General features: G+C 42.0%; 5 protein-coding genes and 1 long non-coding RNA gene across 7 annotated transcripts; 4 read left to right on the top strand and 2 right to left on the bottom strand.

Moving 5' to 3' along the window:
- Positions 1-52,646: 52,646 nt before the first annotated feature.
- On the top strand, positions 52,647-57,037 carry MRGBP (MRG domain binding protein; the record flags this gene model as incomplete). Its single annotated transcript, XM_082773428.1, has 5 exons — positions 52,647-52,899; positions 53,371-53,492; positions 54,062-54,143; positions 54,913-54,987; positions 55,775-57,037. The coding sequence occupies 5 exons, from the start codon at positions 52,647-52,649 to the stop codon at positions 55,963-55,965; spliced, it is 723 nt and encodes a 240-aa protein (XP_082629554.1). The 3' UTR covers positions 55,966-57,037.
- A 197-nt stretch (positions 57,038-57,234) lies between these two features.
- OGFR (opioid growth factor receptor) lies at positions 57,235-69,230 on the top strand. 2 transcript variants are annotated; one of them, XM_082773065.1, is made up of 9 exons: positions 57,235-57,501; positions 59,272-59,325; positions 61,732-61,779; positions 62,485-62,547; positions 62,857-62,941; positions 63,317-63,395; positions 63,880-63,946; positions 64,221-64,369; positions 65,491-69,230. In XM_082773065.1, the coding sequence occupies exons 1-9, from the start codon at positions 57,289-57,291 to the stop codon at positions 66,842-66,844; spliced, it is 2,112 nt and encodes a 703-aa protein (XP_082629191.1). In that variant the 5' UTR covers positions 57,235-57,288; the 3' UTR covers positions 66,845-69,230. The 2 variants fall into 2 exon arrangements, with proteins under 2 accessions (XP_082629191.1, XP_082629192.1); XM_082773066.1 differs by lacking the exon at positions 59,272-59,325 and having other exon boundaries at positions 65,491-69,229.
- Positions 69,231-69,693: 463 nt separating this feature from the next.
- Positions 69,694-107,580, top strand: COL9A3 (collagen type IX alpha 3 chain). Its single transcript, XM_082773516.1, has 32 exons — positions 69,694-70,765; positions 71,976-72,044; positions 75,326-75,361; positions 75,850-75,921; positions 76,706-76,759; positions 80,610-80,645; positions 81,929-81,952; positions 82,484-82,537; positions 83,201-83,254; positions 84,356-84,397; positions 85,784-85,840; positions 87,913-87,966; positions 88,434-88,487; positions 89,010-89,063; positions 89,830-89,883; positions 90,973-91,026; positions 91,849-91,902; positions 92,206-92,259; positions 92,919-92,972; positions 93,660-93,704; positions 94,153-94,206; positions 94,590-94,643; positions 97,271-97,324; positions 98,018-98,089; positions 99,893-99,928; positions 100,725-100,769; positions 101,373-101,405; positions 101,625-101,771; positions 102,180-102,234; positions 103,083-103,265; positions 103,540-103,617; positions 105,645-107,580. Exons 1-32 carry the CDS (start codon positions 70,700-70,702, stop codon positions 105,818-105,820), a joined length of 2,028 nt encoding a protein of 675 aa, XP_082629642.1. The 5' UTR covers positions 69,694-70,699; the 3' UTR covers positions 105,821-107,580.
- Positions 107,581-107,602: 22 nt separating this feature from the next.
- TCFL5 (transcription factor like 5) lies at positions 107,603-112,843 on the bottom strand. Its single transcript, XM_082773515.1, has 6 exons — positions 112,003-112,843; positions 110,682-110,868; positions 109,903-110,065; positions 109,037-109,277; positions 108,439-108,580; positions 107,603-107,768 (listed from the first exon to the last, which is right to left on the bottom strand). Exons 1-6 carry the CDS (start codon positions 112,743-112,745, stop codon positions 107,655-107,657), a joined length of 1,590 nt encoding a protein of 529 aa, XP_082629641.1. The 5' UTR covers positions 112,746-112,843; the 3' UTR covers positions 107,603-107,654.
- LOC309884493 lies at positions 112,401-116,132 on the top strand. The gene is made up of 3 exons (XR_014318632.1): positions 112,401-112,540; positions 114,005-114,100; positions 115,436-116,132. It is a non-coding gene; the product is annotated as an uncharacterized lncRNA (long non-coding RNA).
- A 227-nt stretch (positions 116,133-116,359) lies between these two features.
- On the bottom strand, positions 116,360-130,072 carry LOC309884196 (death-inducer obliterator 1-like). Its single transcript, XM_082772936.1, has 10 exons — positions 128,864-130,072; positions 127,805-127,964; positions 127,025-127,141; positions 126,704-126,810; positions 125,981-126,144; positions 125,309-125,852; positions 124,622-124,775; positions 123,501-123,590; positions 122,672-122,867; positions 116,360-119,608 (listed from the first exon to the last, which is right to left on the bottom strand). Exons 1-10 carry the CDS (start codon positions 129,235-129,237, stop codon positions 116,490-116,492), a joined length of 5,025 nt encoding a protein of 1,674 aa, XP_082629062.1. The 5' UTR covers positions 129,238-130,072; the 3' UTR covers positions 116,360-116,489.
- Between the last annotated feature and the right edge of the window lie 4,642 nt (positions 130,073-134,714).

Genomic DNA, 134,714 nt, shown 5'->3' with positions numbered 1-134,714 from the left:
GCTCTGAGAGAGTGGTAGGTTTATTCTGGGTTTAACATGAAAATGGGAACGAGCTGGAGTGAAAATGAACTGATCAGAAACTTCTGCAATGTTTGTTGGGCTACACAAGTCCTGCAGAGCTGCTCATGTTGGGAGATTTATCCGAGCAGTTTACTGGCTTCTAAAGCTCTGCTCCTGCAATTTTAGTGGGTGCAGACCTAAGCCTATGGCCTTAACCTGAGAGTGCAGCTCAAAGCTACCTCTTCCACAGGGCAAATCTGACTACCTGAGTAGAGAAGTGGGAGTTACAGCTGGTTTCACCCTATTCCTCCTCCCCACCTAGTTTTGCTGTATCCAGCATAGAATTTTAGTGTCCCTGAGCTCAAAGAAGTGAGGATAACTCAGTACAAGGCCCCGCGGTTTTGTAGATGAACGCATGGTACTCAAGGGAAGAAGGTACAAAAAGCCTGGTATATACCAAGGGCATCTGTCAGAAAAATGGTTCTCTTTCTTTCCATGCCTTTTAATGATGGTTGAACAACTAACCCAACAAGGTTTGGCTTTAAACCTGATCGAGTACAAGTGGCTTTTGCCATTAGACAAAATGCATGCTCTCATCCTTTGTATTCCTGCCTTGTCTGAATTCTCTGCTGGGGCAGAGGGGTGAGCATTCATGCAGCACGCTGTTAATCTATGCAAATTTCCTCTAAGTGTTTTGAACTGTTTGTTTCAAGTAAAAAAATCTGTTGAACCCACAGATGTGAAGTGCTGCCAGATGGATTCGGAGGGATTCCCATCTGAAGAGAGACTACCAAGTGACCTCTCCAGATATTATTTTCAGCTTTCGTTTATCTTGACAGCATTCTAGGCAGGGCCATCCATTTGGCAGCGTGTGAAATCAGATTTCCCAAGTCGTTATGCTATTCAGAAATTTCCCCCAGACAGGACTTTCTCACCAGAGGCCCAGTATGCATCAGAGTCCGAACGCTTTGCTGAGCTTGTCTTTTGGTAAAGTGCACGAGATCTCGCTTCAGCAGCGGCGCCAGTAAAAAAGAAACCTAAACGGAAAGGTTGGTGAGGAGGGTTAGCAGGACACAGGCAAGAGTCACAGGACCTTTGCATTTCTAGCATCAAACATTTAGGGAGATGTTAGTCGGGTATCTTCCTGACCGTGTTGTTTGGTGGCTGTTTCAACAACGCTGTACCTGCTGGAGCTCTGTCTGATTCTTGACATCACAGATGAACCTTCTGTTTTCAGTTTGGATCCATTCAGTAGAGAACCAGAAATTGCTAAATTCCATGGTGCTGTGTCCTGGCTTTGTGATCAAGAGTCCTTCCTCAGCTGTGCCACCTGATAGTCCTGCACATACTGTATCTATGGTAAACATTTTTTGAAGTGCACCTTTTTTTTATTATTTTTTTTTCTGAAATACAAAATGTTGATGTGCTTTATTTTCTGTGGCCTGTTGTGCAATGGGAAAAAAAAATGAATGTTAAAAGTGTGTGAGTCTCTTTTGTATGAGTTTCTGTGACAAAGGGAAGGAAGAGGGTGTGAAATCCTTTTGTATAGCAATGGGAAACACTCTTTCAATGTAACATGATATTATTGATACTGTATTTACTGATCAAACAGTAATGAAATGGTTACTTCCTGATATTAGCCTTTGTACTGTATGGTATTTTACTTCATTTTATTTTATTTTGTCGTTTATTGATCCTAAGAAATAAATATCTGAATTTAAGGCTTTGGGCTGATTATGCTTGACCTTGTAGCTGTGCTTGGATCATACTGCCTGCTTACCACAGCAGGCTATCTGACTGCCCATCCTGACCTGTGAAATCACATCGACCTCCAACCAACCACTGCAACCCCTCTGCAGAAGGGTCCTGAGCTCTCCTGTCCCACAGCAAGCTCTGGCTCTTTGGCACCAATGCTGTGTCCAAACGCCAGCTCGTGTGTGCACCTGCAAGTAGGCAAACAAAGGGGTGAGAAGCCTGGCTTGGGCTGAGGGAGACACTGATCAGTGAAGATCAACCTGAGAAATTCCTCCCGAGACCTGGCAAAATCAGAGAGTTTGTGCTGGTTCAGAGTCCAGCCTGCTGTGGTGTTAGGAGCAGCAGCAGAGAGCATCCTGGGTTGAACTCCTGGGCTCTGAGAGTGTGGCATACACAAGGCTGAAGTAAGGGAGTGGAGATCTTCCAGCCTTCAAGGAAGACCTGTGCTGCACAGATCCAGGTGGGAATACACGAGTTTTGCTGCTTTCCAAACTCCTGCCTTGCTTTCCTTGCCTGCTTGCTCTCCCCTGTTGTAGAGCAAGCACTAAAACCGTTCTGTCTCAGCCATTACTTCTACAATAGCTCCGCGTACGACGCTGGGCAGATTGGGGCTTTTTTGCACTTGGAGCTGCAGGTACACAGCAAAGGAGACAGCCCTGGCCCCAAATAATCTGCTGCTGAAAGACAAAGCAGGTTTATTTACTGTGCCCTAACTGTGAGCCTTTCCCTCCTACCTTCCTCTCTCTTTTGCATGGCTCATTTCCTCCCGGCACTGATTTTTCTAACACAGATGTAATTTCGTAAGAACAGGACGCTTAGGTATTGCCGACTAGATTAAAGTGTCTTTACACATAATGAGCAAAAATCAGTCAGCTCCATTCCCCCCGCAGCTCCCAGGTAAAGTTCTGTCATGAAATAGCTCAGCTGATCTCCAGGAAAACCCACAAAATCTTCACAGTTTTCAGCCATTCAGCCCAACCGTTTTGATTTCTGGCAGCATGAAAGGTTGCTTGGAAAGCAACAACAAAATAAAGTTTAAATGTTTGGAGTCATTCATGGCCACAAAATTCGTCTTTTAAATCCTAGCTGAGATTTTCTGCCTCTCCAAAAGCATTTCGGTGCTGCTTCTAGATGAGAAGAGCAGGAGCCACTATTGCTCCTACACGACCAATTATTGAAGAATCAAATCATTTATCTGATGGATCCTTTTATTTGGTATTTAGCCTGGCTCTGTTAGAGGGCGTATTTTCATTTTGCTGCCCACAGAGCTGCAGTGACTGCCCTCAGCAGAGAAAACCCACACCATGCAGCCATGGCCTCGTCTTCTGGCTGCATGGGATTTTTCTGCAGGGCAGGATGCTCCCGGTGGAGTCTCCAGTGCTCATGCAGAAACCCAGACCAGGTTTGTGCTGGGGTGAAAAATGTTGCCCTTTGCCCATGAATTCTCTAGCTCAGGACCAATTTCTTCAAAAACTCCTGGGAACCAGAGAGCCTCAGTCCACCCATGCACCCCTCCCACCTATATCATGCAATGAGGCCTCACATCATGCCCCACCATGAAAAGGAAAGCAAAAAACTGTGAGTCAATGAGTTTCCTTGTTTCTTTTCCTTTTAGAAAGGCAAAGACTCAAGCAAGGAGAAACGCTTTCAATTTGGCCCATATTTCTCATTTCAATTACAAAAGTAATTTCCATAGTTCACAGGAGGAATATTTAAGATGCCTTTTGAACCAAACATTGCGTTTTAGCAAATGGCTTCATAAAACTTAATAAACATCCATCCAGAAGTTAATTTATTTAAAATGTCTTTAAACCCTCCTCTGCCTTATTGAATTTATTTGAACTGTAGATCAGGTTGAGTATATCCACGAGGGTATTCAAGCAATAAGGCAGCGCATCCTGGTTATTATTACAAGTCTCATGTGGGCTGTTAAGTTTGAAGGAAAGCATGAAGAGACGGTGGGCACTCAAGTGCAAAACCCTTCCTGCAGTGCACAAGCACTGATACAGCCCCAAGCACCAAATAAAATGCTGGGGTTGCTTCTAGGGGGGGCAGGCAGCCCTGTGGGGTGAGCACACACCGGTCAGAGACTGAATGCCCAGGGACAGGATGGTGATAGCAAGTTTGGGACAGCTCACCTGCATCCCTCAGGGACTGTGACTACAGAGAGAGCACAGCTAATTCATTCCTGGCAGCAGAAAATAAATGGGAAGAGTCCAGAAAAATTATGGTTGTCTTTGAAATAGATATCACAGGTGTGAGTGCAACTCTTGCCCACACACACCTCACTGCAAGTTTTCAGTCCTTCCAGTGCAGAGCTCTTCCTCTTACCTGAAGGCACTGTCTGGCCCAGCTGGCTTGTATCACACAGACAGGACATTTAATTACTCTTAGATGTTTCTCTATGAAATCCTGAAGAAATAGGAAGCAATATCCTCCACCTTTTTAACACAAAAATGTAAAACCACCCTGTAAAGCAGGAGCAGCCCACTTCGTCTGCTTTCATGCTGCTGCTGCTCTGCTGTGCGCAGCTGACATGGGCGGTGTGGACATCTCAGCTTCATTGTAAGCTGACGTTACAAAAAAGAATGAGTGTGAATGTATAGCCTGGAAGATCTGCTTCAAGATCCCTTGACTCCTCACTTGTGAGTAACATCAGCATCTTGGATGCACTGTTTCGCCCTCCTTCATCCCAATAATGTGCAGCATGAAGATGGACACACCGTACTTTGCCACTGCATCAGCTTCAGTCACATTAAAGGCTGAACCAGTTAGCCTGGAGTTTCTTTGTTCCTTTCTTTACTCGTCTTTTCTCCCGTCTTTGGAAGCTATTTATTAGGAAAGATATGTCTACCACAACTGCAGTGCAGCTTTCAGCCTCAGGCATTCAAACACACTGTAATTAATAAAGAGGTCTGATTGCTCTGCAACTCGTCACCGCTCCCCACCTATGTAATCTCCAAGGAAAGCATTCACATGCTATTTTTTTCTCACAGATGTCTCAGGATTGAGCAGTGTCTGCACTAGGTCACATAGGTCCATGGTTAGTCTCCCTGCCAGGGACAAACCTGCAGAATCCCAGAGCCAGAGCTACAAGGGAGGTTTGTAAAACTGCAGGGGAAGATGCTACAGCCAGGTGAAGGCCACATGCACAACTGGTATAAATCAGTTTTCACCTACAAACACCCTTTGTGTTTTTAAGTGACCCACTCTAGCTTTGTTTGATTCTCGTTTCTAAGGCTTATTTTTATTTTTTTTTTCTAAATATCATTTAGCAGGGGGAGAATAAAGCAGTTCATTATGTTAGCAGCTCCACAGCCAATCTTAAATGCCAGAGGCGCTGATCAGATTAAAAAAAGAAATCACATTTCATAGCTGATGTCTGGAAGGAACAAAGACTCCAGCCCTGATTTTGATTGAATACAGGATGATATCTCTTGCTCATTGTATATATTACAACTGCAAAGAAGGAGACTGTTTATCATGGCATGCTTCAGTGCTTTTTAATATACTGTTTATCATATAGAGCTCACTGGCATTTGCAAAGCACCCTTACAGATTTCACTTTGTATCTTAATAAGTTTTCATGGACTTTGGGAGACAAATACTCATTGTTTCCATGCTGCCACTCTTACTCCTTTCACATGCAGTCAAAACCAGCTCCTCACCAAAGCAAGAGGGATGTCCTTTACCAAACAACCACAGTCAGTTCAGTGGAAGAAAGACACAGGTCATTGTGCACCGCCCCTTCTGGTGGCTGCTGTCACTGCTACAAAACCAGAGTGCACTTTGAGCACTAAGATTCAGACACATCTTTTTTTTTTGCAAGAAATAGGGTTCTTTGCGGTGCCTGGGAAATGAGAAAAATATTAGAGCTAACTGGTAGAAATTCCCCTCCCTTTGCCCTAGGGTGGTATTGATCTCTGCGTTCAGTCACAGAAGAAAACAATTTGAGAAAATATTTTGAAATCCGAAATTTGCCAATCTAGAACAAAACTTTTCATGGGAGTGGCTGAGCGGTGCTGGCAGTCACAGGAAACTTGCCAAAGAGCTGCCCTGACTCAGGGGTGCAGGAGTGGCCAAGGTGCACGGACACCCACGCCGGTGCTAGCACCACGGCGGGCCCGCACCCAGTGGGGAGCCCGATCAGACTGCTGACCTTCACTTGGCTTACAGGAATCTGTAAATTTGCACTTAGTGCATTAGAAATGCACTTTGCAGATGTTTATAGGATATATACAGTGCTGCACTGAATGGCAGTCCTGCACTTCATCCTCAGTGGCCTCTCTTCTAATCCCTGGGCCACCCACTCATTCTATCACCAGCGATTTTACCTCCAGATCTGGTGCCAGGACAGCTCTCAGACATCAGCCCCCACTGATTTTCTTTGTTATCAGCTGATTCCTGTGGAAGAAGGGCTGGCTTCTGCTGGGAGAGCTCTCAGCACGAAGCCTGAGAAAGAACAGGGCTAACTATGAGGGGGAACTTTGCACCCTTGGTGAACAGGAAAGTCAAAGCTACTCATGGGTGAACACCAAACCAGAAATCACGAAGGGCTGTCTGTGCTCCACCCGCTGTTCTGGAAGGCAAACACAAAATCAGTGAACTTCTGCACAGGGAGACAAAGGCTGAAAAGTTTTCTGAAGGAAGATCTCATTTTGGCCCCCAGTTGAAACTCCTGCCGGCCCCAAAACTACCCATTTTTCAAAGCTCAGCTTTAAGGAAGATTTAAGCTGCTATTTCGGCTTAAGGTGTAGGATAAAAGGGACAAAGAATTCCAACTGTCATCAGAAGGCGTGGGAGAAATGAATATACAATGCGAATTCTATTTGCTTTCTGTGTCTTCACATACATCATGTCATCAAAAGGATTTGCAGACTTTTTCCGGAGAGGAGACAGTTGTGTTAGCAACACCATCATATAGCGAAAAACACTGGAAAAGGAAAAGGGGAAAAAACAACAACCAACATTCTGCTCCCATCTGATTTTCACATATTCACAAATCAGTCAAAAGCTTTTCTCTTCAAGCAGAATATCACTGCTACTTGTTTACAACAATTCACCCCCCCCTTGCTATTCATTTTCCTCACAGATTGCCTCGGGGCTCAGGGTCTGCCCATTTTTTCTAACCAGCTCTCCGGGAGGCACCATAGGGTTTGCAGCTCGGTTGTCTTGCTCACCACGACAAGGCTGTTTGATGTACGAAGGGGCTGTGAGTCACAGCAAGACTATGATGAGCCCAAAAGACTTCCTTAGCAGCTGGCACCGGAGTAATGGAGAATTAGGAGCTATAGGACTGAAATGAAATAGGATGGGAAAGAAGTTTTGTTGGGGTAACAAACAATAAACCTGAGGATCTCGGATATTTATTTGAAACTGAGCCTGTTTCTTGGGAGGGATAAACTGGAGCTTCTCAGGAAGCTGTTCAATTGTGCCAAGACAGAGAAACCCAGACTGGGACAATGGTCAAAATGAACTGGAGGGGGAAGAGGGATGCTCTGCACCCAGTGCAGGGGGCTGAAGGCACGGCTTGGGTACAATCCCATTCACCTGCTCAGTGAAGCATTCCCTCACCCAGCATCATGGTAAAGCATTGAAGCAGTTACATTTGTTTACATCACCCAGCAAATGCCTGCTCCCAAAATTGCTGTTCTTTTTGGAGAGAGTTCCTTTTTTTTTTTCACTTCACCAGGTGTTGTTACACCCCAAGGATGTTTAAATTGAGGATAATTTGTGTTTCTGTTCATAGTGAATATCTGCTCTGTAAAATAAATTGAGTCAATTTTACATTTTTACTCTTTGTGAGCAGAAATATTTCTGGCTTATTGGCATTACGGACAGATTTACTCCTACCTTAGTTTTCTTTAGTATGGCTGTTACTTTAAACAGATTTAAATACTGAGACTAACAGCATACAGGTTTCAGATAAATCCGTTCACTGGTCAAGGCACAAAAGAGAAAATTTATTAATTAAATTAAGTGTTAGCTTCTATCATACTATTGCACCAGTAATAATGAATTGCAATCTACAATACAATTCAATTCTAACCATAAATATTCATAGCAACAAGTCCTTATTTTCCCTTAGACTGTTCCGTGCTACTAGGAAATGTAACGTTTCCGAAGTCAAACACTGAGAGCTCATCACAACCAGATATACCCAGAAAAACTGTGATGCAGAAAAGTGGATTTAATCTCAAACAAATCGTGAAGTGGGGTGGAAGCAATACCTTATACTGGGAGTTAATGCATGAAATTTATGCATTAACACAGAAAGCAAATCTGAGACATCCAAAACTGGGATTGCACAGCCAGGATTAGGTGAAGAAACAGATTTACAGCCAGATATTCTAGCTCCATCACGGGGATCATGAGCAGCCCTGTGGGGATCTAAGTTTTTCAGCTCATCTCGGAGCTGGCTGGGGCAGACCCCACTCAGTTTCATTGCTCACAACAAGAGGAGAGGAAAAGGAAGAAAGGGTGTCTTATAAACCCTCTGACAAACGGGAAGACGAAGGTAATTCAGTTACTCTGCACAATGATGTCACCAAAAACGATGAAGAACTTAACTAGATAATTGTTTATCCTTTATTTTCATTGTTGATCCAAACCTAATACAATTATTTGTGCAGGTGATGTCGCAGTTGTGATTCACTGAGGGACTTCTTGTCCCTTAAGAACTGCTAATTCAACACGACAGCTTTGTGGCAGCTGATGCTGAGAACAGCATCAGTTATCATATGAGGTTTCCCACTTCCCCTCGTATTCATTATTTTAGTAAACACCACGTCTGGTCCTCTTTTCTATCTCGTAATTGCCATGCACAAACCATTATCATGGCACCTGGGACTTCCTCAGGATGGACAGATCATCCTGATCACCCCACCCTCGCAGACCTATGAAGCTGTCAAAGCACCAGCACGTCCCAGAAGCTACTTGAGCCTGAAGGCCAGGGCACGGATCATGGCAGACCCTCAGAGGCCCAAAGGAACTGATTCCCAAACACAGGATGCAAAATATCCGCCAGCAATCAGGGCTGTGGGCTGCTTCTTCTCACAAACTCCTCCACTCCTGCTGCCTGCAGGTGCTGGAATAAACTTGCTCAGATATTGCACTGGAGCTTGGAGACAGAGCAGCGGGAAGGGAGGAGGTGTGGGGGCGGATGAAGGGGAAGGATTTTTTTTTTCTCTTTGCAAACATCCAGTTTCACCACTGACAAGTCTGACAGATGGAAACCAATTAAAAGCAAAAAAGCCCTGCTTGTAGGTGCTGTGAACTTCCTCAGTTCTCACCACCCCTTTGGAGAAATCGCTGGGTGCTGACGCAGGGCCAGTGAGCCACAGCAGCCTCGCCTCCCCAGTGTCACCTCTTGCTTACACAGGGACTCTGCCGAGGTCCTTATCAGCTAATGGGGTAAGGTGGTCGCAGCCCCTCTGCTTGCACACCTGATGGGAGGACACATCAGCAACTCTGCTGCCCACCGCCGCTGGAATGGGGCTGCAGAAAGGCTGCTTGCAGCCTCTTGTTCCCCTTTTCCCTTGAGACACTAACAAAGTACCTCCGAAGGATCTAAGCTATTCCAGCCAGGAATTCACCAAAGACACGGACCAGCCCATTAATACGGGTCATTTGACTTCAGAATTTCATTTTCTAGCCCATGGTCAAAAGGATCCAAGTGACAATGTCTGTGTCAGAAAGGCAAGCCCTGCCAGTTTGTCACCAGAGAGCCTTGACATCAGAACAGAAGATGAGTCCTTTCCCTTCCAGTGTCAAGTCTGGATTTAAACACACATATTCCTGGCATCCACATCAACGATTCTGAGCAGCTCACAGAAGCAGTATTACCACAATCAACAGCAACAAAGAAAGAAGCCACTGGCTGGCCCACAACAGAGATCTCACCTCGGTGAAGCAGTCTGGACTCAAGCACAGGAGGCTTCTTCTCTCCCTCCCATGGCGTTGTCACAAGCTCGTAGGGTTTACTTAGGGTTTGTTCAGGGATGCTCACCTGGGCCTCTGAGGATGTTGCTCGCTCATCCTTGCCCACATGTGAGCCCATGAGAGATCTCATGCTGTGACACCTTTCAGAAGGTCTCTGCCTTAATGAGAACCACTTCTTCTCTGCAAGGAGCCGTGGCCTGGTGACTGCAGCCAACATCCATCACCCCGGGCAGAGTTGGATTCTTATCATGCCCCCACCTTGCTGCGGTACAAAACTCATTAATGCAACCTGCATTCATTACTGCCCATTACATGGAGGGTTGACATTTCGAAATGCCCAGCAAATCACACCGCAAGGTCCCCTAACCCCAGCTTACTCATTCCTTCCCTTTAAAAGGATCTTCAGGGTAATGACTGACACAAGGTCTTATTCACCAACGTCTCTTCATCTGCACTCACCAATTTTTATCCCGTTGCCTTCCTCACAGGGCTTTCAGAAAGCCAAACTGATTTTATTGCATGTGACAGGAGATGACAGTGCCTTATAATAATTGCTTATTTTTTCCATCCCGAAAACTACATAATGCAGCAACCTCAAGCTCACTGATGAGCAAAAGGATACCTTCCTAAGTCACAGGCTGTAATGTCAGCAGTATAGCTCTACTTCCACTCATTATGTCCCACATACAGTGGATGACCCAGGAGGTTAGTGCTGACATTCAAATTATCTTATGATTCAATTATTCCCCATATGGGCAACAAAGGAGAAGTTAGGATAGCAGCAAAAACACACTGGAGAGCATCTCCCCGCTGAAGATGTCCTCCTAAGATAGGGAATGAGGAAAGTGGCTTGCTCTAACTTGTTATTCTGATTTATTCCTGGAGATGGGCTGTTAACTAATGGATAATGCCAACAGGGGAATCTCCTCCATGGCCAAGGAAAAGCCTGCCTTTGTGAGACTCCAGGTTACTGTTGCTGAAAAGTTATCTGAGGCCAAAGAGAAGAATTCCGCCTACAACATCTGCCTCTCTAAGATGGGCATCATTTACCAGCAGTGCAGGTAATAGAGGAGCTGGTTCCCTGTGTGTGTGAGTTGTGTGCCCAATTACTTCAACTGTGTTGATCGGGCACTTAGCTGCACCGCAGCTCCCAGGAATTTCTGCAGTTCGTGCTCCAAGCACAGCATAAATTGCTGGAAATGTTATGTTAGAAGAAGGAAAGTCAGGCAGTGGAGACTAGAGGCAGAGCAGGAAGCATTATCACTCACGAGCTCTGCCTTTTGCACAAAGCCACTGGTACTGAGCTGCTGGTATCATAAAAGAACGCTCACATACTTCGTTTCTTCCCTTCATCCCCATCATTCTCCAGTGACTCTCAGCTTGCTCCAGCCATTTTTTACTCTAACAGTAATGAAATATATGCTATTTTCATTATCCTTCAATTTGCAGCACATTCTAATAGCACTCTTGGAACCTGACACAGGGAGCAGGCTCCTGCCATTTGAGAGCAAGAAATGGTTAAGGGGTCTCCAGCTGGTCCTCAGACTCAGTTCCCTGGCATAGCGCAGCCAAAATGCCAGAAACAAGGAAATAAAATTGTATTAGGAACACGGAAATCCTTCCTGCAACCTGCGGTAGCAAGCTCCAAGGAGACCATGAGACACTTTCACATGTGCACACACTGCAACAAGCCCTGTGGTGTGTACTCATACAGGCATTCTGTGGTATCATGGTACAGGTTTCACACATTTTTCAATAAATGTGCGTGGTTCTTGCAAATGCACAGGGCAGATTGCCCTTCTGACCTGTGGCCCATGCCAGAGCTTTGGGCTCTTGGTGCTGCCCAATTTAGCATTCTTTGCTCGAGATGGTAGAATTTCAGCTCAGTTTCAGAAAGCTGAGCTGTGATGTTTTATTCTCATGACAGCGTTCTGCATCTGTCTGGTAAGAGTAAACCAGAGCAGAAGAGATGGGAAAAGTTTCTTAAATTTCAGCTGATTCTAGGTGAACTCATTCAGCTAGACATTTTATGATGCTGCATGTGAAGGACACTGCGTGAAATTCATTGCACTATATTTAATTAGCCCTCTGTCTCTGTTTCAGGTCTGCTACACACGTATTTCCTTTCTTTCTGTTCAACTATTTGACATTATTCTCTTTCAACTCCATTTCTCATTTAGCATTGTAGCTAATTCTGTTGCTGGCTTTTTACTTAGGGAAGTGGAACTGATGCAATTTGCAGAGGAAACAAAACCTCTTCGTGCTGCAACATGTATTTCTGCTGGTAGTCACCAGACACAGACTCTTTCTGCCTCTCCCTGTACACACCAAAGAGCTAAAACTACAGACTGCATTGTATGAAGGAGGACTGCTGCCCACCTTAGCTCTATACAAATCCCACCTCCTTGGCAGTATTTTAAAACCAGAAGCTGAAGCCGGCAGTCTTCTATCAAAGTAAGTACAGCAGAATCAACACCTTTGGATAAAGAATATGTCTGATTAATTTTCAGTTAAACACCACACAGGGTGAAGCTGTGTTAATCTGACTGTTTGGGCACTGTATCCACGTTTGATTTAGTAGAGGTTCCTATTCCTGTGCTGGAGGGATTACTCTTGTCAATACTCATTTCTCATCTTTCTGTCATCTCCTTAAGCAGACAGAGATACCCTGGCATTAGCAAAAGCAGAAAGAAGCAACAGCATTAACAGAAATGTAACAGATCCAGAACCTGCTCTAGAAACTACTGGCAGCAGAAGGAGCAGAGGAGGAATAATCCAATGAGCATTGGCTAATTAAGGGGTTTGGATGAGCACGCTAGGTGGCTGATGAGATGATGTATGCTCTGCAGTCACGGATAATAATGCATTAACTTCAACCATCATGGCTAGCATGGTTAGCAAGCATATCCAAGCATCTATTACAGCGTTCCTGGAAGCAGCCCAACCTGCAGCCATCATCTTTGGATGATGGTGACATTGAAAACAGAGAGCAATATGCTGCCTAATGAACTGAGAGCAAGAACATGGCACCTGTGCAGCTTTGTTTTGTGTCCACGGTGACAAAGAGTTCGGCTCCCCTCCAAGTTCCCACTCTGAAAAATTCACTTTAATGGGACCTCGCCTCTTTCTCCCTCCTTTTAGTTGTGCTAGACTTTCTTTGTGATGTAGATACTGCCATAACAACCAGCTGAAGCAATTTTCAGTGAGATGGGATCTAAAGCCAAGCTTCCAAAGTTAGAAATGGAGACGAGAGATTTTGAATTACCTTTCCCAGAATCTTAACTTTGATGTGTACAGGTACACAAGTGTACTTGTCAGTGAAAAAGAGAAGTGAGTCAAGGCAGCAGTACATTAAGTTGTATTAATGCTCTCTTTTCTTTGCCAATAAGAATTAAAGCTTCAGGGCAAAGGTCTGTGCTTCACCTGATTTTATTATGTGTCCAGGATTTAATTGTGAGCATCCTTTATCAGCTCTGTTCATTCCCTTCATCAGACTCCAGACACACACAGAAGAACACGAATTAGCTTTCCCCTGTTATTTCAGCGGTTCTTTACAAAGCACCAGTTTTCAGGGCAGCATCAATGGTTGCCGAGATGCCAGAGACCTGCTTAAATGAAGCTGAACAAAAACGTCCATCTAGTTAAAAAATTCCATATTGTAGCCATATTAAATAAGAGGATGTTGTGGCTGAAAGAAGAGCAAGTCCTAACATCACGGGGTAGTACAGTGAGGATTTAAGCACAGAAGGATTTAAACACGGGATCTGCTACTGAGAAGTCAGTCTGGGGAAATGATTGCCTATTTTGTTTACCCACTTTTGCCTACAGATCTTTATTTTTGCCTATTTATCACAGTGAGCTCCATTATGTACTTCCTTAGCCTCCCTGTTTTGCTGCCTATACACTATCCAATTGTTCTGTTGTGGTTGTTTCTTTTTTCTCTCTGTAGCCTTACAATCCCCTTTCTGGAGTTCTTATCATGGGCTGGAAACAAATGATAGTGACAACAAGATTTTGTAACACACAATTATGTAATGAGTTCCTTTCCCTGCACCATTTCAAGCATATTAATTCCGAAGTGAAGCCTCAAAATAGCACTACTGCTACAAGTTCATACTGAAAATCGAGGCCAGACACACAAGGAGTCTTTACTAACGACTCCCCGTAAGTGTTAGCAACGACAGCCTCAACTTTATGTGCTACAAACATTATTGTGAGAGACCAGCTTGTCATTTTGGGTCAGAGCCAGCTGAACTCAAAGGATGATTTCCTATCACCACTGAGAGGCACAGGGCATGAACCTCCTCTCCAGGAAGCCTGTTCTGTTGTTTGAGCACCATCATGGTACAGAAATTTTTCCTGATATTTAGTCTGAACCTCCCCTGGCACAGCTTTGGGCCATTCCCACGTGTCCTATCCTAAATAAACTAAAAGATTTCATAGTTTGTGGGTTTCCACTTATGCTAGCAGCAATATGTTATAGAAAGTTCTCACGTAATATTCTTCCTTGGCTATAGTTTTGTCCCTGGATGATAAATTGTTTTCAGATAGATTCACAAGACACAACTCTATTATAGATGCTCTGTGCATGTTTCCTGATGGCTGTTGCTACTTCTTTAAACTCCTTGAAGAAGTGCATTTTCCATTAAGTGTATTGATTTATATTTTTCAAAAGCCATGCATTTAAAGGAAAAGGGCAAAAGAAGTTCGCTTTTTAAAAATAATGAAAAAGAAAAAGAAGCAGAAAATAATAGAAAATTACAGAACTTGAAGAATGTTGGAGTGATTTTCTGAGAAGGGAAGAGAGAAAATCTGTTCCAGAGCAAGCTCGGGTAGGTGGGAGCAATCACCCCTGCGTGAAATTAGCCAGTGTTTTATTTATATTAAAGATCTGCCAGAGATTTGTCTATTCATTTGAAACCTGGTTTCTGCTCAGCCCTTGGAAAACTGACCATGCGCTTGCACGACCTAATTGGCACAGAAAAATGTTCACCTTGGTCATGCAAGAGATGTTGCCAGCTGGACTACAGTATACATGGTCTTGGCTCACCTGATAATCAGAGACTCCTGCACGCTGAGAGGATCCTGACCTTACACTGCTCTTCCACCATGCTCTGCCAGCTTCAGGGCTTGGCTATTGCATTTATTCTAAATGTTGGATGTTCAAACAGTTCCTCGGCTGCTGCTGTTTTATTGGAGTGCTGGAAACTAAACTGCACAGCTCTGGTACAGGAGGGATCAAGCCCTGTACTGTCAAGACGCTCATATCTGAGTTTGTGCATCACTGATCTGCACTTGCATTTTTCATGCTGGGATGATCATGCATAGAAACAAATGTAAGCATAAAACCCCTGGCACTCATCTAGAGAATCCAGTTTGGGTCAACAATGTGGTACAAGGTATGTAATGTATAAAATCCCCTGGATCCTAGTTAGAAAAGGCTCTCCCTACTACTCCCTCTATTTCATGTATATCTTTGGTTTTCACAGCCTCTTCCTTCTCAATGACACCAATAGTTTCTCTCATTTCTGGTTGGTAATCTGACTGTAATAAAACCTTTCATGCTGTTATTAATCTCTCATGTGGAACAATGCTACCAGACTTACCAAGCCTGTTTCAAGAGCCTTTGAAAGCAATTCTCTTGTTGAATCTGGTCCCATAGAGCAGGCTTCAAATATGAGAGCAAAATGTCAAGCTCCTGTTAATATGCATAAAGACTTACTGCAAATGGTCTATACTGATGTTAGCTATGTGGTTACCAACTGCTATTATATCAATGGCACCTGCAGCTACTCCAGCTTCAGTTATATTTATTAAAGAGCACAGGCACAAAGCCAAAAGAATTGATTGCTGAATACTCTGGAAGACTTGCTTCATTTCACAAAGGTCCTCGGACATAATTATAAAGAGGCAGGTTGGCTGTAGTGGCAGATTGCATCAGGGCAATAGGCTGCCCTTTGCAATTTCTCTCGTCTGTTAGTCCTGTCTCCCTGGGTTCTTGCCTCTCCCAGATTTGTACTGACATCTGCAGCAGGAGCTGCTCAACCCCTGAGCTTTCTGCCATTCACCTTCTTCTTCTGACATGAATTGGTTGAATTAGACAAATCTGGGGGAGAGTGGAGAGCAGGGAAGCAATTAGCAATTGACCCGCTACAGCAATGAAACCATTTAAACTTAAGTAGCTGTGTGGAGGTGGCTGGAAGGAGATTGGTTTGTTTGTTTGTTTTTTTGTTGGTTGCTGTTGGTTTTTTAATACAGCTCCTTCTCCTTGCTCCTTTTTGGAAGGAAGATAAAGGTGAAGTGGGATATTCTTTTATTTCTGTGGTTTTGCTTTTCTCTGCATTTCAACAATGACAGCGTGCGTGATATGCAGTAAGGGCAGAGATGTGCAAAATGATGTAAATGTGAAGAGAGGTCAAGCAAAAGTGTTCTTTGGAGGAAACGTAATCTCTCTGGGTTCTTGTACCTTTTTTTCAGCAACTTTGCTTGAGTCTTTTGGCTAAATCACAGAATCACAGAATTTTCTAGGTTGGAAGAGACCTCAAGGTCATCGAGTCCAACCTCCAACCTAACGCTAACAGCCCTCCACTAAACCATATCCCTAAGCTCTACATCTAAACGTCTTTTGAAGACTTCCAAGGATGGTGACTCCACCACTTCCCTGGGCAGCCTGTTCCAAATGGCTGGGTCTCCTGGCACTGGTTTTCTTCCCCACTACTGGGGGGATGTTTTTCTAGGAGTAGATTGTTTCTTGGCTCTGTTCAATGTAAAGCTAGCGTCTCTCTCAGAGATGAAAGCACTGCTGTTGGCTTTGCAGAGACTTGAAATACATATAAGCTGTGGAAGTATGATGGATTTCCTGGCAAACCTAATTAATAAGAAAAGCTAAAGTAATTCTGATGCTATAGACATCCACTTGCTGGTAGGAGTTATTGCTTGCCAGGATTATTTAGATTACAATAGTGCTGGGAGACAGCTGAGTGCCTCTGGGTTTGATGTTGCTCTAAGCTGGACAGTCCCTTGCCTACATTTGGAACATCTGCATTTCCTTGTCCCCGAGATACAGAGATCCAGGAGCATCAGATCCAACTTTCATTTTATTTTCATCACGATGACAGGCAGGTGGTTTTTCTGCCACCGTCTGAAGATAAGTCAATTTTTATCTGAAGTGTCAGCATAACTTTTATTGAGACTTCACAGTGAATATCCTATTGTTTAGGCAGTGTCATTGTTTCTAGAGAAGGAGTGATTGTCAGTGCTGCTGTGGACTGGCATTTTCTCTGGATTTGAATTGAGTGAAAAGTCTAAATTAACAGTTTGCTATAAAAATGGAGAGATTGCAGCAGCTGTCATAAATCTGTCTCTGAGAAGAAAAGTGAGATTTGCTGCTGATTTGCAGATGGTAGATCTGGGTCTCACACCAGTGTACAGTATGCCAAATGGAGCTATGCTGAGGTCCAATGAATTAAACAGCTGTAACAGCCTTGGTAAGAGGATACAAATCCTCTACTGCAACCCTAAAATAACCAGCCAAACTTTTTCCACCTTGCCATTTCTTATGGCTTGTGGTCCTTATTCTTAGGAGGAAGAACAGGCTGAAAGATGACTGTTTGTGTAGCTCTAAGAGGGTGCTTGGAACAATTCCCCAGATGCAGTGAATCACTTCTTCCTGGCTCCTCTGTCAGAAGACCAAGGCAGATGAGGGGGAAATCCCCCACTGTAGAGGGATGTAATGGTGCCATAGCAATAAGGACTTGCAATGACCTGCATGGCAGGGAGCAGAAAGATGCCAAAACCAAGGGATGTCTAACTATGAGCACCCTGGGGAGCCAGCGGTAATGCAGACCTGTCCCAGACAGAGATACAGTGTGGAGACTAAATTCAGTGGGACGTGTCAGAATGGAAGAGAGAGGCAAGGCCAGTGCAGCACCCGGATTTCCAGATAGAGTTTTGCCCTGCTAGAACTTTATGCCTAGAGGAAAAGGCAATATGGGATTGAAGGAGCCATTGACAGAGCCTGGAAAACAGAAAAGCCAGGTGATATGTCAATGTTTTTCCACCAGGCCTACAACATAGGTACATTTTGCTCTTCTTGCCCGCAATACAAGTTTGTTATTTCCTCTGCATGAGGAGAAAAAGAGCAAAAAGACAGAAATGCTGTTCTGCTGTTGTAGCCCATCTCATAAAACATCACATCGGATGTGATAGCTGAGAGTGAAACTGGGTCACTCTGCTACAGCAAGTGGCTTTAATTAAACTCCTTGGCAGGATCCACAAAGAAGCTGTGCTCACACCTCTCATTCAATCTTGTTTGGGTGACTGCCGAAGGCCACAAGATCTCTCCTTTCTCTCCTCTGCTGCCATCCTTCATGCCCTCTGACCCAGGCAGCCCATTTTGATGTAAAAGAGGTAAAGAGAGAAGAAATTTATTGGGCTTGCTGGCGGAGGGCTGGGTTGGTGATATTTGGGGCTTCCCTTCTGAAAGCCCTTCTTCCCTTGATGCCATCCTCATAGATGGCAGCGAAAGAGGGTGACACAGAAGCCAGCAGCTACCCAGCTGATACCAGCAGGTGCCAATATCAGTCCTGCAGGCCACAGACAGCCTCTGTGCAACGCCTTCGGAGCTTTTGGTGGAGAATGAGAGCTTTTAAACCAGCCCTCTGCAAGGTTTTCCAGGATGATGCATCCCAGTATGAGCTAAGTGAGCTGTGTCATGGTGCCTCCTACATCACGTTGTATTAGATTAAGCTCAGCTGCAGGACAGTGTCTTACACAGCATCACAGTGTATTAGCTTGAATTTGTACTTGGTGTGTGTGTGCATCATATGGTAATGGTTTGCTGTCAGCAACGGTTGTTTGAAAGAGGAAGACTATTAATACAGACATAATGAAAACAGAGAGAGTGGGAATAATTACATTTCCTAGTCCTTGTTATAGGTCTACTGGGGCTCAGGGAGTGGCGTGTACAGCCTGAACATGGCACGGAAGGATCAATTAGGGGAATTCAGGTTGAGGCAGCAAATCTTTATTTCCACCAGAAGTTGGGACTGGGTGGACAACTTTTCTTCTTAAGTTACGAAGGGCCCTAACTTTCTCCATGCAATGACACGCCACTGAGTAAATAACTATTCATGGTGATGCTCCTTGGAAATAGCCTTATTGAGAAGCTCTGTTCCTGCTAACAGACAAGCTTTTATTGGGATAATAGGAAGAACACGGTGTTTCTTGGTAAAGTTCTAAAGTTTCAACCACCTTATTTCTCCTGTGTCTCCTATGCTTCTCATCAGAGGAACAAAACTGGATTTAGTGCTTGATCATTGTCTGTGAGTCACCTGTAATTTAGGCATCACTGATATCGAGAGATATCAAGCATAAATGGACACAGAGGAAAAGCCAATGTGCAGCTGATATTTTTTTCAGAGATAATTTGCAATACTGAAAACAGGGCACAGCTGATTTTAAAGTTATCTCACTTGGAGAAGCAGCAAAAAAACATTAAACTCTGTCTTCTGCAGATGTATGTTCAACATGTATATATTCAGAAGACTCTGGAGGGGCTGAGAAAATACAACAGCTTTTTAGGATGCTACTTGTCAAGGGAGTCTTGTGGTAAGGATATTATAGTATGAGTTAGAACAATATGCTTTAGTCCCTGTCTGCAAGAAATGCTCCCTGAAACCTTTAATATCTCATTTGTTTTCCTCCTGTCTTCAAAATAAATAAAATAAGAAAAATCTTAATATTATTTCCTGATCTCCGAAGGGTACTATAATGATAAATGCATTCCTGCCTCTAAGGCACCAAACTAATGCCATGACTACAGCCATATTACAGCCAAGACAGATGTTCCATGCTTTGGCCCATCACTCACCCAAGGGGCACCAAGTCAATTTGTACCCTATAAATGGAAGTGGCAGTCGCACGATAAATTGCAGAGCTGTGGGAGATATGGATCTGTCATGTGTTTTCACCCCTGTCACCCAGCCTCTGACCACAAATCCATTTATTTCATCCTTCCCCATCTTCACAAGCTCCGACCTGCCAGCGTTTGACAACTGAATCTCAGCTTTGATGAGAAATATTTAGGAAACTGCTTTGTGATAGCTGCAGGAAGAGCACTATTCTAATTCAGCAGCGCTCAGATATCAGCGTAGCAGGGTGGGAAGTGTCTTCTTTCTTCTCTTTAACTCTGTCTAAATTATTGCTTTGCATCTAAGGAATATTCAAATGAAAACCCTGCAGTCATCAACAACCAATTTCATTTCCAGCATAATGGAATAAGTTACCATGCATTGTCACTAAATGGAGGGGGAACATAATAGTTTAGAGAGAAATGTTTAAATGGAACTCAAGTAGCCTCAAATGGAATAATACAGCACAAAAAGATCATTGTGTCTGCCCCCATCAGCCACTATTTGTAGCAAGCACAGCATCAGCCGTGCTACCCCAAGGCACCTGTCAGGATCAATGACATCTCTAATTAATCCAGCCAAGACTAAAGCAAAGGGAAGAAATCTCTGCATTCAATATTTTGTTTGAACGTTGTGTATGCCACAGAAATGAACTCTGGGGAGGGGAGCACAGGGAGGTATTTTGGCACCCAGACATCTGTCTGCGCTCCCTCTAACTCTGCACTACCCTTCCGAGTGCCTTGCAAGCCCCCCACGTGTCAAGTGACTGACATAGGAAATAGTTTTCTGCCCCACAGAGGGCATATTGACCTATCTTTATAAATCTCAGGCTGTCAGGTTCTAGTCATTGAAGAGTCTGAATAGTTACAAATGTTTTATCAGCACTTTGTTAAAGCCCCACCAAGCCTGGGGTGCTGCAACCTTCTCACGAGGATGTTTGTGTGTTCTCAGTACCCAGTCTCTGCTTCAGTTTCTCTGAAACCATCTAATGAAATATATTAATCTCTCAGTCCCTAGCTTTTGTTTTTCTTTATCTCCTTCACTTTGCACATCATATGAGAGGTGAGGCCACCAGAGGCTGAAATTTAATTTGGGTGGATCGTGCACCTAAACAGAGCTGATAAGCCAGAGTACTGGCAACGTTACCAGCCTGGAGACAATGCTGCAGATGGCTGCACAACCTTAGGTAGCCCAGATTGTTATTAAATATGATCTCAGAGCAGTTAATTCTTTAGGAAAGAGAAGTTTATCAGGCTCTATATTGACATTCCAATCTCCAGCAGTTGACAGAACAAGCATAAATTCATCTTCTGGCTGACTGGGCAACCCTCTGCTCCTCTCATGTTGACAGATCTCAGCTGAAGCACATTTTCAGTTTTCTTGGCAGATAAGTCAAGGATTTTTGCCATCTGAGCTGTCTCAGTCCAAATTAATTCACTGCCACAAACATACATGCCCAGCTCAGGTCACTGGGCACATTATCTCTGTGCTGGGGAGCACACGCTAACCGACGGGTAAAAGGGGACATTTCATAACCCAGGGGACCCTACCACACACCTCCAAAGTGAAAATGTGGTTCCCGTCCTGTCCAGCTGTTGGCACTGAAATCAAAGAGTTTTATTCAGTTTTGTTTAAGCACATGGATATGTATTACACACTGACACACACGCATACATATGCAGGTGGTTGCTTTTGTGTGTGTGTTTGCCCACATCCACTCAAACCAACCTAAGGAGCAAACAGGGCACTGTATCAAATTGATTGGATTATAAGAAAATACTGTAAAGTACACCAATTTGAAAAATAAAATAAAATAAAAATAAAATAAAATAAAATAAAATAAAATAAAATAAAATAAAATAAAATAAAATAAAATAAAATAAAATAAAATAAAATAAAATAAAATAAAATAAAATAAAATAAAATAAAATAAAAAATAAAAAATAGAGAGTAATAGACAACATTCACTCAACAAATTTGGAGCCCCCAAATACCTTTCACTACTCCCAAGGGACTTTTTCATACAATATTTGGAGTTGCTGATGATTTCTGATGGTTTCCTTGCAGGACCACGAGGGCTATGGATGGGCTCTGTGCTCCTGAGCCATGCGGTGAATGGTGCAGTCGAGACCTTTCAGGTTGCTCATATGGCTACAGACACTGAATGGACTACCAAGGGTACGGGGTAAATTGGAAATGGTCTGAGGGGCTTGAGGAGCTTCTCTGCTTCTGAACGTGATAATAACATCTTGCCAGAAGTAGCACCGTGTGCTGGGTTTAACAACACTATCTCAAAGAACCTCTTGCTACTGCCACTTCACACCTAGTTTTCACATTGTACTGGGTCACTGTATGAAGCACGGCTCTCTTAGGCTCTTCAGTTTTCTGTGGTTTCTAACTATAGTACACAGGGAGGTATATCGCACCGCAGAGAGCTCGCACAGGAGGGGCAGATGGAGTTTCTCCTCAAGGGAACTGTCTGCTGTGTTTCTGCTGCGTTCACTGGAACTTTGTGCATGTTCTTGATAAATTAATGTCAGGGAATATACAAGGCAGGCATCGAACACTCCTCATCTTAATGGAAAGAACTTTAGAAAGCTGTGAATATTAGCTAGTCGCACAAGTGAAAAGGGCAGCGACTCCATCAGCGAACCCATTAATTATTATCACAGTCATTGTTTCTCCACTCTTCTGAGGAACCACTGCATAACACTATGATGAAATCAAAATGCATGATAAAAGCAAGCTTTAGGCGTGTATTTATCGAGACTAAGGTTTTAAATTTGTATAGATCTGCCACCTACAACACACAAAGTCCTTGTCTGCATCTCATTTCAAGAAAACCCACACGATATGCAGTGATACCCATCCTGCACTACATGGGTGTCTGGCAACCACTTCAGCTGGTTCCATTTCTAAACACCTGGTGGCTGCAACAGCTTCATCTGCAGGACGCTTGGCTGGCTGCTTGATTGGGTTATTTTAACTTGTCATCCTGGTGAGACGAGGACAATCCCATCCTGCTACCACCATCTGTCTGAGGCTACAAGACCCGGTCAGCCGCTCTGCTTCTGACAGCACAGATTTGTGCAACTTGGTCAATTTGCATCTTTCCAGGCCTTGACTCTTCTAACCTTCCTCTCACCAGAACCTGAGCTCCAAGGCAGCACTTGTCTCTGGGCAGTATGCTCCCAGCATTATTCTCTGTGATCTTTTGTGCTTGCTGCAGATCTGGCAACTCCCAGTCCAGCTGAGAAGGGCTCTGGGGGTAGTTTCGGATGCCTCCAGGGAATAGCAAAATAACCGACCTTTGCATTACTTGCTGCTTGCACTGCATTCTCCATTAAGTCCCCTAGTAATAGGCACAGCACAAACATTTGCTGAGGGGCAGGATGCCCAGAAAACAGTTTGCAAGCTAAAGGCAGGTGGTAGATAGGAAGAGGGAATGCTCATTATCTTCATTTTGTGAGCGGAGAACTGGGTTTGGGAAACGGGGTCTATTATCCCATGCAAATTTAAGAATTAAGCTCATTCCTAAAATATTCTCAAATATTAGCCAAGGGTCTTATTTGAAACCCATTTTCTGAGCTGTGGTTGTGAAAGGATAATTGAAACACTACTGTTTTGGTAACTTCATCATTTTGGCCCACATTCTATTACCTTTCCCTACATCGGACAACATTTAGCTCTGTAAATCATCTCATTTAAACCCAGGCAGCTCTACACAAAGAGCAAATCACTAATCAGCTAGAGAGCAAAGACAGAATGTGGCCTTTAGAAGGGGATGGAATGAAAATGGGAAAACACAGGATCTCTGGAGAGTTTAAAGTGTCTGTCAAATACACACCAAAGCTCCAGTTAAGTGGGCTGTGGAAAGTTTAATCGGGTGGCATTATCCCAAACTGAATTCATTTGCTACTGTATAATGTTAATGAACCTCGGCTTCTCTTGCTGAAAATAGGGTATGAATGTGCATTATTTGGAGTGCATGCATTAGCCACCACTAGTTGCTTAATTAGTTTTTCAAAGGCTCTGTCTGAATGGAAATGTTATGGAATAATAAGTGATAATGGACTCTCATTTTATTTAGTGCTCTTTCCTAATTTATGGGACATTAAAAGAATGGTAAAAAGAAATAATTTCTTCTCGTCACAGGTGTCCATGTTGTGGGCAAAAAGAAGTACGTATGTTTTCCATAAACAATCCAAAACTCTCAGATCCGGGCAAGTTCAGCTTAAAGAACTCCCTTTTCAAGGGACGATTTGCCTGCCAAAGAGGAGTGTATTTTTCATAAAGCTTTTGGAACCTGCCAGCCTCGCTGTAATCCACTTGACTGATGCTCCAATTCTCTTTAAAGAGCAGATCTGCATCTCAAGGACTTCAGATGCAAGGAAACAGTGAAATTCCAGGAACTGAGAGCCATCAGGGCACTGGCAAATGCATTGACATCCATGAAAAGAAACGGATCGGGAGCTACCCAGCATGCTTGCACGGTGAAAGAGGGCTGATTGATGGAAGCACAATAAGACCAGGGTTTTAAACAAAGACAGCGTCAAATTTCCTGTAGAAAATGGGAACCGTTCTTGAAAGCAGTGGTTTTACTAGCAAAGATCTTTGAACTTTTTGAAGCCAGCTTATGTAGCTGTGCTCACAAAAGCAGAAACAGTCATTTACCTGAAACAGGAAACCCAGCCTCTCACCACGGAGCAGTCCCCTGACAAAGGCACTGAAAAACACACTTCTTCTTCCCTGACTCTGGTAGGAAAGCCCGTTATGTCCTTTATATCTGCAGGACAGGGAGAGGAGAGGGACAGATCCCCCTTACGTGGGCAAGCAGTGAATTCCCACGATCATCTTTCTCCTGGCCTTTGCTGAGGGCTCTGTGTTGCTTTGGGGTTTGCTGAGCAGGGAGCAAGGAGCAGTGAGCAAGTGCTGTTTTCTTTTCCAAAAAAACAGCCATGCTCTGCAGCCAACATCTGAGGGTGGAAGCCAAGCGAGAAATCTGAGCAGAGGCTGTGACGGCGTGGCCTGGAGTACGGGGACCCGATGTGCAGCGGGGCCTCTCCATGCATGGAAGCAGTGCTGGGCTGATCTTGATCACTTCAGAAAATGGTTTCACTAGACGAGTTCAAAATGCAGATGCCCATATGCTGGCTTTAATGTAGTTTGTAGTCGTTTTTGCTCTCCTCGGAAAATCAGAAGCGCAAGCTACACTCATGTAAAGGTTTCTCTGGATATCCACACGTCCCACTTTTACTGAGCCACACTTAAATCACTTGTTTAGCTAGATCAGGACAGCTTTCTGCACCATGCAGGCATTAAAAAGACCACTGGACTCTGCTGAGCTCTGGCAGGAGGGCTGAGTTTCAGTTTTTAGCCATGCATGTGGCATGAACAGTTTTACCTGAAACTCTGCCAGGAAATCATCCATTCCTGGTGCTCCTTCTGTTAGGATTTTACAGGGATAGGGTGGGGTTATGTTCATCGCCTTGATGAAAAAGTTCAGATTAAACATTTTTAATATGATTTTTGGTATTTTCCAAAAAAAAAAAGTTCCCATGCTGTGTCTCAGACTCATGAAAATTTGGATGGTACCTTGCAGAATAGCACAATGATCATCAGCTTCCTCTAATACAGCTTATGCCTTGATAATAAATGGCTTAATAAAATAGCAATAGTCATTTCTGTTTGTATGAACTACTTCTCTGCATGAGAGATGCTCAAGAACATCTCATGATAGCAATATGTGAAATGCAGATCCATCCCTTCTGGTATGTTGTTGCTGTCCTGTTCACATCCATTTCCCTCACCCTCATATACAACCTCTTTTACCTTCCCTTCCTTTGCCATCACTCTCTTATTATGAACCCCTTGTGAAGCAAACTGTTTTCACTGAACACATACAAAAACATGTAAATGTCTATGTTTATTCTCCACAATTGTGCCTCTACATAATTGTGCCATAATTGAGCCAGCTTTGCTTTTGCCTGTAAGAGATCCATTTGCACACAAAGGCTCTCTGTGTCTTAGCTATTTTCTTTGGCTTTATTGCTTTGAATAAAATGTAAACACCAAAGTCTCTGTGTGGTTGTGCTTTTCATTGCATCTCATTTCCATACGTCAGATTTGTTAGCTAGTCATACTCTGTGATTTATGGCATCAGAAAAAATTGAGACTAATCTGTCAGCCCTGTCACTGAAAAACCAACACGTTATAACGTCTGGAGAATTGCCCTTCATCAAACAATTAGTTAAATTGCAGTGTATTTAATTATTGGTAAACTTACTGGATACTGCAGCACAGAACAGTCAAAACCCCTTCAGAAATCATTTTCCTTGTAAAGTTGGTTCCGTGTGTCAGGATAATATTTGCCACTGCAAGCTTCTCACCCTAGTTGAGCAGAGTCTTTACTGTAGACAAGGATTGCTGTATTATTCGCAAACTTATTCACCAAATGCTGATGCCCTGATAAACAGAAACAATATTTTTCTGAAAGCCTGGGATATATATTAAACCCCGAGGGTGACTAATGTAATTCCAGGCTGCACTGAAGATCATGAAGGGACAGTGAGGTTTACTCAGGTGCTCTTTCATTTTAACTAGAAATTACATTTTTCAGGGGCCTAGAAACAATCTCTGACAAAAGCTTTATTAAAACTCTTGTAATTTTGTTGTTGTTGTTTGTTTGTTTTTCTCTTCTTGTGAAGGTTTTCTTTACAAAGAACCTGCATTTCCCAACAAGAACAAACTGACCAGCCTCTGCTCACAATCATGTCCCAGATGTGTTTAAAGAAGCCAGTGGATGCCACAGGTGAAAAAAACAAAACAAAACAAAACAAACAAACAAAACAACAACAACAACAACAACAACAACAACAACAACAAAATCTATAGCTCAATCTGTCACCCAGATGCAGAGCACCCTAAAATGCCCCAGCTATTCCAGAGTTAAGAGATGAATCACGGCCACCTAGGACTGGCAAAGAGGGAAACTGCCCGATTTAAGCATGAAGAGCCCTGCCACAGGCTTGCATGATTGCTTTCATGGTTAAAAAACAAGCCTTTTCGGCAGGTGACAGAAGGCATTGTTATTACTCCAGGCAGAAGCTCGTGGGCCTTTCAATCCTAATTCAGGACTTCAGCAGAAGACAGGAGAAAAGAGGTTGGAAACAGGAGGTAAAATGAAAATCCCTTCTTAAATTCAAGTGATTCATGTCTAACATATGATATAGGATTTTCCTGGTTCCACCTGTCAAGTAAAATGCCAGTAGGTAGCATAAGACAGTAGACAGATGCTTTCTACCAGAGTGTAAAGACTGAGACCTGAGAGACACAGATTTAGGACCTGTGCACTTGTCTTCTTTTGCTACAAAATAGGGAATTACTGGCATAGGAAAAGTGGAATTGTCCAAAACCCAATTTGAGGGTGACCACGGTGGGTTGTGCTCTGCCAGCTATGACACCTGCTTCATACTAGTAAATAAGATTTTGTCATCTTCATATCAAAACTGGGTGTACTCTTAAACATGTATCAGCCAAACATAAACGGGTTAAATGCAAGGTAAATAGATGAAGATTCATGTCTGTGATATACCTGGAAATAAACAAGAGCAGATTTAATGTTCCTTGTGGCTTTAAACTCAATAGAGTTGTACTGTGGTACTGTGACTATAAAGCAGTTTTGGGTCAGAGTTTTTAGTGTAATGCCACGGTGGTAACCAAAGGGTTACCCCAAACATGGGGAATTTGTCTTGACAGAGGAATTCAGCTCCTCAAGATCAGGTTTGTTAGCTCCTGCTCAGGAACTCTTCTTTTCCAGAAAACAAATTTCATTTTCTAAAATATAACTGCCCTTCCTTTCTGGCATGTAATGTGGAGAAGGAAGGAAGCATACAGAAATTTCACTTAACAAACTTAAGAAGGCTGCTTTTTGGGGCTGCTCGTCCTCACTGGAATACCTCCAGCTCCTCACTCAAGGCTCTTTTTGTCTCCTCGGTGGAACCATTATAGCAGTAGTGATGTCCTGATGGATTAGACACAATTCTTCAATAATTAATGACAATTTCCCTCTGCAGCTTGGTCAGCAACCCACTAAATAGCACAAAACAAACAAGGTAACAACAACAAAATAGGTAACCGGTAGGTAATGCAGGGCAAGAGCTCTGAGCATCCTTGAATTTTGCCACGAACCTTCGAATTGCTGGTGTAGGAAGCCTGTTTAAAGCTGCATTTTTTAAATAGGTCATTAAAGACCATCAGGAAAGTAAGCTTAAAATCTTGCTCTCAATAACAAGTGCTGTAATTGACGTTCCTTAAGTGCAATATTCTGTAACAACTCTGTAGAGGCTTCACCACTGCAGTGCAGTACACACCAACATCATGTACAGATGGGGTAAGACTGACTGCCCGTCCCAAACACCTCCAGCAATCAGCTCACTGCTGCAGGGCTCTCGGTCGGTGGGAAGAGCTAAATCTCTCCTGAGGACGAGCTGCAGGGAAAGTCTCATGGTTAGGTTTAACCCAAACTGTGCTAGGGAAAAATCTTTCAATTTTTTAAAGAAATTTATGGTTAGGCTTCCAACTGAAGCACTGTTTACAGATACCTAAAGAGAATGTATCCCAAAATGTCCACACCATGGAAAAGGCAAAATGCAGTCATCCTGCCCATGTTGTCTTCATCTCTGTTGTTTCTGATCTCCTTTAACAGCCAGCGTACCAGGGGCTGACACGCAGATGAAGAGACACGATGTTGCTATTAGAGAGGCTTTGCCTTATTAAATTATTAACGTACTGATGGTTTTTGGAATGCTATTAAGAAATTATTATTGGGAGATATCAGGATAAAATACTAGGAAAAAATTTCAGAAGCATCAGAAGCTGGTTCCTATAGACTTTGGTGATGCATTTTCACTCTTGTATTTAATTACTTGAAAATATTATTCCAACCTTTATCACAAAAACATCTAGATACATGGGATAACCAAGCACAGAGATGTATGGATCTATTACAGCAAAAGAAGATCAAATTATAGATGAACTAGAAGAAACTTGAAATATTTCATACCTGCCTTGCTATACCTGCACTAAAAACAAGGTGAAATGAGGCACGTGGTCCACTACTCCCACAGAGAGTGTGAAGTACAGGCCACGTGCAGATTAAAGAATATGTAATAAAGTGGATTAATTCAGTTTGGTAGGACCTGCAGAAATCTGTCTTGGAGTGTTTAAGGAAATGGCCAGGTATAAATATCTGACCACAGGTTATCTTATCTTTACCTTCAGTCTTTCCTTATATTATATTTATTATATCTATTATATTATATTCATTATATAATGGAAGCAGAAGAAAATTACAAATACTGAAGTTATCAAATCCACATTGGGTAAATGCATCAAAAAAAGAGTTGAATTTGGGATTTTTTATATTCTGTTGGAACTTGCAGCCTCATTCTTTATTTGTACAAAAGATCTGTACTCTGATCCTTTTCAATAGCAATCAAGAGTCTTCTAAACCAGGGAACAAACTCTGTGCTGAATGATAAATTCTGTTACCTCAGAGACGTGTGGGGCTGGAGAACAGTGCTGATTTGAGGTCTGCCTCAAATCCAAGAGTATTTAAACTTCTTATGTTGTGATCAAGTCCAGCCCCAGTTCAGGATTAAGGTTATGAAATGCTAAAATTATGTAATCAGAAATGACAGCAGCTGATAACGTACCAAGCTGTTAGGGAAAGAGGGCTGTTCCAGCCAAGTCAGATGTGCCTTTATTTTAAATATTCTCCATGCAGAACTGAAAGATCTCTGACTGGGACAGGTGAGCACAACCAAAAACTGAAGATGCTAATCAAAAATAATAGGCTAGATCCTCAAGTACAGCTTGGCAAACCGCTGCTCTGAACAGAGTAAAATAGCAGAAAATGCAACTCATCTTGTGTGTGCGAATGTTGTCCCAAAGTCAGGGCACTCTCCATGACACCCAGCTTTCAGGGACACCCAGTGCCACAACAACCACAGAGGCACAGGCAAAGCAATCTGTGGAAACATATTCTACTATTCTAAGGCTGCCTGCCCTTCTCCATCCTGGATCCTGTGCTGGAGCAACTCAGACAAACCAGCACATCTCCCAAAGAGCTTTTAGCATATTTTATTGCCCATAGATTACAGCTTTAGCTAGAAACTCTCTCACCTCACCATCATTCTGTCCATGAGTGACCTGTTAATAGGACACGGTGGGTGACACACAGTCCCGGGCTTAGGCTGTTTAATGGGGGCTGCCAGGCAAGCCAAACCTGCAAGCTGTAGGAGGATGGCCATCAGCAGCACCTCATGTCCCACCTTGTCACTTAGGGGAACTTCAGAGCCTCAGTTCTCTCACATGTGTTCTAGGGGTCTTGTCAACCTCAGTGCCTTGCAATTTTTGCAGTACGACCACTAGAGCAGGCAGTTTGGCCACCCTTTACTAGTGGGTGAGAGATTTCCAATGACGACATTTACCTTTTTCCCTCTCATCTTCTCAAGTTCTCTTGTATGGCAGGTGCCTGCATTGCTATCTCATCAATAAGGAAATGGGATCACCGACTAGACCCTGATAAGAATGTCATGAGATTGTTCTGACAAAAAAATGGTACCTCCAACTCTCTGCCCAGACTTGGGATGCTGAGAACTTTGTAGGAGTTTAAACTGTAAGTGAAAAGGTTGAGCACAGCCACCAGAAAGCTCCCTGGAGCTGCAGTCCCACGCAGCACTCGGTCATCTGCAGGTATTCTAATTAATCACAACTACAGAAAGTCTTGATCAGAATCTGAATTCCTCGATTCTAAGCAATACTCTGGCTGACAGCCTTCCAACACAGGTGACAGAGAAGAGGCAGATCCATCTGCAGACAGACAGACAGACAGAGGGGAGCTGCTGCCCTTCCTGCTGAGGGTGGGCACCATTCGTGAGCATGCTGCAGGAAGGCTCGACTGGTTTAAAACCTCCAGCCCAACGAGCACTGCGGAGTTCAGTGGGGGCTGGGAAAACTCCCCATGGAAATTAAGTAAGAATTTGAGCTGTCAAGTAAATTATATATTGGGGCAATGCCTCCAATTACTCCTGATTTAGCTAGTTACAAAGTAATCTGACTAGAACTGCATGACCTGACAATTTTCATAGTCTAAATTTAATTAGGCATAATTAGGAAAAGATGTCAGCTGGTAAGTATGATTTAAACATAGGTATCAGTTAAGCCCATTCTGAATAAGAAGAGGGCAGCTGATGTCAATCAGTCCTTTAATCTCTCCTTCACACTTGCTGTTTCCTCTCCGTTATGCACTCATCTCTGCAGCACATTGAAATTTCATTCTCCAGTTCATCCAGTGTTTACTTTTCAAGTCTTGCCAGTTCTGCTAGAGCTAAATACATTCACAGGTTCTTGAGGCTGTCCTTAGTATAATCCTGTTGTGGACAGAAATGCTGGTTGGTAGGTGCCATCTCAAGATAAAAAAGGAGATGCTGTAAGGATCCCCCCCAGGGCAGGAGATGCAGGGACGGGCATCTCGTACAAGCCAAGAGGGCTAGAGGGGTTAATTTTTTGCTACTTCCCTGCCACCACCACTACCCCTTTAAAAAAATAAAATCACCCGAAGACTTTGGAAAGTTTCTCTTCTTCTGGTTGCTTGAGAAGTGCCTGCTATTGCCTGAGGTTAGTAAAACCAGAACAGAGCATTCTGCAAATGAGCTCAGGAAACTTTCCCCAGGACATCTCTCAATCCATCCTTTCCAAACCAGTGTTTTCAGCCTCCCCTTCTGTGGCTCTGCATTGACAAGATTTATGTGGCTTTCACTCGTCTTGGACAGATGAGCCTCTTTTGATCATTCATCACTGCTTTTCATTGAGTAGTGCGAGCAGCAGCAGTGCGTATCCTTGTGCTCGAAGAAATAATGCACTTTCCAGTCCTTCACGGTGTTAATTCACCAGATAAACTTAATGAATTCCCATAGGCACTCAAGGGTAGTCAATAGCAGCTTAGACAAAGGACGACTGTATAGAAAAGGACGTTTCTTGTGTTGAATCAATGGCTGCACTGTGCAGATAATATAAGTATTGCTTAGTTAGCCTTCACCAGTAATGAAGGTTCTCTTTTCTGCAAGCCAGCATCAGTGTTGGTACCTCCACAAAGAACCTCTGGGTTTTAGTTGTTGGGCTTTTTTGGTTTAGTTTTGGGGTTTGGGTTTGGTTTGGGTTTGGTTTGTTTCAGAAAAACTTAACAGAGTGGGTAGGCTGAATAAATATTGGCAGAAGTCAGTACAGAATGGAGTTTAGGATAAGTAAAGGTAAGGAAGAAGAAAATTACATTCTAAGGACATTCCTCCTCCTGTTTTCTGATGGGACTTGGTAATATTACAGTTCTGGACGCAGACACACATGGAACAGATTTGCTAACTACCTATGCTGGTGCTGAGTTTGCAGAAATTGTGCAATAGTATGAGTTAGCCTAGCCCCAGGAAAAAAAAAAAAAAAAAAAAAAAAGCATGAAAAATGTATTCAAATTTATCTCCAAAAAATACTCCATAATCAGATTGGTATATCATTAATTCAGAAAGAAACTTAAGAACTGTTTTGATTTCAGTAGGGTTGCTCTTGACATACACCGCTGAAAGCAGTGTGTGGTGTTAAAACAGTCTAAGATACCTTTTTAAAGCTTCTGAAGGAATACCTTGTGTTTTGTAACATAAAAATTACACCTTCAGTGAACTTCTGAAATCCCTGATGGAGCCAAAAGACCTTATTTTCCCTCCATTTCTCCTAGTAGAATTACTTGCAATTTAGACTGATGAAGGAGATAAGAATTAATCTGCCCAGGTTGTATGCTAACGCTGGTCAAGATTTATTAAGTTAACTGTGGGTTGTTCGCAGGGGCCTGATTCCAGCCTCACCTCCCTGCATCTAGACCAGCAGAGCCAAGGTCAGAGCTGCGTTTGTCATATACCAGCAGAGCCAACACCAAAGTGAGTCCCAAGGAGAACTGCAGTACACCTGAAATGCAGCACAGGAGTAGTTGTAATATTACCACGCTTTAGTGTGTTCTCCACGGACACACGGGAATTGGAATTTATGCAGAGGAAGCACTCAGTGGGACCATATTTCCTCTGAAAATGTTTCTCCCAGGAAGCCAAATCACTTTTCTTTATTCAACCCAGACTAGCTACATTTGTATTTGCAAAATGAGTACCAATTTCTCCGTGATTTTTTGCTCCTCCAAGACAGATTTCTTATGGTGTGTCACGTTTCCATCACAGGCACAAATTCCCCTCTCGAAATTGTTTCTGTTAAATACCACAGCCGTATGCACACAGTTCAGTTACTCATCTAACAGGGAAGCAGCATATGTATTATAAATCTTAAACATGCCATGCAAATATGCACGTTGGTCTGAAATTCAGGCCCCGTCTGTCCCAGGAATTTTAATGAAAACAAACAAAGGTGACCTACTTTAGCGCATCAGCTCTTCCCTGATAATAGATGGCTCCTGCAAGATTTTATTTTTGTTCTAGGTCAGAGTTTAATCTTAGTTACACAGGTGTGACGACAGATCTACTTAAGCAACTTCTGCAGCTATTGCATTGATCCCAATAAGATCTGGACTGTACGGACTTGCCCAATGTGTCAGAGTGGATTTGTGGCAGAGATGAAAAGAAAATCCATAAGTGCTGTGCACATCCTGCTGTTCTCCTCATTACACAACACTTTGTTACATAAAGCCTATTTTTCTGGAAAAAAAAAAAAGAGGGGGGGAGGAGAAAGATGGAAAAAATAACATCGTTTTGATTGTAAGCCAGTTTTCTGTATCAAGATGGCAGCAGCGTGTGAAGCGAAGCAAGGTCTCCTTAAAACCATGTGACAAGGCTAATCAAAATAAACATCCAAAAAATAAAGAAATTAAGGGCGAGGTAGCAGACTGTGGGGAGAGCAGATGGTTATTTAAAATAACGGCAAAATTCGGCATGCCGAGTGCAACTATAGCTCTTGTCACAAAATATAGCTGTTAATGGCAAAGGAGAAGGGAGAAACATCATCAGGGTGTTTTGTGGAGCTGGAGAAAGCAGGAAGATGAAAAATATATGGGGAAAAGGGTATCTTCAGCCCTCTGCAAAATCTACCCCAAATATCAATGGCAGAGGCAGAGGAGACAGAAATGCAGTAGCTGGAAAGAACATCGCATTGATTGAATTTGTCATACAACATAAAAGGTCACAAGCCCAGGGATCAGAGACTGAGCTAAAGGAGGAACTTTTGTCCCCCTAAGAACAGAAAAAATGCTGAATCTGTAGTTTACAGAAGCTTGAAACCCAGAAAAGAGGGTCCAGTCCCTGAGAAAGGAGCAGGGAAACCAACACTGCTCAGCTCAGCTATGATTCAGCTCCAGCCACTAGCACAGGTCCCATCACTGTGCACAAATTCATGACTTGAACTTGAGCTCAAAGTCATGCATTTAGTCATGGGTTTTGCTAATCCTACCATTCTGCCTGGATTTTACTATGATAACGGGTTGTTGCCATGGGTTGGGATTGCAGCAGAGACCCAGAATAGCTCAGCCCCTGTACCAGGGAGAGGTGTATCAGGTTATTTTATCTCATCCTGAGCTCTGAACAGCACGGGGCACAATCCTACCTGCCATCCCAAGTACTTCCAGGCTCTCTCCCACCTGCCACTCCAGCCCTGCAGCTCAGGCATTGCCCTGAGTTACTGTGCCAATGTAGATCGCCCCTTGCTTTTGCCAGGATACATAGCCAAGAGAGAGGCAGATTATTGCTAGGCTGCAAATCACATTAAATAATGAAATAAAAGCCAAAGCTGGGCCCATTTGCAGTCAGACAGGGGCAGGAGCCAGTTCACAAACATCCTTTGCAGCCCCCAGCTTTGTATCCAGTGATCCACTAGCTGTTAGTCTCTGATTAGGAGCAGTACATTCCCTCGAAGAGGTTATTTCCATCTTAGAATCAGCTGAACATCCTCAGTTCATTTTGCAGGTACCATTCCCCGGGCTGTCTCCCTCAAAATTACGCTTGAAATATGCCTGGTTTAAAAAAAAAAAGAAAAAAAAAAAAAAGAAAAAAAAAAGAAAGAAAAGAACAAACAATTTCCTCCTGCCGCAACTGTTATGACAAATTGAACCACACGAACAGAAACTTCCCCCTGCACAAACCAACCAGCTGACAACCGTGTGGGAAGGAGGGTGGGAACGGGAGGGGAAGCTGGCTAAAAGCACCCAAAAAAAAATCTTTTTCTGGGAAAAAATAAAAATAAAAATGAAACGTCTGCAGCGGCTGCTGGGGGAAGTGCTCTGGAATAAAAGCCTTCCTCTGCACATCTCAAATGATGGCACAGCACCAACCTGTCTGCTCTTGAAGTCCTGATCTTCCAATGCTCTGCAGTTGATAGGAGCCCTAGGTTTGAGCAGGAAGCAAAGTTTATCTACACGACCATCTCTGGGCATGCCACAGCTCTCCTCGGACTCGGGAGGACACGACACTGCACTAGAAGACCTTCCCCAGATCACCCTGTTCCCCTAGTCTCATACTTGTTGGCTCTGCCTAGGTTTTCCATGACGATCTCCGAGTCTTTCCTAGTGAAGTGTGAAAGGCTGTGGTACTCCAGTTCTACAGCAGGGGCTCTGGGGAGGACGGTTGGCAGGCCTGTGTGATCTAACCCGCATTTCCACAGCAAAATTGGCAACTATCAATCTGAAAAAAAATGTATAATTAATAATCCTTAGATTTAAACTCCTATTTGTTTCATGCCAACTGGCCACTGCCAATGGTATTCCTCCATGCAGGCAGCTCGGTGGATGTGGGACACTTTCAAGAGCAGTGTATTCACCAGCATGTTCTTTCTGACATCCAAATTTCAATGCCTTGCAGGAATCTCAGCTAGAAAGGGGGAAATGCTGCTTCCAAGAGAGAGGGACGTTGCCAGCCAGCTGCTAAGCAGCATCTCAGATGTTTCAGCTTCAGTGGAGGGGATCGGGAAGCCTCTCCCTGAAGCTCCTCTCTGCCCTGGTACGTGCTATTTGCTGTTTGCCTGGTGGTATCTCTGCTAACTGAATTAATTAGTGACCCACTGGCATGGGGTGCAAGCAGGTTACTGCCACCCTGCCCCCTGGTACCAGCCAGATGAGTGGGGCCAGCTGGGCAATATCAGCTCAGCACAAGACATAGATGCTCTGCTAAGTCCACAGAAAATCCCCATTTCCTCCTGAGCCTCTACCTCTCAACCACTTTTTTACTGCGAATCCCCCTCAAAGACTGAATAATGAAAATAATAATCAAAAATCGCAGACAAATCACTGTTCAAACTCAGAAGTGAGCTGGCAGCATGTTGAGAGAATGGAAATCAGCCGGCTCTGCTCCGCGCTATTAAGTGTTTCTAGCACACCAGACACTTCAGGATCTTGGCACAGTGCGAAATCAATGCAGAGGAGCATCTTTTCTGTCTCTTGCAGAGGAGGGGGATGTAGAGGGACGTATTCTAAAGCCTCAAAAGCCGGGGATGACAGTGACATAGAGGATGCAGCTGTGGTCTATTTTCCAAGGCTGATGGGTTTCCATGGAGTTCCCACCACACATCATCTGCTGGTTTGTTGGTCATGGGTGGCACCCACCCCTGCCTGGCCTCCTGGATGGAGGAAACCCTTCCAAGTGTGTATGTTTTAAAGATGTAGATAGAGCAACACAGCCCTTTCCCTGACACCTGTGCACTGATTTTTATCTCTCAAAAATGTGGAAACTGCCAGCTTGGATCCCCCCCCAAGCCCATTTTGCTCCACTCTTTCTCCAACAGTGGCGGCACCAGATGCTTTGGAAGAAGGTGACAAAAATGCCTGGAGTATTCCAGGCCCTCCGATCTGGGAAGGCATCATCTGCCTTACTGTCTGACTGTTCCTGTCCTTCCAGTTGGTTTCCTGCCCTAATAGAAATGGTTGTGTTTTCCAAGACTGTAAGACAGCTTTTCTAGGAGTTAATTCACAAATTGGGAAGAAAAAAAATAATCAAAAACACGAGTTTCCCGAGTTTTCCATTGAAAAGCTTCAGATCTGAAGCTTCAGATCTGTTGCATGAGGCTTCTCCTCACTCAGATATCATACTCAGTTTTTGTCTCACACAATTTTTGTATTAAAAAATACATTTAGCAGCTATCCCAGCAAGTGTTGCTCTGTAGAAAAGACAAAGGCGAAGGCTTACTGCCTGCCTAGAAACATCTGTCTATCCCGATAAACCACTGCAGCTGAATAGCAAATGTTCTTAAAGCATTTTTCTAATTCCTTTCCTCTAAGTGATCATCCTTGCAAAAATTAACTGTGTGGATGCTCACAGTATTTAAGGTCATGGTCTGCTCAAAGGTTTTTCTTTTATTTTTTTCTAAGGAGAAAGAGAAGTTTTGCTAAGATTCTCAGTCTCTGGTCACAGGACTTTATACCAGATCCTTCTGTGTTCTTATCCAGATAAATTATAACTAAATTTCCTCAAAGGTCATGCTTCTTTGAACTGGCTTTGTACACTCTTCTCATTTCTGAATTCTTTGATAAAATGCTACCATTTTATATCACCCATCATCAGCAAAGTATCTGAGCATTTCCCCCATAGAAACTGAGTGCAAATGCAAACTTCAGCCAATTCTTTGCATTTCTTGCACACTGGGGTAAGGCTTAATAGAGTGTCTTTTCATTTATTTGTTTGTTTTCAATTTTAGTTTTAGATATTACTATTTCTTCATTTAATATTGCTTGATTAAAAGGGATTCATTGAGTAGAAATGGGTTCCAGGGTTCTGATATGCAGGTGGGAAAAGGATGCTGTCAATCCAGAGCAGCATCCCAGAACCCCAGCTTGTTGGGGAGTTGGGTGTGTTTAGAAAGACCCAGGACAAAAAGGAATAAGGATTAGGAGAGCTGACAGAGACAGTATTAAATACACTCGCCGTCTCCTATGTGTCACAGGCAGATGCAGTGAGCCATCACTCTGCTGTTGGAAAAGCAGAACTATGGATGAATGTACATTTTACATAATAGACAATTTTCTAGTTCCTGCCAGGGCATTTGAGCAGAGGTTTTCAGTCTGTTTAATTCAGTTTTCCAAACATATCCTACCTCAGTGGTCTAATGAAACAAAATATTACAGCTTTATTGATTGCTGACGGCCTTGATATTCAGCATGGAAACTTCACTGCAGAATCAACTCACCAGATTTCATTACAGTCCTTCAGATTTAAATAATGGACACCCAGTGAGCTGCTATATTAGATTTACAAAACTTCTTGCACTTAGCAACCTTCTGAATAAGTTTCTTTGAAAATTAATTGGCAGTGTGATTAATTTTTTGTGCCTCTACTCCATACAATGATTCAAGCACCCATGTGGCTATGTAATGAAACATAGGATTAGGCTAACTATAGAAGCAGAACAGGAACAGTGACTGGCAATGTTTGCTTGGATTTTTTTTCCTCTGAAATTATAGTTCTTGCCAAGTTTTGCTACCCAAAAAATTATACATCTATGCCTCTTATACCCTAATAAGCGTTTGCTTTGAAAAACATCCAGACTTAAAGATTGAATTAATAAGTATAACCCCAGAAGATATAATGCAGGCTACTGCCATGTTTACAGGCTTTGATTTTCATCTGAAAAACAGAAAATCTCTCCATCTAAGGTTTGCTGTCTGCAGGCCCCTGGCTTGCTCAGTTGAGTACCACTCAGATTATGGGCAACCTTCAGTTTATTTTCAAACCTTCTGGTTTCAGGGAACCTGTGTGCTTAACAAAATATCTTGCCCTCTTAGACACTGCTCTTTCTTCTACCTAAAGGACTCAAAAAAAGAAGGAAATGACCAAATAAACTCCCCTCTCCAAATCAGCATGGGTTCCTCCTGATCAGGGCCACATCACTGACCCATCCCAGTAACTATTAGGACCAAAATTAGCACGATTTTCTGAAGGGAAGTGCCCAAATTAGCAGGTACCTTACTGTGCCTGCTTTCAGAGAGAGACGCAAAAATGCCTGCTGCCATCTGGCTGGTAAATAAAACCACCTAATCTGCAGCCCCCTTCCTTGTAAACAGCATGATCAACAGTTCGCAGGCATCAGTGGAAAGTCTTCAACAATTTCACTACAGTTTTGATCCCAAGGATGTGACGTGGCTGCTGCTTCTGGAATTTAGCATGCTGTGCTGATACCGCCGTCAGCTGCCCGATGTATCACCAGCGTTTCTGTAGCAGCCCTTACTGCAGCGTAAACGCAGATCCAAATCAGCAGTCTCAGACAACACAATAAAAACAAGGGATGTTAACTGCCCATTAAGCCTGATGAGCAGTACTTATCTTCCTGATTAAGGGAATAATCAAGTAGATTTGGATTTGATGATTTTTACAGGTTGCCTGCCAAAACCAGGCGTGTTATGTGAGCTCAGCAACTGTTATTGTTGTCAGAGCCCAGGTGCCTGGCCTGAGCAAAGTCTCCTCCTCGTGTTTATCTCCAGGCACCTGAACTGGGAACACTTCTCCCATTCACCATCCTGCTGCCTGCTGGGATCCCCCTGCCACACTCACATAGGCACTGCAGGCATCACAGAGCTGCTGTCACCGATTGCACCCAGTACCATCCATTCAGATGTAAGAAAGCAAATGCAGAACCACTGTTGCCATGCCAGGGCTTTAGATTTGCCTACTGAGCCGGTTCCAGTGAAAAGCTGCTACCATTAAAGCCTGCTATTTTCACAACACATCTCCAAACAGCACGTTGTCATTTCCCTCTGTATACTGAACTTGTTACTCCGTGCTCCGTGTCTGTCTGATTCACGTGAACAGTGGTGTATGGTTTGTTAGCCATCGGAACAGAAAATGCAAAACCAATGTGCATGAGGCCTTTATAACCGAAACAGAAACACTATGTTCTTGGCAAAGGAAGCGAGGAGATGCAAGAATGGAAATGGGGGTTGTGGGAATACCTGAATCCTGCCTCACTTGAATACTTAGCGCAGTATTAGAAAAGGCTGTTATGTGTTTTCTTTGGATTGCTCATTTATAAAAGACTGAGATGTTCTTTTCCATGAAGTATTTGAATCACCTCTGTTATTATTCTGTTATGAATTTTTAATTATTGCAATTTATTTTCAAATCCTGTAAGGAGACTTCATTGTCTACAACTTGTGATAAAAACTGGAGGTGTTTTAGAACAGACTTCCTACCAGTAACAGTCCAGCAGGATCAGAAACACGATTCATTGTGCTGGCACAATTTGTACCAAATAACACAACTCAGTATCCAGATCCAGCTCCTTCCAGTAGAGGTGTTCCTAAAACAAATCTCCAAGCAGGTTGTTCACCTCCTGGGGATGTTCATTTGGAAAATCCCTGTAGCTCTCAGATAAAGCAGTTACAAGAAGTTCTGATGCCCTTTTTGATACGGCACCACAGAGCAACAGTGAGAGTACAGCACCCGCTGTCCATTACCCAGTTCTGCTCAGAATGCAGGAAAAGGAGGGTGCAAGTGTCACCTCTGAACTTGAGAGAGCCCCCACGGCATCTGTCAGCCCGGCGAGGTGTGAGGAGCCTGTCTGGAGGCAGGCAGCACTCAGCACTGGAAAGCCTGCTGCTATAGAAACAATTGCACCTCTGGGGGCTGTTTCCAAATGACTGCTAATGCAATAAAGGACACTAAAAATAAGTGGCTTGTATGTAAAACAGCAGTCACAGGCAGTTCCACTTAAATGCTGTGAAGCCAAATATTTTCCAGTTATGATTATAGCCCGTAATGCCATTTCCTGAAGTACCTTACTGTGCTGCTGACACAAACGAAAGGTGAGCAGGGTAGTCCCAGCAAAGCCTGAAGTCCAGTGATTTGCTGGAAATCATTTATGCTGTGCGGTTCCCTGAATAGCCTGCTCTCCTTCCCAAGAAACCAGACAGGAGCCCACCTCCAGTGTGACTTTGCTGCTTCTCTTTGTCTTGCTGTGCCCTTCCTCATGCAGCTCAGAGAAACACAATATTATTTTCTTAGTCATTCAGACAAGATTTCTGACAAATTTGGTCACAGACCTACAATTAAGAATGTGTGGGATTAATTATATACAAAAAGTTGTACATCGGGAGTAGGAGGCTTGGGGTATTATGGCAAGAAGAAAATCACAGAAAATCAGATAAATTGTTTTCATTACAGTAGGGAAGGATACCAGGTAATCATTATTTTTACTGCTCTTCATCAATGCCAAGAAGGTTGACACTAGCACCTCTCTTGCAGCTTCTATTTCCTCATGTAACCCTGCATATATTACAGAGCTGATGGACAAATTCACCCCTGCCATCTTAAACTAACCCAGAACCATTATTGCTGCTACTTCTAAAACTCAAACAATATTGCTTTTTTCCTGTCAAAGGTCCTTGGCTTTTTTTGGTCCTTGGCTCCAAAGCTCCTTGGCTTTTTGAGAAGCTTAAGAAAAATATGTACAGACTAAAATCTCAATCCAAGCTCCTTTTTGAAAGAGTTTCTCTATTTTTAACATATTTTTGGGGCTTAGAAAGTTTCACTCCAAACTTTTTCAGCAATATAAGTGTTATCTCTGAGCTGGTATTTCTTCCTGGAGGTAGATTTAAGCATGAGGATTAACATCAAATCTTTCCTGATACTGAAGAAAGTTGAGTCCAAATTCAACCTGCATGACTAAAATCTATCCAAGCAAGAATATAAATCGAGCACAACTCCAGCAAACTAGGCATTTGGATTTAAACCCCTGATTACTCTTTGCACTTCAGTCTCATTCCTTAAGATCAGTGAACAATCATATTTGTGTATGTAAACCACACTGGATGGAGACTGACGACATGTAGAGAACCAAAACATTCAGGCTACAAAATACTACGCTCAATCATATACAGTGATAACAGAGGGAACAGGTACAGATAAATTCAAAGACATGCAATCGCTGTTACCAGTGCTAATTCCCCAGCCATGAGAGAAATGGAAAGGAAAGAAAATAAATGCTCCAAGAACTTTAAAATATACTGAATGTAAGGCGGTACAATGCAAGTATCCAACCACACATTATAATCACCAGGGCTGCACTTAAATTCTTGACCATTCTTAAAAGAAAACCACTTTTACATCATGAAGTCAGAGCTATGTATAATTACTTGCTAAATTACAATGAATTTTGAAAGAAGGCAGAAAATGTCACAACATAAAAAGACAAGTAATCAGTTTGCATTAAGCTTTGGTTGCCCTCATTCCCTAAGAGGACCTGAATTTGTAAGTCGTGTGAGCTCAGAAATCCATGTAACTACAGGGTCAAGTCATGTGGATTAGAGAGTTTTCATTCTGAGGCTGGATGCAAATGCACAAAAATGTAATTGATGATTCCGAGGAATATTCTGGTTTCTAGTTGTTGACACTAACAGAGCTCACAAAGCAGCAAAAAGACATCTGCTTCCATCAAACACCACCAGTTTGCCCTCTGAAGCTTGATCCCAGTTACTTTAGTTATAACCTTTCATTAACTGTCTAAGGAGAAAAACAAGTATAATATAGTATCTCTCGGCAGAAGACTCAATTCAAGAGTAAATTGAGGAAAAAAATCAGACTCGCAATGCAATAATAGTCATAATGAAAAGCTTCTTCCCTCAGCTGCCCTCTAGTTATAATAGGTCACGAAGTTTTAAAATTACATTAGCTTAAATGAACAGTGTTTTTTTGTTGTTGTTGGTTTTTTTTCAATGTAAACAGCAATTCTTATTCCAAACTGAAAAGAAAAAAAGCATTCTGTAAAACGAGTACCTCTGTGGCATGAACTGCACTGCCATGTAGATGCAGCACCTTTTTCTGTTTGTACCAGTGTGATTCACAGTAAATCCAGCGACTGCACTTAGTAGATTTAGTCCAGTGTCATAATGCACAATATCATCATCATGTTTAATTGTCTGTTAAAAGTACTCCATGTTTGTAATGCAAGAGCAAAGGGAGCAGCATATATTGTATATTCATTGTTCCAATAAATTTGTGGTTTTTTTTTAATTTATTTTCTGGAACCATGTTTGTCGACAACATTTCTATTACTAGCCTGAAGATTATTTGCGCTAGAATCAAGAGTTTCCAACATCTGTTGTCAGAATGAGTTTTATAAGTTGGCCTGGAAGAGAAGTACAAAGCCACCTGATCAGCAATCCTGTCTAATAAAACTGATCAGAAGAGCACAGCTTTGCATGTGTCTGCCTTTGGTCACAGTGAGAGCATAAAACTGATCAGAAGAGCACAGCTTTGCATGCACAGTGAGAGCAAATAGACAGCCTCAGGACACAGAGGTAATTACAAACTGATGTGAAAAAAATAAAACGAAAAATGAAAGCAGATTATTTTTCTTAACAATTCAGCTAAGTTGACCTAAGAAGAATTACTTTTTAAAAAATCAAAGTGGTGAATACAGCTTATTTTGTTCTTGGGTTCCTCTTCCACAACAGACTACAGATGTAGGGGCAAATTACTCAGCGCTCCCTAAAATTCCTGCCTACGTAGAAGATAAAGGACATTTCCGCATATGGGTGCACAGGCAACTACACACATTTTACCTGAAGATATTTTCTCAGGGTGGAAAGGTGCCCGTTTCAACCCACCTTTATCAGGGAGAATATTCAGATGGAATTAATGAGACTCTCTGTCAATAGAAGTTAAATGAATGTAGCAGTAAGCCTCCTTATAACAATTTTAGAAACAGCTATACACAAAATGAGGAGAAACTGCCACTTTTCTTGCTGTGCCCATGTATGAAAGTCACTGCAGAACACCACAGCTGGACACTGTCAGAAAGGCAGTGACAGATTAAATGTTGTCCTACAGAAGCCTACAGCTCCTGAAGTGAGAATAACATCAAAATCACCTCTGAGGATGAAAGCCAGGCAGCTGTAACAGGACAGCAGTCATGTTAGTCCCAGGGCTAACTCATTTGTGTTCTATCACTGATGGAAATTCTTCCCTTACAAAAAACAATTATGAGAGCAGTTTAAAGGGGATCATTTAACAAAGGCAGTAAATTACCCAGCATTTTAAATTTGCCACAAACATTGTTTTTTCCACCCCTCATTTTAGATCTTTCTCCTTTTTGGCTATTCAACATTTGGCCTTCAGGCTAAGAAGTAAAACGAACAGCTGCAGAGCCAGATACAGGAAAAAAATGATAGCATGAGAAAGGCCAGCAAAAAAGGACATTTCTGAGAAATTCAGTCGATAAGCAGATTTGGTTGAAGGCTCTGGCACTCAGCAGAGCTGGATGATTTTGCACTCTGACCAAGGTCAGGTGGTTCTTCTAAGGTCACACAACTCTTCCTTTTAAAGCATCAAAAATCCACTGGCAGATGCAAGTCCTTTTCTAAACTTATCACAATTGTAAATATTTTCTAGTGGAGACTTAGTCATTCAATTGAAAAATTGTAGTGATTATGTTTAACATCACCAAAAGTAGGAAACACTTCAGGTAATGGCTTCCAGGGAGGGGAGATAAAACACTGGGAAGAAAGCCATCCTTTTCATCTTGTAAATATTTATCATCATTGCATGAGAAATTCAGAATTCTGTTGTGCAATGGTAATAGGACCCATTATAGTTCACCTGAGCCCCAAATTCCCTACTGTTAAAGCCAAATGGACTTATTTTTTTATTTTCTTGAAGTACATTGTACTCTATTATGTAGCAAGATGTGCAGAGATTCAAAAAAAAAAAAGTTTCATCTGCTTCTAATGGTGAATAAAAAACTTAAAACTTTTGAAAGTCAGAAATTGATTGAATAATTCCCATCTCAGGAGTGCTAGTAAATCTAGGGCCTAATTTAGCATCTCTGAAGTTGCTGCAAACAATATATATACATATATTTTAGGTTTTGATATATCTTAGCAGCAAAGAGTGCTGGAAAATGAGAGGTGTTCTGAAATACTTTGAATTAGTTCTGAATGTATAGTAACTTTGGCAAATATAAATGAAAGACATCAAATTTTCCTTCACGGGTATGCAGTCTCTCAAATACAAAGTATGCAGATACCTGTTTTGAGGCACGTGACTTAACAAAACATCCCTCAACCAGAATGACATTAGTAGTTAGCAAATGCACTGATTTTGTGTGAAAGAAAGGTAGGCTTTGTCATTATCCTACCCAGACAGACAGAGGGACTTTGGCCAATATGAAAACTAGCCAGTGAAGGAAGATTAGGAAAAAGGAGATTTTTGTCCTCTCCAATTCTTTGCCCATACAGCAGCATCTCTTGTATGCTAAATGACCTCCAGGGCCTCAGATTTACAGCTAAATACAAAGTGGTTGGGGGAATCACAAAGCTCGATGTTGCCTAGGTAATTCTTAAATTACTTCTCTTCTCCAACTTTAAGAGGACAATATGTAGCAAACACTAGGTCTTTATTCTCCATTCCTAATGGCTTCCTAAGGGCTGATCTAAAGTCTTCTGAAGCCAAGAGAAAGACTCTCACAGGCATCAGTACATTCTGTATCAGCAATTCCTTTGGACAGTGGAGGTCCTTTTCTAATGGGAATGTAAGAAAAGTGCGAGTAATTCACATCATCACTAGAGACAGTTTTAAGAATGGGATAAGAGCAAGAGATATTTGATTACTCTTACCTGAACTGGAGGATGAGTCAGTAGCACCAGGATGTGGAGGTGGGATCCAAAGCCAGCCTAAGCATTGTATGCACGTGAGTATCAGTCTCCCATGCCTCACATTATTGTTCCAATCTATAAAGAAATAGTTAGTGAGCTTTTAAAAGTATGCCCCCACACACACACATTGTAAAATCAAAGAGGTATTTTCTTTTATAAATTTCTCACATAGATAAACAATGAAGTTACCTACTATGAAAAAAATGGGGCCTTCCTACCACTTAGAAAATTGCTTAAATGTGATACTTTACCTGTGATATTGTGTCAAGGAGCATAAAACCAGCGTGAATGGCTGAGGCAATTGAGAAATCCTAAATAGGAGAAGAAGCTCTGTCTCCTTCCAAAAAGCTTACTGTCGCAGCTTGCTGGGAAAAGCTGTCAAATGTGCTAACTGGCTTTGTCGCTAACATGATTATGCAAAGTAGATGATAGTAATAGTGCTACCCTGCCATCACTTACAATGACATCTGCTCTCTTTCAATTTTATGTAATTTTCATTGAATTTAGGTCCGCCAGGTTGCCCTGCCATAGAATTCATGTGAAAATGAGATCCTTATTCTAAGCAACTGATGCAGTTGAAGGAACATGAAGTGTTAAGACTGCTATCCATTATGCAAAGGAAGGAAGATTATTCCAAAAATGCAGAAAGATAAAATGGATTTAAATGTGCAAGTTTTCAGTTACTTCCATTCCTGACAAAAATTGAGGCTATTCTAAAGAAGAAGTCTGTAAATCACAGCTGGCCTCAGAATATTCTAACGTATGTGTTCAGATGGGAATTATGATATATATGTTATACCAGGCTTACAGACCTGATCCAGCAAAAAAAAAAGAATTTGGTATGAATCTGAGTTGGAGTTTGGAGCTAATGCTCATTGCTGCTGGCTTTAAATAGCTAGGTATCCCCTACCTCAAAATAAATAATTGATAAAACAGGACCACTATCCATTTGAAGATGGACAGTCCTCATAACAAAGCAGTTGAGCACATTGGTCAAGTCAGCATTTATCAATCCCCTACAAATCCTTCCAAGATCAAGGACAGAGTTTAATTACATAGTCCTTCTTGTAGTAGGTAACAGTGCAGAAGCTGGTAATTGAAATTTGGGGAGGGAAGTAGAAAACTACTTATCCAGTGAACAGGCTTGTGCAATTAAGTCTCTCATGAAGGTAACATGCATAATTTGTCAAACTTTTTAAGCAATAGCTTATTGGCATCATTGACATTGACATCAACTTATATCATCTACATACAGTTTATGAAATCACCGAGTTTTTGTATACAAGCAGCAACACACTGCAATAAAGTTCTGATTTTGCCTGATGAATCAGAAAACAAAAATTCGATAAGTGTTTCACCCCATAACAAAATGAATTGCATGAATTATTACCGTGCTAATATTGTTAGTCACCCAAGGCCTTCCAGCCTTAGGAGGTGCCATGGCATCACAGGCACGTAGAGCCTGTGATAGCTGCAGGTTTCTTCTACCAATGACAACCAGAGAACGAATTCGATGACAGACTATCTTGGCTTTGAAAGATAGGATCTAAAACTGAACTCCTTGTATTTAAGTAATATTTTCATACAACGATTATCAATCACGACAATGTTGTCTGCAGCTTTTCTTTAAACCTGTTTATTTATTTGAGTTTTTTTTTCCCTTCCTGAGATGCCCCAGGCATGCACATGGTGTAAACTGACACTACATTGGCTGTGAAGATGGAAACACTTCCATGCTTCAAATCTAATCCAAGTACTTGAAATTATTGCTATGGTTTCTCTGGCATTTCTGTGCTGTTTTAGAAGGAAAGACTGACTTTGAAATATGTGCTGTAAATTGCAACAACAAAAAAGTAGGAGTTGCAGGCCTGCAATATAGTAACCAACTGCCTCGTGTCTCCCCTTACAGACATCTCCTTAGCTGCAAAATAAGCAGGTACCAGCATACAGTCTTTAAGAAATTCCTCCTTTGTTGGTATCAATGGACTTTTTTTCCCCCTTGACTAACACTTAAGTGTATCCTTTGCAGCCGGTCTGTTTTAGGATTCATAAAAGACCAGTGGATAATTGAAAATGGTGAAGAACTAAACTCAGACTTCAGGCAATTCCAAGTGAAGCTTCTCCTGATCCTGAGCAGTAGCGTCTGTCTGCTTGAAAGCAAGTTCTGACCTATGTTAAGAGCATCTCCTACCAACAGAAGGAATCTAATTCCTTCTCCATATGATGGACTTCTCTATGCCCAGTGACAAACTTGGTTGAACAGGTAAGCTCTATCACTGGAAATGCTGATTCAGCAAGCATTCCCTTCTGTGAGCAGCTGTATTCTTCGCACATGACAATGAACCAAGAATTATACAGCTCTGATTTGTTTCTGTAAATCAAACACAGGCTTGAAATTTTGGAATTGTCGCAGAAATGGTTGTAAAACAAAATAGGAGAGAAGAGAGGCTTGTTTTCCATGACTAATGGGGAACAAAGATCCCGCTACCAGCAGTTTGTGGACTCTCTTGTTTCTGACACGCTGGATCTAGAGAAATATTTCTACACATCAGACAGATTCAGACTTTCTTTGACAAACTGACTCATCCTTAATGGTGCTACTGACATTATCATTGCAAACCAAATTTCAAACTAACCCACAATTTCCACAGATTTCTGTAAGAATAGAATTGCCTGGCCTGCTGCAGCTAGTTTGTTCCTAATACGTTATTGTTTGCCAATACATATGATCCATTCCAGGAAGCACCCTTAAATATCACCCAGATGTTGTAACCTAACAGATGCTGCTGCAGGATAAGTGTGAATAACCTCAAGTATTCAAAGTTGAAATGCAAAAAAGGGCCCTAGCATAATCCTCTAAATCCCTGACTTGAATATTTCCATCAAGGTTTGTATGTGCTTAAAGGAGTACATGTACTTTGTGAAAATCTGCTGCCACCCTCCGCCACAGTGTAAGGCTGAGAAGGAAGTGCTGTTGTCATTTCATTGCGAGCTAGTCGGGTTCAGAGCTTGTCTGCAGCCCTTCTGAAGAATTTCTTTATGTTTATGCAAGCTCTTTTTTTATTTTAAAAGTAGCAATTTTGTTTTGAAAGATGATTAAGAAATAAAGCCTCAGAGAAGAAAATAATGATCTGAACAATCCTGATCACAACAATGCAACTCTCAAGAAAGCAAATCTCTTGTAAATTTATACGGACCAGATGGGTCAGTGTGAGTTTGGTTTGGTGGACAATTTAGGCACTGTCAGTAAAAATCACCCTCAATAAGGTGTGCCATGAAGTCTTCTGATGGTGGTTTGGGACAGCCAGGCATTCATGAACTGATTCTTGTGCTCACCTGGAATTGGCTCATTAAATTCATTGGTTCTTTTTTGCTCCTTTGTAAGCCTGGGACATGATGTATTTATTAAACTGCAAAATCAGTAAGATGACTTTTCCTTCCCCATTCCCCACTCTGCACCACAATGTTTTGAAGCGTAACAGCAGCACTAATGAACGCCTTTGTGCATGCTTTGAAACAATTATTTGCACTGTTTTCAATTTATTTTTCTAAGGCTTGCCATCTGATGCCCATCTAATATGTAGCCTCTCTCTGCTGGGAGAATGAGCACATCAGATCACAAGGGAAAAGTTCAGCTGAAGAACATATGTTTGAGCAAACGGAATGTATCCTACCGCTTCCCTCTTTTTTGCTGCTCCCCCCCCTCATCTTATTTAGAATCAAATGCTATATTTTTGCCCCTGTAAGAAGCCAGGCAGGCCCAGTCAGAGAGTGTACTCCCTGTTCCAGGTTCCTGTCTGAAACAATCAAACACACCTTTTTGCTAGGAACTTGGATAGCTGGAAGAAAGCTGGGGAGTGTCTCCTTGCCTCTTGTCTGGAAGAAGCAGTGCTGCTTCAAAGGGCTGTGTGACAGGACTCTAAGAACGCAGAGGCTTCTCATCTTTTTGGTTCTTCCTCCTTGACAGATTTCATGGGAGAAAAACAGATCTATTAAAAACTACCATCACTGATTTATTAAAAGCTGTGTAAAAGGATCAAGTTCCAACTCCCTGTCCAGCTCTGTTAAAACAAAATTTGCCACAGATTTCAAACTGAAATGACAGATTTTGAAGGTACAGATAAAGGTTACAAATCAGATCAGAATTCTTTTCCAGAGGTCCTCATCAGTCAGTAAGGATATGATATTTGGAGATACTGAAATATGTCAAGGCACCGAGATAACTTATCTTGTAGGAGGGTTTACTGACCTCAGACTGATTTGGTGCAGGACTGGGCCCCAAGTGCATGTATTTCTGCATGTAAAAACCATGTGTGCAATGCAAATGGCATAATACTGTAGATACCTTCCCACTCTGCCAACAATTAAATACAGCTATGGCCAGTGACACACTCAACATTAGACAACAGTGACTTCTAAGCACGTACCTCAGCTTTAGCAGTGAGTCCTGTCCATGGTCTGGAGCAAGATGCAACATTTCTGCTTCTCAATTTCTGTAGAATAAAGCTGGCAATGCTCTTTAAGGCTCTCAGGAGGTTTCATTCACCTATGTGAGAAAAATTCCTTAGATTCTATACTAAAGATGTACTAAAAACAGCTAGCAAAGGTTAAGTAACTGGTTTTAATGCAAAATTGTGCAGATGATATTTGTTTTATAAGTGTTCATGTGACATACCAAAAATTACCAAGTATTCTGAATGAAGTTTTTATTTTGTTACAGACTCTAACACATGGTGTTCCAAATTAATGACAGAAATAGTTGTAACCATATTGCTTATCCGAGAAATTTGATGCTTCTAGGAAGACTGTCAAAAGCTAGGCACATTTCTCACTCGTTCAGGCTTCAATGTCTTAAGAAACACCACATCATCTCCCTGGGGGGCCACAACATGATCCAGAAAGGGCTGAGCACCCTTAGTTGACATAATACTCAGCCATGTCCCTAAGGCTGAGAACAGCCTAAACAATGGGAAGAAAAGGAGAAAAACTAAATTGTGCATGTCTCATATTGCTGATACCTAATTAAAAAGAAAAGCAAGATTTAAACCTGAACAAGAGGAGGGTAAAATTGTTAGAATCTAAAAAATCTGTTCAATTAGAGGAAAAAAATCATCTAAAATATAAAAAGAGAAAAATTTAACTTTGGTCCTAATCCATGTAGTGGCTGTTTGTGGCATAATTATATGCTTCCATATGTTTCCTAGAGGCATTGTAAGAAAAAAGGAAATTTAGACGCAGGCAAATATAATTATTTGTGATTGAAAGAAAATACCAACCAATTTATGCATATACTCTTCCTGTTGAATTAACATTATTCTACTGAATTAGATTATTTTCATATGCTATTGTACTTTCAGAGGTAGCCATATGTTTTTCACATTCGGTTTCACATGCTACTTTTTTTAATCATCAGAACTTAATGACATAAAAATTGCTATCTGAGCTGACACAGTTATTCCCTCTTGATGATAGTCTTTAAGTAGAAGCATGATGTGACAGATGAGAGTGCTGAAGCTCTGTGTTTCACACAGACTTAAAAATAAAATATAAAAAAAAAAATCTTCCTGCAAAACTTTGAAAACTATTCTATGGGGAAACAAATTTTCTACTCTGTAATTTAGTTGCTTTTCTTTCTTCCTTCATTTTTCTAAGCCTAGAAACATGTATGAAAACAGGAATTTAGTTGTTCGGGAACTCATTTACTCCTGCTGTGCAGTCATCACAGGAAATCATAACCATCTCTTTTGATAGCAGATTAAGACTAGGTAGCAGCATAGACCAAATAAACATTGGAAGATTAAACAGGTCTGAGAGCCTTATTGGATTTAAGGCTGGATTTAATGGGAAAAGTATGCGGATTTGTATTTGAGATCAGCAAATTCTAGTCAATATATAAATTTTGCTCAAAATGAGGGAACTACTGTGAAGCCTAAGCTGTGTAAAGGCAGATTTATCACAACCAGGACACAGGTACAAAGCTAACAGCAGACAGAAAAAATATTTGTGGAGGATCCTGTACTCTTGATGTGAAAAGCCATTCCTGCAAGATCTCTGTCATTCTTAATTGAGCTCTCACACAAACAGTCATTCTTGGAGAATTTCAGCAGTATTTAAATCAGACTGGAGTGAGAGATTCTTCTCCATTTTGAGAGAGAAGCCTGAATCCTGGTAGAAACCAGAATTTGTATTCAGGCATGCATATCCAGCATCCTTACCACCAAACTTTCCAAGGCAGCACACGCGATGCTTTGGGTTTAACTTATTTCAAGTGTTTGCTTAATCTGTTTGAGGTATGAGCAACACATCAGGCCCCAAAGAATGACATGTGTTAGTTAATTATTTGAGTATCAACCGTACAGAAAGATTTCAATTTCAGAAAATTGCATTTTTGCCTTCCCACTTTTTATTATTTGGACAATTTGCATGAAGATAATGTGTTTTTGCCTGCGAGTTTCTGCCCCCACGGTTTTATTATTCACTTCAAACAAAACAGTTGTTCTTTACATTTGATGTCATTGTCATTTGCCATTGAAATCATTTTAATGCCACCAAAAGGATTACGACTTCAAGTGAGGAGTGAGCAATCGCACACTTGATCACCTGAGCAACCATGCCCGTATCCCCAATAATGCCTAAGAGGTCCAAAAATCAATCAAACAACCAAAAAATGTGCTACAGAGAGAATGACACATTCTTTTTCTTCTCAAGTTAAACATTTTTAATGCCTTAAATGACAGGCAAAGCAGGTTCTGTGTTTTTTCAACTCCTAAGGCAGAGTTACCTGTTCTGCATCAGTGCCAGGCTCACACGAAACGATGCTGCTGTAACAATGACGGGCATTTTGGGGTGCTGGAGCACCTTTCCCAAGAGAAATCTCCCATTTTGGCAGCAGCTTTGCTCCTGAGGATGGCGATCGCCGGGGTGGCCGAGGCCTTGCTGGTGGCAGGGCGGAGCCCCAGGCCCCTCTCCGACCTCTGGGCTTCCCCTTCCCCCTTAGGCTATCCCCAGCTCCCTGGGCTGGTTAATTCGGAGCCTCTTAGCGCACCTCTGCCTTCTCTTGAGCTTTCCTCATGTAAACGTGAAGTAAAAGCAGTACCACTGCCTTAGGATTACTTCACACCCTAAACCAAAACCCCTCAGGGTTTTCACCCCTCAGAGGAACATCTCCGTGCCTTCCCTTCTCCCCCGGCTCTCCGCCTCCAAAACGAACCTAAAACCCCTCAAAAAACTCCCTTCTGTCCACTAAAAACCCCAAAGCGGGGCATTTCCCTTCCTCCCTCCGGCCGGCAGGAGCCGCTGCGGGCGGCGGGCGGCGGGGGAACGGCAGGGGGCGCCGGGGGCCCGGCGGCTGCGGCGCGGCCATGGGGGAGGCGGAGGGCGGCTCGGCCGCCGCTGTGGAGAAGCCGCCGCTGCCCTCGGCCGGCCCGGGGGCTGCCGCCGCCGTCGCGGCCGCCGCCGCCGCCGTCGCGGCCGCCGCCGCCGCGGCTGCCTCAGCCCCGGAGCCCGGCGTGCCCCCGGCAGCCGCGGCGGCGGCGGCGGAGGAGGCGGTGGTGGTGTGGAGCCCCGAAGTGGAGGTTTGCCTCTTCCACGCCATGCTGGGCCACAAGCCCGTAGGTGAGAGCTAGGCCGCGGTGAAGCCGCGGGCTCGAGTAGCGGCGGTGGCCGGGGAGGAGAGCAGGGCGGCGGGGATGGGCGGGGGGCGTGTGAGGGATCCCCCCTCCGGGGGTGGCACGGCCTCGGCCGCGCTGCGGTGCTGCCCCTAGCGGCCTCTCGGAGCCAGCCTCCCCTTCCCGGCCTTGGTGCCCCGGTTTTTTGGGGTTATTTTTTTCACACAGCCTCACTAAAAGTTCTGGCCGGGTGGGGAAAGCGGTACCCAGTGAGGCGTTCTCAGCCCCTCCTCAGATAGCACCTCTAATGTAGGGTGAAAAAACGGCCGGGCAGGGCTGCCCACGTCACTTTTTCTGTGTGATTTCCCTGTAATGACATTTTATATGGTTGGTTGGTTGAGTTTTGGTGTATTTTTTTTAATTCTGTGTCACAAATAAGATTATTAGTAGCATTAACTGCACTGAACTCTCACCTCAGGTGTGAATCGCCATTTCCACATGATTTGTATCCGAGATAAGTTCAGTCAGAACATTGGACGGCAGATTTCTTCCAAAGTGATTTGGGACCATCTGAGCACCATGTATGACATGCAGGCTCTTGTGAGTATAAAAGAGGGACACAGGCACACTCGTACCTCGTGTCATTCAGGAGTTTTGATAGGCCCTAATCACTGGACCTGACCAAACCTTCATGTTACTGAGAATTACGTGTTAGAGTGAGATGATGAAGTTTTTCTTGTATAAGAGTGTGTTAGGTGGAAAGCAGTAAAGCGTAAAGTGTTCTGTTTTTTTTTTTTTTCCCTATACTGTGTTGTGACTTTTGGGAGGTTTTTTTTTTTTTATTGCCAACATGCTGATCCAGCAAACATTTACACAGGTACTTAATTTAAGTACCAAACAGGGAGGTATATGTGTTTTTATTAAGAATTTTCCAGGATCAGTTTACAGAAATGATCTCTCATGATTATGGTCTGGTGTCATGATCTCAATTATGTTGACCTTAATAATCAGTTTGACATCAGGAGCATCCTGATTCTCTAGTGTCTGAGTAACTTGTTAAGAATTATTTAGCTACTAATTGCACTTAAAATAGTTTGGGATTGCATTTCTGCATCCAAATTATTTATTTTACCAAAATCATTCATGAAAATCTTTCTTTTCTTTCTAAGCATGAATCTGAGATTCTTCCATTCCCTAATATAGAGAAGAATTTTGTTCTTCCTGATGAATTGATTCAAGAAGTGAGAGAAGGTAAGATGTGATAGCAGTCTCTTGCTTTCTGTTCTTCTAATCTCATCTTAGAACAAGTAGTTTAACACAAAAAGAACGTAACATGCCAATACATGGCTATTCTTTCATTCTGGTGTATTAGGTATATTCATGAAAAAGAGGTATTGAACAGATACAACAATATCTCGTGAATTTGTGAACTGATGACAGAACAAAACTATCAGAGAAAGGATCACACTGCCTGTGTGGTTCATATTTCCCACCTATAAGCCTCTTTGATTCTCCACTGTAGGAGATAGACCTTTGGTTAGATTCCATACAATATTTCTCCTATTCTTAAATATAATATAAATGGGATGTTAATATGGCACAAACTGATTCTGCTTATACCATTTAGATTCAACTTCTCTTTCTGGGTGTAGGCAAAAGATATTTTAAACTACAGTGAAATGCTTCTCAATTATTAGGTGTAATAAACTTTATACTAAAAATGCAGTAGAGAGTCATATCTAAGAATTGCAATAAGTTTTTCCTAATTAGCATTTTACTTTGTTCCTGTTATAATTTCAGTGGAACTTTTATGTTGTGTGACATGTGCCTTGCTCTTAGTATGGCTGGAGTGTTAGCTACATTTCTCTGTCACAGGACTGAAGAACATTTCTAAATTAATGCTGAATGTTGAACTGAATATTTGTATACACTGTGCACATATGCTGAGGCTACTAATCCAGAAAACCTACATGTGGTACCTCAAAATGATCTAACCATTGTGTACTGATCATTCCTGTAGGAAAAGTAATGATTGAAGAAGAAGTGAAAGAGGAAATCAAAGAAGAAATGGAAACACATGCAGGTCCAGAAGAAGGTAGATTTGTATTTCTCTACTGTATAGTATGAGAAAAAACAACTACAAAAAAACTCTGAAAGAAAGTTAAGCCCAGTTTTAGCGAACATAAAGTAATCTGTGATAGGATCTCACGAGAGAAATTACTGCCTATAAATCAAAAAAAAAACCACAAAAGGTTACAAGATGGTATGCTTAATTAGGAAGGAAGGAAAAGTGTTTGTTTTTTCTTCTTTTTTTTCCATTTTATTTGCATTGTCTTGCTTCTTTTAAATGAAGCTTATTAAGATTTTGCACAGAATGAAGTCAAACATGAACAGTAGTGATCCTGCTATTACCATAACAGGCCAAGCCAACCGTTAACTATGTATTTTCATAATCTTTACATCACAGAAAAAGTGGTGTGTTAAGATTGAGTGTAATAAAAGATCTAAACACACATTTTAAAGGTATATTAAATTTCTTATTCTGGATGTTCAGGTGTGTTTGGTATCTATAATACCAAATGTAATTACCATTTCTGATTATAAATTTCATAGAATGGTCCTATGTTGTGTAAGTGTTCCTATTTAGTATTTTAAGTACTGTTTTATTTCACTTTAAGCCTGTCAGTATACATGCCTGTCTTTAAAGTAAATAATAAAAGCACGCTGTGCCTTTTGAAAAAGTGAGAATAATACTTGAAGTGTCTTTAAAGATGCTAAGAATTGATTGGCTTGAAAAGTTTTATGTAATATAAAGAAACATGATATCAGTTCTTGTTTACCTATAAGTCTGATTTTGAATCATTACTTTGATTCTATTTCAGTTTTTGCACCCTCTGGAAGTTTAGGAAAAACAACTGAAAAGCCAAGCAGCAAAGAGAAAGAGAAAACTTCATCAGATTCTGGGTCCAAAGAAGGATCTGATAAAAGGAAGCGCAACAGAGTCACTGAAAAGGTCTTAAATGCAAACAGTAATCCTTCCAGTCCGAGTGCTGCAAAACGACGCAGAACATAAAGCTGTGAAAAGCAGAAGAAATTAACGATGGGACATTTAAAAACAAATAGCAGGATAGTCATTACGTCAACTTTTTCAGAAAGGAGAAGATACCTGAGCCAGGTACTCGAAGAATCTGCACATTGGCTTTATGCGTACAAGACTTTGCCAGTCTTTCCTGATTTGTTTGCTGGTTGGCACTGAGTAGCCGAGCGATGGCTACCTTCTCAGGGCGTTCAGGAAGGAAGCTGGCAGCGTTTAGTGGTTTATGCGTTTGTAACAGTTGCTGTGTTTGCATTTCCAACCAGAAGCACACACTGTCTCGGCGTAGTTCATGAAACAAGTGTCGGTCATAACACAGAGCCTCAATTCATGAGAAGTATGGGTTATTTCTGTAATTTTTGAATTGCTTGTTTTTTGCCTTTTTTATTGTTGTGAATATCACAGACCCTCTATGGGCTACGTTGTTTGGCCGTTTTAATTTATGCAAACATAGCGTTTGTATTAAATGTCTGAATTTGTTGGTTCAGTAAAACTAAAATACTTTTAAATACAGATAACTACTGTGTTGAAGTATTCTTTCACACTGTTTGCTGGAGAAATGTCAACTTTTACCTTTAGTGATGTAAATATTTTCTGTTTTTACAATTTTATATACTGTAAGTAGAGTGAAAACAATAATGCCCCTAGAGAGAATAATTAATGTGTCCTAAATAAAGCATCCAGCAGCATCACGTGGTTTTGAAAGGGAGCAGTTGAGCTGTGCCTAAACCTGGGGGTGTTGCTTCATCCGTTTGTACTACAATAGTATAAAACCGGGGGGTTTGTACTTTGTTATTTATTTTTAAAGCGGTTTTATAAAATGTTAAGTGGAATTGGTACTGCAAAGCATTAACCCTGTTCAACAATTTCATTTTTTACTGACGTTGTAACACTTACTTTTTATACGCTAGAACACTAGGATTGCAGTCGCTATTTTTGACTGGTGCAAAGATGGACCGCGGTCACCAAAAAGCCACGTGACCGGGCTGAAACACTACCAAATTTGTTCCACCGCGTTACCTGTTCGTTAATAAAAGGAATTCTCGCTTAATCTGTCCGCATTGCTTGCGCGGCGAGGAGCCCAGCACCCACCTCACCTAACGCGTCCCCGGGCCCCCCCGCAGTGCTGCCGGCTGTGAGGGGCAGGGCCGGGGCGGGCTTTAGCACCGCGATTCCTCCTCCTCTTCCTCCTCCTCCTCCTCTTTTCCTTTCCTCCTCCTCCTCTTCCTCGCCCCCCACGTGCTGGGCTTTGTGCCGGCCCCGCCGCCCCTTTCGCTTTCCCTTTCCCCGCCCCGCTCCCCCATGGCGGCCTGGCTCGGCTTCAGGCCGGAGGAGGCCGAGGCAGGGGCTGAGGCGCGCTCATGGCAGTACGACTCCACCTGGGAGGAGGACGACAACGAGGAGGAGGAGGAGGAGAAGGAGGAGGAAGAAGAGGAAAAAGAGAAGGAGGAGGCTGGCGATGAAGACCGGCTGGAGGATGCGGAGGAGCCAGCGAAGGGCTCCGGGCAGGCCCAGGTGGGTCCCGGTGGGTTTGGGGGGGGGTCGGCGGGTGCCACAGGGGGGGCGCGGAGGCCTCAGCCCCTCACAGCCCTTCCCTGCACCTGCCGAGCCCTCCCGCCGGGGTTTTTAGGTTATTTTCTCTTTAATACTCGAATTTCCAGTCAGCAACCGGAGCAGCTTAAACGGCTGGTAGGGAGCCGAAGGTGGTTTGGGTTGTGGTCGCCGTTCTGGCGCTGAGCAATTATTTTTAATTGCAGCTTCGTGCTGGGGAAGCAAATCTTCAGCCCCCCCCCAAAAAAAATCCAGCCCGTTTGGAAACGAGCTCTGCAGGGAAAGGTTGTGAAGGCAGAGGTGTGCTGGGGCTCTGCAGCTGCTTCAGGTTTCAGCAGGCTGCGATGTGCTGGGTTCTCGTTTATTCTTTATGTTGTAAATACAAGTTCAGTGTCCTGGGGGGTGCCAGCCGGCTGACTGCACTTTGACTTTCAGACATCAGTGTTTTTCAGCAGCTCTTTGGTTTTAATCGTTTTTTGTTAGTATTCTACTCTTTCTACAGTGTCCTTGCCTACGCTCTTTCATGCCATCGAGAGCCATCACATCTGTTCACTTACAAAATACGAACTGTAAGGTTTTATTTCTTGTAGCCATTTTTTTTTTTCCTAGGGAGCATGTTATAGAGCAGCTCTGAAAGTGGAAAAGATTCACTGGTGGTCTAAAAACTGCAGGTACGCGTGCAGTTGTGATGAAAAGTGTGAGCGCTTCTCCCACTGCCTTAAAATAGTGTTAATTTGACGTAAAAAGAACTTGTTAATTTTATCTAAAATTCCTAAACTTAGCATCAGTGTTCTGAGTGTCATCAACTTCTGCAACATGGCTTTGCAATTGCAAAACTTGTTCTCTGTTTTTCAGTCTTCAGCTGAAACCCATTACTGTTCATTAATTTAACTCCTCCCCTTTCAAGGAAAGCGAAACTTATCTTTTACTTTAGTTTTGTTTCAGTAAATCGTCCTCAGAATAGAAATAGGCAGATAAAGCTGTCTAATTAATATATTATCTGGTAAACATAGTTTTCCAAACATCGGTGACTTCATACCATAACATGCCCTCTATACTTTGCAAACAAAACCAAAATGTTAATGCAGATGTATGTGTACATTTTCATGGGATTTACTGCAGGGAACATAGTTAGGCCTTAGCTATGTATGCGGATCTGTGAAAGGTCACAGATGTTTCAGATGGAATAGCTGTGGTACTACACAGAAAATCCTTGCTAGTTTCTTTAAGTGACTTGCGTTGTTTGATGGCACACTGTCATTTTTCTTTTGTTCATGGTTAAAGCTCTGGTTTTGTGTACAAGCTCTAAAACCTCATAAAATGCCTCAAACTTTTAGATTATCCTTTTTGAATGTGTTTTGTTCTTCAGATTTTTTTTTTTTTCCTAGAGCAACTTCTGGACTATGACAACAGTAAAAAGCAAGGAGCATTTTTTTTTACTCCAGTGAGTGGACTTTTCAAACTTTACGTTACGAAGAACGATGTTCTCCCTGAGACTTATGGAGTATTGCTCTGCATCTTTAAAGAGTTCTTCCTTCGGTGGTGAATGCGTAATCACCTTTATCTTTCAGTGCCTGATTTATTTTTTATTTTTTTTTTAAGGGGAGTGAGGCCGAGTACAAAAATATCTGCTATCAGTTGTGCATTTACAACCTGCCTAAGGCATGAATCAGTTTCCAACATAAGTTCCTACTTCTGCTTGTATTACACTAATTCTAATTCTTCTCCCCTCAGTCTAGCTGGTATGCTATATTCAAGAAGCTACTAAAGTGTTTTCTCAATAAGGAGGTTAGAGTTTTTTATTATTCTTTTCACTACATGCTTTCAAAGCCTTCTTCAAATTTTACTTCTGTGTTTGCATGTCACTTGTGCCTCTTGCAAATGCTCCAGATTTGCAATCTGAAATTCCTGCAAGTGTATCATTTCAGCTCTTTTGCATTCCGGTGCTTTTAGCTTCTTCTAAAATTAAGTATAGAAAATCTTGGGGTTTGTGCTCATTTTAAAAGTTTGCTTATTAGTCTGCTGTAGTGCACAGGGTTCATGCTCCATTGCTCAGAGCCACATAACAAGCTCTGTAGTTCTGCCTTCTCCTAACTCTCCACCAACAAAAGGCTTCAATTGCTTCTCAAGGATTTTGTCTTCTTTCTTGTTCCTTTGTCTTGTTGATGCTTTGCGCGTCCCCTTCAGTTGGAGTTGGTTTCTAGTTTCCAGCCAAATGCTGTCCATGTATTATTGTCCATGTTTCCAGCTGATTCTGTCCACTTACCCTCTCTAGCTTTGTTCTCTGCTTTCCTCTCACTCTCCACAAAGCAGTGCAAGTTCTGATTGATGCGTGGCATTGCTGGAGAGGGAAACCCACCTAAAATTGCTTGACAGTGTTGTGAGAGAAATAAGGAGGTTGGATTTATGCATACAAGTTTGTCTCCCTAATCTAGAAAGAAAGGGCAGGTTATGTTTCTGTGTGGCTTGAATTGAAGTTTATAGAGACCCAGGAGCAACACCTCCATGGACAGATGAGGAAGTAAAGAGAGGAAAGACATCTTGATTGCTGTGCTCCAGCTTGCTTTCTTCCTGGATCTTCTTTCTAAGCCAAGTTAGATAGAAGTAACACAATTTTGTAAGGTGCTGTTTCTGTATCTCTGCTTATTCTTCAGCAAACCACTCCTTTCTCAAAATTGGAGGCAGTTGATTGTCTTTCCCAGCTAACTGTGTTAAAGGACATCATTTTAAACTCTTAAGCATAAAGAATGTCTGTAAATTGATTCCCCTGTAATTGGTAGTAAAGTTCTCATTAATTTCACATGTATCAGGATTTCATCTGTGGATTTCAAAACCTACAATTAAAAGCATTGAATTTCGAAGTGCTAAATCCTAGTTTGTGCTTACACCTTGAACAAAAGATTAATACTGTCGTTCTGGCTGAGCATATTTCTCAGTCTCGAGTTTGCAGCTGCATATTTATTTCTTTTTTCCAGCATTAACTGTGTAGCAAAGCTTTTTATACTTATGTGCATTTCTAACCATTATATTGGCAGAACAGATCACAGGGATGGGCACTAGTGCATGGATTGCTAATCTTGTGTGGGCCGTGTGCCTTTGGGAAATGTACTGCAGTGTAGACAGGCGTTATTTTCAGACATCACAGGTTAATACATTTAAAAAAATAAAAAATTGTTTTTCAAACTCTTGTCACCAAAATATGGGGGAATCATAGCGTGTAAATAGATATTTAAAATGTAACTTTAGAAATTCTGTATTGATGACCTCCCTCTATAGATAAAGCTTTGATCTCTCTACTGCTGTGCATGCTTGATAAATTTTAACAGCAACAGGTCTGTTGAAGGGATGACTTCGTTACAAGGAGGTGTTAGAAAATCTAATCCTGTTCCCACATTAATTAACAGAACCAGTGATCAGTGTTTGCTGTTCGATAGGAAGTGATTTTCTTTTTCACTTTTCTCTAGGCGAAGGAGGCTGAGAAGTATCCAATGAAGTTTAAAAATAATTCAGGAGATCATTTGCTGCTTCTTTCTTCTAAGTTTCTTAAAACACTGATTTTGCAAGATGGTGCACAGCTTATCCCTGTTTCACAACAACTGCTCCCAGTGTTGGCTGGTGCTGAACGCTGATTCTGGTGTGCTTTGCATTGGCAGGATACTTCTGTTCACAAGCAGCCTCGTTCATTTTGATAGCTCTGCCTTGACATTTCAGAATGCTTTTCAGTGGTTTTTCATGGTTTGAGACCAGATGGTTCAGCACATAGCAAGACTAAATCTGTATTGCTTATGAATTGTAACAAAATCTGAAGTAATCCACTTAAATATACCTAAACACACACATAATTCAGTTAAAATGGGTTTTAAGTGATGTCATGCTTGCAACTGTCACAAAGTTCAGAGGAAGAAAGGAAGCTGTTCTTTGTGATTTCAGTGTAGATGCTACAACTGAACTGAATCCACCATATCTGTGTAGTAAGGAGAACCTGATACCGAATTGTCAGGTGAATGTGGCTCTGCAGTTTTTTTTCTATAGGATTTTCAATTATGAATCATGTGAATTCAGCTGTAACTAGGTAAATCTGTCACTTGGCAACTAATAGGAATCATGCGAATTACTGCTCTGGGTATCTTCATCTGGTATATATTTATTTATTTGGTTTCAATGTGTTTCCTACTAAATGCTTTCTCTTTATAGGAGCAAGGAAGTTCAAATTTGTTACCGTTGTCTCAGATGGCTTTTCAGGTAGGCTTGGCATAAAGTTTTGTTACTTGGAGAGATGAGCAGTAATGAAGGTGATTGTTATGGGAATAAAATAAATATGTGATGTGACCATGTGGCTCTGTTACTGTTCACTGTCTAAATCATGATGCCACATCAGCAAGGCTGTTCTAGATGAGGAAGCAAAGATGAAGAAAGTTTCACTTTAATAGTGTCTAGAGGAAAAAGGAGTCTTGAATGATCTTTCTGTGTCTTGAATTCAACAACTTAAAGTATGATCTCTGTCGTGACTAAGGTATGTAGTGACTCAGAGACAAACAGATAAAGGTTTCTAAAAGACGAACTAAAACCTGAGTTAACAAACAAAATGAGATTTTAACATTCAGAGACTTTCCAGCTGATTCTGACCATTTCTGTAGGAAAACCTGTCTGGGGTAAAAGATAAGCATAAAACATGAAGACCCTGTTTAATAAGACTGGAAATACAAACAAATATTTTGGTTCAAGGAGATGGTGTTAACTTCTTGTAATCCTAAATAGCCCTCAGGAATACAGGGGAACAACTATGGTAGAAACTGGCAGTTCTTGGGGTGCTGGGACAGCAGGGTGGAGGGTGCAGGGGAGTAGCACACATGAGAGATGCTAAGTTCAGTTTTTTCTTTCCATTTATATTTTTTTTTTTCAGAAGACAACTTTGTTCTGGATGTCTGATCTGTCACTTTTCTCTAGTTCTCAGGCAGGCGCAACTGGAATGCAGCAAGAGACTTGCAGAGATACAGGCATCGTTACCCGGTATGGACTAAATGATAATGCACCTCTCTTGTGGCTCTTCCTCATTGCATGCTAAGTTTAGGAACATGTTCTAGGTTTGAGGACACCCTCTTATCTTTACATCGACAGGCTCAGACCTTTAAAGGATTAGTTTGTGAGGGGGAAGGGATAATGTGCATGTGGGTGCATCAGAAACAAGCTGTTATTTCCCAAAACATTTAAAGGATTTAGCCTGTGCTGAGAACAAGAGGGAAGGAAAGTAAGAAGCATTGAAGTGAATACTGCGTTTGAAAACAATGCTACTTGTTGATTTCTTATTCTCATCTCCAGGGTTTGACAGAACCAGAAAATGAGGAGGAAGAACAGATGTGGAACTTGAGCTTTTACAAAAATGAAATTGTTTTTTTGCCTCAGGGTGAGTACCTTGCTTGATGACTGCTCAGTGCTGCTCTACTGCAGCTGTTTTAAGTTGGTGAAAGATTAGTGTGATCCATGTGGGACAACTATTAAAAAAACAAAACAAAAAAAAAACACGTGCGCACACACACCAAAAAAAATAAATCCCCTAAAAACGTTTTTGTTCCTGCTGTAAATTCCTTAATTTTTGTTTGCTAGTACAATACTAGTTGTTTTTTTTCCTGACTTCTCAGGATAGTTGTCTAGTAGAGAAGCTGATGTCTGTATACTAATGCCTGCTGATGGATAATGGGCCACCTTAGATGATGGGCTAGCTTTTAATTTTCATTTGGTGTTATTTCGTCTTGCCTCACTTTATTTTTTTTCTCTTCAGGTTTGCATATTGAAACTCTGCTTGAATTGTGGTGGGACAACTATGAAGTTCTGGAAGAAAACCATTCATACATACAGTGGTAAAGTGCCTGCATGAATATAACGCCTCTTTTAAGTCAGTTGTATGTGCATTGCTGAATTTGGCTTCCCAATAGACCAAGAGTTACTCTTGAGCTTTTGACTGAAACTTGTCAGGTTGTGGGTATTATTTTTATTTCATTTTTTTTCCCAAATTCTTTTGGAAGCAGTGCTCTGGAAATCCTGAAGACAGATTTCCAGTGCAGCTGTGACAATAGATCTCAGTTGTGAATGGTCTTTTGACGTACTGCAGAACAAAATATTAAGGCAGTGAGAGATGCAAATAAGTATGTTGTTACAACCTGTGTGTACAATTATTTTATGTAATGGATTTGTCATGAATTGAAGTACTTTCATGTCCATAAGTATATGAGCTCTCCAAGAGGCACCTGTGATAGCACAATTATTGGAAAGATTTAACAAAGTGGGTTCCCTGGGCTGAGTGTCATCTTTGATCACCTGGGCTGAAAACTTTTTTCCTCTTAGGCTATTCCCTTTACGTGAACATGGGATGAACTGGCGTGCCAAACCACTAACACTTCAAGAAATTGAGGTATTTAAAGCTTTTTAAAAATTTTTCCCTGAATGCCTTATATTTGAAGTCTAGCTTTTTTTCTTTTCCTTTACTTCCTTGGGGACCTAATGTGAACAGGGCTTGATCAAGTGCTGTTAAGCAGTTGTCTGTCTTGTGTATGTCTGCCAGTTGCTAGCAGCAAATGAAGTGATGAGTGATATAATTAATCTGTGTTTAAAATTCAAAATGCCACTTAACGATGCAGGTAATTAGAGAGTTGCAGCTTGTACTCATTGGTTTCCCTTGTTTTCAGGCTTTTAAGAAGTCCACGGAAGTCATGGAAAGGTTTATACGCGCTTACCAGCTCATGTTGAGATTTTATGGAATAATTCTGACTAACCAGGAGACTGGAGAACTCAAGAGAGCAGAGAATTGGGCTGAAAGATTTCAAAACTTGAACAGGTGAGTCTCTGTTTATACTACTGGTCATTTACTACAGCCATACACTTTTATGAGAAGAAAAAAAGTCAAAGTCAAGAAAATCTTCAACCTTTGGCAAATAGAGGCTTTTGTTGATATGAAGGCTAGCTAGTTAATATATACTTAACTTGTCTCAGCCTATGACTATATGTTGTCACACTCTGTCACTTGATAAAGATGTAAAGAATTTTATAATAAGTAAACCAGGTGAGACTGATTTTTCTTCTGTATTCAGTGCAACTGTTAACAGCAGGCATTTTTCTTGTTGGCTTCCTAAAGGATGAAATACAGGTTTGGAGATGCTGATATTGGCTCTGCAAGTACTTGTGTACTATAAAATCTATATTTTAAGCAGAAACTACTGGAAGAATTTTAAAGGTAGCAAAGATGCCTTTGTGTTAAGCATTTAAGCTACAAAATAGGAGTGTAACTATGTGCTTCCCTGATTGTTTATAAAGCTGCCTTAAGCTGTGTGAAAAGCTTTGAACTCTTGGTTGAAAAGTGCCCTGCAAATCATTGGTAACATTATATTATTGCAGGGCTTATCATAGAGGTAGTGTTAACCTTTAATATTCCAGTATCTTTAGTGGTGTTAAAGTCTAAAAGGACTGGGTATACTCAGAAGAAAAATCAATTTTAAGCGTGTCAGGTATTAAAAAAAAAGCTGTTGTGTCTGGCTTAAGTCCTGAAGTCATGAATCTCTGGCAGCATCTTTACATGGCTGTGTTCTTAAACTTTTGTACAGTCTTACCCTGTAGATCACCGTCAGGGGCAGAATATTGGGCTGCATGGGCTTGTCTGTCTGACCCTATATGGGGGATTTATTTACCAGTGAATGATGCAGAATGTCAAAACATTTCCAAGCAGTTGAGGCATTTATTCCAAGCAGTCCCAGAAGGGCTAGGAAGGTACTGTTGAAGGTAGACAGCTGCAACAGATGCATTAAAATTAAGCCAGCCTGTACTCCCATCTGTGTTGTGAAGTAGCCCTCTTACAGATCCCTGTCAACAGCACACAAAGCATTCTGCAGGTACCCCAGAGGTTCGTTTATGACTCGAGGCTTGTAAGGCTGTCACTTAACTTTGCTCATCTGTTTGTCTCAGGTTTAGCCACAACAATTTGCGGATCACTCGCATTCTGAAGTGCCTGGGGGAGATGGGATATGAACACTATCAAGTGCACTTGGTAAAGTTTTTCCTAACTGAAACTCTTGTTAAGGAGACGTTACCAAATGTCAAGAGAAGTGCCTTGGATTACTTTCTATTCACTGTCAGAAGCAAGCAGAAGAGAAGGGAACTAGTCCACTATGCTTGGCAGCACTACAAACCTCAAGACAGCTTTGTATGGGGGCCACATGACAAACTCTCAAAGTACAGACCCCGCTCTGCCAAGTCCCAGCTGCACCAAACAGTTGGAAGTAAAGAGGAAGAACCTGGTAGAAAATGTGATGATTCTGTGGAAAAGAGTCAGAACCCATCTCTAGAGGAAGCCCAGGAAGTGTTGCCTAAAGCGAATGAAGAGGACACGAGAGAGAGGTTAAGTGAGTGTGTTTCAGAGGGAGGAGATGGTGAAGATGAGAAGGAACCTTTGTTTACCCAGCAGGAAGAGAATGATTTCAGCAGTAAGGCTGAAGCACAGGGTACCGCAGAGAATGATTGTGCAAAGGAGAGCAAGAAGAGAAAACTGGATGCAAACGTGGCAGACAATATAAAGAGTGGACCATTGAAAAGCCCTCCTGATATTGAGAAAATTTCCCGTAATCTGGGTGAGTGTGCACTTGATGCAGAAATCTCCCCCTCAAGCTCCCTCCTGCAAACAGAAGAGGGTCAGGAAACACTAAAAGAAGACAATGTAAACGCCAAAGACTTAACAGTGCCAGAGACTGCTGATGCCACGGTAAAACGGAGGAAAGTGGATAAAAGAACGCAAAGAAACAAAATATTCAACTTGGCCATAAACCTGAACATGGGGCTGCCTGCCCGCAGTGCCCAGTTGCATCCACCTGTTTCAAACGCAGAGGCTGAGGAGGAAAAAGCTGCTGAGAAAAAAATGACTGAGGAGGAGGTTAGTAAGAAGGATAGGGGTGACGCAAATGGTGGGGCTCTGAGCTGCCCAGCTGCTTCCATGCTTCCTAAGACTAGCTGGACATCTCCGCCAAGTGATGGCTTGGAGTCAGGTGCAGAGCAAGTCACAGCAAAGAGTGACCAGCACCACTGTGATAGCGTGCTCCTGGGAAGGAAAAGTGAGGCAGATGGGATAGAACAGCATAAAAAGGCAGCAAATGCAAGTGAAGAAGAGGAAGCAAAAGCCACGAGCAAGAAACAAGTTCCAGGGAGTCTTGAACAGAATATGACAACTACTTGTCCTGAACAAGACAGTGCTGAGCTTGCAATACAGGAAACTGGTAGCTCTGAGCTGCATGCAGCAGAACCTGATGAAGAACAGGTAGCGGAGTGAGACCGGCACAGCAAACACTTGAGCAAGCAGAGATGACATTGCCCTAACTGCTGGGAGCCAGCTTTACTGATTTGTACACCACAGACACATGGAAAAATAAACTTTGTTTGGACTGATCTAGGCTAGACCCTGTGTCACTTTCACCCTTCCACACTTTTTTTTAAGTCATCTGTAGTGATTTCATTGAGAACAAGCTCTTGGTTACCCTAAACAGGAAAACTTTAAATGATTTGTCATCCTAAACAGGCTGTGTCCTGTTCCTGTTTTATATCTGATGTTCAGAACTATCGTGGAGCAACAGGGATTTTTGCACTTTGCTTTGGTTCTGGTATGTCCCTTTTTAAAGAAGAGGGAAATTAATCAGTTTCCTTGTTTGAACTAGGAAAGTATTTATTAAATACACAAACTTTACTGTAAGATAGCATGCCTGATTTGCCAGACCTTTCTATTACCGTGGCACTTCTTTATCATTTTGCATCATGTGGGAGTGTAGTTGCCTTTCCTCCTGTAAGAAAATAGGTTTGAGTTTAGACTGGGATAAAACGTAAGGCCATAATGTGTCTCTGACCAGTATTAACCTTTGAGTCCAGATACTGTCCTCCAGGGAGCAGAAACATTGGGTAACTCTTCCCTTGATCTTCAGCAGGAGTTGGCTTCTTAGTGCTTGTTAGATTTGTTAAGAATACAAGTTGTCTGCTGGTTTCTAAGAGAAACCTTCCGGCTTTGTGTAAAGCTGGCTGGAGCTCTTCTTCCCCATCTTTTTCCACCACCTTCAGGAGCTTGATAGTCTTCCACAGCTATTTATGCCCGCTGCTAGTTCAAAGGTCTTTCTTCCTCGACTGCTGAAACGGAATAAATATTTTGTCATTGCATCTCTTCAGATTTTGGTGTTGCTTTGAGATGACCTCTGGGGCTATCCTTCCTGTAGGCCTGCTGAGTGCAGCTAGCTGTCTCAAATCTCACCCGCTTCCTAGCTGTGGCAGGATCATTCTACCATTAATGATCAGCGTGTCAGACAGCGAGGGCACGTTGGAGTGCAGCATGTCTGCTAACCACTTGGGGCTTTGTTGTGGGCCGGTTAATTGAAGCTTTAATTGGTGGGGGTACGCTTTTCTGGTTTATTCATTTACAGCCCTTAAGAATTTACTTTCAGCCCTTGCCAGCTCCTTGCCTGCCTTAATGTTACTGACCTCTCTGCTAGCTGTTCTGCCTGACCTGTGCAGGATTCAACCGAGTCTGAAGGAGCACTGAACAATTTAGCACTTATGCTCCTGGAGATTTACAACAGAGGACGTGTTTCATGAAGCAGAGGAAACATTTTCAACAGCCAGAAGGTCTGGACTCGCGGTTTGCTCAGATTGTTTGTTTTAGTTTTGGGCTTTTCAGGTGCTGTTTGTTTTGTGTAGGGGATGGCTAAAGGCTTGCTTGCCTCATCAGAGAGCAGATGCAGTAGCCTGTGCAATGTCAATGTCTCTCCTCTCTCTGCTACAGCTCTTCAGAAGTTCATCTTTCAAGGAATTTGATCTGTGATTGGCCTTCCCTGACTGTAGGCCCTGGTGCAGCATGCCACATCCATGTGTGTGGGGATAAAAAAAAAAAAAAGTCTGCAGGCTTTTTATTTAATGCTCATGGTCACACACATGCTGGAAAAAGGCTTTAATGTTTTTTAAATAACTTTCTTATGAAAAGATGGTGTTAAATTGCCAATAAGAGTACACTTACCTACAGGTATAAATACTTGAAGATGTTGAGTGAGAATTCTTTAATAAAAGATGAGTAAAAAAAAAAAAAATTGTTAATCATGGCTTTTGTACAGATTTATAGTAACTTTGTTATTTAATGAAGTTTTCAGTGTGAACGTATGCTCAGTCGGGGCATAGCTCATAAATCTGGTGTGGTGATGTGCAGTTTTTGTGTTTAATGGGGTTTCACTGTGAGCTCTAGGCTGGAGTGCTCAAAACGAGCTGTTCCCTGCTGTGGCCAGTTGAGTTTTGGCTGTAGATGTTTGCAGCGAGTTCCCGGGCTGTGTTCTCCAGCGCTCGGAGCTGTATGGCAGTGTTACATTAATGTCACCTATTAAAGCATGACTTCAATGCACACCAGTTTCCTTATGTTTTTTCACCTTTGAGGGCGGGATGTGGCCATGGACCTGCTCTGCCTGCCCACCCTGTAGCTGCCTGCTGCTGCTGGGGCACCTCGAGTATTTCCAAGCACAGCTGATAACGCGGAGGTCTGGTGGGCTGCATTAACGTTAACATTAACCTGCTCCTTATTCCACCTGGAGGTGGTGAGCAGTCCTCCTCCACTACCATAAAACATGGCTAGTGAGTGTTTGTAGGGAAAAGACACCTTTTCCCTTGCAGGCTCAGCTCACAGCAGCCCTCCAAGCCCTGGCTTACTACAAGCAAGGCACAACAACCAAAGGTGCGGGAGCACACATCAATTTGTGCTCATCACTTCATGCTGGGTCGTCACTTCAGTAACCCTTTTCGAAGCTGAAAACATCATCCTTCCCTCGTCTTGCTCAACAAAATCATGTTGCCACTGAGTGGAGCTGGGGAAGGTGATTTGCTTTGCCTTCCCTCTTGCTCTGCGTGAAGCAGTTCCCGCAACCACTGCTCTCCCTCAGTGGGGTTTGTGGTGTCTAATAAAGCATTTTTATTGACTTTAAAGCCACCTGAACATGTACAGATGCACGTTCCCTTTCTGTCCCCGGCTGCCTGTTCCAGAAATTCTTGCAGAGACTAGGTAAATGTTTGAGCTCTCTGTCCCCCATCAGAGCTGGTGGAATATTGGCTGCTGGGGAGCTGGACAGGCACTCAGTGTTTGCTCATACAAGCCTCCTGGCACAAGGATGTCAAACTGAAGTCCAGTACTTCATTTTTAAAGCTTTGCTTTTTCTTTTCTGCTCTCTTGCTAACCAAATGAGCTGCGTTATTTCAGTCCTGATGCGTATTTCCACTGTCTCCGCTTGCAAACTGCTTTGGATGAAGTTGTCTTTAACAGATGAAGTATGGAACTATTTGTAGGAGGTGTTTCTTTGTTCTGTTTCAAATCCGCTAGCTGGTAACTGTCACGCTTCCTTCCTTGCAAATATTTCAAAGGCAATTCTTTCTTAGTTTCTTGCAGCTCCCAAGAATTTCTCCTTTTTTCTTCCTGCTCGCATCTCTGTGATCATCTGTCCTCTGGTCAGGATTCATCGCTTCCTCAAGAAATCACCTTGGCTTTCTTTGGATCTCCATGGAGAGAAAAAGAACTGAAAAACAACCAAACAAAAAAAAATCACACACAGCAAAAAACCCCACAGATGTGAATACACTTCCAGTGCTAACAAAGCATCCTGCGAAGCAGTGAGTGCATTTAGCTGTAATTCATCTTGCACTTGTTACAGGTATATTAATTCCTCTGGTGAAATCGAGTAGCCTCAGGCGCTGGATGACTCTCCATCTGTTACTTTTTAATCTGCCCAGCACTGAGGCGGTGATGGGCTTTGAGAAATGCCCCAGCTGAGACTTAAAGAACGTATTTATGTCTCTAGCTGGAGCAGCTGAATTTTTCTCCTGTGCGTGTCTGCAAGTCCAGCCCTTCCTTAGGCTCCCTCCCTGCTTGCTGGGGCTGCCCAGCAGGGCATGAATGAGAGCCTCTCTTCTGAGGGACTGCTGCTCCCCCTCCTGCTCCCACCTCCTTGCAAAACCTCCTCTTGCCTCGGAGCTCAGCCCCTCTTGCCCGAGCTCCTGAGCTCTGCCCCTCCAGCTGGAGCCGCAGGTTTATCTGGAGGCGAGGACTTTCATTTGTAAGCTGAGACCCAGGAGGAGAGAAACCGTTTGGCTGCCCAGGAGTAACAGCGTGGGCACGATGACTGCATTCCCCACTCTTGGGCTCCTCGTCCTTTGTCAGCTATTAGCCACCACCTCAGCTCAGGTAAGAATTTTCTTTTACGTTTTATGCTCAAGAAACAAGTCCGAGGGAAAGATAAGTTGCAATGCGCGTATGGTATAACTGCAGGATGAAATGTGGCAGTAGGCAGATTATTAATCTATTGGTTTATTTAAAATATGCGAGTTGCTTGGCACTGTGTATGAAAACAGCTATTTTCATACCCACACAGGTAGGCTTTTAGTTTTTATCCTTGTGTACAGAATCTGCTGCTTAAGTTTAAAAAGTACTGACCTCCTATTCAGGAGTGCTGTTACACTAGATAAAGCTTGGTGAAAGGGAGACCTGTTGTAAGAGAAACAATTTTCTTTTACAATGAATAATGTGTTGCCAGCGAGACTAGGATGTCCTAATCTGGTTCATGAGCCAGAGAATTTCTTATTCCTTCCCTCAATCAATTTTAAAACTTTATGAAATAGCATATTTAATTCTTATTCGCTTCATCCATGAAGCTATATTAAGCTTCCCTGAATGGTGTTAATGTTACTGCCTGGGGAAGTAGCTCCTCGGTGAGGTTTTTCGTTGTGCTAGTGAGGAATTTTTGCAGTCTGGCTTGGGAATTCAGAGCTGCCCTCATCTGCTGCGAGCAGAGCTGCTTCCACAATGGAACCTTTGTTCGCTAAAGCAACAGCAAGTTGCTCTCTGGAGCCCTCTCCATACAGAAGTCATTTGTTGGACCTTTATTTCCTTTCCCCCACATCAGACCTCCAAACTCCCAGATTTTCAAGTGACATCCTGCTCAGAGAGGAGATTTTCCCTTTCTCATTTTGTCTTGAGCAGTGTCTGGCTGGCTCCATCACCCTATCAGCCCATCAGACTGGGTCTCAATGCATTTTTAATGCCACACACTTTGCACCTATTTTTCATGGACTTTGCCTTTCCTCCCCTGCCCAAAATAAAGCATTCCCATAGGCAGCGAGAACCGAAGCCTGAACAACCAAACTAGTTTGCTTCCCAGCAAGCAGGTCTTATTCCCAACACAGTAAATGTGCTGGGAACCCTGAGGATGTGCTCAGTCAAAAGGGTTTTCCAGAGAGCCTTGTTTGGGTCCTGAGCTCCTCCACGGGATGCTGGGGGGACCCTGCGGGATGTGGTGGCTGTGGGACTCAGCCATCGCTTTCTGATTTAGTCTGTATGTTTCTTCTGATGCAAAAACGCTCTTCTCTTTCTCTTCACCCCCCCCCAATCCTTCCAGAGAGTAGGACCACAAGGCCCTCCTGGACCCCGAGGACCCCCTGGACCATCTGGCAAGGACGGCATAGATGTGAGTGCCAGAGGGCAGGCTCAGCTGAGGGCGGGTGAGTGAGGGGTGGAGCAGAGCAGAGCGAGCTGAACAGAGAAGGGCTTCTTGTTCATCCGATCCCCAGCCTTTGGGCCATCCAGCACAGGTAGATGGACCTGGAGAACCAGCCCCACCTGCGAGAGACCTTGTTCTGCACGGGTCAGAACAGCGAACAGGGGTGCTGAGCGGCCTCAAAAGCTAATTTATGTTGACATAGAAGAGGCCAGAATCTGACTCATGCTTCCAGACACGAGAGGCCTATAGTGGCCCAAACAGCACATGAAACGTTTATTTCAGTGGGCAATTCCTTAGATGTACGTGTCCTGCATAGGTAGAAGACTGTCCCACAGGAGATACTGGAGGGGAAAAAGAAAATTTCCATATTTCCATAGAAATTCTGTGCATCTGTTGGAGAAGAACTGTGTTGTGTTCTGTAGACGGCAATGGATAAGGGCATCAGATGAATCTTCAACATAACAAATACAAAAGACCAGATTTCCATTTTATTATTCAATTTGAGCAGTGCTTGTCTCTGTAAGCTGCTTATGGACTACATCAGGGTGTTTTTTTTTTTAAGTTCATCCGAAGTAAATTTCTTGCACTTAGGCCTTTAGGCAGCCTTGAAAAATCCTATTCATTCCATGCAGGTCATTTTCTTTTGGATAAGAAGGTAAAAAAGATATATTAGCTCCCTGGTAAATGGTGAACAAGGAGGTTTTTTGTCCGCAGTGGTGAGCTTTCATGGTGGCTGTGTGAGCAAGGCTGGGCTGCAGGGAAAACCGCTGATTTGCAGCTATTCCCTCTGAAGTGTCCTTTCAACTGAAGGAGATATTTTTTCTGGAAATCTTACTCTGGTTTTGTAGTCGTTCAGATCTGGTACCTCAACAGTTTCTCTCCACTGTTTTTCATGATAAAAAGCCTAAGGGGGATACCCTGGAGGAGGGCAAAAGAGTCACATTCCCATTATATGCAGGGAGCCTATGGAGTTACTGCAGCAGGACATCAGTGTGGCCAGCGGACTTCAGGACAGGGTGGCTGGTTTGGTATACCGAGAGAAAAAGAGGAATTATGGGAGGGATGAAGCTCTTCAGACTTCAGGTTGTGACCAACTTTTAGGTAACAGCAACTGGAAAGAAACAAATCCCCGTGATTGTGTTGTTCAGCAGCTCTTTTCTACAGAATATTTACATCTTATTCTGGAACTGCATCAATGTCACTTCTGACTGCTTTTGGAAACAGGAACCCAGGGAAATGTTGGTAATGTGAATCTACACCTTTTTATCCACTGCTAAAGCTTCGGAAAGCTCCCTGTGGGAAAGGATCAAATAACACCTAATTATCATGAAGAACCTACTCCTAATAAATCAAACTGCTGAGTAAAGTATTTAAGATTTGAAGTTTGGACTCCATGGGAGCTGTCTGCCATTTGAACAGACCCAAACTACATCCCTCCCACAGCTGTAGGTCAGTTCAGGTGCCCTGTTAGTGTGAGCTGTTAGGGATGGTTCAAAGTTCACAGTTAGACCCGTAAGGAATTACACAGGAGAAGAGATTCAGAGCTGTGGCTAGTGTTGAGCACATTCAGGCAGCCTTCTTCATTGAGGGATACTGTTTTTCTGGCAGTACCTTCCAAAAAATTACAATATATAAAATCCAGCACTGAATGGAGAAGAACATGTGGAGCCCAAGCAATAATGTCAATTCTACCACTGCAAAGAATGAAACTATCAGTGGTGAGCCTTTTTTTTTTTTTTTTTTTTTTTTTTTTTTCAATCAAATTTTCTGGATCCTATCTATGCAAATTTTCTAAATTCTGTAACCAACTCCAGCTGGATTGTCTTCACAGATGGTTTTGAATGAATGCTGTGTGGGAAGAGTCACTGAATGGTCTCTGAGAGTGATAAATGCTGCCGAGGTGCTCAGCAGTCCCTTACCATGGGCCTTGAGACATTAAGTGGTGCATAACACGCAGCTGAATTATTCAGGAGCTCTCTGAACAAACCTTGGATGAACCCCGTAAGAACAATTTCTAGAAGCTGCTGCTCTCATTCCTGCCTTTCAGTAGGAGCTGCAACATGAAATCTTTTATAATTATAGCCTTTAACATGCTTCACAAGCAAAATCTCTCCCTCCTAAGAATAGAAACAGCTTGTTGTGATCAAAAGAATTAGCGACGAGTTCCTGTGAATTATTTCTGAGAATGTAATTCTCCAAATTGCTAATAAGCAATTGTCACTTTTGAAAAATCAAGCTTTTTTTTTTTTTTTTTCCAGTTTTCATCTCCTGGCTTGACTTAAACACAAACTTGCTAAGAAAGAGTAAACTTCCTTCCCAAGCACCCAGGGGAACGCTTCCTTTTGCTGATGGTCTTTGCCTCTAATTCCCAGTGACGTGGCATTAGGGGTATAAACACTTATTAGGCTTTTGATTCATTTGACTGAAGTTCTGGGGCTCCTGCTGAGTGCTGCAGGGGTCCACGACGGCAGGATCAAGGTTTAAGATGGTCCCAAACAGCATTTGCTAATGCTGTGACCTCGCTGTATGGATTGCCATCACATCAGCGAGGAAAAATGCAAAGGGCTGGAAATGTAACGTGGTGAAGGAGGGGGCGAACCACCTATGCTGCCATTTCTAGCTGCCATCACAAGCCATTCATTGCAAAAGAAATGCTCCTTTCATTTCCTTGGCAAGGCACCTTCCCAACCCACGATCTTGATAGTTATTTATGGAAACCCTGTGGGTAATGGACAGCAAAAGAGTTTCTTCATCAAGGCAGAGGACAACACTCCCTCTGTGCGGTGGCCCTCAGGTCTGAGCGTTGATCAGTTACCTACGCCGTGTGTAAATCCTTGCCTGAGCAAATCAAGGCAGCCAGTCTTGTGGGGAGCCCACAGATTTCACAGTTGCCAACACAGTAAATGCAGAAACCTGCTATAAATTCCACGACTTTGCTTTCTGCCTTTTAACTTCTAATTATCAGCCCCCCAGTGGGGATGGTGTTATTTCTAGCCTGGCTCGGTTAGTAACTGGGGATGTGGGTCTCACTAATCTGCTATTGTGGATGTGGAAAAGGCAATCCAGGTTCATCCTGCTCTAGGAAGTGACAGGATTCAGAATATCACCTTTATCCCACTGAGTGTGGTAAAGCTTGGACTGGGCACGAAGGGGAGAAATTTTGTACAGTTGGGAGTACCGCGGTTGCAAGAAGTCATCAGAAAGGAGAGGATCATTGCTAACACTGACATCTTTTCTCTTTTGTTTAGGGCGAGCCGGGCCCTCCTGGTTTGCCAGGCCCACCAGTAAGTATTATCTGGTTGATATCATCGCATTCATCCTTTTAAAGAGTAATACTGCACAAGAGCTAAGACTTAGTGGTTTGCTTTCCTCTTCAGCTACAGCAGAATTTCCATAACGGATAGGAGAAGAGGTACTCAGCACTGGTCCTGGGGACTTTTTTGGCATCGTTTTGAATCTGCTTTAGCTCCTCGATCTGTTGAGTGATACTGAAAGGTGTGCTATGCGCCACAGCTCTTTGCCTTGGGCCTTGTATCCCATCTCTTTCTACCTCTCTACTAGGAACAGCTTACAGGCAGCAGTGTGTGTAAATGATCAATAGGGTTGCAGAGACCTAAGCCAAAGCACTGAAATGCATTTAGGATTTGGATATGGATTCATAACAAGTTTCACTTCTCTGGAGAAATTTTTCTATGTTATTTGGTGTAAAATTAATCAATATATGCTACCTTTCCGTTGCTATGATATAAGAATTGCCTGTTTTCTGATTCAGGGGCCAAAGGGTGCACCAGGAAAGCCTGGAGCAGCTGGTGAAGCTGGATTGCCTGGCCTTCCTGGAGTAGATGTGAGTATTTTGTCATCTTCTCTTAGTGTAAATATTTCATATAGGCACAGATGTTGTCCTAAAGTGTCTCATCAACTTTCTCTGTGTTTACTGGAGAAGCAAAGTGGGTACTAGGTCTACATGTCTTATGTATCAGGAGAAATGTTAAGAGTTGAAAGCATCTCTAGATTTAAATAAGCAGTGTGAGAACAATTATGTGATATATAACTGCTAGGACGGCACTGTTACAATGAAATATTGCAGTTCTTCAGAGGTACACTGTGCAGGTTTGTAGAAACATGGGTTTTTGATGGTGTTTTTGGAGCAAAACTATTGAGGCTCATTTTAGAAATGCAGTCTTGCTTATAGGTTTGAGGCTCGCTGGTCACTGCCCTGGGTTTTTCCCTAAGGATCTGGACAGGTGACTGCACACAGTGAAATTTTCACAGCTTATTAACTTACTGCCATGGTAACTGAGTATGGGTGAGATTTTAGTACACTTTCTGTAGTACACAGGCTGGGAGAAAGCGTTTAGGCAGCTTCCACAGCTAAGCTGGAGGACAACAGCTCAATAAACTCCAGTAACAAGAGCACTTAGTAGTGTTGATCCACACTTAAAGTACGTAGGGAAAGGTACAGATAATTTGCTTCTAGTCCTCTCCCTTGTGCTTAATTACAGAGAGAAATAAAGTGGTAAGGCTTAGCTGAGAGCTTGGCATATGGGTGATTTGTGATAGTGACAGGGATTTGCTACAGCTCTTATTGCTGTGCTTCTCCACCTTGACATTTTCTTTCATTTCCACAGGGTTTAACGGGAACTGATGGCCCACCTGGCCCAAATGGGCCTCCGGGAGACCGTGTGAGTACCACAGTAGATCTCAAGTCTCTTTAAATGAAACATTGTCATTGCCTGTGTTGATGACTTCTAATTCCTTTGTGAATTGGTGACTTTTAGGTGTTGATGACAGTGGCTTCTTTATCTGTAAACCCTCACAGAATGCTTGGACCCTTGAAATGAAGCCCCAGGTGGCTTTTCCCTAGGCAGGGCGTGATAGCCATCTTCCTTTCATGTGGTTTTGAATGTGCTTGGATAGCCTCGGTGGAAATACTGATGCAGAACAGCTCTTGTGGTATTTTGAGCATCTAAAAATTTCCTTGAAGTAGTCGATAGACTTAATTAAAAGTTTACCAAAGTGAAGCTATTCTGGCCTTTATTTTCAGTCTGAGTATGCAGCTCTGTTATGATTATAGTTACTGCTGCTGTGTATTACTGTTTGAACTTCTACCTTTCATTAATTCTGGGGCTGTCGATATGGTTGACATTTTTAGTTCCTTTGGCACAGACTTCCCTAGCCAGCACGGCAAGAAGAGGTTTTGCTTGCTTTCTGCACATTACAGCTCTGCTGAGGGAACACCACAGAGATAAACTGCCTACCTGAGATGCTAAAGATGTCCTTCAGATCATCTATGATGGGACATTACAAGGAGGACACTTAGGCCTCTGTTATGACACTGAGAACAAAACCTAAGTGAGCCATTCAGCACAGGTGTTATCCAGCATGGTTATCTGCTTGTCTCCCAGCTCAGGGAGATAAGGGTTGCATCCAGTGCTGGTCCTCTTGAACTTGGGGCTGTAGTGATGGGCTGACAAAATCTCTCTCCTTTTTTTTTTTTTTTTTTTTTCCCCAGGGGAGTCACCCAAAGTTCAAAACTGTGAAATTATCTCATTTAGTTGAAGGAATGTGTGGTAGAGCCACGTTTCTTTGATACACTGCTTCCTTTCCCATGTGCAAGGCTGTTTGCTTGGCCACTGGGGAAGTCAAACCCAAACGTCTTGGTCACAGCTCTGAGCCTCCACCCATCAGCACTGCACTGAAAACCATCTCCTGCACTTCTCCTTAGGCCCACCTTTCTTCCCAGAGATCCAGGGCTGCCAGACCCCGATGCCTCAGACTGCCTGTGGCAAGAGTCCAGTATCTTCTGGGAACTGATCTTTGATTTTTGAAACAGAATGATTTGGGACCACACGCAGAAAACTGAGGAGTTTTGTGCTCGTTTCATGTTCGGTGGTAATAATTGCCCGTGCCCACTTTAGCACACAAACTCCTAGTTTGCAGGGTAATGGAGCAGATAATTTCTGGGTACAAGAACTTCCTCTTCAACTCTTTAGTGAAAGCACACAAACGCTGCTTTAGCACACAGAGTTAATGTAGCTGTGTGCTCTGATTTGACATGCTTTCCCTTGTCCTGTAACTCAATCTGTCAGCATGGGGCAAATTTGGGACTTGTCATTTATGGGAGCTTTTCAAGGTCAACGGTCCATCTGGAAAATTATTTTAATTGGTCTAATAAAAGCCTGGAAAAAGAAAAGAAGCTCTAAAAGCTCTAGCACTCTAAAAGGGCAGCATCATTATCCTGAGTGACTTTCTTCTGCCCAAGTTTAAGAACGTATTTAGGTCTTGCAGCAATTGCTGAAATAAGCAGGTGTCTACTGACTGTTGTGGGATTGAATTCACACTTAACGCTATGACTTCTTCTGATAAGTATTTCTGAATTGGAGACAGAAAGAGACAGAAGGTATTTGGCATATGGAAGTGGGCTCCTAGAAGACAGGGTTTAGTAATATATTATTGCTAAGCATTTTCCTTCCTATGCATGCCACGCTTCAGTCCGTCAGTGATTCATGACTGTCCAGGGACAAAGTATTGTGCAGCTGGCATAACAAAATGGCTTTAATCTTAAATATTCTTGTCGTTCACAGCATGCATTAGCTTTTCTCATGGTGCTGTTTACAGACTGAGCAGATCAGGCCTATTTGTTTTTTTTTAGTGTTTTGTTTTGTTTGCAATTAAAAAATACTTCATTTTCAGCCAGGAATGAGCTAGGTTTTAACCTCACTGCTAGATCCTGATGGCTTTCATTGGAAAGTTTTCAAAAGCCATTTTGAAGTTTGATGCTTTACACTAAGAACAATGAGGCAAACATCAACAAATCAGTGGCTTTCAAAGCAACTGACAGTGCTGGTGCTCTAAAATCCCATAATTGCTCATATTTATTTATGAACTCATAATGCCATATTAATCAAGTATTTCCTGTGCTCAATCGTTGTATATTCATAAAACATATTAAAGTGGAAAATTATGGTAAGACTGTTTTCTAATCAGAAGAGAAAGAACATTGTTATCAGGAGAATGAGTTGAGTCAGACTGTTATTAAAATAGAGGTGTAAATTAGAGAGTTTCTCATTGAAACTTAATGGAGTCACAGCAGCTTGCTCGGGGACACAGTGATCTGTTATTGTAGCAAAACTTTTCACTGCTGAATGTTCCACCCTACGACCTAAAATATATCAAAATTAAGGAGAGCAAAGTGCCAACACTTGGTGCTTTGGGTACGCTGCCAACCTTTTGGCACGTGGGCCAAAGCAAAAGGGAGAAATGCAGCTCTTTTAGGGTGGGGAGTGCAGGATTAGGGTGTAAACCAGTAGGTGCTGGGAATTCTGTGTTTTTACAGGAAGAGATCTCAGCTTGTCCCGTAGGCATCGGCGGTTATAAAGACTTCAGCCTAAAGATAAAAGTGACTGGAAGAAAAACCAGAGTAACTCGCAGCAAGAAAAATGAATGAGCTGACATTCTGAACAGAGTTGATTTTTATTGGATTATCGTTCTTTCCCCACGAGACTATTCTTAATGAGGCAGTTGGGTCCTCGGTATCTTTCTCGTTAGATTTAACAAGGGAAAACGTTTCTAATCTCATTTGGTGTGCACAACACTAGGAAAGGGATGGAGTCATCACTGGAATCGGCAGCTTTCCAGCTCTGCCCATCTGCCTGGCTCTTGTGGCCCTAGGGATAGATAGAATTTATTTCCAGCTCAGGAAATCATTCTCAGGATGTTTTGGTAGAGCATTTTGAGAACTTTTGGGAAACAAGTTTGGTCATTCCAGCTGGTAAGAGGCCGAGAAAGGCTTTGTGGTGCAACAAAGGGATTAAGGAGTTCTGGCTGGCTTATTGTCTTTGGTTAAGCAGGAATTTAGCAATTTCAGGACTTACTTAATTCTAGTGTAAGACTTAAGAACACCAAACTCTAGTCAAGCTAAAGAGAGAAAATACAAATGGGAAAAGGAGATCTGAGATTTGCCAAGGAAATTAGTGAAAAGGCAGAAGCTGCCAAGACTGAAGGGAAATGTATGAATTAATAAAATTCACTAGAACAAATCCAAATCTTGCAAATAATTCCAGATAATTCAGTCACTGTATCTACATCATGAAAGTACTATGAATGGGAATATTTCCAATTAATTAAATTCATTTTATGAGTGTTTAGATATTCATGGAGGCTCATCTGAGGCCTGCTGCAACTTGCAGAGGTGTCTATTTAGTCTTCTAGGAGCAGCTCGTGTTGTAAGCCCTATTCTATCTTGTCCCGCAAACAGCGAAGCAAGTTGTTGGGGCCAGTTTGGAGCACCCATCCCTACTATCTTACAATGTTCTTCCATCAAGTAATTAATTGGGAATGACAGAATCATTATCCATAAGTTTCTGTCCTTATATTATTTAATGCAGCTGAGCATCTCCAGTTGTGTACTGTTTGTATAAGACACTGCTGGAGCTTCCAAGCAGAGCAGACACTGATGTCTTATCAAATGGAAGCTTCAGTTTTACTTCTGATTGACCTGCTAATTTGCAGTCTGTTGTTTTGTTCCTGTAGGGTGCATTAGGACCTGCCGGGCCACCTGGACAAGCTGTAAGTAACTCCTGGAACTGTATTTGTAGAGGTGGTGTGTGGGACCATGCCTGAACCTGCACCGAGAGAAGATGGGAAGCCTATCCCAAACAAAGAGATCAAAGCCTGAATGAGTGAAAATACTGTTTAAGTATTGAAATATGTATGCTTGAGCTGCTCTGGTAACGCAGAGTCTGCTCTTAGTCTCTGAGATGCTATAAAGCAACCTAGCTTGAGATACTCACATATCAAACCTTCCTTCTATTAGCTGATGTCTTTTGTGCTGCGTAAGAAAAAGGAATAGACTGTTTTGTATATTAAGCTATTTGGCTGCAGAGACATTACTAGCCATTCTGTGCTCATTTTGAAATCCATGTTGCTTTGTTAAACATCTCATTAGCTATTGGCAAGTCACATTTAGTCTTTGATGTCTGTATTGATGGAATAATAGAATACCATGTTAGGTTCATAATGACCAGAACGGATGTCTCTGTAAAGAAAGCCCCTCTTAAATCCTTTCCATCAAATTGAACGATGACTGAATATCCACATTCAACATCAAGCCTAGGGATTTCTGAATACAACTGCTCTGCTAAATCTTTTTTTAGTGTTGCATCTAAAAAGATCTTCAATTAATGCTAAACAAGCTGACAGTCTTCTCCAACAATTATTAACACCCCTGTTTCTTCATGAAGCTGAGCTCAGTTGCAGAGCTTGCTGTGCTGATTTAAATACTCACATTCCTCTGCTGCCATGAGCAGATGTCACCACATCTTGTTTCTTGCTAGTATAAATGTGCTCTTCAGGCAGAGGAACAGAGCAGGAGGGAGAGCCTTACAAGTCCTTCACCAGCGTGGTGCCATGGCACGTCCAGGCATCTATTCTGTTAGAAGCCTGGCCACGGCTGACTCGGCAGCCCGCTTCCTTGTCACCACGCATGGATCTTGCATTGCACGACTTCTGGGGGTGTCAGCTGAGATGAGGTCTCAGGAAACAAAAATATGCGTGAAAACGGGAAAAGCAGATAAATGTCTGTGTCCCACTATCATGCCACCATATGTGGCTTTCTTTATAGATGTCTCATAGGTAACAAGGATGTAAAGGGAATACAAATTATTAGAGGTAACAAAAGGATACATTAAGACTTTAGCTATGCTCTGATTGCAAATTACATTAATTGGGGGGCAAGAGAGTGCTATGAAATCTGAAGGAAAAAAAATAAGAAGCATTTTCTGAGATGCTGCTTTTCTTCCTGTATGTTCAGTTTCTAAGTGATCTTTTACTGTTTCAAATATCCTTTCCAGGGTAAAGGACTACCAGGACCTCCAGTAAGTAATGAGTCTATTTTTTTAAAAAAAAGATATTTAAATTACTATACTAGCTTTATTGGATACTCTGATTTTATTTTATTTTATTTTTTAATCTGAATGTTACAAACCCATCCCAGGTCTTGGGTCCTTTTTTTCTGCTGGGCAGCAGGATATGAAGTCATGCACGTTGGCAGCCTTGTGGGCTTGTTATATGTACTTTAACCCCAAGGCAGCTGGCCACTGATGTTAATTCAAGGCAGAGCAGCCTTGTTATTGCTGGAAGTGGCCTTTTCTGGAGCAGCTTTTGTTCTGCTGGGGTGTCTCAGAGCTGCCCTGAGTCAGTGGGGATAGATGCTGGCAATGCATGACAATGACAATAGCATGTCCCATGGAAAGGTGGAGTAAAAAGAAAGATGTGCATTGGCAAACCAGTTGTCTGGGTGCGGGCTCCTCTGGGGGATTAAAAAAATGGATACAGCCAGACTGTTTGCTGGGCTTTGGCAGCAGTGAGGTCGCCAATGGTGTAAGGCTTTTTTCTCTGTTCAACAGGGGCCTCCAGGACCCAGTGGGCTTCCAGGTGGAAATGGATTTCGGGGTCCTCCTGTGAGTTTCTTCCACTGTTTGATCCCCATTCACTGAACATACTGCAAACACAGAGGAATAAGGTTCATTTCAGGTTACTTCCACTGATCTGGAAGCATGAAGCACAAGGCATTGCGAGCTCTGCATATGCCCACAGGCGATGCTATTCCTTGTACGAGCTTGTGCGGTGTCACTCCAGTCAACCAGTGCCGTGCCAAAGACACGCAGCTGCTTGCAGCCCTGTCTTCTTTTATCAACGATGAGTAACAGCAAAAGAGCAGCCAATGTCATGAGAACAGAGGTCAGTCACCACTGCTGTGTGCTTTCAGCATCCTCAGTAAGCAGCTGTTGAGCAGAGTGGGTCTGGTCTGAGGGAGCCCATTCTGCAGAAGGATACCATCATTTTTGTATGCTCACAGCTCCATTGGAGAGGTACAGAGACAGTAGAAGCTGGGATGTAGGTACACAATATGCTCTTCCATCCTCCTCTGTATACTTCTATTTGCTATTCTCTTCACAGCTGTGAAAGCCTCTGCAGACTAAAGGGTACAATTTAGTCCAATTAGAAATAGCTTGCCTCACATTCACAAATATGCAGTGGTATTTGGTAGCTATCCTTCCTCTTCTTTCACATTTTTATCTAAATGTTTAAGAAAATAAATTCTTTATCTTTTTCTTTTTTAGGGTCCTTATGGCCTTCCAGGATTCCCAGGGCCTCCTGGACCACCCGGACCTCCCGTAAGTTGAGACTTACAAATAAATATGAGAAACTTGCCATGGGGAATCCAAAATTTTCACCTTGCTGCCAGCATGTGTGTGTTTCATTTGCTGAAATTGCCACAAGCACTCCCTCTCTGGGCTAAGTTTCAGCAGTCTCTAAACACTAAGCCTCAAGGAGAGTACTGATACTTCACTGGCTGCACTTCAGTGTGTGGGTTATCCCCTGTTTATTATTTGTTCTGTAAGGGGTGGAGGAACCCAATGATGTCCAGGCTTTATGGCATAGGGAGATCACAGGATAGCCTTTTAGTTCTCTCAAGTAAAATTTATATGGTTGCTTGGATCATTATGGGATTTATCTTTACCTCCTTTCAAAATATCAGGTCCTGGGACCACATTTAATGTAGTGACCTATTCCACACTCTCAAAAGGTCATGTATCTGCCAGTTTAGTACTATCTAAGCCTAGAGAGCTTGTAAATTGCTATCCTAGAGCGGTATTGTGTAGTCCCACTGTGCTGACGATGCTGGGCTCTGGACAGACATTCAGCCATCTGGGCAGCATTTGTAGCCTAGTTTCCCATGTCCTTCAGAGGACAAACAGGGAAATATTTATTGCTGGCATGTCCCTTAGAGGTAACTTGTGTGCCTGAGACATCCCTGACTGGGAGCCCCTGCTACAGGTACAGACTCCACCAGGAGCCTGTAGGTGTGTTCATAGGTGTTTTCTTGCAGTGCCTTACTAAGGGGTCTGGAAAACAGCAAATTTCTGTTTTGGATTTCCAGGAGTTTCTTTGGAGGTCCAAATAGGATCAGGAGGGTTTGCCCCCAAACCCAAAGGAGGGCCAGGCACAGCTGCTCTCCTCAAATTGTTGGCATGAGGCTCAAGGATCTTTCCCAGGCTCATCTGTGCATTTCCAGGGGATAGTTCATGTCTGACCATTTTGAGGACCAGTGCAGCTCATAACAGTTCTGGGACTGCATTTTACACCACGTGGTTAGGTACCTGCCTTGTGCTGATTCAGCTGATCTGGGTTTGCAAACTGCATTTTCTAGAGATAATATTTCTTCCTTGTGGTTGTCTAGATATATTTAAAAGACCACATTTTATGAATTTCAGGGCCTTCCAGGCATCTTTCCTGATGGCGGTGGGGACATCCAGGTAGGCTTTTCTTTATGTAACATGAGAATATTTTTTGTTATAATCCCTGATGTGGCTTTTCATTGACATACTTGGGTGAAGGTCAGAGCTCTTAACGTGCACTGTTCAGCCCTGCAGACAAGGGTCTAAACTGCCATATCACAGGGTGCATAAGTGTTGCATGAGTAGGTGTTTGCAAGACTGAAATGTCCTTTCAAGAAGGTAGCCATGCTAGTGTTGAATTTTTGCTTGATCTTTGCTTTCCGGTTTGCTTCCTAAAGTGCAGGTTTTGCGTACATTCTGCATCTACAAAACAACTTTAGCAGTTGGCAAGTGACAACAGCTTTTCACGCATCTGTTTCCAATCCTGCTTTGCAAGAGAAAAGGTCATGCGTGTGGCACTGTTTATTTCCATGGATGGTGGCACTGGGTTCCTGTGGGCATATGCTTTGTTTAGACTTCCTTCCTTATGAGAATGTCTTGATTCCTTTCTTCCAAGGGAGAGAAGGGAGCGTTAAGTCCATGAACGATGGAAATGACATTTCCAGATTTCGCAGCTGTTGTTGTGACAGCATCTTTGGTTTTCTAATTGGCGTGCCCCAAAAAAACTCAGAGTTGGTTTAGGCTACCTTATGGCAAGTCACATGAAAGTTAATAGAAAAGGATACCACTTCTGCAATTTTAATTTATGTTACCCTGTGGAATATACTAGAAAATTAAATTCTTGCTACAGACATGTAGCCTGAAGTTTTATTAAAAGAAAAAAATAAACAAGTGAAAGAAAAGCCGCAGAAGAAGATCTTGTTCCCTATTTATTCAGCCTTTGGAACCCCCATTAAATTTCCTTGCATGCTCTGATTTGTTTCTAGTTAAATTAGAGTTCCCACCAGGCACTCAACCAGCCCTAGACATTTGCAGACACCAGTATCTTGGTACTTGGGTTAATTTTCTATAGGTCCCCTTCTGATAGGCTCTAATACTTGCCCTTGTTTTGGTTAGGTGAGTGACCTCATGGAAATCAATAGGGGTCAATGTGTGCACAGAATTAAATGTGTTCCTGATGATTTGCAAGGTACCCATCCAGCTTTACTGGGGAATTCTTGGCCTGTGGACAACTGTCAGCCTTCAGAATTTCTCACTGTCCATGCAAGCATGCTCAAAGTGAAGCTGACCAAGCATAAATCATGATTTTTTGGGTTATGAGGGGCCTGAGGACCTGTTTAGGATCCCCTTACCATAGGGAAATGCCAGTGAATATGTTATCCTATGAATGAATTAGTGGATTTAGAGCCAAAACCCACTAATGTTTGTTTCCAGACATGGCCTTTTCCCTTCTTAGCAACAAAACCAGCTTCCATGGATGCACTGTGTGTATTTGACAAACCAGATTGTTTCTGTTTCTTGCAGTGCCCAGCCCTGTGCCCACCGGGTCCTCCAGGTCCTCCGGGAATGCCAGGGTTCAAGGTAAGAAAAATGCCATCTGCAGATACAAGGGTCTACCTCCCAAAATAAATGGGATAAAATTATATTATCAAATATATCTCCTGGGATAAAATTATTTTACATGCTGTACATGTCTCCTGTAGACTCCACACCTCTCCAAACCAGCCATGCATTTACTTGGTTTTATGGTGTCAAAGCAGAAAACCCCTAAAGCAGCCGGGTGTGTAGCAAGAGGATGAGGGCGCCTGATCCTGTCCTTTTTTCATGCTGTTCCCTCACTCATAACAATAGCTGCTCTGCCACCAAAATAAATCCTGCAAAGTGCCAAGGCCCAACAAGTTTGTGAGTGCTCTTCCTTCAGCAAGAGGTTTTATATCCTCAAAGTACCTGCGTGTGCTTACAGGATGAGTTGTTTTGTGGCTCCATCCACTGCAGGACCACAAGCCTTTGTTAGACATGGGTTATGACTACTGATTTGGACTACTGACATTCATTCCTAAAAATTAGAATCATAGAATCATAGAATCATAGAATCATAGAATCATAGAATATCCTGAGTTGGAAGGGACCCTTAAGGATCATCAAGTCCAACTCTTGACACCGCACAGGTCTACCCAAAAGTTCAGACCATGTGCCTAAGTTCACAGTCCAATCTTTTCTTAAATTCAGACAGGCTTGGTGCAGTGACCACTTCCCTGGGGAGCCTGTTCCAGTGTGCAACCACCCTCTCTGTGAAGAACCCCCTCCTGATGTCAAGCCTAAATTTCCCCTGCCTCAGCTTAACCCCGTTCCCGCGGGTCCTGTCACTAGTGTTAATGGAGAAAAGGTCTCCTGCCTCTTGACAACCCCTTGCGAGGAAGTTGTAGACTGTGATGAGGTCCCCCTTCAGCCTCCTCTTCTCCAGGCTGAACAGGCCCAGTGACCTCAGCCGTTCCTCGTACGTCTTCCCCTCAAGGCCTTTCACCATCTTCGTAGCCCTCCTCTGGACACTCTCCAACAGTTTCATGTCCTTTTTATACTGTGGTGCCCAGAACTGCACACAGTACTCGAGGTGAGGCCGCACCAGCGCAGAGTAGAGCGGGAAATTAAATTTACTGTAGCAAGATATAACTTATATGATTAAGTAAAACCTAGTTGTCATTTTATACCCAGTGTAGCACCAGTCAGCTTTCTGTTGTTTGATTCCAGTACATAAATTCTAGCCCTCAGGAAACCTCACTCAGCACTTAAACCTCTCTTTTCTGCACCCTGTGTCATGATTCCTATGAATTCCGTACAGCAGATACACTCCAGCTGAAGTAGTAGTTACTAGGGTTTTTTATCGGGTTTTAGCAGAAGTTAGAACACCTGGGACTTAGTCTCAATTCCCCGTGAACTGAGCTTTTGAATGTCTGTTTGGCCTCTTCGTTGAGTCATTGATTTCATTAGAAGCACACAACGTTTAGAGTATAACTATTCAAAATTCATAGCTTATGAAATGGAAAAAAATATGTGAAACTCTCCAATTATGATGCAAATGATGCACAGGACCTCCTGCACAGTGAGGAATAACATCTACTGTGGCTGAAATTAGTCTGGGTCTCTCCCAACAATAATAGGAAGGGAGCCAAGAAGCAAATTGAATCTGGGCTTATATAAAAGATTTCAGTGGGACGTAGATTTCATTGCAAGCCTGATGATGCCAACATTAAAGATGCCTTTAACAAAAAGAGAGGCTAAAGATGCAGAACACGATTTTCAGAAATGTCGCAGCCCCATTTTCAAAAGTGATAGAAACTGGGTTCTGGAGGCTGACCTGTAATTGAGGATTGCATCCAGAGACCTGACCCTATTCTCAAGGCATTGCATTCTTGAAAACCAAATCTGGGTATTTTCTGAAACAAGATAAATTCGGACCCACTTATATTTAAAGGGATGAACAGGAAGGGTGCGTGACTAGAATTGACCTTGATTCACATATTTACAACAAGTATATAGATTATTTTCCTAGTCCTTTATGTCATGTGGGTTTAGGTCTTGCAGTTATCTAACAAAATCTAAATTTTGAGACAAGTCTGTACTGGCACGTGGATAATCTGAGCTCTTATTTCTAGGGACACACTGGTCACAAAGGAGAACCTGGTGAGATAGGAAAAGAAGGAGAGAAGGTAAACTTCAATCTAAGGGGTGGGGGGACTTTTCTCTTTAAAAGCACCGTACTAAATGGTTTCTTCAGAAGACAGGGAGATGTAAGGCACTTGGCTGAACTGGGAAGGGAAGCTGTGACTAAAATGTACTTGCTTCCATTGCTCTGCATGTATGCCTGTGTGCTAATGCTTCAAGAACATTCCCATTAATAATAATGTTAAGATCAGTTCAACAAGTTAACTCCTATTGTTTCATATGCAGTGGTGTCAGCTCAGGAAAAAAACCCTGCGTTAATCACTCAGGTAAATTCCTGACTGATCCAGTGTTCTTGCACGTAAAAGAAATTGCATATCATGTAGAAGAAAAAACTGAAGCAGAAATCTGGATGGGAGGGAGCTCAAGAAGGAATAAGATGAGAAGGAACCTGGCTTCAGGTTGGCAGGCTGATGCTGTTTCTCTTCTTGTCTAATTAATTTTTCTCTCACAGGGCAACCCTGGCCCGCCAGGTCCTCCAGGCATTCCTGGCAGTGTTGGCCTGCAGGTAACACCTATTTTAAGACTGGTTCCCATGACCTTTTTGCTATGAAATTGAATGCTGCCATCGATCATTTTGCATTGCACAAACAACTCTTGCCTCTCCATTAAAACATATGTGAAATTTGTTGCTGATAAAAGAGTAAAATCATAGTAGATTCGCTGAGCTTTAATTCAGGTCTTGCTTTTGGCACCTCACCTTGGATGAAACATCTGAACAATAGCCACTGTCTTGGTACTCTGGTAGAGCCCTGGACACTTTTGGTTGGGTCTGAGGCTGAGCTCTGGGTTGGCTTGACAGCCTGGCAAGTGGGCTTGAGAGAAGAGGAATGCTGAAAGCATGTCCACGTGGAGTATCTCACCAGTGTCACTTGCTCCAAGATCATCAGTGAAGGGGGAAAGCTGAACTTTCTGCTACACCTCCATGTGTCTTAAGGTTTTGTGTCTTGATGAGTAGCTGTATCATTCTGTTCCACCATTTTGTGTTATAACAGTGATTATGTTTTAACTGATTTGTTTTCTTAATTAGGGCCCAAGAGGACTAAGAGGCCTCCCTGGCCCAATGGGTCCAGCTGGTGACAGGGTAAGAAAAACATTCTTCTTATTTCTCTCCCTCCACCACCAATTTGTCCTGTCCAGATGGCAGGTGTCCATTTGTCCTGAATGAAGAGCATTGGGGAACTTGTAGAGATGCAAAGTTCAGTCTATTTCCTGCACACCCACTAAACAAAACAACCATCCAAAGGCAGGATGAGTCTACAGACCTGAGGAATTGACAGGGTCAAGCCCACTGTTGATTTAAACATTCAGATAAGGACAAAATTCTGTCCTTGCAGGACTGACAGTGCTAAAGAATCTTGAAAAAAAAAGAAAAGAGAAATATATCATGAATGTTTCACTTTTTGTTTTGTCTCTTTACAACCAAAAGCCAAAGAACTGATGTACAAAGATTTTCAGGACATGGAAAGCCTCATCAGTGAGAACAGGGTCAATCTCTGCCTCATTATGGTTCTGGACATTTGCCAGGTTCCCTTGACCATTGGCCTAGAGACTGAATGGTTTTGAGTTTGATAAAGTCGTGCATTTATTTAGGAACAAGTGTGTTAGCAAGATATCAGGCCTGTGAATGATATCAGTGTATTGCAGACATAATGGTGGGGAGATCCAGAGTAAAAACCTGCTTGTTCAGAGGGGGATCTTTTTTGCAGGACTGTATTACAAACTATCAAGAAATATGGGCCATCTTTCCAGGGTTTTGTGTGCTTTCTTAGACTGCGGTATAAGGTAGGGATACTGTTACTTTACCCTCTGCCAACACCAGCCTTACAGTGATGTATTATTCTTCGCAGGGTGACATTGGATTCAGAGGGCCACCTGGAATCCCAGGACCTCCAGGGAAAGCTGTATGTATCTGCTTTGCGGCCCCACCTTCCACAACCAAAGCCTAAAGTTGATCCTTCCTGCACTAAACCCTTCACTGCCAATGAACAGGAGGAATATATACCAGTTCCATCAGATTATTGCTGTCACATTTCCCCCCCCCCCCAGTTAAAGCAGTGATATTTCACCTGACCCAGATTTCATGATGTCTTTCCACTTTCCCCATGCTAATTCTGCTAGAATAAGTTCACCACGTTTCCATTGCTCTCTTTTCTTCCCTGAGCATCAGCAGCTGCAGAAGAGTAGTGAGGAAGAATCAGTAAGAATTATCCTGAGTTTACCCCCTTTGGGCCTGGTCCATGCCTAGGTACCCACAGCTCACAAGAACTTTTGCCACAGCCAGAATTAGTCAGTTGTGTATTAAAGATGCAGTCCTCATCCTTTTGCAAAGCTCTGGGAGGAAGCACAAGAGAACACAATCTGTAGACGTACCTATGGTTAGACCCCGGTACCCTCCTTAGAGTGCCCAAATACTGGCTGCAGCTCCAGAATTATGGCCTAAGAACATTTACCACTGGCCTGCCACCTAGTTTTTCTTCAGCACGGATAATGTGACATCCACTTCACACCAGTCACCTTCACCTATTTATAGCAGCCAACGCTGCAATCTGTATTGACCCAAAAGCAGTATCACCCCCTGGGGACCGTTCCCTAGTCTTGGCAATTATGGAGGAAATTCATCTGAACTGAAAGAAAATGAGGAGCTTACTGTCCATTGAACATTTAATTACAACAGGCAGAATCTAGACAGCAAACGTGAAAGTTTTTCTCCTGCCCTGTTTCTGGTAAAAGAAAATGCTTCAGTAATTGAAGGGGAAGATGGTCTCTGCCCTGTGGGATTGCTTGCAAGGCTGTTGCTGCAATTCATCCGAGTGTCAGGAATTACAGAGTGTAACTGAGAAAGTGTAGCTGAGCTCCTAGGGGAATGTGTTCGATCACTCTTCTGCTTATGCCAGCAAACAGCACAAAAAACTTCATCATGTACACTCTTGAAACATTTGTCTTTGTCGCTGTGATGAAGATGCTTGATGGCTTTTCCCCTTTTGTCCTAGGGAGACCAAGGAAACAAAGGACCTCAAGGATTCAGAGGACCTAAAGGTGACACTGTAAGTGCAGTAAAACATCCGTCTGCTGCAGTGTTGGATGTGGCATTCAAAGCAGTCTGTCTGGCACTTCCTTATGACTTGTCCCCCTTATTTTGTTGGTTTTTTTTTTAGCACTTTGCAGTGTCCGTTCTTAAAGCATGATAAAATTTGAAAACTTGTTATTGGCTGAGAAGTTGGTGCAGGGAGATGATGTTGGCAGGGGCTAACTGGAGTCGTAGCTAGGAGATTGTTTTGTGCTCAGTGTTTTGTGTTTTCTGATATTTTATCTCTCTGTAAACAGGGACTAATTTTTCTTATGTATCCTTCTAAAGTACTGGGGGCACTTTAAACAGGAAAAATTAAATAGTGGTAATGATATTCCTACATGTATTACATTTGTAAAATGAATTGTTATTTTTCTTCAAAATAGAAGATCCTTTAATTCATTCTTTTAGTTGGCTGATATTTAATCTTAGATATTTCCTCTCAAGAACAGCCTGGGTAAAAGAGATGAAAGTATTCCTCGCAGAAATGAGATATTTAAGTCTTACTAAAGATGTCTAAGCAGTAAGATGCCTAAGTGCTTCTTACAGCCCTGAGCACAGAGATAAGATCTTTCATCCCCATCACTAGAAACAATCAAGAATTTTCCCAGGTGCCGCAGCCCCACCAGGGCTCAGTTTTCTGGTGCGTGCTGAAGGAACCACTGTACTTATATGAACAGGACAGGGGACTGTGCAGAGTGAATGAAATGTCCCTGAGGAGTTTGAGTATTATTTTTGTCTACTGATTGTTCGTAAGGGTTGTGTCCTGGATAACACAAGCTTTATTGTTGATTTCTAGGGTAGACCTGGACCAAAAGGAAACCCAGGGGCACGTGGACTCATAGGAGAACCTGTAAGTCAATTAAGCAGGATGTAAATCTCACTCTCTTGCTTGCAGATGACAAGATAAAACATGATAGGAGAAATCTTGCATCATAAAGTCTTTGTTATCAAGGTTCTGCTCTGTGGGTCTATGTAACCTTCAGAATAATCCTGATTGGAATGAGCTCTAGGTGCACTGCTCTTAATGAAAAATTTCCCCATTTCCCAGTACAATTGGAGATGGACCCAGTGCCAAAAGCTTCTTTTTTTGTGAATGTGTTTTGCAAACCAGTATCTGCCTTGTAACCTTAACCTGCGTTGTGTATGGTTGCAGGGCATACCAGGCAAGGATGGACGGGATGGAGCTCCTGGACTCGATGGTGAGAAGGTTTGTAAAATCCTACTTACACACTGTGCAGGAAAGGTTTCTGTTAATGTCCCATGTGAGTTGCAAAGCTTCTGATGCTTGTCAAGAAAAAGCACTGCTGGAAAGCTTTTGCTTCTAGAGAGTTTTCCAACAGTGTAACTAGTGAAGAAGAGTGAAGTTGCTTATACTAATTAATCCCAAGGAAATTCCCTAAAGAAAGAAGATGCACATATGGGCCACGAACATATGATCTAAACTCAGTTTTGCCCCTATACTTCATGGTTCCCATTGGCTGACTTTGGGCCTTCAGAGATGCCTTTCAGAGCTGTCTGCAGAGGCATCTGTTTATTTTAATTGCCTGTAGACAAAGTGCTGTCAGGTACTAGTTGCCTGGTTTTTGAACAGCGATCCCACAGGAACGTGCACCATGTGCTGCAGAGGAATGAAAGTTCTGGGATTATTGAGGCTGGGAGCTGCGAGGGGACTTGGGAAACACCTGGGAGCTCTGAGCACCCAACAGCCTTTGTGTCCAGTGGGTGTCCACCTCCTGTAGGCACAACAGGTCCTGCACATACAGGGAGGGAGAAGATTACAAATGTCTCTATAGGAATCTGTTCCCTGCCTGTGTCAGACCACTTTCCAGTAGCAGAGGGTCCCTGCTAACCTCTCAATATCCACAGGGTGATGCAGCTCGCATGGGTGCTCCTGGAGAGAAGGGGCCAAACGGACTTCCTGTGAGTATGGCACCTCGATGGTCATCTTTTCAAAGGGCCCCTTTTAAACCAAGAGGAAATGTGCATTCCCCACCATACGGATGGGGAGCAGTGTACAAGACAGGATGGAAAAATCTGGAGTAGCATCAAATAGTAATACCCTGGCTTCTGGCCACTCTGGGCCAATTTAAAATCTAAGTCTGAATGGGATTTTCTCTTTCCCATACCAGTGATGTGCATCCCTTACTCAGGGAGATAAAATCTGGGGCACAAGTGACCATGATTCAAGAGTATGCTGAGCTCTGCCCCTGACTTACTAGTGCTTATTGGCAAAATATTTAATGTCTCTTATCTTTCAACTATTTAAACAGAGGTAAAGTATTCCTTTCTTTCTGTCTTACAGAATATTTTGAACACCCCTCAAGGGAGGTTTCCACTGTGGAGAATGTTATTGCTGTTGTTTTATTTGTATATTCCTCCTCTTTGCTCTGACTGTCAAGGAGCAATGTATGTAGAGCAGCTAGGACAGTGAACAAGACAAAAATTGAAGGCATCATTTTCATGGTGAAAGCTGCAGAAATGTAAATCCTCCATTGCTTCAAGCAAACATTGCTTCTTGTGTGTCAAGTCAGACCAGAATAACAAATTTAATAACTTTACTTCTTCTGACACCGCTTTTTTATTTTTTCTTTCATTTTTTTCTTTCAGGGACTGCCTGGAAGAGCAGGTATTAAAGGCTCAAAGGGTGAACCAGTAAGTGAATGTCTCTAATGATGGGTTCTGGTGGGGAAGCCATTAGCCTGTCACAGCAAGGGGGATCGGAGCCCACAGGAATACCAGGAACCTTGCGTAAAGGTGACACAGCAATGACTTAAATGGGCACCCTAAACGTGGCTCCAAAAGAGCATCCCTGTCTCACTGGACCACATCAGCCTGAGATGGGGTATGGTTGCACTGTCCTGGAGCTCACAGCCCTCCCTGGCCACTGGTCCCAGGACAGGACATACTGGTCACCTGTTCTTTAAATGCCCATTGTTTAATTTTCTCTTCTTGTCCTGAAACTGTAAAAGTTTAAAGCTTTTCTTGCTTCCTGACTCATGTTTTAACTTCCTTCTCCGTTTTCCAGCTTGTTGCTGTAGGTAGGACAGAAATGAATCTCTGAAGCTATTCCCTAACAGAGTGTTTGCTTTCTCCTCTGCAGGGCAGTCCTGGAGAGATGGGAGAGGCAGGTCCCTCTGGAGAGCCAGGCATCCCTGTACGTATCCCCATCGCTTACATTTATCATGAGCTCAGCTGAGTGTTTTAAAGCAAACTGTGAAGCTGGAGCTGACACGCTGCTCCTCTGCAGAAAGAAAGCTTTTAGTGACAAGAAAGGTGCTGTGCTGCTTATAACCCATGCAGGTCCATGGTGATGGGCAGTCGCAGGCAGTTTTATGCTTGCAAGGAGCTACCCAGCACGTGTGGTCACCTCCATGCACAGATACTACACTGAGGTCAAAGCCCACCAAGGCAGGTGGTGTAACCTACTGGATTGAAATAATTGGGATCCAAGATTTCACGTTGAGGCTCTTCAATGGGATGGGGAAGGTGGATTTGCTGCTCCCAAATGACATGTCTGACTTTGGTGTTGGTTGACAGGGCGATGTCGGTATTCCTGGTGAGAGAGGTCTGCCGGGACCCAGAGGAGCAACTGTAAGTACAACGCTGCTTGTAAACCAAACAGATACTAAAGGAGCCACATTCTCTAATTGTATTGTCCCTGGGGACTTTCAGCAGCAGAGGAATTATGATCCTGTAAAATGGTCAGATTCTGCTCTTGCTGACAGCCCTGTGCAAATGCAAAGCGATTCCTTCAATTTCCTTTGGCAAAGAAAGCTGAAGCTGCCCAAGCAGTTAGTGAGGAGAGACTGAGCAGTGAGCAGATCCCTGATTAAACAGTGATAATGAAGTTCAGCCTGAGCTGAATGCCAGTTGCTAATGAAGCAAAACTGTTAAGCTATTTCAATGTACGTAGCCACCAACATATGAAATCTGTCCCATTCCTGTATCACTTTCCTTGGAGCAGTAGAGGTGTATGGCAAAACCAAAACCCATGCAAGCACTGGAAAGCCTGCAAATTGCCACCCTGAATGACAGGAACTTAAAACATGTTAAAAAGTTGGTAGACCTGCTGGGAATCTTTTGCCAGAAAGGCACGTAACTGCAAAGCTTTTCACAACTGCTTGAAAACACCCCGAAGCTCTCAAACATACGGTGCAAAGCCAAAACAGTTTTCAGGTGGGAATCTGCTCACACATTTCATCACCCACCCCCAATACTGCAGCAGCTTTATCTTGCTGAGAGCCTGTAGGTGTGAGCCACTAGGAAACCAACCCATGTACAGCTCTAGCAGTTTTTGTGTTTACTCTCTGAACTGACAGCTTTGTGAAACTTCTGGGCTAGAAACCAGTGTGGTCCTCAATGGAGCATTTTGTTCCCACATTCATTGCGTTTCTTGCATCAACCCAGAGCTAAAGAAATAAAAAGCCACGGGAGTTGCAATGTAAACCTGAAAATAACTGCATGGCTGCCTGTTGTGTCCCATCTGAACAGCAAGGATCATAAAAAAGTGATATAAGGATGATAAAAACTTGATTTTGTTCATAATACTGAAGATTCGAGGGTACCATTTATTTTCTCATTCCCCAGCTAGTGCTGCCATTGTGGTTGGACCTGACCTTCCAGTGGTTTTGTTGGGCTTTTTTTTATTTTATTTTCATTCATTAATCTCATTTTGAAATCCAGAAGCCTACAGCAGGTCTAACGTGATTTCTGGTATGTGCCACTTGAAAGAAATTGAACAGTATAATGATTTATGGTTTGTGAGCAGTTGCTCTTTAGATGGCCAGGGAGAGGGAAAAAATCAGCCTTAGAAATAAACTCAATTAATAATGTTTGCTTTTATGTTGGCAATTTTTCATCAAAATCACCAGCCCCACACAAGGTATTGGATTGTTATAGCTAAAGAACAAATGCAATTGAGCTGATTACATTGGTGCAGGCTTCTGACATGGATGCAATAGCATTTGAGCCATGCTTCTTTCTAATTTCTGATTTGTGTTGGTAGAGTTCTAATTTATACGAAATGTCGTTAAGCCTAGGCTGTTCTAAGAGAGATGCAGGATTTGTCCAGTGTTGTGTTAAGACTGTCTGGCTCAGAACAATTTGAATCTGTCACAGCAAATCAAGGGTTTCTTCCCATTCAGAGGCTGTCAGATTTTATCCGGTACCACAACTTTAAAGCAGGAGTACAAGAGAGTCATTTCTGACATAATTTAATGTAACTGTCTTAGAGCTCTGTCTATAATTCTTAAAGTTTGTCTTTAAACTACAAGCAGAAAACAGAAGCAGCCACAGACATACCTGAGCAGTCGTCTGGCTCATTGAAGATGATGCTGTGCTGTTCCAGCAGATGGGCTCCTTCTGGACAAACCCTGTTTTTTGTACACAGCTACAACCACAGTTGGTCTCAAGACCCAGGCAGGGATAAGGGCAACTGGTTTAGGTTGTACATCGAGTCACACATCACAAGAGGATTTCCTCTTCCTCTTGGTGATGACCAGAAAAAAAAATTATGTGAAACACTGGGTGTTCAGATACCAGTGTGAATTTGTAGGGCTAACAATCAGGGAAAAAATACTTAGGGAAAAAATACCGATGCCATTTTGCACAGGGCACACCTTTGCTGCAATCCAGTAGAAGGTTGGGTTCTTGGGTACAGTGGACAGGCTGTGCTGACTGATCCTCCATCTGCAGCAGCCAGTTTGGAATTGATTTGTGTCCCTTCACACTGCAGAGATGGCTGTGAAATGGTCCAAGCAAGTGGATGCAATTGTCATTTTTCATGTCTAAGTGCATGCAGCCCATTTTACAGCAGTTCCTTACAGAACTGGATCGACCAAAAGCAGAACATTGGGATAGCAGATCCCCTTTAATGTATATTGTTTGTGCTCTGTCGTGCCTACATCTTTTGCTGACACTGATCTGTACTATTCAGGTGTATGGTATGTTCCTAATCATTAGCATATATATAGACAAGCATTTTTATTTGGTAACAAAATCATATTTTTACTAACAGCATTATTTTTATTTAGTAAAATACAAATTTCAGTTCACACCAACACCACTGTAATGGCTGTATCAGCAACGCCACTGGGAAGAGTGTTCTGCAGTACGTCACAGCATACTTTCTGTCTGGTAGAATTGAGCCAATTTAACTGCACAATTGACACATCTGGCCCTGAATGGCTCCTTACCAAAGCTTATTCTTCTCTTTGCAGGGCCCACTTGGTCTCCAAGGCCCGATAGGAGCTCCTGGTGTCCGAGGCTTCCAGGTTGGTATGCTGACCAGGGCAATTTGCCGTGCATCCCGTTCTGGTGGGCTGCTGCTTCCTGCAAACATTTGGCAAGGCAATTATTTGGTGGCAACAGCTGATGGGAAGAAATGTCTCACCTTGCCAGGACCAGGTTACCACCTTTGTAACACATGCAGTAGAAAGAACACGACCAGATAAGCTGCCTGCTGGAACCAGTGATATTTAGTATTTTTATATAAGAAGGGTTTGAGCTTGATCTACGTGAGGACACCTTACTGTCTTCTCCACCCTCAGCCTGTATTTCTTCAGTGAACTCCTTTCCCCCTCTGTTGCTCTGGGGGCTCTATTTCCTCGTGCCCTCTCCAAAGGAGTGTTCACAACCACTCTCCATTCCCCTGTGAACAGGCTCAGAAATGGTGTTTGCATCTGAGATCATCTCGATCAGGGGTTACAGGTGTGAAGTTACCAGCAGAAGGCTGGAGCACCTTGTCAGTGTGGTCGACCAGTTGCGACGCATGGTGGGGCAGAAGTCAAAGTTGTACCAACCATGCAAGCGGTCCCTAGGTCCTGGGGAATCAAGGAGAGGGAAGAACTGAGACAAACAACCCTTTCAGACCTTTTATGGGTACTGCTGAACTCAGGGATGTCAAGATGTGCAGGGTTTCCTGTCACTTTAAGCTCTAACTCTCTTTTTTGTTGTTTTCCTAACAGGGTCCTAAAGGTGCCAGTGGGGAACCTGGCCTTCCTGGTCCAACTGGAATTCGGGGAGAGTTTGGTGACAGGGTAAGGAGAAGATAATATCTGTACCTAATTCCTGTGTGGGTGATGTGAAATCAGAGCATAACAGACACGATGTAGCTGGCGTCATTACATCAAGCACAAGTAGACTTGGTAAAAGGCTGGTCCACTGGGGGCATCCCAGCCCACCCTTTAACTGCTGAATGCCCAAGGCAGACCAAGATGGCAGGGAACAGAATTCATGCATCCCCTCTTTTGTCTCACTTCATATTCCTGTCCTTGTTTCCAATTAAGCTCAGGAACTCCCACTATTTTTAGACAGGATGGATTGCTTAAAAGAGACTCTGGAATCCTATCCTAGCCAGAAAAGACAATTGTTTTTTCTGCTCTGTGTGCTTATTTCACCAACGACTAGCTCCACATGGACATATGAGAGCTGATTCATGCGTTTTTGTTTTTCAGATGCTTGATTAGGGTTTCTGGATTTTTTTAAATTACGTTTTGCTCAGAGATTTTGTTCTAAACAGCAACACACCTGGACCCCACACCTCAGAATAAATCCAACTTTTTATTTAAATGAATTCATTCTCATTTAAAAGAAGCCAGCAGAGCAGAGTGAATGGCATTTGTTCAGGGCTTGCAGGAGAACAGTAGCTGTGTGTTCGTCAGCAGCCTTGACTCCAGCTTTAAGGTGAAGTTTCTGTGTAAACGATCGCTGCGGCACCACGGGGATTTCACAAAGACCCTTCTGTGCAGGCTCCGGGCAGGTTTAAAAAAGCCCCTTAGTCGGAGGGACTGTGAGCCTAGAAGTGTAAAACAGGAGGGTCATTGTGGAGCCGTGGGGTCCTGCCCAAATTCATAGCTTTGCTGTGGTGAAAAATGTGTGTTCAGAGGGTCAGAGGCCCCTGCACAGAGCTGCCAGTTATCCAGAAAGCTGCTTCGAGCACAGGGAGAGAACATTTTATGCCTAAAAAAAAGGGGGGCCAGGAGCAAATAAAAATCTAGGCTTTATTTCTGGCTCTGAAGTTAAATGTAATTACTCTAAGATGTAATTCTTCATTGTTTCTTAAGCCCCCAGTTCTTTAACAGTTTTCCCCAGGAAAACATGCTGCAGCAAGTTAGGATAACCCCAGAAAACATAATATGAATGTTCTCAATATAAAATGAATGTTCTCATTTATTTCATACCATGAGTAAATTCACTTTCCTTCTGACATCATCCAGTGTGGAAGGCAGAGATCAGTCACCCACCAGCACCATTCGGGACCTCACTTTTTAATATGCAGATTTGTAAAGTTGCTATTTCAGTCGTGATAGCAAGATGACAATGATGAAAAACAGAAGGGCAGAAGAAAAACAGAATTCCTGCCCCAGGATGGATAGGAAAGATTAGTTTTGTGAAACGGGTGTAAAAGACTATGATGTAAAGCACAGAATTAATTTTAGCTTCATTTAGGAAACAGAGGAAGATGGTATGAAAAAAGGTCAGTGTGGATAACCCACGCTAGGCAGGGGGGAGCAGTGCATTGCCAAAACACTTCAGGAAGGGCCTGGAAGGATGAGGACTCAGGGAGGAGAGGAGCACCAGGCCTGAGTGGGATCCTGCCTGGGCTGCGGTGGGATGAGGCTGAGGACCTGCCCTACAGCACGCACTGGTGACTGCAGAGTGCGCTACAAGGCTAACAGGGATGCTCACGATCCCTTTATTTCTGAGAAATATGAATGAGATTTGATCCCTCCTACTTCAGTTAGCAGGCTCCTTCCCAGCCCCTTGCTGTGTGAATGAATGTGTGAAGGGTGAGGAGAAAAGCACTTTGAGCTCATTTGTCGTCTTTTACTTATTTTCAGGGCCCTACCGGTGTTACTGGTCCCAAAGGTAACCAGGTAAGTGTAGCTGATCTTTGTGATGAATTTCATGCTGCAGTCAACAGAGACATTCAAACCATAGCTGAGGTGCAGCCTTTGAGACCACAGCCTGCTTTTCCTTCCCTCAAACTAAAGTATTCAGGAGCAGACACCAATAAAACACTTTTTGTTCTATTTTTTTGATGCTGGCAAGAGAGATATAGTCTGTTCTGATGGAGACATAAGAAAATGCAGCAATAAAAATGCTGGACTCTTGTTTATTTTGTAACCATAAGGCACGCCGTATATAAGCTCCTCACATTAGTGTTCCTCCTGAGTTAAGTTTGGAAGCTCAGCTTTTCACCAGGGCTGTTCCTGTGACTAATGGAGAGGATTTGTCCTAGCCTCGGAGCTTGGCAGGCTAATAGACTAATTTAATCTTTTATTTTGTGCTGCTTAGCTTCCACAGCTGGATCCATCTCAGTGATGAGCTTTTGAGACAGTTTTCATCAAATGTATAGCTTATGTCTGACGTTGTTTTAGCAATGCCTGATGTTGTTTTTGCAGAAAACAAGTGCTTTGCCAACAAGCGTTGCGTGTTTTGTTTACCAGCTTCAGTGCCTGTGAGGTCTGTTGTGTTGCTAAGGCAAAGACCAAGCTGACCTCTGTTTGTCTTGAAATAACTTCCTCTCTAAAGCCATATAGTCGCCATAACGATGTTCATCATCTGCTCTAATCGCCGTGTAATAAGGAGAGTGCAGTGGTTTGTGTTGCCTCCGACGCCTGACTTGCACGCGCTGCTGTCACCACGTTAATTCTTTTATCTCTCTTTCAGGGCATTGCTGGAGCAGATGGCCTCCCAGGTGACAAAGGAGAACTGGTAGGTGTCCTTGCATTGAATTCTCAGATAATAGAGGGGTCTGGAGAACCGTGGTTCAAGAACCAATAAGATCAGTTAGAATTAACCATCCAAGAGCTCCAACCACCATCATCAGACCACTGACTGCAAAAAGAAGGCAACCCAACCCTGTGGGTCCCTTCCAACTCAGGATATTCTATGGTTTTATGATTTTTCCAGCCATAATATTCTGGGCACGTCAGCTCCCCTAGTCCCTTCAGGAGGAACTGGCTGGGTAGCCAGATGGTGTGGCCTTCGCCGAGCTGCGGCACGTCAGCACTTTTTGTCATTTTGCTCCTCAGCGCAGCAGGGCGCCATGGGCACTGCTCTGTCCCTGGGAGGTTTTGTCCATCTGGAGAAGTGGCCAGGCTGCGTTCAGTGCTGCCACCCAGGGCAGCCTGTTAGTGTCAGGGTGCCGGGTCCAGTCGTGTAAGGGCTGGATCAGGCCTCCTGGCCACTTTGCTAGGGACCAACACGTGTGTAACATCATCACTGCTTCCTGCATCTTGCAGAGCAGGAGATTTGAGTTTGGATGCATGTTTTCTGCAGGATTGTTCTTTCATATCTCCCTTTCCTTTCTAACAGGGTCCCTATGGTCCCCCTGGCCAAAAAGGAGAGGTATGTATCAGGCCTTGCAGACTTGTGCCCAGTAACATTTTGTTTATAAACATAGTTATTGTATCTTTCCATGATGTATCTCCACAAACTATCTTCTAAACACACATGGTCAGCCTGATCAGTTAGACAGACTTGAAGAAAGGCTTAATTAATCCCCGTGAGAAAATAATGGACCATGTCTCGTGTTGCGTTGTTTAATTTTCTTCTTCTTTATTACAGCCAGGAAAAAGAGGAGAACTTGGTCCCAAAGGTGTCCAGGGACCTAACGGGACAGCTGGAGTTCCAGGGATTCCAGGACACCCAGGGCCCATGGGCCATCAGGGGGAGCAAGGCGTTCCTGGCATCACGGGAAAACCTGGGCCTCCTGTAAGTATTGTTTTGTGTTATTTGCATCCATTGGAAGGGGCTGCAAGTCACAGTGGTCATTGCAAAAGTGAATTAGAAGTTTAAATATACAATTCCTAACCAGTACTTCAAATGTTAGGCTTCTGTCTCAGTCCAGAACATGTTTAATTACTCAGGAAAGGCCAAGTAAGCCTCAGATTAAATATCTGGCCTTAAACATTAAAATTAATTTCTGCCATTAATGTTGTGACAAAGCTCCTAAATTGAAGCCATCATCTTTTGAAGAGGAGGAACAAAAACTCATCTTCATGCAGGATCCTACGCTTCTTATTGAGCTGCTGGAAATGAGTTTCATGTCCTGAAGCTTCTGTCAGTGATAATTATCAACAATGTGCTTTTTATAAGGCAACATTCTTCTGTTAATTGCAGGGCAAAGAGGCCAGTGAACAACATATAAGAGAACTCTGCGGGGAGATGATAAATGGTGAGTATTACTGGGAGAAAACTCACTTCAATTACCATATTTAGCTGAAGATGAGGAGATCCCAAACATAAGACAGCTGCTGAGATCTGTTATTTTTTCTACTTTAATTAGGAAAAATGTGCTGATGTTTAATGTAGAGAAATTATTCAGGAGGTCACCATTTGTCTGGGTTGTCTCATTATTCTGAAATTAGTGTTTTTTAAATGATTCATCAGGGCAATACACAAAGCATGCTGAAAGAATCTTTGACAGAGCTGGCAGTACACGTGGGCAAGTGTGTCCCCCAGCCTGCATCGTTCTGCGCTTCAGCTCCTACCTCCTCCTTCCAGCTTGCCTCTCCCTGGCACACTGTGCCTCCCTGGAGCAGGCACCAGGCAGGTGCCAGCTCCCAAGAAGAGGCCTTCTTTCTTTGAACTTAATGTATTTCTTTTAGAGATTACGTTCAGCATTGCTTGTTTCAGAAAATTTGTTTTGAGTATTTTTTTCCAGAACACTCATTATCTTTTTAAGTGGTTTAGGAACCAGGAAAATATTAATGGCTTAAAACACCTAGAGATTTCTGACCAAAATCTCCCTCAGTGGATATTAAAATGTTGCGGATGAGCTGACAGGACAGATTCTGCAGTGTTTAGTTGCTTCCTGCCAGAAGCTCCAAGTGTGGAGGAGTGGCAGGGGGCAAGATCTGCACAAGCGTGCATCTCTGCTTTGTTGCCAGATACCCAGTTCTCAACTGTTCCCTCAGTTAAGCACATTTGAGGGTAAATGATAATTAGCTGAGCAAAGGGTGAAAATGTTGGACATGCAGTTTTTAATTTAGGTGTGTTTTGTTTTTTTTTTTCCTTTTTCAGATCAAATTGCCCAGTTAGCTGCTAACCTGAGGAAGCCCTTGTCTCCAGGAATGACGGGTCGGCCTGGCCCAGCTGGGCCCCCCGGTCCTCCTGGGGCTACGGGAAGCGTTGGGCATCCCGGTGCTCGTGGGCCTCCTGGCTACAGGGGGCCAACAGGAGAGCTCGGGGATCCTGGTCCCAGAGGTAAGTGAGGCTGAACCAAGCCCTTTCTCTTTGATGCCCACTGAAACAAAATGACAAACTTGTACTGATTGCAGCAGTGGAGAGGAATGAATCAGGCCTTTGGCAGCCTGAGTTCTGGAGGGCAGTTCTGCTCGCACCTTTTAGGATGCAATGCGAGCAGAGATCTTAGTAGTATCCTGAGGATTTTGAGTTCCTCTTCATCTTTTCCCTCCCTGTCCTCAGATCTGGCTGCTGTATACAACTCTTTGCTGAAATTGTCTGTTTGTGATTAAAGGTGACACTGGTGAAAAGGGAGATAAAGGACCCGTTGGACAAGGTATCGATGGACCCGACGGCGATCAAGGACTTCAAGGTAAGGCTGTGCAAATAATTTAATGAACCATAACTAAAGTAAAGGCAAAAGAACAGGTCTGCATGTTTTTGGCACTATGTTGTAGTCCCTTTGTCCATGTAACGGTTACAGTAGGGTTGTTTTCCTCTGGGTACAGCAGGTGCACACAATTTGAACAGTGGAATTTAACTAGTACATCCCCTCTCTGCACCATTCCCATCTAGTCCTAAATGTTTTGGAGAATGTTTTAGAAAAAAGGCAGCTGGGACAACCAGACTCCTCATTTGTTCTTGGTTCCTTCCACTAATGGCTGTGAAAGGTCAGGAGCTTTTATAGATTTGAAGGTCAGGACCTTTCAGAACTACTCTCAAGTGGTTGCCAGTATCAGCAGGTTATTATTGTCAGTGGCACTTCATACATAATAATCACTTAGCTGATATACTACTTATCATCTGGTTTAAAGGTGTGTAACACCAGCGAGGTTCTGGCTTCAGATTAGAATCATTCCTGCTGCCTGTTTCCTGCACTCTGGGTCTAGAGGGACATTTGTCTTTGCAATGCTCTGATACAGACTGCCTGCAGTGAAAACAGCATGCAGGACTAGCAGCAATAGTCCTGCAAAACTGAATTCATGTCTCTGGCTTAAACAAGTTCTGCAGAGAAATCAGGGATGTTACTTCATTTTGCCAGAAATAAATATAACTTCTTAGTCTACAGCTGTAGAGTACAGTGGTGTTACTGCTCTGTATTTGGCTATAGTCCCATAAATCCTTTATCAGAGGACTCAAAGATTCATTTCTGCAAATTAATGAATATCTATTAGAAAGTTTGAAAGTATATTTTTTATTTTGCTTGCCTATTAAAGCAGTTTTTCTAATTGTGATTACATCTTCGCAATGAATAAGTTACAAGCACTAAAACCAGGCTCTGCATCCATATAGTTTCATAAAAACAGAATATATATATTCATTTCTCTCAGATTTTTCCATAGAATAATTGCATTAATACATAAATATCTTCTTTTCCAAAGCAAGTAAAAAGATGCTATTTTTATATATTAGATATTGAGAGCATTTGTCCTATTCATGAAATGTAAGATGTAGTATAAGAATAGTAGATGCAATTAAGGAAAACAGTCAGGCACCATTTCTTTATCGCAATTAAGATGAGAATGCAGGTTTATAGATCATCTGTTCATATAGCTGTCCTTTGAGGAAACAGAATCTTATTTTACAGTATTGAAAAAAGTTTCAGTAGCTTCTTGTTATAGAAATAACTTGTCAAAAAAAAAAGAATAGCTCAAGTTTGCCCAAAGCAAAAATAGTTTTTGCCAATAAACAAAATGTATTTCACCCTAAGAAAATTTTTGAAATTAGACACAGGTATACAGGAAGTTACTTATCTGTAGTACCAAGGAGGTTCTGTGTCATCACTCACTACTCTCTTTCCCTTATTCAGAGTCTTAATTATGATTAGACTTTGAGAGGTGCAATGAACTGAAGCAGCAAAATGCCGCTGCCTCCTACTAGGGACTGGGAAGTAGGGATAGACACAAGCGCTCCTATTGGCACAGTCAGCAAGCTGTGAGCTCACACAGCGGGAGCATCCCTTGAGCTAACTTTTCAGAGACCCTGCAAAATAATTCTGATTACAAATTAACCATTGTCATTCATGAAGTCACACACTAAGGTAAACACACTGGTCAGCAAAAGTCAAAACAGACACATGCAGTGACAAAAGTGCAATGCTAAACATCTGCCTTCAGCTGTACTCGGGTAATTCCAGTAAACCAAAAGATACCCTGAAAAAATCCAACACATGTACTCCAGATTCAGGCCAAATTTATTCAACACCTTGCACTCAACAGGCTGTAACAAGTCTGATAAACAGACACTCCAAGTATATTAAGAACTCTAAAAGTAATATATATTTATACTACTTTTACATATGTATATATAAGTTTATATAGTTATATATGTATGTATATATCTTTTTTTAGATGAAAGGCAGGAAATATTTCATTTAATGTTTTTCCCCTTCTTGTTTAGGACTTCCTGGTGTACCTGGAATTAGTAAAAATGGTCGTGACGGTGCTCAGGGTGAACCCGGTCTTCCAGGGGATCCTGGTACTCCTGGTGCTATTGGGGCTCAGGGAACTCCAGGAATATGCGACACATCGGCTTGCATGGGAGCTGTTGGAGCATCAACTTCCAAAAAATCATAAAACAGTACAAGAAGTGGAGAAGTGACTGAATATTTAAATAAAGAGTGCATTGTAAGAAAACAGAATCTTCCTAGTGATAAATGGACAGATGTTCCTTCTATTATATTAAGTGGAGACTTTGACACAGTCATTCAGTTCTATGAAAAAGAAAGCATCAGATGACAACTGTAATTAAAGATGCTTTATGAGTATTTTTTCCTCCCCCGATTATTTTCCAGAATTTTTATTGCTAAACAACCTCACCTTCCCTTTCTCCCTTTGCTGAAGAGACCTGCGAGAGGAAGCATTCCTTTCCACCATCATCTCCCTAGCTGTCCTAAAGATCACCATGGCTATTCTGCATAAAAGTTTGAGCCTTGGCAATTGAATTCTTGGTGCTGCTCCTACTGACTTCAGTTACACAGGTTTGTGCACTACGTCTGCACCATTAAGGTATTCAAGCACCTGGCTGCTACTTACTTCAGTGGCAGTTAGGCATTTAAATAGCCAGTATTTGAATATCTTAATATTCTGGGCAAAGAACATAGCTTATGGATACGCTGTCTGTTTTCAGACTGCATCTCACATAGCAAATACTAAGCCCTTGCAATCAAATTCTGCAAAAGGTGCAATGTATATATTTTAACTTACAGGGGAGAGCTTTTGTACATTTCCATATGATAATAAAGGAAGTTAAGTAACAGCATTTTCACGACCTCTACGTAAGCTATTTGCACAGTAATTGTGAATAAAACCCCAAATAAGAAAGGATGCTCTTCTAAAGTTCAGCCAAAAAAAAACAACTGTATGAACTGTTGTAAAAATAAAAGGAGATTTTTTTTAACCTTTTCTTTGTGCTGTTATAAGTGTCGTTATACACATCAAATGCTCAGATGAACTCTATATTCCAAAACTGGTTTTACTAGGACTGTTTGGAAATAAAATGCTGCAAAATTGTCAATATCCGTGATTTAAAATAGTATTTATTTTGAGATCTTTTTGTACTTTAAAACCTGCTGGCATCATCTATTATCACCAAAATTAATAAAGCCACTTTCAGCTCACACAATAGTCTATCTCTGCCCTAAATGCTGAAGCTTATGAACAATAGAGACATATTAATCTTTAAATACTAAAATAGTTTGTGCATTTAATAATCTGCTGGTTATAATGTGCCATTTTTGGACTTACCAGTACAAGAAACTGCTGGGCAGTTGTGTGAGAGGCATTAAAGTAATGCACCACTATAAAAACAATGGTAATAGCTTTACATTACTCTTTAGAGTGATGAATGTTAAATTATGCATGGCAAACATGAACCCCATAATAGCAGCACAGTTGTAACTATGCACTTACTCGATTAACCAACATAACCTTTAAACTTTTAATCAGAAAAAAAAGGGCATTATAATATGGTACCTTTAATTCCTTTTTACATTTAAAGAATACATTTGCCTCTAGTCATTAAAATAACAGAATAGGTTGATGTTCTACAAGTCCTAACTATACTGTATCACCTTAAAAAAAAATAAAGGAAGAAGAGCACAACCACAAACAGAAAAAGAGCAAAAAGAGAAAAATAAGGCATCACGACAATTTCTTATTGCCTCTAGTCCCAAAGCCCCTTTAACAGAACACTGATTTATATTGCTGGCAGTCAATTTTCATTTCCATTTTGAATGAAGACTGTTTTCTGTTAAGCTCTATTTATGCATTTTTACAAGTTATATTTTGAAAGTCACTCCTGGAGCATATCAAATTCATCACAATCAGATGAATCCCAGCATATAAACAGGAAAAAAAAACGGGGGTCACTTATTTATCCATGCTTTCCATACAGTTCAAAGCAGTCAGTTCAAGCTACTTGGTCTCCATGCATGTTTTCCTGCAGTGGACATGTTACAAACGAGTCTGAACTTGCTATTTTTAGTCTCCTGCCTGTTTTACCACAGAACACAGTCTCAAATTCCTAAAAATCAAAATAATAAAAAATAATTATGCTTAACGTAAGTATTTACTTGAGACGTATGTTTTTGTTTCACTAGTGTCTTGAAAAGACCCAGATACACCTTCTTTGCTGAGCGGCTATGCCAGTATCTTGACAAGGTTTTCCTATACACACTCCAGCTACTCTCTTAAGATACTTGGCAGAGGCAGAATTACTCATGGGCTGCAAGTACTGCAGTAGGAACATGAAATCTTATAGTGCATATAACCCTTTCCTACTCTCATCCATTCTGAGATACCATGGGTATTCAGCTCCCGAACCCCACCATGTAGCTACCTGTTCATGCAAGCTAGCTAGATGATACCTCTGTGAACAAAACGGGAATAGAGAAAAAGGGAGGGGCGAAAAAAAGAAAGGACTCAAGACCCTAATTCTACAACGTCCAGACAGCACAATTCCTGAGCGTGACACTAGCTAAAAAATAATCAAATTTGAAAACCCTGAGGACACCACACTACTGTACTGAAACTGTTCTGAGGGCAGCTGGTCAAAAACAAACCAAAAAGGAGAGCTCAATGATCCTTCACAAATAGCATCCATCAGAAGCATCCCATATACTATGAGCTACATTACAATAACTTTAAAATGCTTCACAGTTCTATCAATAACAAAAAAGAAACTGGATTCGAACCTGTTTCAGCGAATCGCCGTGCTTTTCCTGAATGTACTTGAGAAATGCTGTTGTCCATTGTAATGTTGTTGCTTTATCAGTATCAGCGGTACAGAATGGAACCAGCAGATTCAGTTCATCACAGCAAATCCGGATTCTGCGCCTAAAGACAAATACAAGAGGTTATCATCCAGATGGGAGAGAAGGAAGGAAAAAAATAAAAAATAAAGAAGGAAGACTACTCGCATCTGCTACAAGCCACAAACTTTGGGGACTGCATTTTGTTCTATTTTAATCTAGCTATCTTTTGTTCACTACAAACTTTACATTTGTAAATTAGTCATGTTATGTGCATGTTAGTTTCCTTATCATTCTAGAGCTGGTTAAATGTTTTAAAATACTCTTTTTGTTTATAGAGCAAAAAAACAACAAAGCAGCCCACAATTAAACATAATTTTTCTTTCCTCTGACACCAAACCCTCACCACTTGCATCTCTTTTTCTTGTGAGTAAAACAAATGTGTCAGATTTACCTCTACCTCTGGATAAAGATGGGAGTATTACAGTATCAGTATTTTAGCCTTCAAAAACTTTGTATTGCAGCCTCTCATAGAAATTACCTTCTGTCTCTCTCCATGCGGTTATGTCTTTCTCTTCGCTGAGCAACTCCTTCCTGTGTACCACTCTGCACCTGCACGCTTGGGTTGGACTGTGCTGACTGCCAGGAGCCCTGTGCAGGCGCAGCGCTCTGGCTATCACACATATTTTGAATGTCACTAAGAGGTTTGCGATCTACGTTTGCTTCCAGTGGGCTTACTCGGCTGCAACTTCTTTTGCTTAGTGCTTGCTTGCATAACGTGTCTTCTTTGCAAAACAAAGAGGAAAAGACCCCATTGAAAACCCTCCTATTGATCATGGAAAATATTGATCATTGAAGATTTATTTTTTTGTTTTATGTGGAATAATCTCCGAAGCTTTATGGCTAACCTAGACTGCCTCTTACAGTAACACGTGTCCTATGCCCCAAGGCACTGCTTGCTGTTCCAAAATCCACCTAGCTTCTGTTTTCTCAGCCAACCTCCTGAGATCACGCCTGCCTTTGGATTAGAACCTAAAGAAGTAATTTAACTGTTCTTTAGTTGGGTAACTGGATCTGTTATATCAACTTTGGGGCCAAAAATGCAGAAAGAATCCAATTACATACTCTAGGCCAAGCCTTTCAGAGATACTTTAGAGCCTCAAGTTTTCTCATTTCAAGCTAGAAGTGCTACACAATTTTGGAAGTATAGCTAAAATTACAGGTGTTGAACTTTTTTGGGTGGGGAGAAATCTAGTTCCATATTGCCTACAGTACATTTCAGACAAAGACCACAGCACATGTGAATAACTACAATCACATTAAACGTGGAAAATACACAAATTCGGGAAAAAAAATACAGATTTGGAGGACAGAGAAACCTAAGTATAAAGAAGACAAATGTTTTACCTCCAACTTTAATCCAAACTTCCTCAGGCAAAGCTTTATTCATAGCACCTACTGTCTGCTTTGTGGATTCAATTTCCTGATGGTAACAGAAAGAAAACGTTCTGGGTATCCCAAGGTCCTGATGTTTGGCAGCTTCCAAGATAGTGCAAGATGTTCCAGAGGTCTGTGAAAACCAAAAATGAAATATTTAGAGGATTACATAAAAAGGAGAATTTTGATATCTTCATGTGAATTTCTTAAGTTTTAGCTTCCTGATTCAATGGCGTATGAGAAATCTCAATTACTTCTGCATGGGATTTTAACAGAATGATTTATTTTTTTTAATACAACTCTGAGATTTCCTGAGTGCCATACTATCATTCTTGCTTCAGAGCTTACTGTGAGTTTGGGAAAAAAAAAAAAAAAAAAAAAAAAAAAGTATTTTTCTATTTTTTTTATTTAAAAAAAAAGTACTTTTTAAACATCTTCTCCTCTTGAATAAGTGAAGCCAATATACTAAAATAAAATCTTTCTCTTAAGAAATCTAATGGCCTACTGATTAATATCCGATGCACACTTACATATGACACTACCACACAATGGCTTGAATTACTTTAGATAGCATTACAGATTAACACATTAATAAATTAATTAAATTATAGATCATACTACTCGTGCCTATTGAAACCAAGGCACACTTTAACACAAGACTTTAGAAGTCTATGACATTCAAAAGATTAACACTATTAGCATTGGAAATCAGGAGAGTACAACCAGTGCAGAATATATTATCTACCTACCTGTGCTTGTGAAGGATTAGCACTCCCAGAAGCAGAACACGTGTTCATAGTAAACAATGGATACGTGAACTGTAAAGAAGGTGCGGTAGGTACGGTCTTATTTTTCACCAATGTAGCACACTTTTTTTGATGCTGATGAAGAGGAACACCTATCAGTTCTGCTGGCTGTCGAATCAATGTTACTAAACTTAAAAAACAAAAAAACAAACAAACAAAAAAAACATACAAGACTGATTACTTGAAAAACAAGGTGCATAGAAAAGTTTATAGCTACACATGGTCTAGTAACTATCACCTAGAACCCACTTCCATTTACTGTAAAAAGAAATCATTACTGCTGTTGTATCTCCTACCTCACCGACAAAAAAAAAATAAAATCAGCTGACAAGGCATTTTATTCTGTGCAAGGTATCTTATTCTGCTTTATGGCTCAATAAAACACTTTATCAGCACACTAATAGAGTTACAGGGCAGTATTATTGCTGGAAATTTTTCCTCACAGTGAGGCCTCCAAGTTATATCATTAATTATAACAACCAACTTCTCCTCGTTTTATTAGGATCAAAAGCTACCTTGCTTTCAACAAGGTGCAAGTTAAAGTAGGTCATGTTCTTCTCTCGCCTCTATTTATGATACGTGTTGTTATCAAGAATAAAGTTGTAAATTAACTAATTTTGTAACCACATTCTGAGGGGCCTGGAGAACAAGTCCTACGAGGAGCGGCTGAGGGAGCTGGGCTTGTTCAGCCTGGAGAAGAGGAGGCTCAGGGGCGACCTTATCGCTCTTTATAGGTACCTCAAGGGAGGCTGTAGCGAGGTGGGGGTTGGCCTGTTCTCCCACGTGCCTGGTGACAGGACAAGGGGGAATGGGCTTAAGTTGAGCCAGGGGAGTTTTAGGTTAGATGTTAGGAAGAACTTCTTCACTGAAAGGTTTGTGAGGCACTGGAACAGGCTGCCCAGGGAAGTGGTGGAGTCACCATCCCTGGAAGTCTTCAAAAGACGTTTAGATGTAGAGCTTAGGGAAATGGTTTAGTGGGGACTGTTAGTGTTAGGTCAGAGGTTGGACTTGATGATCTTGAGGTCTCTTCCAACCTAGAAAATTCTGTGATTCTGTGATTCTGTGATTTATGCAATATAGGGAAGGAAGTAGTCAGAGGTCAGTGGAGTTGCAGCCACGTGTGACTGGCACAGTTTACAAAAGCCCAACTCATATCAGCTCGTGTATTAAAGAAGTACTGAAGTACTTTTAGTTAGAAAAACAGTTTTCAACTCTATGAAAATACGTATCTTAATAACATAAGCTAAAATTAATTACAACACACTTGTTAAGAGTTATTCCAGATTCTTGGGGTTCTTGGCATCTGGGGTTTTCTGTCTGGATGCTGTTGAATCTGTCTTCCAATCGAACTCTGACTGCAGATTTAGATCTAGACTCTGACGGCAGTGCCGAATTTTCGACAGGAATGTTTTCTTTATTCGTCCCAACAGAACTGTCACCATGTTTAACCTTTACTAAACTGTGTCCTGCGACTTCTGCAGAGCTACTACCCTTGGGCGTTTTATCTGCTTGGTTCGCAGGGGGGTTGGACTCACTGAGTAACATCATTCTGAGCTCCTGGAAGTCAACGTGGCCCACACACGGGTTTGAACTTAGCAAATTGCCGTCGGGGGGTAATGCTGACTGGCAGATAACCGGGAAAACCGCCCAGCTCCCAGAGCTGTTTGAGGAACACCCATCCTGACCGGGGTTCGCCGAGGCCTGGGGCAGAGGCAGCTCTGCAGAGCTGCCAGCTAAGAAAGCAGAACCGACCCTGGCTTCTACTTCACCTTCAGCAGCTTGTCCCTCCGCATGTGAGTAAAGTATGTGCTGGAGCTGGGTGTACTCTATTTCTGTCATCTCCACCAGGCTGAGGTCTGTGGTGGTAAAACTAAGGTTTTGCTCACCAAAGGCAACGTTGCTTGAGCCTCCAGGTCCGCCAGCAGCCGGAGCGGGCTGGGGAGCGCTGGCCGTGCTGGGAGGACTGGAGGTCCGAGGCTCCTCTGGGGCTGATCCTGATCCTGACATGCCTACAGCGCGCCTAACCAGTTACCAACACCTTTTTCAAACGCTAAACCGTAAAACCCGTAAAAATTATCAATAACAGCCATAAAAAAAAAAAAAAAAAAAAAAAAAAAAAAAGCAATAATAGCAATACATAAACGTAATACAGATTCTGTAACTCCAGTACCACGAGGACTCAAGGCTCCAGCTCCGAGCACCCCCAGCTCCAGACACCGCTGCTCACGGGAGGGATTTCACCTGCCAGCACCCGGGGGGGCTCCGGGCTGCCTGCTCGCCCGCAGCCCCCTCACAGCAGCCCCCGCTCCGGGACCCTTGGGGGACGCCAAGAGACGGGCTCCGGCTGAGGACAGCCGGGGGGAGCCCCTCGGTGGAGGGACGGAGAGGGGTCGAGGAACCCCCGGGCTCGGTCCAGGAGGGTCCCCGCCGCCCCCTCAGCCCACCCTAGCGCTGAGGGCACCGAAGGCTCCCCCGGGGCAGCTCCAAGCCCACCCGGCCGACCAAAGAGCCGCCGCCAACCGCCCCTCAACCGCCGCCCTCCCGGCGCCTGCGCCCTGAGGGCGGCTTCGCCAACCGCCATGAGGCGGCGGCTCGGCCCCTCGCCGTCCTGCCGGGCACCATCGGGCTCCGAGCCCCGCAGGGACGGGTGCTGAGCCCTCCTTGCTGGTCCCGGCTTCGAGGGCTTTGCGTTTTGTTTCAGTTTAGGCTGTGGAGAAAGTGGCGGGGTGGGCGCGCAGAGCGCGGTCTGTGAGGGAACGGCGAGGGGAAGGCAGAGGAGTGCTGAGGGGAGGAAAGGCTGCAAAGGTTTTAAGGGTTTTTTTTTTTGTTCGTTTTTGTTTTTCTGCGTCAAGCCTCCCCATTCGATGCGAACGGTGCAGGAATGCATCGCCTAACACGAGTCGGAGAACGTCAAAGCCTTCGCTGAGGGAACCGCAGCCGCAGAGCAGGCGGCAGAGCTCAGCTGCTGAGCACAACGAAGCTCGCTCATTTCGGCGGCTGTGTGGCCTCAGCCGCTCCCGGTGCCTAAAAATAAAGCCAAAATAAAGCCAAAATAAAAATAAAATTATTTAAAAAAAAAAAAAAAGAAAGAAAGAAAGAAAAAAAAAGCCGTATGGGAGCTCAGCGGCCCCAGCTGGGGCTACACACACGGCCCCGGGGCTGCCTCAGCTGCCCACCCGCGCACCAGCCATCAGGAGGGGAAATCGTGGGAGAAAAAAGCCACGATGTTTTGAAATTAACACGTGTGTTTTGTTTCTTTGTCGCAGGATGCTCTCTCCTCCCTTTCTGCCTTTCTCTCCCCCCCCCCCCCCCCCGAGGAGCACGTCTCCGCAGCACTGGAGGCAGGAGCCTGCTACACGCAGGTACGGTGGAGGTAAACGCCTTGGTAATGCACCTGTGTGTAAAAACTTTTCTGATGTAAACCGACTCAAAAGCCCCTTTCCGGTCTTCCGAAGTTGTCAAGTGGTATTACTGCATCATGCCATGAAAATGAGCGAGGTGCATTTACGGTTCCTTAATGGTGAACAGATTCTCCAAACTAATCTGTGATAAAAGAGTGTTTCCTATAAGGAAAAAGAAAACTTTCACCCATCTATTTCACAACAATGAAAGGTCCGGGAATCTAGTATTTCCATAGCTCAAAGCCAAAATAAATTACTTAATTATTCATTTCTCCAGATCTTTTTGGTGTAAAATCTGAAAGTAACTCAAACAACAAAATCTTCCGAATAAATTAGGGCACGTGTTAGAACTGAGAGAAAAAATCACAAGAACAGACTTTCACATGTTTTTCAGAACACCTACAAGTAAGTATCAGTTGGGCGTGGTGGCATCGTGTAAAATACCTTTTGTTAAACAGATGGAAATGAAACTTGTGTGCCATCAGCCTCTTGTGGTGGCATGTTGAGAAGTAGCAAAGCTAGTTAGAAAATAATACACATGTACAGATTTAAGAAATGGACAACGTTTCACTGTAGATGTTTATTCTACTTATCGTAACAAAAACCTGTGAAGTCCCATATTTTAATGTACAGTGATATATTTTGTCATATAAAATACAATTTATAGGAATTTCTATCAAGTAAACCTAAACAAACACACTTGCTTTTTGCATACTTTTATGTGTCTTTAAATTAGAAACATCTCATTAAGAAAAATCTTACGCCATAGTAGATGTTTGCATTTAATACCGCCTCTTTGCATTTTAACATTTTGTCTACAGGTTTGGAATACAGACGATCATTTCAACCAGCAAATCCTCGATGTATAAGGACTTGTAAGATGCACCAATGTGAACTGTAAAATCTGTAGTGAGATACATGACATACTTGCTACTTGTAATGTAGACTTCAAGATGCAAATGTTTATAGGAATCTAATTTTACATTTGCAAAACTATTTTATAAAAATATCAAAATACTTCTGCAGCTGTAATTTACATGGTCAAAATGTAAACCAGCAGGGTTTTCTTTATTTCATTCTTTAGAGTTACATACTTGAAGAATACATGAAAAGTAGCAGAGTAATGTATTTCACAGTGAAAAATTTCCCTCTTGAATCACATTAAGTATTACCAATCTTCTTTTCAAACTTAGTGCAGTTTTATACCTTTTTCAGTGGACAGTCTTATATACACTACCAGCATAAGCAGGGTCTGACAACAGTGACAATTTTTTTTTTTTTTTTTTTTTTTTTTAGGAGAAAAACACTTTTAGACTGGAAAGTACAGGAAAATGGAGACATTTCTTAAACTTCCAGCAAAGTTCTGCCGAAAGAAAACCCAAGAAATGCTCCACATAATTAATTTCAATCGAAGAAATAAATTCAATGGCCCATTTAATAAACTTCTTTTATTTAACAAACTTCTTTTTCTTTCCTTTGGTATACCAATTCATTTGTAGTCTTAGCTCTTTGCCAATAGATGTCTGATTTTTAAAATTTTTTGCTGGTTATAAAGGTGCTACTTTTATATACTCTTTAATTGCAGGTTTGTAAAAATGTGAAATTAAAAACCCCTCATCCACATGAAAAACTAGGTACGGTTTGTTTCGTTGTTGTACACTTAACAGATGGATTTCAAAACACAAAATACCTGTATATAAAAAGGAAGATAGTGCACTTTAAGCTTATAACATTCCGTTTTCAAATCCTCCATCCAATAATCAGTAACACTGTTCTTCTGCAGCCTTCTCCTAAATACGCATGACCCTTCCATTGTAAAATAAACAAGACAGCAATATTTGACTCCTTTTTTAAAGCGTGTGCTGTAAGAACAACTTTGACACCAAAATATCACATACCTGAGATGTAAAGGTATGGCTCCTAAGGTCTTGATTAAATTCTCTTATAAAATTACAATTCAAGTTACTGGAAAACATAACCTTATAATTTTAAAAAGCAATATGCTCTTCTTAGACTTTTTCCATTTCTGTACTGTAAATGGAAATTTTAAGATAAAGATGCAAGTAGAAAAAACAAAATCTCAGAACAGGTAACGCTGTGAATTTTTATAAGAAAAGCATTATGCACAAAATGCAGCAAGTGAAAGTCCAGTATGTTCTTGCCTTTTACCTACCTGAATATTTTCATTCACAGTTGTTCAAAAATTGCTAATTTGTCAGTACATTTTGTAAGGCTAGATTTACAACAGCATTTTTGTAAAGGTGAGAATATACAGTATATACTGAAGACATTGACTCAGTCCTTGCAGTGTTGTATATTATCTATGGGAAATATAACAGCAGTTATAGTTCTATGACTGATTAGTGGAAGATGAAGCTTCTGCTTCTGTTGGTTTCTGACCTTCCTTAGGTGTTTCTGGCTTCATCTCTTTACCGATCTCCCTACTTTGACTCCGATCTTTCCGATCTTTTCCTCTTTCACGATCTTGATCTCTGTCTCGATCTCTTTCTTTCTCCCTGCTTCGATCCTGGTCTCGGTCTCTGTCACGATCGCTGTCTCTGCTTCTTGATCGTTCTCTGTCACGTCTCCTGTAGGTGTTGTCTCTGTGTCTCTCCCAGTCCCTGTCTCTGTTCCAGTTTCTGCCACGGTCTCTTTCCCAAGGTCTGCCATGTTCTCGATCCCTTCGTCTTTCCTCAAAGGGTCTGCTTTGTCGATTATCTGCTTGCTGAGGCTCTGGCTGATCTAAAACCTTGTCTTTATTTCCTCCTTCGTATCTCTCTCTCTGTCTCCCTTCAAATGTCTGGCCTCTAAATTCAAGATTTTTGCCTTCTCGGAAGTCAGATCCTGACCACTGTCCTTCTGACTCAGGCCCTTGCCCAGGAATACCAGAAAGAGGTGCAGACGGCCCAGCTTCCTCCCACATCTCCTTTCTGTGGCCTGGTGGATGACTGGGAAGGTCCAGGAGTGGTCTTGGGGTTGGCTTCATGTTTTGTGGCGACTGACCTTGGAAATGAAATCTGGAAGGGGGAGGTTCGTTTTGTTCTGGAAACATTGGAGGTGTGGCTCCTCTTGGTCCTCCAAACTGAAGCGGAGCTGGACCTCTCTGGTTGGCAAACCTGGGTGGTGGACTCCCTCCTCTCCGTTCTTCAAATGGCTGTGGCAAAAGTCCTCGTGGGCCGGGTATATGGTTTGGAGCCGGACCTCTTTGCCCTTCAAATTGATTTGGGTGAGGCCCTCTTGGTCCCCCAAAATGACTAGGGGCTGGACCTCTAGGCCCTCCGAACTGCGGACCTCCTCTCTGTCCTTTAAACTGAGCTGGTGGGGGTCGCCTTTGACCTCCAAAAGGAAAAGGCGAAGGTCCTCTGTTTCCCATGAACTGAGGTTGATCAGGGCCTTCAAACTGTCCCGGAGGCCTGATCATCTCGTTATATTGGGAATCTGAGAATTCCCTTTGTTCCATGTGAGGCTCCCTATGATCTTCAAACTGAGATGGTGACATTCCTCTTGGAACACCGTGATAAGACGGAGCAGGGCCCCTGTTATCACCAAACAGAGATGGTGGTCCATGCTGTGTAGAAAACAAGGAAGGAATGGGACCCTTTTGACTTCCAAATCTTCCAGGGGCAGATCCTCTTTGTCCATCGTTATTTGGAGAACCATGCTCTTCTGAGAACTGTGGCGCTGGGCCTCTAAAATTAGGTCCATGAGGTCCTCCGGGTGCGTTGAGCATCAGTGGTGCTGGAGGTCCTCCTTTCTGCCCAGACAAAGGAAACGGACCTCCAGCTCGGTTCTCCTCAAAGTGCTGTGGGAGAGGTCCACCCTCACCCTGAACTGGTGGAGATTCAGTTTGTTCTACAAATTGATGAGGCTGAGGGTTTCTCTGTTCTTCGTATTGCACCGCAGAAAGACCCCTGTCTGGTTCAAAGTGACCAGGTCCCTTTTCCTGAGAAGTAAACATTGGATTTGCCTCATTTGACCAGGATACTTTGTGCATATCTTGCAAAGACTGACCGTCATTAGATGTGGAGAAATTAGGCTGAAAAGACGTACTTGGAGGTGTCGGAAGCAGCACTTTACGTAAAGGCTTGGATGTAGAAGGTTCTGCAGAAACTGCTTGACTCACATTTTCCAAAGTAACTTGAACAGTATTTTCAAATTTGCTATTAGGTGCCTCTTCCTGCAGCACTGCAGGAGCCTTTTCACTGGAAACCCAATTATCACCACCGTAACTAAGCTGAGTAGCAGGAATTAAAGTTTTATCTTCCTTACCAAGTGAAGTCTGCAAAGTGTTTGGAAAACTCGCTTGAGGGTCACAGCTCTGGTTTAAAACTTGTTCTTGCTGATTGGAAGGTAAATCTACTTTTTGCGCAGCCTGTTGGTCCTGATGGAACAATTCAGTCTTTAGTAGGGAAGATTTTGGTGGAGGTGACATTAAAGCATCAGACACCGAGAAGTGAGCCATTGAAACACCAACAGCTGCTCGTTGTTGTCTGAGGGCTTCTTCTTGCTCCTCTATTTGTCGTTTCTGCTCTTCTATTTGTCTGTCTAATTCTTCTAACATTTTTTGCTGTTCCACCAAGGATGAAGGCACAAATAAATCTGGCACATACAAAGCAGGTGTTTCCACAGAAGTGTTTTTAGTGTCTGTATACATTTTGTTAGGTAAATCATCAACAGTAACTTTTGATTCCAAGATAGATTCCAAGATAGTTTTGTCTTCCGGATCATAGGCCTCAACCTCTAGTTCTGCTGTGTTACTGGGCTTCTCCACACTATACAGTTTTTTGCTTTCACCAGTCTGCATTTCAAAAGCTTTCTCTGGATCATATTCTTCTTTGGGATCGTATGGCCTGTCATCCTCCTCATCTTCTATAGCTTTGTCTTTTGACATCTGTCCGAACTGTTGTACAATGGGATCTAGCAAAGGAACAGCTGACACACCTCCATCCACAGCTGCTTGAGCTTCCTGATTTGAAGACTGGACAGTTTCAGTCTCCTTAGCAAGAGGTTCAAAAGTCTTCTTTTTACCAAAAAGTATCTGGAGGATGTGCTCAAGAGGTGTGGCAGTTTTTGAGGATGAAGAAGGTGTAGCAGTAGCACTTGTAGAAGCAGTAGTGGAAACTGGTGGCGTTACGGTACTTGTGGTTCCACTCTTAATTGAGGACAGTATTACTGAAGGTGTAACTGATGAGGTTTCTGGAACGGGAAGTGGGGGTGGAGGTGGAGGAAATCCCGGTGGTGTTGTACTTACAGCTGAATCTCCCGAATACAGTGTGTATTTCGGAGTTTTCTTTTCTTGTGAAGAAGCTGCTGGCCCCTTAGAGTACAGCGATGTTTCTTTTCCCTTTTGCACCTGAATTCGGCTGCGCTTTTCCTCTATTTTGACTGTATCCATGCTAGTAGCAAGACGCTTCCCTTTCTGACAGATAACCAATCCAAGAATTAAATTCGGACGTGAAGACTCCAGACCTGAAAGGAAACACAAAGATTGTATATGTAAAAAACTACTATATTTTATCTGTGTTTTCAATAGGAACTTATCATTTTATATAATGGCAGCTATGAGAGTCATAACAGTAACAGTTCTTCTAAATTTCACGCAGTGACATTAATTCATAAGCATATGTATCTATATTTATTTACTATTTATATAAATTTGTATACAGTAACTAAAAAATATTTTAATTCTTTCCCTTGATATTCTTTAATATTGCAGTAACAGGTATGATTACTGAAAGATGTCCTTGCAAATGTCTCTAATGTTCAAAAATTAAAGTTTTCCTATTTTTGTATTATTACTTTCTACTTATTGTTGTCCACTTCCCCCCCAATCAAATATTGCCTTTCAAAATACTTTGCAAATACCTTATATACACAGAGATACTGATAAGTGAGAAAACCTGGACAAGCAATCTAACTTTCTGTAGGGCTATGTTGGAATTGAAGAACCAGAAATAAAGAGAAAAAAACTAATGCTATTAAAACAAACAAACAAACAAACAAACAACAACAACAAAATACAAACACTCCACTTTCTGTTACACAAAAAGCACAAGGCATTGTTAAACTTAATAATTACATTTCTGTTCTAATCTGTGCTAAAATACCGGACTGACATTTACACCATTCCATCAAGGTGACTTTTAACACTGTTGTAGAATTGAGTTTGATGCCACAGACCCTTCCCTAAGTAAGAAATGTGAGCAGAATTACTCCATTGTGAGAGGGCAGGGACGGCAAGATGTACAACAAAAGGAGGCAGGACAGGAACTAAACATGTAATTATCTTTGGTGAATCTAAGATTATTTGGAAAGGATCAAAAATCCTTGATTCACCCAATTAAAAACTCCTTTCAACCCATTGCCTAAAAGCAATCCTAGCAATTCTGATCACTATAGTTTACTACCCCAGATGAAATTACATTAATACATAACATCAGGGCATAGCTCAAAAGACAGCTTACTTGGGAAGACTGTGTACACTCTGAAGAGACTCAATAGTTAGGTATGATTCACTCTGAGTGACTGCTTTACATTTTTTCTTTATCAGCATGTGAGTAATGACTCCACATTTGGTCAGCATCGACCCGTGCAGAGTATCTCTCAAATCTGTGTTCACCCTAAAACTCCTCATAAGCATTCACTGTTCTTCTGTCATTAACGTATTGGTTATCTGCTCTTCTGCAGAGACCTGTGATTTATCCAACTAGTCACAACATGCATCTCAAACACTGAATAACTGAAACGAGCAGGTTTCAAAAATCTATTGGACTGTGTATCTAAAATTAACAGTAAAAAAAGATAAAAAAAACTGTTCTGAATCCCTGTAAGAGACAGAGATCATCGCTAATAAAAGGACAGCCTATGTTTGCTCAAGAATGCAAGTAGGGGAAGATCACTTAAATGCTTCCCTAGAGCAGGTTAAAAGCACAGCGGAAGACTGCAGACGTAGCCAATTCAATGGCAAACTCATATGTTACTGTCCAGAAAGGAATGTAGTTCATTTATTCAGGCTGGAAAATCTAGCCCACAGTTTAGGACTCTGTCTGCCTCCCTGTGCCAAGTGTTAACACTTACATGTTCTTGTTTTTTGGTTATGAAACAGGAATAATAGTTTTTGCCTACTTTTCAAGAACTGGGTAAATTAAAGACTACCAGGTGCTTACATTCAGCTTATAGAGACTACATGATGACTTGAGGTAGCAACAAGCCTGCCTTTTTAGCTGTAGCCTGAAAACAATGACGTAGACTGTGCACTGTTCAGGGATGGATAAGACAGGCTCAGAGTGTATGAGAAAAATCTTGTCCAAGAACACAAAGCAAGCGCCCTTTGCAATTTCATGCAGGAAAGAAGAGTATTTTCCTAGCATTACATTGCTTGTTGGTGGTGCTTTTTTGTTATTGTTTTTTAAGTTGCATGCCATTAACATGTGAAAACCTGGCCAGGCAGAACACACATCTGTTTATGAATATAAGCCCTGAGAATGCTTTATTGAGTTTAGTCCTAAACTTGTATTTGGGTAGTAGAGGACAGTCAGCTTGTCAGAAAGGTCAGCTCCTTACGTGTTTTAATGTGTAATTATTTTGCACTGTTTAGTATTTTGCAAACCATCCTTACAACAATGAAGTTTTGCCTTCATTGTAACCTGTAGCTCTTAAGCTCCTCAACCTGTTACTCTATATGAAAAAAGGTACTTATTTGGAAACTAAGCATATGCACCGCCTCCATCCTCAGATGAAGATGACTTCAAATTTTGTAATATAAAGGTGTTTCACGTCTGAATTCGTTCTCATTTCTTCTGTTTCCATGTTCAACGCACAAAGATGGAGCAAATTCAAGCCATACATTACTGCTGATAACTAACTAAAAATAGAAGGTTGTAATATATACCAACCTATACCACCTACTGTCTGCCACCTACGCAAAAGGAATTTGCCTACTCCCAGGCAAAACCAATGTTCTGAAGTCAGGGATTTGTCTGGAACTTGATCCAGGTAGCACAGAATATTTCAGACCCCGTGTACATGCATATTGCATGCACAGCGTAATACATACCATGAGATAACAACAACGTAGTGAAACCATAAACGTTACCTTTGTCTTCACAGATTTCTTGACTGCTCCGTGGGATAAGAGTCTCCTACGTGATATAAGGGACAGCACATGGCTTGTAGGGACCTAAAACTTGGTAGATTTATGGGTTGTTGAAAGTAGGGTCGGTATAATGTTCTGGTAATGTTTGCTTGTTTGTCTCAATATAGTGGCTGTTCTATGTACTCCATTTTATGGGTAAACAAATCCTCCTAACAGCAGATATTTATCTTGTTGGAAAGGCTATGTGAGTTTCAGACCATGTCACCTTGAGATGATTGACTTTGCAATTTTTTCCTATACGCATACTTTTAAAATGTTTTTATAAAATTATATTTTTTTAATTATGCTTACATTAAACATTCAAAACCAATTGGACTCTGATTTACTCGTTTTGTAATTTTACCTAGCAGTTAACCTCCCCTAAATTTTGTGCTTACCTGGTCCCTCAAAGGGCAAGAGTTTGGAAGGAATTGGGTCCTTAGAACTCAGTGGGATCAGGTAGAGATCCTTGACATGTCTTTTGTTATTAGTTACAACACCAAAACGACCACGACTGCTAAAATAGGAGTAGAGAGAGATATAGACAAGTTCTTCTTCTTCTGTGACAGGATGGAAACGAATCAAACACAATTTCTGAAATACAAAATCAAAGTGGAAAAATTCAACCTGTAACATATCAGCAAATAAAATCGTAAAAGTACTCAACTATTGTTTTCCAACACAATACTCAAGATTTAAGAAAATACTGTCATTCAATCGGTAATATTAAACCAGAATTAATTTTGTCATTTTCAGAAATACCAACTATTTACGTATCTCACATCAAGCTACACCTCTTTAGGTTCAGAATATTCAAATAATTATGAAAGAAATGGAAAATTCTTAGATTATGTTTGCATACTGTGCTTCATTTTTACTAAATCCATAAGGGTTTAAGTAGTAAAACTTATTACATACACTTACTAATAATTTCCTCGTCTTTTAAAATTGAATTTCTATTTTCAGTAACTGAATAAATAGATGGTTTATATTCAATCATTAAAAAACAATAGGTTGTATGAATGTTTAACTACTACACAGGGAAAAGATGATTGGCAGCTCAACAGGCAAACCAGTTTCTTCAATAAATCAAAAATTTCAATGGAATAAGTGGTAGCAGTAGTTTTCTAGGTATGATCAACATCAATATAAATTAGTAAAAAGGAAATTCTATTAAAAGCTGCTGTATGTTTCTTCCTGGTTTTCCAAAGGATTTTAAGTAAATACCTTAGAAAGTGAATATTTGAGTTTGCCAACATAATCCCAGACCATCTTCGGTGAGATCCTCCCACCAATATGAATCGTGTCTGGTAAATCCTAAACAAGAAGCATCACATGGTCGTATAAGAAAAGGAAAGAGAGGCTACAGTTTTGAACCAGCACAGATTGCCCCATCCCAGTAGCTTAGGCGATAATGCAGTACTATATTTTACTAAACTTGCACATATACATTCCTAATTTCAGATGGGCTATTTCCAAAATGCAAGGCGTTCATTATGGCATATTACTGGAAGGCTGGCAGTACACACAAAACAGAAAAAGCACTGCCTGACGAAGATAGCAGTGGAAGGTCAAATACTTTTGTATGCCTATCAGCCGATTATATTTGTTAGCTTTGCTTTTACAGGGAACCTGTTATATGTAGTATAGCTTTTATCTACACTTTCAATTTATCTGAAATTTTTGCACCCATATGAATTCTAGTTAGCTTCCTGTCATGATGACATGAAACCTATTTTAGCAAAAGCAACAAGAGAGCCACCAACCCTCCTAAGAAAAGACCTAAACCACACGCCTGAAACCCCCAGTCACAACAAATACACTTCTTCAGAGAAGTTAAATAACTGCTCAGTTGTTTCATCACAAGCTGTCATACTACCTAATTAGTTGAATGTACACCCTCCCAAAATATAAAAGCAGTTGCATCAAAGTTAATCAAAGGATGATATTTTTAATAAATGGCCAAACTTTTCTAATAGATCACATCAGTGATCCATCTGTTTGTGAGCAGAACAAGGCATCTATTTCAAAACACTTGCTCTAGAACTTCTCGTCAAAAACTGATCTTGAAATCAAGCTATTATTCTATGTTAGATACTAACATATATATAAACATATTAACAGACGTGAGAATTCTTCACAAATATGTGAGGAATTTTTTTGAAAAGGCTCTCTCTCCTTCCCCCCGCCTCGGGCTACTGTTCCTATTACTAACGGAGATTACTAAAGGGATGCAATTTTTTTTTTTTTTGTTACACTTCCAATATAACAACATACGCAGTGACCCCAGCCTTTCTAACAACAGGAACTGCAATATAATCTAAACGCATAAACGTGTCAGTGCTAACCTCACTAAAATAATCAAAGCACCCGGAGACAGGATATGCTTTAGTGACAAATTTGCCCACACTCTGCATATTAATAAATCCTTTCCAAATGGTGTTGAGGCGAGAGAGGAAGAGAGAAGTATCGCTGCCTTGAGGTGAGCGTGGCTCGGCAACACTGCAAAACAAATCCAAAAGAGAAACGTTATAGAGCACAGTAAGAATGCTTCCTTCTTCTTCTTTTCTTCCCTCCTTTTATTGATCAATTACTTGCTTTTTTTTAAAATAAAGTAACAGAAGCCTTAGTAAGTGCTTTGTTAATGTTTTCCACTTTCATCCAATATAGGATGAAAGTCTGGAGCAGCTTTAAACCAACCCTCACAAACACTTAATATATTTGAATGCACGTGCAGATTTAAAGTCAAATATCTTGCAAGTTTTATTTCTTCAAATATCTTGCAAGTTTTAATTCTTCAACACATTGAAGAATTTTTACTGTCAATGTATAACGATGCTCAGAAAATTTTACCAACTAGAGAAGGTAAACAAGGAGATGATGAATTAATAATTTAAAGTTCAGGTAATCGGATTTAAAGTTGAACATGCCTTTTGATTATTGGTAGGGGAGGGTAAGAAGCAAAGGGGGACAAACAAACTGAACATAGCGAGACTAAAGATTCAGTGGCTTAGCTTACTATTAAATATACACACCTGATATTGGGTGACTGATGAACAGCTAAGTATCTTGGATCTGGTGAGGATGATGGTTTTGTCAATATTGATTTGGGGACAGTCATAACTGGTTTTGACATTTCCTGCTTTGTCTCCCCTGTTGAAACTTTATCAGATGCAGTACCAGAGCGCAGGGCTGTCGTCGTAGTACCAGAGGAGCCGCTCATTGCTGTTCTAGAGTCTCGGCCAGAAACTGTTACAGTTGTGACAACTGCACCAGTGCAAGAGGCAGGAAAAGTCGAAGGTTCTTCAGATGAAGAATCTGTGTTGTTATGGCCTTGGGTTGTAGGAATGTAAGTTCTTTCTAAGCTTGACTGGGAAACTGCTTCTGCTGCAGGTCCAACTTCGGTTTCCTCTGTGTTTTCAGAGGCTGCCTCTTTAGCAGGCTCCGCTGCTGCTGATGGTGCAGAACTTTCATATTTTGGCTGAACTTCTGGTTTAGATTTTGACTCTGCTTTTTTAGCAGAAGCCATTAATTTTATCTTCTTCGGTGGTAGTTCATCTTCAGATGCTGAAATCTGACCTACAAAATTAATTTTAAAGTGTTTTTGATTACTTTTTAACAATGAAAAGGTCTGAAGAGAAAAACAAGTAAGTAAGCAATGCTCTTAACAATTCTTTTACTTCAGAGAAAGTCAACACAGTAGATACCTGTACAGATTTTGCAGTTCAGGTCAAAAAGATGGGCTCGATGTTCATTTGTTGTATCCTTCAACACACTGCTAAAAACATCTAGAGAAGGAGCACTATTTACATTTTGTACAGTTCGGGTTGACTTCTGCTTCTCCTGGAAGTGAACAAACACAGAAAACATTCTGGTTGATTGCTAAATTCAATCATAAAAAAATACTTTTGAAACCGTTAATTCCAGTTCTTTAAAAAGATATTAAGGGCTGTGCAGAACTACTGCTCTGAGCAGCACTTATAAAAAGATAGAATTTTGAAATATTCTTCCCCTTTTGTCATTTGTTCAAGAATATCATGTCAAACAGAGTTCTCAAATAGTATTTGTCCTCATTTCATTTCATGTAATTCTGAAGTAGATACTATCACATTAACTGCTTCCTGAGAATATGGAATTGTAATACTGATTACATTTTTGGGGGGGAAAACAATTGGCTAAGATTTTGCTGTAAACTGAGACAAAGGTCTGAAAAACACGCATCATCTGATATTTTAGAAGCACATGCTTATATATATGCCTGATACTAGGCTGTTGCATTCCTTCAAACCAAAAGGAAAATGCTCATAGCACACCTACTAGGTGATATTCTTACAGCTCATTGAAACAACCTGCATTTCTGATACAAAATTTGAGGCTCTAGTTAGCATTTATCTCCCTTGGCACCTCCACGCTAAAGCAATAGCTAATACTTAGAATCAGACACCGGGGGAGAATCTTCCATATTTACATCTGGCACTTGTTCCCGTTTTACAGCTGCTTTCTTGATCTCGTGTGATTTGGTTCTTGACTCTAACATCTGAGAGAAACAAAAACACTTTAGTAAGAAGTCTGCATACTGATGTTATAATTTTATTTTGTATTTTCTTATCAGTTGGCTAGTGGAAGAGAAACAGCTTACGTTATTCATATTTCATTAGGAAGAAAACCATATATTAATTATGGGTGGTAAGGGCTGGTGAAGTTACTGTTAGTTCATATCTAAGGACACACTGGAGAATTGTATTGCTTACCGCTTTGGCTGGTTTCTCTTTCCATACAGACAGTTCTTTAGATGAAAGTTCTTCGGGTTTCATTCTCACTAGTTTTGACAGTGAGATTTCTTCACGAAGAACACGATGAAAAAGTCCCTAAAAAAAACAAACCACACTTTGTTGCCATGCTGAATAGCTTAAGCAACTAACATGATTTGCAGTGCTGAACTGTCAAAACCCTTTCAGGTTTCTTAATTCCCTATTAAAAATGCAAGTTAATCTTAAGAAAACTTAGAATGGTGCAGCAACCAGAAACTAATGATGAAATCATCATGAAGTATGAATTTTCCATATTACCATAAAATATACTATCAATTCTACTGAACAGGAATTTCGAGAGATGAACTGCCACTCCCGTTTCTTATCTATAGTAGATTTTTTTTTTTAAAATTACGTTGTCTAGTCACTATTTCCATCTGCACCAGCTTCTTTGTCCTTTAAAAGATAAATTATCATGTACACAAGTAGTATCCCATACAAACTACAGAACGTCACAGAAGAAAACATTTTTTTTTTTCTATGAATGCCATTCAATAAACAAATATTTCACTACAAAGGCCAATCTTAATAAATACACGCGATCCAACTGGACTTCCATTCCAACTGGATTATTTAATATTTGAATGGCTTTAAAACAATTTTTTGTAGCATAATTCATAAGTCTCTCTCTTGAAACTACACATTGAGGATAGATTTTGATGTATTATTTAAAAAACAGAATATATTTCAGTACGTTTACTGTATAAGTAAATTCCAAACCTGATTTTTTGGGTCCTTGAGATTGAACATGATGCTACGGTATTTACTCTTGTATCGGTTGTCCGTAACTTGAAACAAATTAAACATCTCCTTTTCAATATTGAGTGCTACTTTCCCTACTTCACTCTCTGTCATGACCAGATCATCACTATCATTGACTCTGTTAAAAACAAGAAAGGGTATGCGCATTTACGTTAGGCACGAATTCTTCAGGCAGCATTCATAAAAACTAAATTTTCAGAGGAAGGAGTTAACCACGCTTTTATTCACTCAGTGAGGACTTCCTTAAAACACATTTCAAAGCCAAAGTCTATCTCAGGACCTCAAAATGTCAACTATGGCAACCTTTTGCTACTGTCTACAGAAGACCACGGAAGACAGCCTTAAGGAACTCAAGTCAGGTCAGTCCTTACAAATACTCCTACTCATGACACTGTAATTAGTTTTTTGTTGTTGTTTTTTTGTCAGGAGCTACTGAGGGAGCTAAAACACTTCAGTTTTAATCTTAGACCCTCCACTGTGAACAGCATTTCTACTTCAGAGACACTACCAGAGCACAGTGGCCTAAGCCTTGACAGCTGACAAGAGCTTTAATATTTGTGGGACAATGTTTCAGCTTTTTTTAAAAAAAAAAAAAAAAAAAAAAATGAAATACAGTTGCTAACTTTGGGAGAAGAAGGAACCTCTGCCTCAGCAAGCCCTACACTATGCTTCGTACAACCCCTACATCTCCAAACACCACCATTGCCAGATATCAGCTTCAGGTCACCTGCATTATAAACATTTCTATGTTGTGATTTAATTCTTCAACTGTCATTGTCTCTCACTACAAATGGGATAGTGACGTTTTTTTAAAGGCTTTTTCACATGCCCAATTATTTGACATCAGATTTTTTATTTTTAATAAAGCTCTAATGCTAAAAATACTTGTAGTAATTTCTAGCACAAATTAAATCCCTTAGTATCACTTAGCAAGAAAGAAACAAAGCTCTGCAGGCTAACCCTTTGCTTCTAGTTGTAGCTTCCTATATAAAATAAGTGCTTTGAATTCCCACCCACCTCTTCCATAAAATTTCTTTTAGGGACTGACGAATATTTTGTCGAATCTGTGAGTTGGGCTGCGACTGGATAGGGCTAGCTTGTGTTTTTGCTTGACTACTTCCAGATGCAGTAGAAACGGAAGACAGCGAAGGCCTTTTGAGTCCTCCAGCCAAACTGGATGCAGCTGGTTTTTTGGAAACTGGCGAGTCATGAGAAAAAGCTGCTTGTTTTGAAGGAACGCCGCCTGTTGAAGGCCATGGTTTCTTGGGAATTACACCTTTGAAACTCCCAGCAGGTTTCAGTGTCTGCTTCATTAGTGATGTGCTAGAATTGGAAGGGGACTTCTTTGTTGGAAGATTTTTAGTGAGGGAAGATGCATGTTTCTCCACCATAGATGCTGAACCAATAGCTTTCTTTGATGCCCCTATAAACTCTGTCGCTTTATCTTTCTTTCTCTTCTCTTCCTTTTGAGCTGTTAAAACAAAGAAGAAAATGCAGTATTAAATACTTAACATTGTAACTTCCTGTTTATGAAGACCAGCTGTCAATCTATAAGGAAGTCTGTGAAATACCTCTGGAGAACTACCAAGTATATAATTTAAGCCATTCATTTTTAAAGCCTTTTTAAAAGCCTTTTTAAAAAATGTGTAAAAGTTGGCTTTTTTAAGAAGAAATTTGCCTTTGATCCTGCAGAGAGCACTTCTCAGAGACTGTCTGAAGAGTTTAAAAGAGTTGCATTTTGGTTGTAAAGGTTGAAAATCTTAGTCACAAGCTATGCAAGAAATTTGAAAAAAAAAAAGACACCACCTTCAAAGATTCCTGAGTTGGACTTCATGATTAAGCTTCAAAAAAAAAAAATAAAAACAAAAAAAAAAACAAAAACACATTTTCACAAAGTCTTTGAAAAAAAAAGCAACACAACCCATATCTCACATTTAAGCAGAAATCCTCACTCCAAACTTTCTACTTTAAGGAGCAAGCAAAGAGAGTCAAGTTAAACAACAAATCAATTGCTTAAAATTTTAAACGTACATTCAAGCCATTTGGTTGCTAGTATGAGTATCACACTGTCGCTATAAACTATCAGATCTTCTCATTTACTTCCCAGTTCAACTCTAGATTTAATACTATAATATTTAATAATTGAATATTAAAACCACTGCTCAAACTGCGGCTATTTAATTCCCACCAACTATTCCATTCACAATATCCAAAACTGCCATTTAATGTTTTTTCTAACATCAATATATTGACAATACACATAATGCACAAGAAAATTTACAAATTACAAGCGAAGGCTCCATATACTGAAGTTATAATTGCACAGGACTTTAAAAACAAGCATTTCTGTAGGTTGCATTTCACCTGTCCACATTGTGGCACTGACAGGAACAATTCAGCAAAACATAATAAGCCAAAACACATTCTCCAACCAGCAAACGCAATGTGCTCCACTTCAGTTTGCCAGAAGCATCGTTTACAGATCAGAGTTACCGTGGGCAGAGTTACCGTGACACATTCATTGTGACAGCGCAAAGGTTCCGAGGGAAACCAAGAAACAACTCCTGAGATGAAGTTGTTCTGATTAGGAAAGCTAAAGTTACTTCCCCAAAAGTCTTTTTTCTCCTCCTAAATCTGCATTTGACTACTGACCAGTTAGTGACTTCTTTATTTTTTAATTATTATCTGATGTTTTCAGCTAGCAAGGTTTTGTAATCAGAATTAGTCCCACAGCCCCGTCTGCAGAGAGCTATGTGCTTCCCGGGAAGGATGCAGAAATTTAACTTTGGTTAATTTCACCACAAACCGAACGGACCCTTTTGGTCTTCCATACCTGCTACAGTGAGAGCAGACATTATCAGGAAGGGTCTAACAACCGATTTCCCTCAGACTTGAGGGGGACAAAGGTAGGGAGCACCCTTCTGAAGCCCAGTTCAAGAAATCCTCTAACAGCATAAAGCTTGAATAGAAATACACCTCAGAAAGGGGAAGATTTGGATTACCTAAGAAACAATGCAACTACTCATTTCTGAGTGAAACAGCCTTCCCACCTTTGCCTGTCGTTAAATTCTGTTAGACGCTGAGCATTTGTAGTAGGCACCTCCAGCAGCACGCAAGCTTGTAACGAGCTGCACTACACTGCCTCTTACTGCCAGCATGTTTCACCACCAATACACAAGCTGGTGGTTAAGATGAACCATAAAACCGATGCTGTACCTGAATTTTCATAAGGCTAGGCAGAGAAGCGGGTGCTAAACGTTGCCTGGAATACAAAGTGAAGTGGAGGATGCGGAAGCACTAGCTATGTGGATCCACTGTGAGTGGATGCCTTGCCAAAGGTTTCTGAGTGAAAATTATCTGAAGTGTAAGATGAAACACACTACATTAAATCATTCCAAAGAGCGTGAAGATCTTACTATAGATTAAACTTCTTGTTCACCCACTGTTCCCGTACTTTTCCCTAGGGACTGGTCTCAAGTACTGACAAACTGAACACAAACCCAGGGGGATGTTGAGCTGGACTCACACTGACTTCTCTTCTGTTTCTATTATCTCCCAAAGCCTACCCCACAAACCTTACACTATCTGTCAGGAGGCATTGAGCTATCCCAGGAAGGAGAACAGGGATCAGAAACTATCAGTGACATTTTCAGTTTGGTCAAATGAGGCACCTGGAACTTAATACACTGAGGTAAAAAGCTGAACTACTTTGAATTAACAGTCTCGAAAAGCTAGAAGATGAATATCCAAAATATGCGTACGATAAGGTTGTGAGAATTTCTCTACTTCTGGTTCCTGGTTTATCTTCTGCCCAGACTTGTCTCTTCAGGCCGGTGGGACAGCGCACCTCTGTCTCACTACGGAGCGGCAGGACAGCACAGCTCAGGGTTCAAAATGACCACAGTACAATTCGGTCCTCGGTGCTATGATTTTAGTTCTTTTGGGTCGCAGCAGAAGTACAAAACATGAAATACTAAGCTTACATTCCATACTTATAGTTTGATCATCTGTTCAAATTAGTTAACAAGCACGCTGATAGAACTAAGAACAGCAGTTAAGATATTGTGTATATAAAAAATATATCCGTGCCCCAAACCTTCCTGTGTTTCAATGGCAATATCACAGTAAAACTGTATACACATAAAATAAAGAAATAAATAAATGGCACTAGCACAAAGGTAGATTGAAGTTCCCAGGGTTGATAGGCAGCAGCATCAGTACAGGTTCAAGAAGAAAGATGCACAAGCATCCTTTATTCTGACAGTTCACGTCATGGCTATTTTGAAATGTTTCTACAGTAGAGCACATAACTCAATGCTTCGTTAGCCAACAGAAAATGTGCAGATATTACAGCCTCGTGGAAGTCTAACAGTCTCACAAACTAAAATACTACTTTATAATTACAACTGTCTACCTAACTACTTGATGGCAGGGATTCTGCGTGTAGTAAAAGATACCTACACTACATAGGCTATTCGGTGCTTCAGAACACCTGTGAAGTACTTTCTCAAATCTGCAGGACACCTCACTACATTTGAAGGATAGTGAAGTGGTGTGTGTGTTTTGACAAAGTATCGAAGGTACTTACATCCTACATATGTTAACAACCTTTGACAGAGGTACCTCATCTTAAACAAAAAAAAAAAAAAAAAAAAAAAGAAAACACCCTCACATCCCATTTTGACTATGACAAAATGGATCGGCCCTGGCAGATTTTTTGGTTTACTGACAGGATTAGTGTTCTGCCAGACAATCCAGCTGCACCAACTCATGCTGTCCTTGCACAGGTCTTGTATCCAATGCACAGGAGGGCAGGAGCACACAGCAGAGCACAGGGGAAGTAGCATGACTGCCTCTTCTGGCAGCAGCTCACCAGTCCAACAACTCCTGAGATGAAGTTGTTCTGATTAGGAAGGCTAAAGTTACTTCCCCAAAAGTCTTTTTTCTCCTCCTAAATCTGCATTTGACTACTGACCAGTTAGTGACTTCTTTATTTTTTAATTATTATCTGATGTTTTCAGCTAGCAAGGTTTTGTAATCAGAATTAGTCCCACAGCCCCGTCTGCAGAGAGCTATGTGCTTCCCGGGAAGGATGCAGAAATTTAACTTTGGTTAATTTCACCACAAACCGAACGGACCCTTTTGGTCTTCCATACCTGCTACAGTGAGAGCAGACATTATCAGGAAGGGTCTAACAACCGATTTCCCTCAGACTTGAGGGGGACAAAGGTAGGGAGCACCCTTCTGAAGCCCAGTTCAAGAAATCCTCTAACAGCATAAAGCTTGAATAGAAATACACCTCAGAAAGGGGAAGATTTGGATTACCTAAGAAACAATGCAACTACTCATTTCTGAGTGAAACAGCCTTCCCACCTTTGCCTGTCGTTAAATTCTGTTAGACGCTGAGCATTTGTAGTAGGCACCTCCAGCAGCACGCAAGCTTGTAACGAGCTGCACTACACTGCCTCTTACTGCCAGCATGTTTCACCACCAATACACAAGCTGGTGGTTAAGATGAACCATAAAACCGATGCTGTACCTGAATTTTCATAAGGCTAGGCAGAGAAGCGGGTGCTAAACGTTGCCTGGAATACAAAGTGAAGTGGAGGATGCGGAAGCACTAGCTATGTGGATCCACTGTGAGTGGATGCCTTGCCAAAGGTTTCTGAGTGAAAATTATCTGAAGTGTAAGATGAAACACACTACATTAAATCATTCCAAAGAGCGTGAAGATCTTACTATAGATTAAACTTCTTGTTCACCCACTGTTCCCGTACTTTTCCCTAGGGACTGGTCTCAAGTACTGACAAACTGAACACAAACCCAGGGGGATGTTGAGCTGGACTCACACTGACTTCTCTTCTGTTTCTATTATCTCCCAAAGCCTACCCCACAAACCTTACACTATCTGTCAGGAGGCATTGAGCTATCCCAGGAAGGAGAACAGGGATCAGAAACTATCAGTGACATTTTCAGTTTGGTCAAATGAGGCACCTGGAACTTAATACACTGAGGTAAAAAGCTGAACTACTTTGAATTAACAGTCTCGAAAAGCTAGAAGATGAATATCCAAAATATGCGTACGATAAGGTTGTGAGAATTTCTCTACTTCTGGTTCCTGGTTTATCTTCTGCCCAGACTTGTCTCTTCAGGCCGGTGGGACAGCGCACCTCTGTCTCACTACGGAGCGGCAGGACAGCACAGCTCAGGGTTCAAAATGACCACAGTACAATTCGGTCCTCGGTGCTATGATTTTAGTTCTTTTGGGTCGCAGCAGAAGTACAAAACATGAAATACTAAGCTTACATTCCATACTTATAGTTTGATCATCTGTTCAAATTAGTTAACAAGCACGCTGATAGAACTAAGAACAGCAGTTAAGATATTGTGTATATAAAAAACATATCCGTGCCCCAAACCTTCCTGTGTTTCAATGGCAATATCACAGTAAAACTATATACACATAAAATAAAGAAATAAATAAATGGCACTAGCACAAAGGTAGATTGAAGTTCCCAGGGTTGATAGGCAGCAGCATCAGTACAGGTTCAAGAAGAAAGATGCACAAGCATCCTTTATTCTGACAGTTCACGTCATGGCTATTTTGAAATGTTTCTACAGTAGAGCACATAACTCAATGCTTCTTTAGCCAACAGAAAATGTGCAGATATTTCAGCCTCGTGGAAGTCTAACAGTCTCACAAACTAAAATACTACTTTATAATTACAACTGTCTACCTAACTACTTGATGGCAGGGATTCTGCGTGTAGTAAAAGATACCTACACTACATAGGCTATTCGGTGTTTCAGAACACCTGTGAAGTACTTTCTCAAATCTGCAGGACACCTCACTACATTTGAAGGATAG

The sequence above is a fragment of the Aythya marila genome, assembly GCF_965140915.1.
Source record: "Aythya marila genome assembly, chromosome: 16".
Lineage (NCBI taxonomy): Eukaryota > Metazoa > Chordata > Aves > Anseriformes > Anatidae > Aythya > Aythya marila.
The sequence above is the reverse complement of the archived record's forward strand: the minus strand, read 5'-3'. Positions and strand labels throughout refer to the sequence as shown.

Excerpts from the sequence above, each read along its gene's own strand:
- TCFL5 (XM_082773515.1), bottom strand. The coding sequence starts at position 112,745 with ATGTCAGGATCAGGATCAGCCCCAGAGGAGCCTCGGACCTCCAGTCCT. Across the intron at positions 110,066-110,681 it reads CTAATCCTTCACAAGCACAG|ACCTCTGGAACATCTTGCAC; the intron begins GTAGGTAGATAA and ends TGGTTTTCACAG. Across the intron at positions 107,769-108,438 it reads ACGGCGATTCGCTGAAACAG|GAATTTGAGACTGTGTTCTG; the intron begins GTTCGAATCCAG and ends TTTGATTTTTAG.
- LOC309884196 (XM_082772936.1), bottom strand. The coding sequence starts at position 129,237 with ATGGTGGAGAAACATGCATCTTCCCTCACTAAAAATCTTCCAACAAAG. Across the intron at positions 125,853-125,980 it reads GAACTGCAAAATCTGTACAG|GTCAGATTTCAGCATCTGAA; the intron begins GTATCTACTGTG and ends TTAATTTTGTAG. Across the intron at positions 123,591-124,621 it reads GCTTTGATTATTTTAGTGAG|GATTTACCAGACACGATTCA; the intron begins GTTAGCACTGAC and ends CTTCTTGTTTAG.
- COL9A3 (XM_082773516.1), top strand. The coding sequence starts at position 70,700 with ATGACTGCATTCCCCACTCTTGGGCTCCTCGTCCTTTGTCAGCTATTA. Across the intron at positions 88,488-89,009 it reads CTGGCAGTGTTGGCCTGCAG|GGCCCAAGAGGACTAAGAGG; the intron begins GTAACACCTATT and ends TTTCTTAATTAG. Across the intron at positions 97,325-98,017 it reads CTGGTGTCCGAGGCTTCCAG|GGTCCTAAAGGTGCCAGTGG; the intron begins GTTGGTATGCTG and ends TTTTCCTAACAG.
- OGFR (XM_082773065.1), top strand. The coding sequence starts at position 57,289 with ATGGCGGCCTGGCTCGGCTTCAGGCCGGAGGAGGCCGAGGCAGGGGCT. Across the intron at positions 57,502-59,271 it reads AGGGCTCCGGGCAGGCCCAG|TCTAGCTGGTATGCTATATT; the intron begins GTGGGTCCCGGT and ends TTCTCCCCTCAG. Across the intron at positions 62,942-63,316 it reads AATTGTTTTTTTGCCTCAGG|GTTTGCATATTGAAACTCTG; the intron begins GTGAGTACCTTG and ends TTTTCTCTTCAG.